General features: G+C 51.6%; 1 protein-coding gene across 5 annotated transcripts; it reads right to left on the bottom strand.

Annotated features, from left to right (window-relative positions):
• Positions 1–31,998: 31,998 nt before the first annotated feature.
• Pde2a (phosphodiesterase 2A) lies at positions 31,999–119,768 on the bottom strand. 5 transcript variants are annotated; one of them, XM_041675958.1, is made up of 32 exons: positions 119,476–119,768; positions 91,073–91,142; positions 81,330–81,391; positions 62,945–63,034; positions 59,584–59,672; positions 48,690–48,799; positions 47,887–47,942; positions 42,947–43,006; positions 42,257–42,398; positions 41,968–42,020; positions 41,707–41,781; positions 41,577–41,618; positions 41,050–41,118; positions 40,695–40,825; positions 39,944–40,055; positions 39,424–39,463; positions 39,273–39,336; positions 38,875–38,947; positions 38,596–38,773; positions 38,280–38,392; positions 37,455–37,532; positions 37,219–37,341; positions 36,717–36,787; positions 36,114–36,236; positions 35,732–35,819; positions 35,522–35,569; positions 34,566–34,640; positions 34,337–34,436; positions 34,017–34,129; positions 33,692–33,730; positions 33,440–33,546; positions 31,999–33,235 (listed from the first exon to the last, which is right to left on the bottom strand). In XM_041675958.1, exons 2-32 carry the CDS (start codon positions 91,089–91,091, stop codon positions 33,025–33,027), a joined length of 2,754 nt encoding a protein of 917 aa, XP_041531892.1. In that variant the 5' UTR covers positions 91,092–91,142; positions 119,476–119,768; the 3' UTR covers positions 31,999–33,024. The 5 variants fall into 5 exon arrangements, with proteins under 5 accessions (XP_041531892.1, XP_041531891.1, XP_041531890.1 ...); XM_041675957.1 differs by lacking the exon at positions 81,330–81,391 and having other exon boundaries at positions 42,947–43,002; positions 47,883–47,942; XM_041675956.1 differs by lacking the exon at positions 81,330–81,391.
• Positions 119,769–128,127: the final 8,359 nt, after the last annotated feature.

Genomic DNA, 128,127 nt, shown 5'->3' with positions numbered 1-128,127 from the left:
TGCTATGCCTGACTGTGCCAGAATTCTGTAAACCCTGATTAGAAGTCTTCCTACTGAAGGGTTTCTTAATGTTTCTACACTACCGATTTTTGGCCTGACTGGATTTACATATTATTAGGGCAGAGCTGCATGTTTATTTTATAACCAGGCTGGCACCTTGAAGGTATTCAACCAAAGGTATTTTTTCCTCTTTCTACCCAAATGGTTAGGAAAGAGCTTAGGTTTGCAGGCAAGAACAGGCTGAGATTGGTATTAGCAACAGCTTGTTCTTCAAGGTTATCTCACGCACAATATTTTATTTCGTTCTTATAAAGATGTGAAATTTACCGTTCATTCAAAGGTTTTTAATTCAGCAGAGCAGCATCTCCCTTTTCACTTCAAACTGTTTTTTTCTAAATAGACAGCTATTAAAAGATCCATCCTTTTGAAGACTGATTTCTTTAATCTTTTAAAATACATTAACATAAATTACAGCGCACAATTTGCAGCTCACGTCTCTTTGTAATCCTGGCCTTTTGCTATTTGATTTTCTTTAATTGTTCCCTCTGCCTAAAGGGCTTTTTACGCTGTAAGGATCAGAGGTGAGCCTTCCTTCTGAAAGCTGCCCCGCCCCCACCGCTTCTACTCATACCCCCACCGGCCCCAGGAAGACAAGAAATCCCTTTATCTTTGATTTACTGGGCTCTTACTGGTCTCTGTGTAATCCTCAGAGGCCGGGAGTCATAGCAGCCTCCAAGCCTACAGAGGAGGCCTAATTAATGACAAGCTGTCTTTACTACCAAATACATTCCTCCCTCCTCACCTAGGCCTGTTGGGGCCACTTGTCCAGAAATTAGCTCAAATACCTATTGGCCTTCTAGATTCACCTTGGATTCTGTACTTCAAGTCCTTTCGTTCAGATCCATTCAAATCCAATGGGCATTCATATAGGATGGATATTTCTCAGTTAAACAAAAGCAATTATTACAATTCGATCAATATAAAACCTAAGCAATAGCATTTTTTCTAGAAAAGGAAAGTAAAAAATTCTTGCATATGTCGAGAGAGGGAGGGGTGAGTCACTGGCTTCCCCAAAGTGTCATACACATATTTTTCCTCTAGGGGGCGTAAATTCCTTGTTTCTGGTGAAAAACATGAGCCATAGTTTTGCTTCTTGGAGCCTCTGGGGGAAATTGATTTAGCTGGGCCTTAATTGGAATAGAAAAATAAAACTCCACTCACACTTGTAATCAGACAACACTATAACCCAGAACTTGGTTGAAGTCATTCTGGGGACCGAGACACAAAGTTCATTCAGTCTGCCGATGACCGTTGGGCTCACAGGGAGCACTCCCCTTGAGGAACTGTGGCCTCATCGTGAGCAGCTAGCCAAGCTGCAGACAGAAAGCAGCGCCACGCTTTTCACGTCCGCAACCGCGTAGATGATCTTGGCCAGCTGCTCTTAGCTCCTGTACGGGGTTGTACCGAATATGTGAGAGTACTTCCAGAAGAGGCAGGCACTCCGTGGTGACTCAGAAGCACTGCCTGTCATTGCCTGGGTTCCCTAGGCAATAGCCTGAGTCAAGAAGTCTCCACTATGAAGATTTACTTAGTAGGCGGTGTCAGGTGCAGAAATGAGGAATGGTACACTGACCAGCTGTCCCTGTTTGTAGGACACTGGGAGGTTTTCTAAGAGGTGAGACTTCGTGGTGAAACCCAAGACGTCCCAGGTAGATTTGAGAGGAGTGGTCCCTGGTGAGCAGCTCAAGGCTGTGCTTCTGGTCTGGTTTAATGCCATAGTACAGAGTATAGAACTGCTCATCTGTGGGGTGGGAGAGGGGATCCATTGGCTCCCATGCTCCGGTGATGTTACTGATTGGAATGTTAACTCCTCCCACATCTCCAGCTTGTGCTCCCCTGAGGGCTGTGAACCTCCATAGGCATTCCCCCACTGAGGCAACAGAGAAACTGCGTGAAAGGAGGGAAACAGCTCAGCGGAGGAGCGCGCTGCCGTGGGCTCCACCTACAGCGCTCTGTTTGCTGCAGCAATGCTGAGTGACAGCAAGACTCACAAATGTGGGCAGGGTCCAAGGCGTGGCACACCCAAGAAGACTGATTCTGCCAGCCTTCGCTTGACTTGCGTGCTGCTTTTAGCTTCCAACTAGTTTATCAATTTAATGGGACTAAAAATGGTTTTTGTTTTAAATAAGAAATCCAACAAAAGATAGTTTGACTTCACTTTGGTAGATAGTGGAAGAAACTGTGCTAATAATCTCTCTTGGTTAAAAAGAGAAAAGTTACAAGTCATTGTACCGTTTCCCCAAACTGAGGTGTGGATTTAGATGTCACCATCAATTTGACAAATTTTTAATCATTAAAAGTGAGGCAGAGGAAGGCCTGGTCTACAAAGTGAGTTCAGGGTAAGCCTGGGCTACCTGGTGAACAGGGCTACCTCTTGTCTGAGGAAACTTGGGGAACTTGTTAGTTCCACTGTTGGAACCCACATAAAGAAGGAAGGATAGAGCCGGGCGGTGGTGGCCTACGCTTTTAATCCCAGCACTCGGGAGGCAGAGGCAGGCGGATCTCTGTGAGTTCGAGACCAGCCTGGTCTACAAGAGCTAGTTCCAGGACAGGCTCCAAAACCACAAAGAAACCCTGTCTCGAAAAACCAAGAAAAAAAAAAGAGAGAGAGAGAGAGAAGGAAGGATAGAATCGAGTTGACAAAATTGTCCTCTAAACTCCACATTTGAGCTGTGGCATGCATATCATACATGGACACACACACACATAAACACACACATACACACACACACATACACACACACACACACATACACACACACATACACACACACATACACACACACACCACCACCACCACCACCACCACCACCATCACTATCACCATACATTTCTACATGTATTTGGGTTTTTTATTTTGTGAGTGTTTTGTCCTCAGGTCTGTATAACCGCCATGTGCATGCCTGGTGCCCTCGGAGACCAGAAGAGGTTTTCAGAGGGCTTCAGATTCCCTGGAAATGGAGTTAGGATGCTATCAGATATCACATGGTGGCCAGGACCCAGCCCACGGCATCTGTAAGAGCAGCAAATGCTCTAACCACTGGGCAATCTCTCCAGCCCCAATAATAACGTTTTAAAGTCTATTGCACCACCCAACACCCTGGTTCTGTCCCAGCAATGCGCCTCACAACGCTTCGTTCTGGATTTCACACTGCAAGGATGACTTAGATGCATTGTTTGCTTTTATGGTTCTTTTAAACCTTTTATGGTGGAAAAATTTTAAATAAACAAAAATAGAATGGTATTGTGCAGCTTCTTTTTAATCTTTCTGTTGTGCAAAATTTTAGAAGTAAACAAAACCAGAGAGAATAATGGAATGTACCCCAGTACCAGCCATGACCACCCACCGTGGGCCATTCTTTTCCATCTCTCTCAGTGAAGAAGATAGGCTGCAGCGAACAACAGGAAGCCTGCTTACTCGCTTCTAAACAAAAAGCACCGTTCACCACAGATTGCATAATCTATAGACCAGGGCTCTGCAGAACGGAATGATGTCTTCAGAAATCCAGTTTTCTCCGTCTTCAGAATGTGAGTGCGAATAGTTGTCCCGCCTCCGGAAACCTACATTCATGCTCCAGTGAGGAGGGAGCAGAGGGGCTGACACCAGCAAGGGACAAGTGTCCTGTCTTGGGCTTGCTGGGAAATCCTCCTCTGGAGCTTCATCTGCTCGGTTACTCTCATCTTCTAGGCTAGGACCAGGTGGCACAGGAGCCTGGGGACATCCCCGTCCTATCACGAAGAAGGGGGGGCTCTACCCTTACACCCCACCTTCCTCTGTGCTTCCAATGCCTTCCCTTCCCACAATCCCTCAGGTTATCCATCTATTCAACAAATATTCACCGAGCATTCCCAAGGCCAGGCCCTGGGTCTCTAGAGAGAAATGAAAAGTGATTTTTACTTGTAAAGAGGTCCTAGTCTAACTTATAGCTGGAAGCCAATCCATAACATCTAAACTCGATCAAGCCAGTCACACAAACACATTACTTAAGGATGTAGACGAAGCCTGTTCAAGATATAAAACTGAAATTGTTCAGAGGGCTTGGTTGCCCTTGGAGACTAGACTGGGGGCAGGGAGGTGCAGAACGGAGGATTGTGGGTAGCATTACTCACCGCATGTACTTCTGTGATTGGCACCAATGTAGGTAATAGTTTTGCTTCTGTGTCGGGGGTGTGTGTGTTTGGGGGTGGAGGTACCATGTGCCTGCATGATTTTGATAGAATAGATTTTTTTTTAATTCCAAAAAGTATTTCAGTAAACAAACATCTTACACAGAATTTTCTCCATTTTTGGTTATATTTTCTTGCTATATCCTAAGAACCTCTGGGTAAAAGACCGCTGCTCCAAATTGAACAGTTAAGCAGACGGGCATGTGTAAGCCACCAGGCACAGAGCAGGCACTCAGGACACATTAGTGAGAAACAAATTAATCACCCGGCGTTTTGTCCAGACTCCAACGCCTTCCCCAGGGTTTCGCCAAAGAAGAGCAGTTCTCCCTGTGGCATCCCTCTGGGTCTTTTGTGAGCACAAGCAAGGCTGGCAGCAGGCAGCTTTGTGCCAATGGAAATTCAGGTTTTTGGCAGTGTACTTTTGGGATAGATTCCTAGAAATGGGTAAATGTGTATGTAATTTTCCTAGCTATTGCCTTGTTCCCCTCCTGTGGGTTCCATGTCTTTCCCCCTCCCTCCAGCAATGTGTGAGCTTCCATTTTCTTCACAGCCTCACTATGACAGGTTAAGTCCAACCATGGGAGGTATTCTCATTTGGGGATCAGGAGTGGGCCTCTCTCTCATCTCTCTCGCTCTCTTCCTCTTCCCTCTTCTTCACTCCCCTACCTCTTCCTGCTCCTCCCCTCCCCTTCTCTTCCCTCTTCTCTTCTCCAATCCTTTCTGTCTTCTCCCCCTTTCTCCCTTCCTCTCTCCTCCTTTCTCCTCTCCTTTCCCTTCCTCTCTCTTCTCCTCTCTCCTTTCCTCTCCCCTCCTCTTTTCTCATCTTCCCTTCTCTTTCCTCCTCTCTCCACTCCTCTCCCCTCCTCTCTCCTCCTCTGTCCTCCTTTCTCCTTTCCTCTCCCCTCCTCTCTCCTCTCTCCCCCTCTCCGCTCCTATCTCCCCTACTCTCTCCTCCCCTCTCCCCTCCTATCCTCTCTCCTCTTCTCACTTCTCCTCTCTTCTCCCTTCCTCTCTCCTCCTCTCCTCTCCTCTCCCCTCCTTTCTCCTCTTCTCACCTCTCCTCTCTTCCCTCCTCTCTCCTCCTCTTCTCTCCTCTCCCCTCCTCTCATCTCCTCTCTCCTCCTCTCTCCCCTCCTCTCTCCTATCTCCTCTCTCCTCTTCTCTCCTTCTTTATTCCTCTACACACTCCACGTAGATGGAGCTCAGGACCTTGAATACACCAGGCTGGTTGCTCTGTCACTAAACTACATCCCCAGCCAGAACCAATCTTGATGACATTTGAATATGCATTTCTCTCATCAGTACCCATTACTCCCCTCAACCACCCAGGCAGCAGCTCAGCCCATCTAGTTGCCTGTTCTTTGCTCCTGAAGGGTCTGTATGTCCCATTGCTTGCCCTTGCCAGACCTCAGTATCCCGTTCAAGCTGTTGCAAAGGTGGAGGCTAAATAACCCTCTGAGCTGCCCACCTTTCCTTTCTGCCCCAGTGTTAGCAACTGCCTCATTCTGCTTACACCTTACAATGAGTTCATTGTGCCCCCGAACCACAGGCTTGGGAACCCAAAAGTGTATAAGAAGCAGCTCTTTCTCATACAGGTGGAGCTTTCCTGTGTCACTTTATGGAGGAGCTCCCTCTTCCTGGAGACCAGGGCTTTTCCATCCATCAGAGCCTGAAGTTGTAGGAGCATGAAGCAATACTAACCTTCACAAATGGGTCCATCTCCACGGCAGTAAGATGGTCTACTCTTCCTTCAACTTTCTGGTCACTGATCCTTTATATTCTCATTATAGAGACAGCATCCTCCACAAGAGCCGCCAGTTAAATACATCCTCCAAACCCACAGGGCAGGGTAGCACCATGACGCCCCAGGGTTTCACCTTCTCAGTACTTTCTGGGTGACATTCATCATAGATCAGTGGACCCCATGAAAGTGTTGTTGTGCACACACCTTCCTTACTATAAAACAGGACTCTGGGGCTGAGGTAGTACGAGGCAGAGTTCTGACCCAGAGAACCAGGAACACTGTCAGCTCTCTGTGGTACTCACAGGGTATCACAAGTGCTCTCTGCCTGGTTGAAAAGACGGAGGCATTCATTCCACTCATCTGGTCTTCTCCGGGAGAGCTGCACTCTGGACTCTGTTGTTGGCACACTGGAGGGTCAGCCAAGGTAGCACCAAGACCTGCTTTGGTGAATGGGCAAACAATGCAGAGCTTCACAGTGGCCACTTTGCCCCCTCAATCCGTGAGTCTATTGCTCAACACTAGAGAGGCCGAGGGCAGGGGCCTGGCATCTCCAGAGCAGTCTTCCATTCGTCCCAGTCAACATCAACGTGAGGTGCTGATGCCCTCAGACTCAGTGCCTGTCCCCATGGGTCCACCCGAATCTGCTCCCCTGACCAGCCAGCTGGTGCTTTAATCACTTTTCCCTCCACCAAAGGCTCCCAGTCAGGAACATGATCGCAAGCACAAGGACCTGAGTTTGAGCTACAGGACTCACAGGACTCAGGATTTGTGAAAAATCCTAGCAGGGTTTTTCCAAGACTCTCTACCCAGTGTCCCTAACACTGAAGCAGTGGACAGAGTTGTTTACCCTGCAACCTGGTCCTGATGTAGGATCCTCTCTTTCCCTACTTAAATTTGATAGGCTTATGACCACTTGATGCAAGCATTAGGACAGTCTTCTCACTGTGGCTCATGTTGCCTCTGACATCCAAGCAACCCCCCTGACACATGTATCTCACTTAACAACAAAAGCACAATAACTTATACCTCACGAAGGACGTCACAGCGAGCCCCAGACCTAGACTCCCCACAACCTTCTATACAGAAACCTCCTGACGCTGTAGGGTTTCCCTCCCATCTTCTCACACAATTTCACTAGGAAATTCAACATGACAATGCATTCCTGTTTCCCTTTGGCATGACGTCACTGTGGTGGACCAGAGTGCTCTTCCACAGACAACCAAAGCCACCGAGGTACTGGCTGGCTGCATCCTAAGGGACGGCAGATGACTCCATGGCCTTGGGACACACACAAGTGATATGTATGACTACTCTGCCCATCTCGACGTGGGCAGCTTCCTGTTCTCCTTAGGAACAGAACTGAAAGGACATGTTTGCAGAGTTGAGGGCAAATGAGAGAAGCAGAACTGACCTAGTCAGGCTAACCATGTCCTCAAGGACCTCTGTAGGCACAGATACACGTGGACGGAGTGGTAGGTGGGTGGGGACTACCACCCCATGTCTTTCATGTCTTCATTGATTTCTAAGTTAAAATTGCCAACCTAAATGTGAACTGAATAAGTAGTTTCGACTTTAAGCTACTATTTGGGGCATGGCTGTCATGAAGCCGGATTTGACACGGGAGCTGAAGATAAAGACGAGAGGAATACAGAGGAGCAGGATTTGGGAACGTTCTAGTGTGATTTCTGCTGCTGTGATAAAAAGCAACTTTCTGTTGCTCTGACAAACAGCAACTTTGGGAGGAAAGGGTTTATCTGGCTTACAGGTTACAGTCCGGCATCAAGGGAAACCAGGGCAGGAACTCAAGGCAAGAGCTGGAAGCAGAAACCACAAAGGAATACTGCTCTCCGATTCAGAAACTGGCACCTTCCTGGCTCCCCTTCAGCTGCTTCCTATAACTCTGCAGCCCAGCCTAGCTGACCAGGGATGACACCATCATACTCAGGGAATGATGCCAACCACAGTGTGCTGTGGAACAATGGTCTCTATCCTGTTACTTGATTTTAGATTTTGGGTTTTGTTTGTTTGTTTGAGACAAGGTTTCTCTGTGGCTTTGGAGCATGTCCTGGAACTAGCTCTTGTAGACCAGACTGGCCTCAAACTCACAGAGACCTGCCTGCCTCTGTTTCCGGAGTGCTGAGATTAAAGGTGTGCACCACCACTACCCGGTATCACTTGTATTTTAAATAAACACTGATTGGCCAGTAGCCAGGCAGGAAGTATAGGTGGGATAACCGGGCAGGAAGTAGAGGCAGGGCAAGAGAGAAGTTTCAGTCTGTAGTCGTCACCCAGACACAGAGGAAGCAAGATGTGACTGCCTCGCCAAAAACGGTACCAAGCCACGTGGATAACACAGACAAGAATTATAGGCTAATATAAGTTATAAGAGTTAATAAGCCTGAGGTAATAGGCCAATCTGTTTTTAATTAATGTAGACCTCTGTGTGTTTATTTGGGGCTAAACAGCTGCAGGACTGGGCGGAAGAGAAACCTCTGTCAACACAGTGGATATGTCTTCCCACCTCCATGACTGGAGGACTGTTTCCCAGGTGATTCCAGATTCTGTCAAGCTGAAATTAATACTGGCCATCACAGCAGTTAGCCAGCATAGGCCTTACTAGGTAATTTTATTACCCACTTTCGCCTCTCTGCTTCCTGCACAAAACCTGGTCCCAATGGTCCAGGCCATTCATTAGGTGGGCCTGCTTCCCGGACCCTTTGAAAGCAATGGCCTGGGGAAGACGCCTGCTCTGTCCAGGCCATCCCTGTATACAGGCCATGCTGCCCTGTGCACCTCAGCCTGCAGCCACTGCTGTCCCAGTAGAGTGTCTCCCACTGCAGACCATTGCCCTTCCCCACTGCAGGCCATTGCCCTTCCCCCACTGCAGCCCATCATCCTTCCCACTGCAGCCCATCATCCTTCCCCACTGCAGGCCATTGCCCTTCCCCACTGCAGGCCATTGCCCTTCCCCCACTGCAGGCCATTGCCCTTCCCCCACTGCAGCCCATCATCCTTCCCACTGCAGCCCATCATCCTTCCCACTGCAGCCCATCATCCTTCCCACTGCAGCCCATCATCCTTCCTCACTGCAGGCCATTGCCCTTCCCCCACTGCAGCCCATCATCCTTCCCACTGCAGCCCATCATCCTTCCCACTGCAGCCCATCATCCTTCCCACTGCAGCCCATCATCCTTCCCCATAGTGCGGCAGAACTTCCCGCTATGTTGTCCTCATGCTTTCTGATGCAGCCTTCCCCAGAGGTGCTGACCACGGCACTCCACTGTCCATCGCTCTTTGCCCAGGGTAGAAGGGCTCTGGGGAGGCAACTGCACTACTGCTAGAACCAGGACTTTTTGGGCAAACCTGGGAAGAATGGCCCAAATCAGTCATTCCACAGAGAAGTGCATTACCATGACCAGGTCAGACTAACCAGGATTAACACCAAAGGGGCTAGAGAGGAGGTTAGTTTTCCTGTGAGCAGTCAAACAAAGTGCTTTCCTACGACTCAGTAGAAGGGAGAAAACTCTCGAGTATGCAATCAACATAAGTGATTATTATGAGGTATCATTTTAATTGTGTTATGATTATTAAATGAGATATACTCATTCTCCCATGCTGTTGCTGTGAAGATTAGACTAAATGACTTATGACATGCTTTACATGGAGAACAATAATAGTCTCTTTATTAAACACTTACTTTGTTCAAAGCTCTGCCCTAAAAGCATTTGTGCATTTAAAGGCATCGCATGCGTTCTGTCACACATCATGCAATGTCCCAGGGAACAGGAATGCAAGCTTCATTTTACAGCGCTTCCAGAGACGTAAGCAGTTAAGTGAGGTCTCCAAGGCCAAGCAGCTAGGAAGCAGACCCAGGTCTCAACCAAGGGCTGACAGTATGATGCCCTTTTACACACACACACACACACACACACAGAGACACACACACACACAGACACACACACACACAGACACACACACACACAGACACACACACACACACACAGACAGACACACACACAGACAGACACACAGACAGACACACAGACACACACACAGACACACACACACAGACACACACACACAGACACACACACACAGACACACACACAGACACACACACACAGACACACACACAGACACACAGACACACACACACAGACACACACACACAGACACACACACACGCACACACACACAGACGCACACACACAGACACACACAGACACACACAAACACACACACAGACACACACACACAGACACACACACAGACACACACACACAGACACACACACACAGACACACACACACAGACACACACACAGACACACACACACGCGCACACACACACTCACACACACACACACTCACATGCTTACATACATTCAAACACAAACACCACATAGCATCACATTCACACCGGCATGCTCACATACACTTAGACACACCATGTCACACATTTTCATATGCTCACACACACAATCACATGTGCTATTCACACTTACTCTTACACTGATATACTTACTCTAAGACTCACATTTTCACACACACAGATGCACAGACACATATACTCACATAGACACACATATGCTGACACATAGGAAGGCAGACACAAACACAGTCACAATGCGTTCACACACTCGGTGTGTCCACACTTGCTCACCCACACTTACACCGTACCATCACAGTTACATACCCCATACAAACACAGGTCACAGATACACATAAAATCACACACAGGCACACAATCAACTCTCACACAGTGGCACACTCACATGACTCCTCTCCCACACACTTTTATACACAATCTCATGTAGACTCACACACGTACACTTTCAGAGTGTCCATGGGGTCATCTTTGACAGACAGAACATTTGTGGGTAGCCGATGTTAAAAGTGTGGTCACGTTTGCTTGCTTTAACGTCTAGACTGCCGATATCCCCACTCTGACCCATGCCACCACGGCGGGATCCAGTATCCCCAGCTCCATACTGTGACCCTAGGACCCTAGACATAGACTCAGCACTACGGCCAGGCCGTCTTCACAGGCAACAAATGAGCATCTGTGAGAACATGTTTGAAGGACACTGGTGACAATTTCTGCTCACAATCACAGGTAGAAACTTCAAGTCTTCTTTTATAGTTACTTAATTTTTTGTTGATGCACAGGTAGCTGAGCTACTTAACAATCCTCTATTCCAACTGTGACTATTATGAAGATGTCACATACCGCTTCATTTACCACTTCTGGCTTGAAGTTCTGCCCAGATTGTTAATCACAGGATTACTAAGAACAGTCGCCCGAGTTAGTACTCCATAAATAAATGAACCACTACAAAGTCTGTCCTAATTAGGGTCACCATTGCTGTGATGAAACACTATGACCAGGACAGGAACCTGGAGGCAGGAGTTGATGCAGAGGCCATGGAGGGATGCTGCTTATTGGCTTGATTCTCATGGCTTGTTCAGCCTGCTTTCTTATAGAACCCGGGACCACCAGCCCAGGTTTGGTAACACACATATAAAATACCTACAGGCTTGCCTACAGCACAGGTTCCCTCCTCTCAGTGACTCTGTCAAGTGGCATAAACTAGCCAGCACAGGAATGTTCAGAACATCTCGTGAAAGGCGGCATTGTGTCACCGTAGTCAGAGCAGGCCAGCAGAAGCAGTGTTCCTAAGACAAAACAGCTGGTCATATTGCTCCCATCATCACAAGCAGAAGCAGTGTTCCTAAGACAAAACAGCTGGTCATATCGCTCCCATCATCACAAGCAGAGAGCTTTGAATTCATGCATGCTTGCCAGTTCTCACTCACTCTCCCCTTTTCATCTGGACCAGGACCCAGTCTGTGAACTGGCACTGCCCACATCCAGGCTTGGACTTTCCATCTCAGTTAAACTGTTTAAGAAAACCCTTCACAGGCTTGCTCACAGGCCACCCTAATCTAGAGGATTCCTCTTTGCAACTCCTTTCCCAGGTGATCTGCCCACGGCAACCCACAGCTGGAGATGGCGGTTCTCAACCATCTCTCTTCCTCCATCTAGTCCCTGGAACCTTGATGTTCTCACTGACTTCACCCACCGAATTAATTCCCCAGGGCCACTGAAACCAAGTATCACAAACTGGGTGACTCCAGGTAACAGAAGTTTGTGGAATCAGTTGTGGAGCTCAAAGTCTAAAGTCAGGACTGTGAAACATCCAGTGCCTCTTCTCAGCTAGTTGACACAAGCCTGCCCAGGTTTATTCTCTTTTGTAAGTATACGGGCATGGATGTGCAATTGCTCGTGTGTATGTGTACACGCACATATGTGAGCATGCATATGGAGGTCAGAAGACAACCTTGGGTGTCTTTCCTCAGGCACCATCCACTTTCTATTGGAGAGAGAGAGAGACAGAGACAGAGACAGACAGAGAGAGAGAGACAAAGAGAGATTTTGATTAGCCTAGGCCAGCTCTGTGGCCTGGGAACTCTGGGAATCCACCTGTTTCCACGTCCCCACTGGTTGGTTAAGAGCATGCACCACCATGGTCGGCTTTAAAAAAATGTTATGGGAATGAAACTCATTCTTGTGCCTACAAAGCAAACACTTTTCTGATGGTGCCACCACCTCAGCCCCCAGATGTTTATTCTGTGTATAAAGGAGAAAATCAGCCCCAAACATAGCAGGGAAATGGCAGAGCAGGGGTCTGAACCAGGTCCGCCAGATGCTGGAGCCCCCACAGGATTCTTCACAAGAGCTTCCCGGCCACCTGGAGGACCATGGGAAACTTTGAAAAGGATAAGAAAGGAGCTAACTCAGAAGCCTGGCTTGTGAAGCATTTGTTTATTTACTTAATGGGGGGGGTGCACGTGTGCTATAGCAAGCATGCAGAGATGAGGGGTGCACTGTGCTATAGCATGCATGCAGAGATGAGGGGTGCACTGTACTATAGCATGCATGCAGAGATGAGGGGTGCACTGTACTATAGCATGCATGCAGAGATGAGGGGTGCACTGTGCTATAGCATGCATGCAGAGATGAGGGGTGCACTGTGCTATAGCAAGCATGCAGAGATGAGGGGTGCACTGTGCTATAGCATGCATGCAGAGATGAGGGGTGCACTGTGCTATAGCATGCATGCAGAGATGAGGGGTGCACTGTACTATAGCATGCATGCAGAGATGAGGGGTGCACTGTGCTATAGCATGCATGCAGAGATGAGGGGTGCACTGTGCTATAGCATGCATGCAGAGATGAGGGGTGCACTGTGCCATAGCATGCATGCAGAGATGAGGGGTGCACTGTGCTATAGCATGCATGCAGAGATGAGGGGTGCACTGTGCTATAGCAAGCATGCAGAGATGAGGGGTGCACTGTGCTATAGCATGCATGCAGAGATGATGGGTGCACTGTACTATAGCATGCATGCAGAGATGAGGGGTGCACTGTACTATAGCATGCATGCAGAGATGAGGGGTGCACTGTGCTATAGCATGCATGCAGAGATGAGGGGTGCACTGTGCTATAGCATGCATGCAGAGATGAGGGGTGCACTGTACTATAGCATGCATGCAGAGATGAGGGGTGCACTGTGCTATAGCATGCATGCAGAGATGAGGGGTGCACTGTGCTATAGCATGCATGCAGAGATGAGGGGTGCACTGTGCCATAGCATGCATGCAGAGATGAGGGGTGCACTGTGCTATAGCATGCATGCAGAGATGAGGGGTGCACTGTGCTATAGCATGCATGCAGAGATGAGGGGTGCACTGTGCTATAGCATGCATGCAGAGATGAGGGGTGCACTGTGCTATAGCATGCATGCAGAGATGAGGGGTGCACTGTGCTATAGCATGCATGCAGAGATGAGGGGTGCACTGTACTATAGCATGCATGCAGAGATGAGGGGTGCACTGTGCTATAGCATGCAGAGGTCAGAGGACAGCTTGGATGAGTCAGTAGTTTCCTTCCATCATGTGGGTTCTGAGGATCAAACTCAAATCATCAGGGCTTGGCAGCAGGTACCTTTAACCACTTAGCCAACTTGCCAGCATGGGCACCTGTTTTCTCTGTAACTAGTAGATGTTGGGGGGGAATGTCACCTAAATAGATAAAAATGGGTACCTAGGGGCAGTTTTTGTTTGGGGGAGTTTTATTGGTGATATTTTCAAGTAGACTTGATGGCGATATGATATTAATCTGGTTAGCTTTCTATCTCACATCTTGAGCCTGTGCTGTCCTGGAAGCTAGTTTGTGTTGATTGACATTTGAGCTGGTCACACAGGCCTGATTACCATGAACATGATTTCTTTTGCTGGGCACCTGACTGTTCATCATGCAGACACAAGTTTGCCAAGCAGAATATTATCTTGTGTTTAATAAAGTAACTCTTACATGGCCATGATCACCATCGAGATATTACCAAAGATATGTAGGGTTGGCCCTGCTTCCCCGGGAGATACAATTGCTCAGACTGAATCTTTAATAATAGTGACTATACTTTGTTTCAGCATTCAGTGACTTCTTTGCATGCTGTCTGCTGTTCTGTGTGGGTGATAAGGATGAAGAAAGAAACTATCTTAGTCTCTCCCTCAAGCAGCTCAGATTGGATGTAAAGAACAGTTGATTACAGTCAATGGGATCCAGGAGAGAACAGCACCAGCTAGCACTCTAACTTAGCTGTGCACACCATGCAAGATAAAGCAGGACAGAAGCAGGCTCAGCGCTTCTGCACACCCAAATGCAGCAGGACCAGGGACAGTGTGGCAGGCATATACCCCCTCCCCTCTGGAACTCTAGTAGAAATGGGCGTCACTATTCAACGCCCCCTCCCCTCTGGAACTCCCTCCCCTCTGGAACTCCAGTGGAAATGGCGTCACTATTCAACGCCCCCTCCCCTCTGGAACTCCAGTGGAAACAGCATCTCTATTCTGTCACTTGTGACTCGACACCCACGGGAGGTGCTAGAAATTAGAAACTCCTCCACGAGGATGCTCAGATTTCAGCATAGTTGCTTTCTCGGTGATTCTATCCACACACTTCAGCCTTCACGCCCGTGATATGCTATCTGTAAGAAACCCTTTTTGGGAGAACCTAGGTCACACAGGAAACCCAAGATATAGGGCAGTTTGAAAATGTCATTTCGATCTTAAAACTCCAGGTTGAGGCCTAAGATTGACGATTTAGAAGACAAAACCTGGTCAGGTGGTGTGGGTGGCTGCCGCAGCTCACGCCTTTAGTCCCAACACTTGGGACCCAGAGACAGGAGGATCTCTGAGTTTGAAGCCAGCCTGGTCTGGTCTACAGAGTGAGTCCCAGGACATCAGGAGCCACACAGAGAAAGTCTGTCTCAACAGTCCTTGCCCACAAAGGGAGGCAAAGCCGGCCATCTTCGGAACAGGAAAGAGAACCATGGGCCACCACCTACTCTCTGCCTTTGGATCCTTGCTTGCACTTCAAAGTCCCTGCCCCTTTCTGGGTCTTGCTTTCCTCATTTGACCATGTGGGTGTTCTTTAAGCTCCTGTGTTCTGGGATGTTTCCTCCAGGCTCAGCTTCCAGACTTCCATTTCCTTTGTGACAAAGGGGACAATCTTTTGGAGAGTCTCCCATTAAAGAGAGAAATCCGCCCCCCCCCCCACACCAGTCAATCCTAAGAAGAGAGGAGCAAGGCCATGGAGGTGGCCACCTGACTGCAGCCATCATAGGTACCTCTCCTTCAACATGTCCTCCCGGCCTGAGTGCTCTCCTTACCAACCTGTTCCCTGGTGGGATCTGGGCACAGCTTTGGAGTGAGAATCCAGGCCCCATGGTCCCATCAGTCCCTGATGGGGAGGCCCTAGGTAGTCACATGTCCAACCTGCACATCTGCCTCCTCATCCATGTAAACGAGACAAATGCAGAAAAGTGCCCAGCACAGCTTTAGATGCAGCTGCTCAGTGAGAGCCCCTCCCTCCTTCCTACCCGAATCTCCTCTATGACCCTGGCTTTAAACACTTCTAATGGCGCCTGTGGAGACAGCTCAGGAAGCCTTGAGCACTCACAGTGGAAACACCCTGCCTCTCCCCATCCCCTCTTTTTCTTCCAACACTGTAACATCCGCACAGGCAAAATTCCAATCCCAGGAAGTCAGCCAACACCAGAACTTGAGCTGAACCTACACCTTGGGGCAGGTGGCCCTCTTGGGAGCTATTTATATGGGGTCATTTCTATCTGACCCTTATGCAGGGATAAGGGAGCTGCAGGGACCCTAGCCAGTCAGTATTCCCAGGGGTGGACATCCTTCATGTTGAGCTTGGTAGGATGTGGGCCTCTCCCCAACAAGACCAGGGCACCCCCAGTCATCTGGGCCAGAGATCAGTCATCAGGGTTGGGATGCTGTGGTATTCTTTCTGCAGACCTGCCTCAGAGTTTCTGTCCAAGCTCTGTCAAGACAAACCAATTTCTTCCATGAAGTTCTGTCCTTGTCAGCTTTGGCAAGAAAGTATCACAAGGGACCAAGCAAGCATCCTCGAGGCTCTTTAGAGCAAGGAGCAGACACACAACCATTTTCAAGTGAGCCTGCCTGTCAGGTGATAGCTCTTAGAGACTGGGCAAGTGGGCCAACCTCTTCCATTCATTATCCACGAATTTATTCATCTGTTCATTCATGTGGACTCACCCAAGCATCTACTCACTCACTCAGTCATTCTGGTGCCCCTGCATTCAGTGCCAACTGATTCATTCACCCATGAACTTACTGCTTCCATCAAGTGTCATTCATCTGCCCACCCACCACTTCCTTCCCTCACGTGGTAAGCATTTTTGAAGGCTTGCTGCAGGCCAGGAATCAGGGGACTCTTACTTGCTGGAAAGGATAGGTCCTCAGACAAGAAGGCCCTTGGGGAGGAGTGCTGGCTGGTAGGTGCCTCGGGGGCAGCAGACAACGGAGCTAATAGCATGCCGCAGCTCACAACACTAACACTGATCATCAAAAAGCCCTCATATATTTTTTTTTTAACCTTCATTGATTTATTTGCAGGAGGAGGCTTGCATGTGCTGGTTTCGAAGTTGCTTCTCTCCTCCCACCACGTGCGGCCTTGGCAGCAAATGTCTGTGCCTGCCAAACTCTTTTGTCACCCCAAAGCCCTGCTCTTCTTTTAGGCATTTTCTTTTTTTTTTTTTTTTGTTTTGTTTTGTTTTTTTCGAGACAGGGTTTCTTTGTGGCTTTGGAGCCTGTCCTGGAATTTGCTCTGTAGACCAGGCTGGTCTCGAACTCACAGAGATCCGCCTGCCTCTGCCTCCCAAGTGCTGGGATTAAAGGCGTGCGCCACCATCGCCCGGCTCTTTTAGGCATTTTCTTCATCCACATTCTTCCTTACCCTTCTTCTCCTTCAAGAGCCATCACGGACCTAACGTCTAGCTTTTTGTTCATAAGAATTACTGTGAAGTGAATCCTGCAGTTAGTTGTAGGTGCTCGGATTTAAAGTTATGTAAGCTGAACTGTATGACAGACCTTAACCTCTCTTTTTTCTTTTTAACTCCTGTATGTTTTTAGGATTCTTGGTGCTGTGCATAATCTAAAAGTTATCCTCACCAGCTAAATAACATTCAATGGTGTTTATACCCCTGCCTTTCCAGCAGTGCACTGTACGTCAGTCAACACTGACATCCTGTTCCAACAGCTCAGGGTTATTATACACACACCCAGACGTGGCCCTGGAGGGCATAGGACATGCATATACATATATGCATACACATGTGCCTTATTTAAACAACAGCTGCCAGGGTGGTGTCTAGAAAAACATCAGCCTGCACTCCTGTGGACTTTTCCACTTCCCATCTGCAGGTGACGTCATCATCTGTCTGCCTGGTTTCTGCCAGTCTACCAGGTACAGGATGGCTGTTTCTGCCCTCTCTGTTTCTCTGGAAACCAATGAGCTTGAGCAGGTTTTCCAAACATTTTGCGTTGCTTTTTCCATAAATATCTTGTTCTGGTAATTTTTCCTTTTTATATTTTTTTATCGAGGTTGCTGTTTCCTTGCAAGAGCTTCTTAGGTATCCCAGATATTAGCACCTTGTCATCCTTAAACATTGCACATAACTTCTCCTGTCCCATCAGCTTTCTTGTTGACTTATCTGGGATCCGTGTCACCAACCAGAAATCCATAGTTCCCGTGTAATTGAATTTACCAATGCTTTTGCTTATGGCTTGTCCACCACTCACACAAAACCATTCTGAATTTTCTTCTGTTTATTTTTGTTTTGCTTCTTTTCACACACCCCAGGCTAGACAGAAACTCACTATGTAGCCAAGGCTGGCCTTGAATGCCTAATCTTCCTGCTTCCAGACCGCACCACGCCTGGCTGCCCTGTGTCCCGTTACATTGTATTTCACCTTTCACTTCAGCCTGATTCATTCAGCACAGGAGGGTGATCCAGTGTCCCTCTCTGTGGCCACAGTGAGTTTCCCCTAGACACTGGCTCCAGTTTTGGCTGGCATCTTGGAGTTCCTGATTGCCAGGTGCTGCCCTGCAACCATGTTTCTCTTCTGTTGGCCCAGGGGTCTCCCACAGTGACACTTCCAATTAAATCCCTCTTTATTTTAACATTCAAAGCTCATTTTTATATTCATGAACTTTACTATTTTTCTTTTTCATCATTTTATGAATATTAGTCATAATGGGTTGCATCATGACATTTTTATACATATATGTGATGTATATCAATTATATTCACTACCATCGCTCTCTCTTGTCCCCCCTCCCACTGGCTGATCCTCTCCCTTATCAAGCAACCAGGAACTTCTAAGTCCTCAGAGCAGGGTAGGGCCTTGAGAGCTCCTGCCCCTGTGATAGGCTGTTAGTGGTTCAATCACGAGGAAACCTTGTACAGGTTACACAGCTGCTGCAAATTCATGTGCGCAACGGCCACGTCTGCCGACAGTCTGCATTCCCCCGTTCCGTCTCTCCTCTGGCTCACATGCACTTTCTGCTCCCTCTCCTGGGATGTTCCTGGAACAAAGTCACTGAACCGGCTAACCTAGATTTTGGGCTCTACTCTTCCTGTTAGGGGGTCTGGATTTATCCTGATTTTTCACTGGGGTGTTCCTGGAGAGTCAGGGATGATACAGATGTCCCACTTGCGGCTGAGGATCAAGCATCATCTGTTCTCAGTGCTCTCACCATAACTGAGTGTCTGAAACTTATCTCTCTGACCAAAGCTGGCAGCGGCACCCGTCTACGGACACAGCATGTTATCTTGGAGGCAGTCTGACGGGCACATCATGCTCATCTAACATCGGGCAGCAGCAGCTTCTCTGGGCCTATGACCCTGCTAGTCTCCAGGGCCTCGCATGTGCGGACAAGCCCTCAGGCAGAAGTGCCTGAGGATGTCAAAGGGCCCTGCATGACCCACGTGTGGTGTGGTTGCATCATCCACGTATGACTCAGCTAAGCCCTTGCGCGCATGCGTGAGCCCCATTATCTGTGTATGATGTAGCCACGTCATCTCCCTGTGCACATGCGCAAGGTGGCCTTTAAAAGCTAGAGGCTTTTAAAGCACCCCCCCTGCACACTGACCTCACCAGGCCTGTACACCCCTCCCTAATGAACTCCTAAGTGGGTTTGTTGTGTGTTTCTTGTTTCCTTCTCACTCGCATTAGGTAATTTCACCAGGTCCTCATGCATGGTGGTAGACAAGTACTCTATGGCCGAGCTTCATCTCCAGCCCAGGCGTATATCCATTCCAGTCTTCTTCCTCAGCATCTCCAGGAGATATATAAAGTGAGTGCATATATATCTTTTATATGTGTGTACACACACACACACACAGAGAGAGAGAGAGAGAGAGGGAGAGAGAGAGAGAACACTTTGAATTGGTTCTTACTATGCTGCCCAGGCTGGCCTTAAATTCTTGTTTCTCAAGTGCTGAGATTACAAGTGTGCACCACCATGCTGGGCTCCCACACTAATGTTGCTATGGAGCTGCTATTGCTATGCTCAGATCACGGAGTCCCCCAAACCAGCAAGGAGACCGAATCCCATATGTAAAAGCTAAGAGCCTTTATTCTACACAAGTTTGCAAACATGGACTCCCCATATGTCCAACACACTGGAATGATTGAAGAGCCCCGAACTCAATTAGGATTGGGTTTTTATAGTAACAAAGGTGGGGGCGAGGGATTTCTAAGGTTCAGGACCCCTGATTGGCTGACATTTGTCTAGGGTGTCCTGGTGAAAAGCGATGGGTATGTGCTGGCAGGTGATCCTATCTACAACAGTTGGAATGTCCTTTGGATGCTCTGTTCTGGGTGGTGCCCAGATGGTCTCAGTCTGTGGTCTTCCCTGAAACACTCAGGCCCTGCTGAGCTTCCATGGCTGGGTCCTCCACTAGCAATGTCTGCAGAAGCACGGATGGGCTCTCATGTCCTAGAACTGCTTATTGACCCGTTTCCCCCATTTTCCAAGTGTACACATCTCTTCCTTTGATTACAGCATCGACCAGGATGAGGCTTTCTGAGTTAACAGTATTGCTGATTGTTCTGGTTCTCTTGATGTGATTAAACACCATGACCAAAACTGACCTGGAGGAAGAAAGGGTCTATTTAGCTTAGCTTACAGGTTATAGTCCGTAATCAAGAGAAGCTTTGGTAGCTTGAAATAGAGTGGTTCAAATGTTTGGCTACTAGTTGGTGGAACTGTTTAGGGTGATTTAGGGGATGTGCCCTTGTTGAATTAGGTATGTGACTGAGGGTGGGTTTTGAGGTTTCAAAAGTCCACACCATTGCCAGTTAGCGCTCTCTCTCTCTCTCTCTCTCTCTCTCTCTCTCTCTCTCTCTCTCTCCCCCTGCTTATGGATCAGATGTAAGCTCTCAGATATTGCTCTAGAACCATGCCTGCCCTCCCCAGCGCTCTCTGCCACGATGGCTATCTGAAGCTGTAAGCCCCATCCAACACTTTCCTCTATAAGCTGCCTTGATCATGGTCTTTTAGCACAGCAATAGAAAAGGAGCTAAGATAGGAGCCAAGGCAGGTGCTCGAGACAGGAGCTTGGAGCAGAAGCTGTGAGGAGATCAGAAGCTGTGCTCTTTCTTACACCACACACGCCTGCTTCCTGCGGTGCTCAGTCAGCCTTCTTGGCCATCCCAGGACCACCACCCAGGAGTCAGTAATGGAGACTGCCCCACAGACACACACACAGGCCAGAGTGACAGAGGCAGACCTCAGTTTGGGGTCCCTCTTCCCAGATGTTTTTCAGGTTGACAGCCAAGGTCAGCCAGAGCCATGAGAGGCCTGAGAATGCATGGACACTGAAAATGACTCAGATGTTGACTGGAGACTTTTAAAATATTTTCCAAGTCCGTCTCCAATCTACTCTCACCGGTGAAGTCACTTCAATCACAGGTAGGCATCCTCTCTTTTCCTGTACTGACTGAAGTCATCAAGGGTTCCTCAATTAGTCCTACTGAGATGGAGAATTACACTTCTGGGTTTCCTAGAGTGAAGACACCCTCTCGTCCCCTGGGGAAATCCTTCTCTCTGATTATGGTACATTTTAAACTATTCCATGGCGTCTACACTGTCTATAGAAGTCTGGCAGCTCATAGGCAAAACTGAGGCAGCACCTTTCACGCTCTACATGTTTCTCCCGTTTCGTATCTGTTGTCTGGAGTTAGGACTACCTCATTTGGAAACCCAAAGCAGGACAGTTTCCCAAATGACCGGCACCTTTGGGGGAAAGGTTCTTATGAATTAGAAGCTAAACATTCTTTTAAAGATCAGTGAAGGGCTGGAGAGATGGCTCAGTGGTTAAGAGCATTGCCTGCTCTTCCAAAGGTCCTGAGTTCAACTCCCGGCAACCACATGGTGGCTCACAACCATCTGTAATGAGGTCTGGTGCCCTCTTCTGGCCTGCAGACATGCACACAGACAGAATATTGTATACATAATAAATAAATAAATACAAAATTCATGGCCTCTTTAAAAAAAAAAAAGATCAGTGAAGCTGGGCGATGGTGGCGCACGCCTTTAATCACAGCACTTGGGAGGCAGAGGCAGGCGGATCTCTGTGAGTTCGAGACCAGCCTGGTCTACAGAGCTAGTTCCAGAACAGGCTCGAAAGCCACAGAGAAACCCTGTCTCGAAAAACCAAAAATAAATAAATAAAGATCAGTGAACTCATCTATAAAGCTAACTGGATAGGGGGATGTTGCTGCTTTTTTTCCAGTTTCATAATGCGCAATGTGTTGTGGTCATATTTAGCCCTTTCCTCCCCCTCCTGCTGACTCCTTTATCTTCCAGGACAGTTGTCTTCTCACTTTGTGTGTGTGTGTGTGTGTGTGTGTGTGTGTGTGTGAGAGAGAGAGAGAGAGAGAGAGAGAGAGAGAGAGAGAGAGAGAGACTCACTGAGTTCAGTCAGAGTTGCATGTAGAGCATGTGTAAGAGGCTCTTCACTGGAACATGGGCATCCTGCTAGTGGTTACAACACTAAAGAAAATGACTCCCCCTCCCCTGGCAACCATTAATTGCCAAAAGTTCCTCATGGAAAGGTGGAGTCCTGTGAGCCCATCTCTCAGAGGAGATTTTTGAAAGGACATTATAAATTATAATTTCATCCCTTTAATACATAGTTACCTATTTGAGTGTTATGTTCTGTGAGTTTTATATTCGTCTAGAAATGGATTTGCTCCATCTCAGATTTGTTTTAAAACACAATCAGGTTGCCTTTATTCCAGCAGGGAATGAACAGTTCAACACATGCAAATCAATAAACATTCTCGCCTTGCATAGAAGGCAATGCCAGATGGACCTGAGAACTCAAATGCAAACTCGAAGCTATGTGGCGGCTCACATCTTTAGTTAGTCCCAGCACTCAGGAGGAAGAGGCAGTAAGATCTCTGTGAGTTTAAGGCTAGCCTGGTCTACATAGTGAGTTTGAGGCTGCTGGGGCTACATAGTGCAACCATGCCAAAAAAGGAAGAAACAAGCAGCAACAAAATAAAACAAAAAACATGAAATACTTAGAAGAAGATTTACTTATTTTTTATTTTTTTATGTATGGGTATTTTGCCTGCATGTATATCTATGCACCACATGCATGCAGTACCAGCAGAGACCAGAAGAGGGCATTATATCCCCCTTTGAACGGAAATTGCAATTAGAGTATCCAGGGAATGGATACTGGGAGCCAAACATGGGTCCTCTGGAGAGGCATCTAGTGAACCATCTCTCCAGCCCCCCCCCCTTTTTTTTTAGAAATATGGTTTATTTTTTATTTATTTATTTATTATGTATACAATATCCTGTGTGTATGCCTGAAGGCCAGAAGAGGGCGCCAGACCTCTTTACAGATGGTTGTGAGCCACCATGTGGTTGCTGGGAATTGAACTCAGGACCTTTGAAAGAGCAGGCAATACTCTTAACCTCTGAGCCATCTCTCCAGATCCCGAGCCCCTTCTTTTTAATAATTGTTCTTACCAGAGGTCAGTGTCACTAATCTTTTCAAAGAACCAGGCTGGTGGCTTTGACAATCTTCCTGTACTATATAAGCCGCAACCATTACCCTAGAAAACCGGAGACCTTGACAACAGAACTTTGCTTGGTCTCCTTTTTCTCTCCCACCCATGATTCTTTCAGGTAGTGCCTCTGCAGACCCTGAATAACTGGACCTGCTGGACAGGTCAGCCTTATATTTTCTTTCCTTTTTACAACTCAGCCTCTGGAGTTGAAAGCTTAACTCATTTACTTCATTCATTTTTTGAATTATTTTATTTCCTAATTAATAACCTTAAAGATATAGATTTCACTAAGTACTGTTTTGGCCATTTTACAATGTGGCAAAGGGTTTTAACAACCTAATCCTAAGAACCTTGTAGTATAAAGAATAAAATGGTGACTCGTTAAACTTTTCTTTAACGGACAAGAAACTGAGTAACAGTTTATTAACATAAATTTAGCTCCCAAACTTACAGAAATGCATTCTTTTTATTATCAATATGTATTAAAGTTTATATTTATTATTTTGAAGTCAGAAAACACTGTAGTTTATAGGTCAATCATAGGCCGCTGTGTGGCCCCCTAGGTGGCTCCTTTCTCAAATATTGTGCATGTGCAGGAAGACGGCGGGTTCCATAGTGAGCCCTGAGGATGTGTGTAGCTGCTCTCAGCCTGTGCCGTTTTGCGTTTCGACCAGCAGTGAATAATGTTGGGAATTCTGCTCCAGTCTTGCTTCTGGAACTTTCCTTGTATTAGTGATCTTAAATTCCTGAACTAATGTATCTGGTGTCTGGTTTTTTCCTCCATCTCCATTGGTGGATATGACGCCTTTAATCTTAGGTCTTGTGATTTTTTTTTAATAAAGTACATTTGCATCAACTCTTTTTCACTCATATATTTTTAGACACGCTCTTGCTATGCCATCCTAGAACTTATTTTGTAGCCTAGGTTGGCCTTGAGCTTCCAATCCTCCTGCCTGGGCCTCCCAAGTCCTGGGATTGCAGGCGCGAGCCACAAAGCCTGGCACCACCACTGACTTCCTCTCCCCTCTTCTGTCCGAACTGCTTGTGTATTATGGGTGTTATCCGGAGCCGGAAGCTCCACCTTCCTCTGCGGGGCCACACTGACTGGCACGCTCCTGGTCCTGTCCCCTCTCTGCCTTTGTCAAGAGCTGGTCTAGCTAATGTCAGATTTCTCAACTCTCTCCAGCACCTTCCACCATGGCCACCTCATTCACCACCTTCTCTACTCTGACCATTTTCCTTCATGCCTGACTCTTCTACTCGGTTCTTTTATAAAGATTTCTTGCTCTAACTTCATGCTGCTATTATCTGCCCATATCTCGTTGAGTAAATTTAAAGCATTTATTTTAGAGCAGGCCCATCTGCTGCAGAAAATCTGCCTCAGAGTTCTCTGCATGGTCTGGTTTTCCGTCTTTCTTCTAACCAGTGTACTCTTTTGCCTTGGGGTACCTTGGGGTGAAGAGCCCTAGGGGATGAGCTCCAGGTGGTGGAGGTGGATTTCCTGACTGGAACCGGCTAACAGCAACATGAGGAAATGGCTCCCAGATGTGTACAGCTGTCTGCAGGGCAGCCTGGAAGATGCCCAGTGTGCCCAGTGCCCTGTGCTTTCTTCATGCTGGCTTGTCACTTTGTTCCCTCTTCACGTCCCACAGCCCGGGCTGCTGTGCTCTGGTCCTAGGATCCCACACTTCCTACTTCTTCATAAATGGCGTGTGGATTGAGAAGGACACCATGCTGGCTGGAAGCCATCCCTCACTGGTTGTCACGCCTGATCCCACCAACCTCCCAACATGAGAAGGCCCTCTGCTTCCTACAGGGACTCACATGTAGTCCGCAGAACAACCTGGCTGTTCCGTGTACACTGAGATTTCACACACATGCAGCTCCCCATGGGACATGGGACAGCCTCCCTCCCAGGTCCCCCCATCCTGGTATTCCAGCAAGGCTCCTTTCAGATGCTGAACAAGAGAGCTAACACCCAGCAGCGAGGAATCCAGTGCCTATCCCACCCTGAGAGGAGGAACAGCTCTGGGGGACTGGAGGACAAGGAGCCCAGATGACAGCTGTCTGTGTGGTGACAGCTTCAGGAGGGAACCCACAAACATGAACTTGTCTTAGGCAAGGCCTCCCATTAATATCCCTTCATCTGCCCCTCACCCTATCCCTGCCCCCCACTTGCTGCCCAGAGTTTGGCTTCTCGGGCAATGGCTGCCCGCATCTCCCTGGGGACCCAGTTCCTCTCATACACACACACACACACACACACACACACACACACTCACACACAGACACACACACAGACATACAGACACACACACACACACTCACACACAGACACACATAGAGACACACACTCAGACATACAGACATACACACAGACATACAGACACACACACACTCACACACAAACACACAGAGACACACACTCAGACATACAGACACACAGAGACACACACACATCAGGACTGTAAAACACTCTCTCAATTACCTTCATTCTGTCTGACCACTTCCTGCCGTCCTCCGTTCACCCACCCAGGATGCTACACTCTCCACAATTCCCTTCTTCCTCCTCCTCCTCCTCCTCCTCCTCCTCCTCCTCCTCCTCCTCCTCCTCTTCTTCTTCTTCTTTTGGTTTCTCGAGATAGGGTTTCTCTGTAGCTTTGGAGCCTGTCCTGGAGCTAGCTCTTGTAGACCAGGCTGGCCTCGAACTCACAGAGATCCACCTGCCTCTACCTTCCGAGTGCTGGGATTAAAGATGTGCACCACCACTGCCCAGCCCCAGCTCCCTTCTTAGAGATCAAGTGCTGAGAGGGTTAGCAGCAATGAGGGCAGGGGCTTTGAACAATCCCCAACCCTGCCTCCCAGCCCGCCCTACAAGCATGTCTGCAGCTTCTTCTCCTACCTGCCTGTCCTCCCACCTAACTTCAAGGCTCCCCTGCACCCAGGCTCCACCTGCCTATCCCATCTCAGAGGCACGGGGAGGACTTGCTGCTCTGTCTACTGACTCCAGTGCTATCTTGTTGTAATAAGAGCGGCGGGCTGCGTCCCCGGCACCCGGCTGCCCCCACAGCTAGCTTTACCCGAAATAATTACACACACCAACTGTATTCATTTAAACACTGCTTGGCCCTTTAGCTCTAGCCCTTACTGGCTAATTCTGATATCCCGATCAACCCATCTCTAATAATCTGTGAGCACCGGTCTTACCAGGAATATTCTAGCCTACGTCCATCCTGGGTTGGAGCTTCATCGAGTGTGTCTGCCCGGGAGCGGGGCATGGTGTCTCTCTGAGGCATCTGCTTCCCAGAGGAGAGCTGTCAAGTCTGAGCTCACTTCCTCTTCCTCCCAGCATTCTGTTCTGTTTTCTCCACCCACCTGTGTTCTAACCTATGAGGGCCAGCCAAGCAGTTTCTTTATTTTTTTAACCATTGACCTTCCTCCATCATTTCCCCTTTTTCTGTTTAAACAAAAACAAAGGAAGGCTTTAACTTTAATATAGCATAATAGCATATAACAAAACAGTTATCAAGTAAAAATTACAATAATCTTATCATAACTAAGGAAAACTATAACTATTCTTAACTCCATCGAAGACTCCAGAAAGATACAATATTACCTAAGCAAACAAGAAAAAGGCAACTTTTAAAACTCTAGAAATGACAGAGACATCTCGCTGCCTGTACAGTCACCCAAAGTTCCTCTGTACCGTTGGGGCATCCATCTTCGGCCTACAGGCCCATAGTTTCCAGCAGACATTCCATGAAGCAGGAAATTTCAAAGGTAGTCACTATCTGCTTGTCCTGAAGAATGTCTTGCAGACTCTTTCATGAATCAGGAACCCCGAAAGACCATCTCACCTTTAGGCAAGTTTAGCAGTCCTCTCTCTGTGGGTTCTCTGTGTCCAGTTTATGCAATAGTCCAGGCAAGAGCAGTTTCTTGCCCAAATGGCTATCAAACTCCATAAGGATCCTCTTAGATGCCCATCTTCTTCTTGAAGTAGATTGGTGCTGCCAGGAGCAGAGTGTCTCATTGTCATGAAAAGTCCTAAGTTATTAAAACATTTAAAATGCCATATTCTATAATCTTTGAAAGATATGAAGAATGCCTATCTAAGATATATCTATGCACATCTAGAAAATCTTAACTAACATGACTACAAACTTGACTATTATGATTATCTATTAACAACCTTTATATATTACATTTTTAAATAAACTACACATTCACAATAAATTAATCAAGATCAGAAACACATATACATATAACAAAACTGACCTTAAATTTATAGCACTAAAGCAAAATCCATATCAATGCAAATTATTCATATCTATATCATCTCCCCCTTTAAATGTAAAAGAACTTTTATAAACCATATTTGGGAACATAGGCGCAATTTTTTCTCTCCAAACTGCTTCCTGCCGAATGGGGCGTCATTAATTAGGACTTTCATGGTATAACCTGTGTGCTAGTTTCATCTCAGTTGGCAGTTGAGCGAAGCAATTTTCTGAGGGTGTTCACTGCAATCCTTCAGGAGGGCGTGGTCCATCATACCATATCGGAATAGAAGAAATGAACAAGGTCTCATTCTCTGTGAAAACAAAATAAGAAACTCCTTTCCAAAGCATCATGTCCTTAGTTACAAATTTCAAAGTCAAGGCATTTTCAAAATATCTATGTTGGATTAGTTCAGCAGCATTTATAAACAAATATCTTTTAGCAGCTGTTGCTCCTTCCTCAGCATTCAAACAATTCAAAGAGAGCATAATAGCATACAGTATCAAGATTCTCTGTGTTATTTTCCATCTTTGTTCGTTTTATTTTAACCTCTATTTTGTTTATTTTTATTTTTTGCTTTTTGAGACAGATTCTCTGTATCTTTGACCTGGAATAACTCTGTAGACCAGGCTGTCCTTGAACTCTCAGAGCTCCGCCTGTCTCTGCCTCCCAGGCATTGGGATTAAAGGTGTATGCTACTACACCTTGAACTCACAGAGATCTGTTTGTCCCTGCCTTCTAGGCACTGGGATTAAAGGCGTGTGCTACCACACCTTGAAGTCACAGAGGTCAATCTCCCTCTGCCTTTCAAGTGTTGGGATTAAAGGTGTGTACTACCACACACAACAACTCTCTTCCTTTTTTTTACTTTAAGAACTTCAACTTTTAGCCTGCATATATTTTTAACACACTGTAAATCATTTAAAAATTTTCTTTGTCTTTGACGCTCTCTTTGCTGTATCTCTGTTTTTCTGATCACATGAGTCTTTAATTTACCAAGCAAAATCAGTAGGATTAAAGCTGTGGCTTTGCCAGCTAGATCCAGTCCATTCCTTAGCTTTCCAGCCTCATGGCTGAGGTACTCGCTGTAGCCATGTTTACTGCCACAACTCTATGGCATTTCAAGGTCCCTGCCAGCAAGTAAGTTGCAGCATTATGTCCACAGACAACACACAAGTCCTCTCTCTGTAGTCGGCCCTCCTGCCTCAAACAGTCAGAGTTTGTCCTGGCAGGATGGCCCAGAAAGCCAACATTTTTAAACGGCGCAGCTTTTTTCCTGCTACGGCTGAAAACTGAAAAGCATGTGTTCAGCTTTTCGTCAACACCGTTTAAGTGTTTTGTGGCAGGACCTCTTAATGAGCTGCAGGGTTTTGCAGCTAAAGCTGAGTCAGGAAGCCTCTCTTAGATGAGAGCGCTTGCTTGCCTCTAGCAAGCAGAGTAGAACTGAGAAATAGCAGCTACCAAGAAAACATGCTTTACTCTTTCCCAAGCTTTCTCAGGCTTTCAGTGGATTCAGTTTTCCACACGTCTGGGCGCCATTTGTAGTAATAGGAGCAGCGGGGCTGCGTCCCCAGCACCCCAGCTGCCCACATGGCTAGCTTATGCTCCGAAATAACAACACACAAACTGTATTCATTTAAACACTGCTTGGCCCTTTAGCTCTAGCCCTTACTGGCTAATTCTCACATCCCGATCAACCCATCTCTAATAATCTGTGAGCACCGGTCTTACCGGGAAAGATTCAGCATGTCTAACCTGGCGGCTTGCTTCATTGCGTGCGTCTGCCCGGGATAGCGGAGCATGGCATCTCTCTGAGGCGTCTGCTCCCGAGCAGAGAGCTGTCGAGTCTGAGCTCACTTCCTCTTCCTCCCAGCATTCTGTTCTGTTTTCTCCACCCACCTGTGTTCTAACCTATGAGGGCCAGCCAAGCAGTTTCTTTATTTTTTTAACCAATGACCTTCCTCCATCACTATCTTGCCACCGTTCACAGGCAGGACAGAGGTGGAGGTACCAGTTCTCCTGACACCTGACCACAAAGCTTGTCCTGCCTTCCTCCAGGGCGCCAGAGAGAGAGACTACTCAGCAGGCAGATCCCTTCCCCCAGGGATATGGCAGAGCACACAGGCAGAACTCATGGTCTTCCTTCCTGGTCAGAGAACAACCTTAGAGGCTGCTGTGTATGGAGAGCTGACTGTGCAGGGGCTGCATGTGGTGATGAGCGTGTGGAACAGAATGGACATCCGAGGTGTGTGTCTGTGTGTGTGTGTCTATGTCTGTGTGTGTGTCTGTATGTCTGAGTGCGTGTCTGTGTCTGTATATCTGAGTGTGTGTCTGTGTGTGTGGTGTGTGTCTGTATCTCTGAGTGTGTGTCTGTGTGTGTGGTGTGTGTCTGTATCTCTGAGTGTGTGTCTGTGTGTGTGGTGTGTGTCTGTATCTCTGAGTGTGTGTCTGTGTGTGTGGTGTGTGTCTGTATCTCTGAGTGTGTGTCTGTGTGTGTGGTGTGTGTCTGTATCTCTGAGTGTGTGTCTGTGTGTGTGGTGTGTCTGTGTCTGTGTGGTGTGTGTGTTGGTGTGGGAATGCTGTTGTGTGACTGAGTGTGACAGGGGCTTCTATAGGTGAACAGGAAAGACATTAACCCTGGCACACACCTGCAGGAACCTTTCCCTGACCTCTGGGGAACAGAGGGTTGTATTGGTGGTGCCACCTGCTGGACTACAGCAGCACTACATGCCACCCCACCTCTTCAACCTGTGGGTCGTGGCCCCTTTGGGGGTCGCCTCAGACTGTCAGAAAACACAGATATTTACTTACTATTCATAACAGTAGCAAAATTACGGTTAGGAAGCCGCAAAGGGAATGAGTTGAAGGTTGGGGGTCACCACCACTCCGGGAAGCGTATTAGAGGGGTCGCAGCCTCCCAAGTCACCTGCCCTTCATCTGTGCCTTCACAGGAACCGTTTCTTCAACTGCAGGGCCTCTCCTGTTTTACCTGCAGGAGAGCAGTCCATGTTCACCCTTCAGCTTGGGCTACCAACGGGCACACCCGGCCTGGCACCCAGGTGCCTGTGGATGAGCTGGATCACTGCCTTCATCTAGTCTCCTTCAGGCCACAAATGAAGAGCAGGTCAGGACAAACCCCAGCATGGGGTTTTGCATGCTCAGACATGGCTTACAGGTTACCCACCTGATTTGACAGCCAGGGGGCGGGAGAGATATCATAGCCTGAGCCCGGAGGAGGGCATAGGCTGGGATGGACACTGAATGTGGGTAGAGGGGAGCAGCAAAGCCCCTTGGGTTTGCACTCAGGTTGTCCAAGGCTTATGGGGAAGTGCTGGTGTAAGCCAGCCATCTTCTTCCAGCCCTGGGCCAGCCACTGACCCCTAACCTAGCAGAGGAGCCCATGATTCTGAGAAGACAGAGACCCTAGGGGAGCTCAAAACAGGACTGGGCAGAGGTCTGGAGGTCAGGGGCCAGCCTGGACATCCTGAGACCACTCAGTCTAAACATCTGATTCCAAAACCATAGCCTATGAGCAGATAGGCTCTGTGTTCCCAAAGGCGAGGTTGGCCTCCCAGGACACTGCTGTGGTCACGAGATGGCTCTCTAAGACTCCCCAAGCCTATCCACCCTTGGAGAGCAGTGTCCAGGATCTTCACAGACTGCTGTTGATTGGTCAGGATGTGGTGAACAAGGAGGTGGAGAGGAGGGGCTAGGCAGACTGAGGGCAGGAGCCTCCTCACTGATCCCAGCAGCAAATGCCCATGCAGCTGGGCAAGCCGGGACAAATTCCACAGACACAAACCAGTGTCAAATTCAGCATGGAGACTCACACTCAGGGACACCCCTTTCACAACACTTGGAAATACTGGGATGTAGAACTGATGGTTACCCAGACAACCCTGCAGGCAAAGAGAGGCTCTGAGGTCCAGGTGCTGGCTCTATGGGCATCATGACCAGGGCAAGCCAGCATGCAGAGGTGTAGAAAGAACCACAGGTCACCTCCTCCAAGCAGCTTCTGTGGTAGACTCTTGGTCTTCCTCTCCAGGCCATGGTCTGCCAACCGGTGCACTGTTTCACAGCTGAGCCTCTGGGGCCAACCACCCGTAGCCCTCATGGCCCAGGAATTACCTCCTCCAGGACAGTGGTGTCCCAGGAAAGTGATTAGGCACCAGGGCTAGAGGAGTCAGAGATTCTAGGGTGCTCGCCTGTGCCAGCTGTTTCCCCTCCTCCTAATGCACAGACAGAGTTCACAGCAGCCTCCTGGGGGAGGGTTGGTAGAAAGAAATAGATTTATTCTCATGTACAAAGCACTCAGCCCACGGGACCACATACAACAGGTGCACAGAGTCCTAGAAAAGATGCGTCTCTCTCTAAAGGCAACTCAGAGTAGGTAAGGCAGGCGGCCCCTCCCCCACCCACAATACACAGAACGGAATAGAAGAGAAGCCCTGCGGGGTGAGGCCAGGCCCCTCCCTGATGGCAGGAATGGGAGAGGGGCTCAGGCCAAGGGGACACACTCAGAGGAAAAGAAAGGTTCAGCCTTCTGTGCCTTAGGGTGGCAGAGCCTGCCACAGACACTCAGGGACTCCACAGCACAATGGAGACTTTGATCTAAAGAGAGAGCAGACTGTCTAACAATCCGGTCTTGCCTAGCTAGGGAGAGGAACTGGCTTCAGGCCACACCACCTGAAGGACACATACGGGGCTGTATCCCAGCTTGAGGATCCTTCCTGCCCATCATTCCTGTCCTTTTTACTAGAGCACTTCTTGAGCTACCTGGCTGTCAGCTTCCTCCCAGGTCCCAACCCTACCAGAAGCACAGAGGTCCTCAGGATACTTTATCCTATGGCTATTTCTAGTTGGTGACTGTTTTATGTCCTCTGCTAACTCAGCAATTTCTTCCACGAGGATCTTGGCGTCCCCAGGGAACGGGGATTCCCTCAGGAAAACAAGGCTATTGACCTAGTAGGGCTCTAAAGGGGTCACAGAAGGAACCGTGACTCTACTCAGAGAGAGCGGCTTGAGCAGGACTGGGCAGGTATGGCCAGAGGTGCAGAACGCAGCCCACTGCCACTGGTCACCACTGTGCTCTTGAAGAACAAATAGGCAAGCCTGAGAATGGGAACCCTGCTTCCCTTCTACAGACGAGAACGCCGAGGCCTGGGAAGGGTAGCTTGGACCGGGTCACGTGGGACATCCTGGCCTAGAACCCAGGACCCACGGCTCTGGTTCCCAATGCATCGGACAGACTGGAAGAGAGCTACGGAAGGAGGGCTGGGCAGGGCATGCCCCCAGAGGGGGTCATTCCGCCTCAAGGCTGCAGCAGCCATTGACAGGAGCCCTGGTGCCGTCCAGGTCGGGCACCTCATACTCCTCGTCCAGGAAATCCAGCGAGTTGTTGCTCGGGAGACCTCGGATGGTGAACTTGTGAGACACCTTGGTCCAGTGCTCACGGTTGGAGGCCACGCGTTCATACAGCTCTGCCGCCTTGGGGAACAGGTCCTGTAACAGCCTGGGGGTGCAGGGGATGGAGGTTAGAGGTCAGAAAACAGCAGACATGGCATTTCCATGCCAAGCCCAGGGACTGGTACAGCATGAAGACCCCATCTGCTAGGGTCTGGGGATAAGGCTGCAGGGCCTCTTGTTAACCCGGAGGTAGATACACCCACTGCCCTGCCCTCTCTCCACAGGGTCCCAGCAGTGCCCACAAGCTCACTTGTAGATGGGCATGGCGATATGCTCCATGAAGCTGATTTGCAGCTCAGGGATGTAGGCCTTCTCCCGGTCCATCATCTCCATTGGTCTGTTGCCCATGGCCTTCTCCTGCAGACACCAGATCATCAGGCCTGCCCCTCCATCAGGTACCAGGTGGGACCAGCTAACCCAAATCCTCCCAGCCTCGTGCCAGGAATACCCCACCTCCCCGCACACCACCACCCTGGGCATCCTGAGGTCACCTGACGCGTACCAAGTCTCCCTGGGAGAAGAACTCTTTGTAGATCAGCTCCTGGAAGACATTACCGTCATCATTTCCTGCGAGTGGGATCTGTCCAGCTAAGCCTACTCCCAGGGTGACAAGCTGAGTGTCTCAGCCCCACCCAGGGCCTGCCTCACTAGCTTGACAACAGAGTGCGGGGCCCGGGCTCTGCCCGCTTCCCACTCATTTACGGTGTGGCCTTGGAGAAGCTGGTGCCCATCTCTGGGTTATTTCATCGGTGGCCCTGAGGTGGTCTGTATTTCTGAGTCCCCAAAATACAACCTGTACTTGCTCAGGTTGGATAGCCAGCTCTTACCGCAATCTTTCTGGTGGTCTTCCAGCCCTTCGTCTGGTCAGAGAGATCACAGGAGGTCATGAGGAGGCAGAGCAGAAGCCTGTGGTGCTGTTTATTTGTTCGGTCATAGCCCACTGGTGAAGGGACAATGGAGTCAAGGAGAAGGCCCAGGCTCCTGTCCCTTCTGAGAACAAGGGCCCCACAGCCTGTCCCACAGTGGGGCACAAAGCACACGGGTGGAATCTGGGAGGCCAGTCCTGGGTCTGCCTGGGCGGACACCAGAACCATGGCAGATGTTGGTGCCAAACCACCCATTCCTCCCCAGTGGTGAGGTGTGGCACCTTCAGCCATCTTCTGCAGGTCCTTGAAGATGCGGAGGTGGTGTGCCAGGTCTGTGGCCAAGATGATGTCCCTCATGAGGTCCAGCATGCGCTGGTAGTCCTGGAGAGGGTCAGGGAAGGGGCATCACGGTCCCTGCCGCACACATCCCATCCACTCCAAGGCAGACCTGCTCCTTCTGCCGAGCCAGTCCCCAGCTCCCACCAAGCAAACCCCACACAACCCCATCACCTTCCGAGAGAAGTGGTCAAAGATATTGCAGCCATGGGTGTTGAGGATGGCAATGGCCTGAGCAAAGTGATGCCTCTGTGGGGAGATAAGAGACAGGCCCCTCTGGATCAAAATATCCCTCACCAGAGGCTCCCAGAGAGGCAGGAAAGCCCAGCAGGGCCTGGACCCCGAGCTCAGTGGAGCAAGCAGAAAGGAGTGTGAGGGTCTCCATTCCCTTTGTGAGAAGCTTACTGGAACCCTCTGTGGCTTCAGGCAAGTCCCTGGCCAACTCCATGACTCAGAGCCCACAGCTACCACATGAAGGGGCCTGATAAGGTATGCTCAGAGGACCTCAAAGGCTGGAAGGAAATTCTGAAATGATCCCCTGATGGCCTGGACACTAATTCATGCAGAAAATATTTGCTTGCTGACACGGGGACGCAGTGAGGAGGCGAGGTCAGGGCCCTGTCTCCTGAGAGTGAAGGGCTGTCATTTGGAGGAGGAGCAGGCTCTTCCCAGGGGACAGAGGGTAGAACCAGGGCTGCCACGGGGCCTCCTGGGAGACAGTGAGCACACCATTTATCTCTTAGGGTGCAAATGGGGGGTGCAATGGGAGACAGCCTGGGGCAAGGTGACCTTGGAAATGTGGTCCCTACACAGGGGGATCTTGTTCCTGACTCAGGAGGTCCCCGAGAGCAAACCAGCTCCAGGACTGGCGCTGACCCAGGCCTGAAGGGACCGGCAGGTTTTTTTTGGGGGGGGGGGGGCGTCTCTGTTCCCACTGTCCTTATAAGCCTGGCTCAGGCTGACCCAGTGTCCCTAGTCACAGCTCCACCCTGTACCTGTTTGGGGAAAATGAGGCCCACAAGGCACAACTCCCGTAGCTAGCTGGAGAGCATGGCTTGACAACTGTCTAGCTTGAAAGTTGCTGGCCTTTAGGGGTTCAGGACAGGGGCCTGGGCAGGACGGCAATTTACCTCCATGACAGAGCCCTCCGAGCTGTAGAGTGCAGCCAGCACAGATTTCTGCAACAGTCCAGGAAGGTTCGGGTTACCCCTCCCATCTGCACCTCCCACTGAGGTGACTGCTCCCTCCTCCCATCCCAGCTGGGGGTCTCACTGCCACTTCACCCCAGGCTAAGAAGGGCAAGGCAGAGGGTCCCCATTGTGAGGAGGGCAGGCTCTCACCGAGGCCACCTGGAAGGAGTTGTTTGTGCCTCTGTGGTCCAGGTCATGACACATACAGGAAATAAACAAGGCGAAGATCTCAATGTCCCTGAGGGGTAAGCAGAAAAGAGAAATGTCACCCTGAGCTTCCTCCTGGGCACTTCAGAGAAGACAGCTGGATGAGAAGCCCAGGGGCCACCTAGTTGGGAGCTTCCATGGCTCTCCTTCAGAGTGCCCCAGGCCTGGGGGAATCAGGTCCATCTTTCTCTGAGACTGAGCATCCCCCTTGCGGAAGGTGGGGCTCTATGGCGTGCCCTGCTAAGCAAAGAGGACAGGACGAGTAGAGGACCTGAAACCCAGCTAGGTTTCATGGCTGGCAGGTGTGGAAAGGGCAGCCACTTACTCGAGGTAGCTGGAAAGCTCCAGGTTCTTGTAGAGCAGGTAGCAGAAGTGAGAGACAGAGAAGGCGTGCATCCAGTTGTGGTAGGGTGGATCCCGGTAGCCTTTCTTCACCATCAAGCAGAACCTGGGGGAGCCGAGGCAGCAGAGGAACCTCAGCCTCGCCTCCTTCGGGAAGCCCTCCAGACTCTGCCCATTACATTCTCTTGCCTCTCTTTCTGCATGATCCAGTGTCTGACAACGGCTTCTCAATCACAGATCCTTCCCCATCCCAACAAACGCAGTCCTCTTCCAGGCATCTTTACAAGATTCCCTCCCTGGGACCTGGAGAGATGGCTCAGTGGTTCGGAGAACTGGCTGTTCTCCAAGAGGACCCGAGTTCAATCCCTAGCACCCACATAGCAGCTCACAACTGTTTGTAACTCCAAGATCTGACACCTTCACATACACATACATCAATACCAATGCACATCAAATAAAAACTAAAAAAAAAAAAAATAAAAAATAAAAGATCCCTCCCAAGAATGCTTGGGGCAATGGACGCAAGACGGAAGCAATCTGAGCTGGAGACGGAGGCTCTGCTCCTAGGGCAGTGCTGGGAACATACCGGGCCAGAGTTGGGCAGTCAATTTTGTAGTTGTTGATGAAGTTCATGTCTTGCAGCATGCTCAGGATGGCCTGTAAGCACAGGAGGGGATGTCAGAGGGACCGCACTATCGACCTCCCTTGAATTCTAACAATAAACAGTTAGAGTCTTGAAATTCTAACCCTAAACTAAAAGACAATTCAAGTCATATGTCAAGCTGTGAACTATCCAAAATTTGAGGGCTTTGGAAGCTAAGACTTCTTGGAAGCAAGCTCACACACATGCTTAGATCAGGGACAGGGTTGCAAGCCTCAAGGCCACACACCTGGGGCAGCTTTGGGCCACTATCCAGATCATTGCTGTCCCCTAGTCAGCCCATGGTCCTGAGAAGCACCCCCAGCCTATCTCTGAAGGAGCCCATAGCCCTGTTTGGTGTTTCTGCCTCGCCCAGAAGTTCTGATGCACATCTAACTGACATCTATACTTCCCACGCTCAACCCCCAACTGAGAAGGGCCAGCTCACCATAGAAGTATCATCTTCAGGCAGAGAGCGAGGAGTGTAGGTGAAGTTGGCAAAGTTGGAGTCAATGGCAGCCACAGGTTGGATCCCATCATGGAGAAGTTTGGTATACTCGTCGTCAGAAACCTAGTGCAGACAAGCCAGGCATCAGCTGATGGCCTCTCCATCAAATCCCCACACAGACGGGGGCAGAGGAGTCCGGAAGACAGGGAAGGATAGACGTTCCACGCAAGCTTCACCTTCATATGGTACATCATCATCTCATTGGCCAGGTGGCTGCGGTACTGCGCCTCGTTCACCTTTTTGTATAGAAGAGACTGGGGGAGAAAGTGGAAACGATGGGGCTGAGTTGGAGGCCATGACACCCTCAGAATGCCCAGAAAGGGGTACGATGGCAGAAGCCCTCCCTCCAGTCCCATTGGAGGCCCAGCGTGGACATTAGCAAGAGCTCAGTCTTCAGGCTCCACCCCCACGCTCATCTCAGCGCTCAAACTGGCCCTTCCCCATTCTCTTAACCACTGAGGCACTGAGAGCATGCTGTCTGCTGAGCCTGACCCAGACTTCAATGACGGAACCTGGTAGCCCCTGGAGCAGAAGATCAGAAGAAACTGACTCGGGAACCTGGGCTGGACTTTCAGGCAAACGCTGCCAAAAAGCCAGGGCAGAAAGATCCAATATTTGCCAAAAAAACAAAAAGACACTGACTAATGCATTGGGCTGGAATTGCTGGAGAAGAGGTGGCGTTCTAGCAATAGGATTTTGTATGTGTGTATTTGGGTTTTGTTGTTGTTGTTGTTATCTCATGTAGCCCAGGCTGGCCTTCAATTAACTCCTGATCCTCCTGCTATTCCCTCTCAGGTTCCAAGATTACAGGCCCATACCACCAGCCCAGCAGATCTAGGCGTTTTGTTTGCTGGTTTGGTCTTTTTTTTTTTCTCAGAAGCTGGGTGGGCAGGGCTGAAAACAGTATACCCAAAGCTTTCATGCTGTGTGTGGACGGATAGGCCAGAGCAAAGAGTGGGGAGTCGAAGGCCACCCTCCCCGCCCTAGCCGCGCTCCCTCACGTGAGCGATGCTGATGCCGCAGTAGATGGAGAAGGCTGTGGCCAGGTCCTCGTCAAACTTGCTGAACCATGGCCCATTGATCTTGTTCACTAGTTCAGCCACACCAATGACCTCTGGGAAGAGAAAGAAGATAGGAACCGCAGGGGAAGGGGTCCAGTGAGACCTGATTTTTCCTAACTCCTCTGGAAGTAATGGTTTAAGCCCGGGCAACCCCAATCCTAAAGAATCGCAGAAACTAAGACCGCCTTTTACTGTGCCCCGCCCTGGCCCCGCCCCGCCCCTCCAGGTCCTGCCCCCGGCGGCCAGGCGTCCTCACCCTGGTTCTCGTTTTTGATAGGGAAGCAGAGGATGTTGCGTGTGCGGAAGCCAGTGCTGTCGTCTACGCCGCGATAGAAAAGTGGATGGGCGTAAGCGTCGGGGATGTTCAGGATCTGGCCCGTGGTCGCCACGTGGCCCGCGATGCCCTGGTCCGCCGGGATGCGGATCTCATAACTCTGCCCAGACAGGGATGGAGTAGAAAGCAGAGTTGGCCTGGCTATAGACAACCTTCAGATATGGCTTGTTTCCCAGGGCCCTTGCGTCCATAGTTCCTCACCTCATCGTCCACCACGCCGCCATCGAACACTTTGGCCACCAGCTCATTCTGATCCAGCAGGAACACCGAGCAGCTGTGGAGAGAAGTGGTTGGCCCCTCCAATCACGCATGACTAAGGAAGCCATTTCTGAGGCCCTGGAGGAGTGTCCTGACCTGACATACTCCTCTCGAGGCCGGCCATTTGCACGCATTCCTCTGTATGCTTTTTGTTTATTTTGTATTGTATCGTTTTTAGTCCCTACTGTGTGTGTGTCACTGAAACCCATGGCAAACAAAGCTAGCACTGCCCTGGCTGAAATAAGGGTCCATCAGAAGGAAGTGCCAGACAAGGAGGCAGGGGCAGGGCAGAGGTGGTGAGGACTGAGGCCTGTCTTCCTCCCCAGCCCACTTCTGCTCACATCTCCGCGTTGCTGAGGTTTCTGGCCTCGGTGATGATCTCCTGGAGCAGGACAGAGACGTCATCTAGAGGAGGGGAAGGAGATGCACGTGAGACCTAAGGAATGCCAGGCAAGCCCTCCACGTCCCCTCCCCAGACAGCGAGGCACTCACCCAGGTGAGTGAAGAGGTTCTTCGCCACTTGGAGAAGAGCCTGAGGAGAGGGAAGTGAAGACCACAGTGTTGGGTCAGGGCTCACCCTAACCAATCCCCTGCTGCCAATGGCCCCGGGCTGTCCTCATTCCTTCCCCAGGGCGCCTAGAATAGGCTGGAGACTGAGGTGCTAATGAAAACCTTTCGCTACTAAGTGAAAGAGTAGAGGAATAGCGAGTGATGATGATCAGGAAGCCCCTGGAGCTCAGACGTCCAACCTCCTTTGCCTCCTGCTGCCCAGATGTTGTGGTAGTGCCAACGTTAGACACTAGAGGGCAATCACAGACAATGCCTAGAGCCCAGGGACCCACTGACCTCCCTCTTTAAGAGACTTTCAGGTCACACTAGGTTATCTAGTGTTACCTGTGTTACCAGGGCAGTGCTGCCATTAGCCCAGATAACACAGGCACACATTCGCTCTTGTGGACAGCCTTCTGGGATTGGAGCTAGTCCCCGGGAAAAGCTCAAGGCAGACACTCACCTGGCACTCACACTTCAGCTTCTGTTCCTTCTGGAAGGCCAAGGTGCTGGTGAGCACCGTGCCTGTGTAGTGGAAGCAGTGTTGGATCACATGTTCATCCTGGTCTGTGAACCTGGAGGAAGTGGGGGTTCACCGGAGATGGGAGGGAAGATGGGCTGTCTCCTTTCCTCCTTGCTGGCAGGAAGCCATATCTACCAGCTAACGGAACTCTCTCACACCAAGGACAGCTGCACTCCCTTGCCCTTTAGGCTGAGTGCTCTCTCCAGGGAAACTTCTACTTGTCCTCAGACCAAAATGTGGGTTCCTCCTGAGGCTACTGCTTTGTTTCTGTTTGTTTGAGGCAGGGTTGTAGCTATCCCAGAACTGCTGGCCTCAAGTGATCCCCTGCCCCCACTTCAGACTCCTTAGAAGCTGAAGTTACCACCACGCCACCACATCCAGGGAAACCGAAGCCATATCTCCCTTCTCTGATTGGAGTCACTCAGACCAAGGCTAGTCTCCTCCCTCAGACTAGAGACTTGCCAAGACCAGAGCTGGCTGTCCTCCTGCTCTTCTGCAATGCCCCCACCCACCCATCCACCCCCACAACCTGATGGAGAGGTGGTGGCAAAAGCAAGAAGGATGATGGGGAGTCAGCATCATGCACTAACAAACTGAGGCTCACCACCGCTGGGGAGCGCCTCCGCCTAGCCCCTTCTCACGTGCCTCTCAGTTCCAATTCCTTATTGACACCCTGCATCCCCAAACTCACAAGTCTCCTCCAAGCTTGTTGAAGGCGCAAGCCAGAGCCACCACCTGGTCAGTGGCCCGGCTGATGACAGGGACACACAGCATAGCCTGCAGCTCACAGCCCAGCATGTTTTGTAGCTGCTGCACATCATCCTGCAGAGATACAGGGATGGTGAGCAAGGCAGAGGAGGGGGCAGTGGACTTCCTTCCCCAGCTCTCCACCACGTTCTGCAACCTGCTATCGCGTGAGTATGGGAATGCCACGAAGTCTTTTGGTCTTGTTCTTCCGTTTTTTAGGCTATCCCATTCTGAAGACCCTGGAAACTATGCAAGGGCTCCCCCTCCCTCTTCCCTGGCTCAGCATGGCCATGGCTTACAGAAGTTAGATCCTTCAACTGGATGCACTTCTTGTCTTCCACCACGTGGCCTAGGCGTCCCATGGTCAACTGGAGAGTGAAGAGAGACCCAGTTGACCCAGCTTTCCCTGTATCCGGGATCTCAGCCCATCCTTATCTTCCATGACTGGAAGTTTCAACAAGCTCTTTGAACAGTTCAAAAAATGGATGGAGTTAACTTTGAGGAGTGGAAGATGGGAAGTAGGGAGGGCTAGAGTAACCAGTGGTGGACCGGAAGATCTTCCCTAACTAGAGAGTGATGAGTAGACTCCAAAGAGATTATAACGGACTCGTGTCTAGAAATACTCCAGCGGATGAGAGCTGATCCCAAGTAAGACTCCACCTACCCTGTACGAGATTGACCATGAGATACAGTGCTGCTTTGTAAGCCTTCTAAGAGGACCTCAAGACCTGGACTAGTCCCACCAAGATATTCTAGCGGCTCCCAGTCCCGCTAGGACTTCACAGTCCCTGCAGGCTCCAAGGCAGAAGGCGGAGGTGGTACTCACGGGAAAGCTGATCTCTTCTCCTAGCACTTTATCTCCAATGACCTGTGGGAGCCAGTAATGGAGAAGGATTAATGGAGGGGAAAGGCAGACACAGGTTGTTACCCAGGCAAACGGTGGACCTGCCCCTCACCTTGCAGGAAAACTGCAGATTGTCCTCTGACACGAGCAGGAGGCAGCAGTGAGACGCCTGTGTCTCTTGCTGCAGCTGAAAGGGGACAGAGGGGGACAGGCAAGCCGGGCTGAGTGTGCTGGGCCACCCTATAGCCTCTTATCTCCCAGGGGGGTTTCAGGCTTTTGGGAGAGTAGAGTGGATGGGATGTCCCCATCTGAGTTGAGATGAGAGGTTCAAGGGAGAGAGATGGGGCGGGAGAGAGGAAGCTCAGGAACTCACATATTGAAGGACTTTGAGTTGCAGAGACGTGGCATCCAAGTCATAGAGTTCCCCTGCAAGGGCAGGGCTCATGTCAGAGAGGGCTGTCTTACCGACGGCTGCTCCATGCTCCTCCCCTGTGTCTCCTCAGGCCTCACCGGCCACCCAGAAGACCCACACTCTTTCCAAGCGATATCTGGATGCTGCCTTGTAGTCCAGCTCACTTCCCAGGCCCTTCCTACTCCCTGTTGCTTCCCATCCAGGATGAGCCCCGTCAGGTCCTACAGACCTGCCCAAGTTTGGCCCTCACCACACAGTTGCAGAATCTTTCGGTCATGGTCGCTGTATCCCTTCTCATCCTTTTGATCTTCAGAGGCATCCACTGAGGTGTTCTGGAAAGCTTCAGGCCTGCGCTGTTGCAAAGTCTGTACCCTCCGCAGGGCCACCAGAGTCTGTGGCAGGCAGAATGCTAATCACACCCTTGTCCCACCCTGGCTGCTGGTGCCGCAACGTGACTCCTCCCCCTTGCTCAAGCAGCTCCCTTTGTGGGCCCCACACTGCCCAGTGCCCACTGCTGTTCTGGTCCAAAATAGTTCAAGCCATGGCCCCTCAACCTCCTGAGAGTCCCCACAGCCCCTGGAGCCTCCTTCCATCTATGGAAAAGTATAGTTGTCTCCACCCCTGGCTCATAAAGGCTTCCAAAAGAGGGTCCAATTTTTCTGTCTAACACCATCCTGATTAAGATCACAGATGTCTGAAATCTTAGGCAGAAAAGAGCCTGAGTTATGCACAAGGTATCTGACTCATCACTAACTTCGGTACGTCGGTGCTATCATTATCACCATCTTCAGATGCAAATGGAGGCTTATAGAGTCTGCATGACTTCTCGAGGTCCCAAAGCTTCAAGGTGGTAGCGCTGGAACCAGCCAGGTCCTCTTCCCACTAGCTCTAATAAGGGCCTTCAGCAGGCTTCGTGTTACCGTGGTCCTACCCCACTTACATGCTTCTCCACTGCCTGCAGGTTCCACTCCTCACTGTCACTCAGCTGGCCACAGTGCACCTGGCGGGGAGGGAGAAGGGACAAGCTGTGACCTCCCCCAGCCTGTCTTAGCTAGCGTGCCCCCCCCCCCATGGCCAATACACACTAGTCTCTACCAACACAGTCTGCGACCTCCATGTCAGGCCAGGGAGACTCTGGGAGTTTTTTCCCCAAGGAAGACTTCTAGTGCAGGCGCAAAGGGTGGGACTTTTCTGTTTCTGACCCATCGCTTTCCATGCTTCTTGTCCCCCTCCTGGGGACAGGCCAGGTGTATAGTGTCAGGAAGGGGGGCCTTAGATCCTTCTCCATCTTCCTCATATGGAGTACCTCAGACCCTGATTAAAGGTTTTGTGCAACTGGCTTCAGCCTCCCGGCTCCATCCTTTTTTCTGGGTGGGGTTTGATCTGCCCTTACATCCAGGCTAGAGGAGCCCAGCATGACCTCTGCCAGGGGAGGTGTAGCTGACATGAATGGGCTGATGGGGTGCCTTCTGCCTACATGTGATCTGCACCACCACAAGATGCACTCTTCCCCTTGCAGATGAGCCAGGACCCAGAAGGGGTGAGGGACTTATCCAAAGTCACCAAGCAGAAGATGGCAGAGTTAGAACCACTCCATCCACTCCCCCGGCTTTCATGCCTTTCATTCTTCTCCTGCCTCCTGTCATCTTCCCCCTATCCCCTGTGCCGGTTACCAGGGCTCCCTTCAGCCATCTTCCATGCTCTGGGAATCTCTCTTCCTCCACCCTGCTTGGGTGTTTGAAGAGGAAGTGTGGAGGGGAAGGAGGGTTGGTGGTCTAGGAACCCACTGTGGCCTGCCAGCAAGGCTCCCCACCTGCTTTCTCAACTTCTTTTGCTTATTCAAAGTCGGTTGCCACCTGTGGACTCCCACAGTGTTTGCGCGTGGGGGGTTCATCCTGCTTCCCCTGCCCCAGCAGTCCCTGCTTGCCTCTGCTCTGGGTCCCCTGCCAGGAGCAGATGGAGAGGAGGGGACCAGCAGGTTCTCAGGAAGCTCAGGTTAAGGCCAAGAGAAATCATGTCTAGCTGGGGTGCATTTGCAAGGGGGTGTGGGACCTTATACCCGAGGGAGTTGGGGGTACACAGACAACCTGGGCTAGGAATCTCAAAGGGGATGGGATCTGGGAGGCTTCCTAAATTGGAAGTCCAAGCAGAAGAGGAGAGAGAGGAGACAGGGGAGGGGACTGTAGACCAGAGGCTCCTCAGAGGAGGGAGAGGAGACAGGGGAGGGGACTGTAGACCAGAGGCTCCTCAGGTTAGGTGCTAAGTGGGAGGTGTGTAGGGAGATGAGGCCCAGGGGTGGGGAGCAGAAATGTCCAAGGGGCTACAGAGGGCCTTAAACTTGGGATTTAGGGAGCCATGGCAAACTTTAGCATCTGACACCCGTCATCTATGGGATGAAGGGTAAATGTCAGGAAGCAAGATAGAGCTAGGGATACCTGGAAGAGAGCCCAGGGGCCAAGGGCTGTGTTGAAGCTTAGGCTGGGAATGAGGCTCCTTCCTACAGGACAGCCTGAGGGCATCTGAGGCAGCCTGCATATGTTTTACGTAATTACGCTTGCTTTTTATGGTTAGTATACGGAGGGCAGCATCCTTCTTGCTGCCTCTGCTTGTACCCATCTCTCAGGAAGAGGGGCAGTTGGGAACCCTCTAGAGCTGGGGGGAAACCAGCTCCTTGGCTTTCCAAAGGCCTTCACCCAGACGCAGAGGTGGGGGTCTGAAAATGGTGAGGGAAAAGAAGAAGCCGTGATGTTCCCTCATCCCAGCATGCACTGTGGGCTGCTTCAGCCTACTCACTCAGCATGTGCTCAGACACACACAGGTACTCTCTGGAAGAACCTAAAGCCCCTTCACACGTACATACCTGCATTTACTCTCCCGTGGAAATACACACACACACACATACGCACGCACGCACACACACACACCACACACCTGCACCTCCACTACCCACACCATCCACATATCTGCACCCACACCCATACTTCCAACATCTCCTAACACAAGCCAGTTAATCTCCAACACACTGACATGTGGTAGCATTTACGTTTGTAAATGCTAATGTTAAGGTGGGTGTCTGGAGCTCACTGTGAAATACTGATCAGTGGGCACCAGTGTTTAGAAAGAATTAAAAACCTGGCCAGGCTACCAGGCCCACCCTCATCAAATTCAACATGACTAATGGCATGAATGCCCTATTGTCATGCAAGGAGCTAACAGGCACAGCTTGGGGAGGGGGAACAGGCACAAATCATGCATCATATGCCAGAAACCAAGAGCCACCCACTTCTCAAAGGAACTTGTTATCCCAGAACTGAAAAACAGAGTAAGAGACTTTCCACATCAAGAGTCTGCAATCATGGCGATTGAACTGAGCTGTGAAAGCTCAAACTCAGGCACACAGCCGAGCACGCGCACCTAGACTGCACATTTCTTTTTTTTATATATTTATTTATTTATTTTGTATACAGTATTCTGTCTGTGTGCATGTCTGCAGGCCAGAAGAGGGCACCAGACCACTTTTACAGATGGTTGTGAGCCACCATGTGGTTGCCGGGAACTGAACTCAGGACCTCTGGAAGAGCAGGCAATGCTCTTAACCACTGAGCCATGTCTCCAGCCCAGATGCACATTTCTTAGCAAGTCCCCCACTGACTGCAGCTCCATTGAAGCCCACTGCTCCTCAGGGGACTCCCTGGTCTCCTGGCTAGATCCGACCCTCGCTTTCAGTTCTCCCCTTACTTCCATCACCTGTGGCATGCCCTCCAGGGCTCAAAGCAGAAACTCATGCTCTATTTCAGTCATGTCTGTGTTCCAGGGCATAGCACACAGCTCTTGACACCTAATAGAAAGGTGTTGGATGGATAGGTATGCACGTGCGTGTGTGCATGCATGTGTGTGTGAAGACAGTGGGCACCACCAACAGAAACCAGGTAAAAGTTGGAGTTATCAAGGAGGGAGTGATGATTTGCACCCCCTCTTCCTTCTGCTCAGGCTACCTTCAGGACTGGGTAGCAGCTGGGTACCCCATAGCTGCCGGAGGATACAACATCCTGCGACCGTGGGAGCAGCTGTCAGATGTGTGTGCCTTGGGGAGCAGGCATCCAAAGAAGTGTGTTTCTGACTGGAAAGCTCCAGGCTGAGAGGAGAATTGGATGGTGAAATGCTCTAAATTCACTGTCAGAGTATCTGGGGCGATGAGGGGATGTCTGTCAGGAACGTCTGTACCTCACGTGACATCTTCGCTGGTGGGTCACACCCCACACGTCAGCCTCCCTGAGCGCCACCTCGTCCCCACTTGCCTTTCCCCATGCTGTTCCCGCTGCCCTTCCCCTTCTCTGCTTCCCACCTACACCCAAGAGCTCACTCAAAGGCTCCCTCACTGCGGGACTTCCCTTGCTGCTCCAGCTTCTGCCACCAGAGCACCAGCTGGCAGCAATTATTTCATTTGGCTTGTGGTGGCTTGAAGGTGTCTCTCCTGTCCCCAAACTGAGAGCTCCAAAAAGTAGACATGTCTTGTTCCGGCACCCAGCCGGTGGCTGGCTGAATTAAGCTTACACTAGGGTTTCCCCTCTTCAGAAAACAAGACTCCTGGGCCAATGCTAGGCAAGGTGACATGGCAGGCACGCTGTCACCACGATGAATAACTTCCTGAATGTCTTCACCTTGGGGAGATGCTTTTCTTCCACCCAGTTTTCACTGTATCGAAGTGAAGACGGGCAGACTGGCAAGGAGTCTGGCACCTCTAGACCCTGTTCTGTCTACAGACGTGTGCTGAAGTCACTGCGCCCCCACTCCTGGCTAGAGCAGCCAACCTCTGTAATGCCCCTTACTCTTGTCAGACTCCCCAAGAAACAGGGTAAGAAGTGGGGTCAGGGGCGCACATACTGGAAGGTTCTGAGATCCCTCCCAGAGGCAGATGGGGCTTACTGTCAGGGAGTCCAGCCCGGCACCCATTCCAGCTGGTGGCTGCCCCTCCACTCCCACTGTCTGCCCTATAGCTCAGGAAAGGTCAGGCGCCTCGGAAACCTTTAATTCCCTTTTAATGAGGTCGGGAGGAGTCCCTTGGTGCCCAGTTTATTTGTCCCAGGCGGCGCCACGCTGACGCTGGCAGATTCCCAGAACTGTGACTTGGGGTGCAAACCTTTTCCTGGGATAGGACAAGGATTTTCACTTCTATTTCCACGTGGGAAAAGGGCTCAGAAGAGGAAAGGAGCATCTGCTGACCCAACCACCTTTCCAAGGAGCTGGGAAGCAGGAGCCTGGGAGACCTGTGACCGGCAGAGCAGCCAGCAGCCCAGGGAAAAACCCCTTGAGGTTCCATGCTTCTCTGAGACCTCTAAGGGAGGCCTCTTCTCTTTTGTCTAGTTCACAGCTTCAAGGGGCATCTTGGTTCCTGGTTGTCGCCCATGCAGCTCCCCCAGGGACACCCACCTCTCCTTAAGTCCCCAGCTCCAGCAGTTCTGATACTTAAACTGCCTGTGTCTCCAATGGTGGCAGCCTCGCATTCACCGGTGCCCTTTCTGTGTCTTTTGGTCACTCACCTCACTGTGTCCCTGTCATCTTAGACACCACCCATAACCCATCCAGAGTTTGAGGCTAGGTCTCAATGGAGCTTGGATTACCCAGTGCACCAGAGGGTTCTTCCTGCCAGGGTGAGCTCCAGCACTGAGCTGTAAAATTGATCTGGGCTCTGGTGAAGCCCTCCTCTCCCTCGCATGCACACACACACAGACACATATGCACGCACACACACAAACACACATGCATGCATGCATGCATGCATACACACACACACACAGAGGCAGGCTCCAGACACAGATGTTCCACCTGCTTTCCTCTTCCCATCCTACCCCCAACCCAGCCACATGGGCAGGCTCTTACCAAGATGACAGCTGCCACAGTTCCAGCCTCCTTGTCCACCAGGGGTATGATCAGCACTGAAGGGGGGAGAGGGCAATGAGGTGGTCCTGCAGGCCCAGTGAGGCCCAGAGATACTGAGTAAGGACCCAGGGAAGGAGACAAAGATGCAGACAGAGAGGCTGGGACAAAGACACAGAGACCCAGAGGCCTGGTGAGACAGAGAGCGGACCTGAGTCAGTGACAAAAATAACCATAGCGACAACCCCTAAATAGAAGGAAATCCCCCTCACTTGACATCTTTCTTGTGATTCTCCCAGAAACCCTGGGAGAGAAGGTGGGAGGGAGGCAGGTAAGACTGAGCATCCTGTCCTAGGGAGCTGAGGTCCAGAAAGGGGAAGTGACTTGCCCAAGATCACTCAGCAAGTCAGGCCTCCTGACTCCCAGTCTTGTGAATTTCCACATCGAGACAGAGGACACAGACCTAGAGAGACATGGCGGACAGGGGCATGGAGAGGACAAGAAACAGACACGGACAGCCAGCGACAGAGAGCGTGACAACTCCAGCCCATCTGGCAACAGGCGCAAGCACATAGGACAGCAGTCATCAGTCACCGAAACCTGGTAGGTGCCAGACCCTAACATGTGCCTCAGAACATCCCCTCAAGAGGCACCGCCGGCCCACTCTGCAGTCAGGAAACTGAGGTTCGGGGAGACTAGCATCGTGTTAGAGAAGTAGGTGGCTGGAGATGCGGAGCAAAGGGAGACAGGATGAGAGCAGACAAGAACCACAGCCTTCCCCGTCCCTGTCCATTCTCAGCCCTTACCTTGGGTGCCAGGAGCCAGCGGAGCCAGCAGCCTAGTCAGGGGCTTTCCTAGCAGGTCCGAGGGGCCCAGTCCATTGCAGCTCAGCCGCTTCCCAGAGATCACAGCCTCTCTGAAAATAAGATATGGGCTCACCTCTCAGGCCCTGGATGGAAGAGGAGTAGGACCCATCCCCAGCAGCCTGGAGGATACAAACAGGCTGAACCCTTAGCACATGCAAGCATCTAGATGATTTGTCTCACGGTAGACATAAGGAGGGTCAAAATGAGGGTGGGACCCTGCCCCGTCCCCACCCCACCCTGCCCCGCCCCCACCCCGTGTAGGAGGACTCGCAGTCACAGCCTTCCATGTCTCTTGCAGATGTGGGAAAGGCCCAGGGCAGACCCTTGGGTAACAGAGGAGAGGGACAGCGGGGGCTCACAGCCAGCACTGTGGAGTCATAGCCCACCCTTGCTATTTGACCTCAGGTGAGCAAACTGCCCTCCCTGAGCATCCCAGGAGGAATATCCCATCTGGTGAACAAGCTTTAGTGCTAAGCACGAGAGGGAGAGTGCACAGGAAGCGCCCAGCGGCCACCGGACATTCCCTGTGCGCCATTACAGTCAGACAGCACCAAGCAATCCAACACAGACCGTGAACACGCTGCCTTTCCTGACGCTGTCACAAAACACTTGACAAAAGCAGCTCAAGCAAGGAAGGTTTTATTTTGGTTTATGTTTGAGGGTGCGGGTCCATGGTGGCAGGGAAGGCGCAGCAGTGAGGGTGGCTGTGGCCACAGAAGCCTGGGGCAGTTGCACCCACAGTCAGAAAGAAGAAAGAGATGAATACTGATGTTTAACTTGACTTCCCACTTTTTCTTTTTTAAAAATTCAGCTTGGGTCCGAGCCCAAGGGGTGCATCTTCCCCCTTTGATTAAACGTCTTATACAGAGGTGGGTCTCCTATGTGCTTCCAAATCCAGTTAAGCTGACAGTGAAGATTAGCTATGACAAGCCACTTGCTGCCCAAGTGCATCCCTTTAAATCATAATACTCTCCCTCTGATCCTCAAAGGCCACCTCATAATGGAAAGTGTACGTAGTTTATATGTAAGAGTCCTCAAAAATTCTGAACATCCTTACATTATTCAAAAACTCAAAATTTGAAGTCTGATCTGAGGTTCGAGGCAATATCTGAACTGTAAGCCACTGTAAAATCAAACAGCATGTCACAGACTTCCAACATACAGCAGCACAGAATAAGTCTTCCCGTTCCAAAAAGAAGGACTAGAAGAAAAGGTCAGACCAAAGTGAGACGGAGCACTCAACAGAGCAAGGCCCAGATCTCAACGCCACAGCATCAAAGGTGATACCCGAGTGTCTACAGTCTGGGGTCGCCTCACCCCTCCAGTTCTAACACCTGCATCACAAATATCCTCTTCCTTGAACTGGCTCAATGTCATGACTGGTGTTTCTCTTGGTGGGTATTCCTCACATTACTCTACATCCTAGGGTCTCCTTAAAACACGGGCTTCACTTGCAGAGTCCATGCAGTGACCTCTTGGGTCCCTCTTGCAGGGAATAGACCTGAACTCAGAGGCTTTCTGGAAGCTTGGTTCAGATGCACATGGTCCTATGACTCTTACATTTTACACGTGGCAGACACACAGTATGGATGTCCCCTGAAGTTCCGATATCTGCTGATGACAGAGTCCGGTCCATTTCCACCACAGCTGGAGGAGCTAACCTTTGTGCACTTCGGTGGCTCGGTCAGGAAAATGTTTCCCTGTGCAGGTGTTCTTTGGCCAAGAACCCTTCAGTGGCATCTCCGTTCAATTACGTTCCCTTCAAACGAATCTGCATTTTTAAAACCTGGAGCTTCCAGTAGGTATGGTTTAGCTTTCAGACAACATTTCCTACTAGCTTGGTGCAAAGTGAAATGGTTCTGCTTAACGATGCAAACCTCTTAACCCGGTAGACACCTGTCGGCACCCAAATGATGCAAACCTCTTAACCCGGTAGACACCTGTCGGCACCTGCTGTCTATGACTTTAACCACCACATTCACATTCCTTTCCTTGATAGATTGCACATTTTCCATATATTTCTGCTTTGACTTCTCATTCTAAACCTCCATAAACGCAGTGAGCAATAACTATTCCACAGCCTGGACGTTTCCAGATTATTTATAGGATATAAGACGAAGGAGTTCAGTTCCCAATAGACTCCTCATTCTTGAAATCATGTGATACAAACCTTCATTGATTACATTTCTCCTGGAATTCTTGTCTTACACATTTGCACAAGTCCATTACACATGGTCTGTTAAGCTCCTATTAGAACATTCTAGTGCTTCTCTAACTCCTAGCTCCAAAAATAGCCCTCGTGCTTCGCACAGAGTGGTTCTAAAGACTGACAAACGACACGATCAGGTTTATTACAGCAATGACCCCACTTCTGGTACCAATTTTTATATGAACTTCTTTTCCTTTCTGTGACAAAATACCCATGAAAAACAACTTAAAGAAAGAAGGGTTTGTTTTGGCACACACTTTGGTGGTGGGGGGCAGGTGTGGGGAAGCACATTTTGCTGCAGCAGGAATTTAAGGTAACTGGTTGAACTGTATCATAGTCAGGGAGCTGAGAAAGGTGAATGCTGATGTTCAGCGCTTTCTCATGTTCATATTTAGTGCAGGGCTTCATCCCATAGCCCTTCTCCTTACTGATCCTTCTTTCCCACTGAGCCTCGTCCCCTCACTATGTCCACCCCTCTGACCACTTCCTTTACTCTCCATGCCCTAACTTAGTTTCCATCCCCCACTGATCTTCCCCCTCAAGTAGCCTCTGTGATGGTGGTGCCCACATTCAGAGCAGATCTTCACTCCCTGCTGAACCTCTCCAGAAACACCCTCACCGACACATCCGCCACTGTTTCCTAGGTGATTCCAACACCAAAAAAGTCGGCAATGAAGATTAACCATCGCATATTAACTCAGAATCCCTAGATCTCCAGGGATTAAAAATGGTTGTCATCTCTGTTTTGAAGTAGAGAAGATAAAGTATAGACAGGTTAAGCGATCTGTCTGTGGTCATGTAGCTAATAAGTGGAAGAATGAAGCTCTGAACCCAGGCAGCTGGTCCCAGATTTTGGGTTAGTCATTCTGCTCGGACAATCCCAAAGACATGTGGAGCGCCAGCCTCAAGCAGGGGTCTGGCGTATATGGAGGTGGGAACTCAGGCAAGAGGTTCGCTGCGAGAAGAACAAATTTCTCCTGCCCTCCACACACACCATCTCCCCCCAGGCCTCTGGCTCTTCCTGCTTATTAAGTACCTGATTTTTCAGCAAATGTCCCTCCCTGATGATTAATTTCCCCGGGCTCCTCATCTCTCAGGCTATTTCCCCTTATTGTGTTTATAAGAACTGCTTGGCCTGGAGAGAAGAGAAGCTGGAACTCCGGAGCATGAAGGGGAGTACAGCACAGATCAGATGAGGAAAGGGAGGGGGTGGCCTGCAAGTCACCAAGTCAGGAGGTCACAGCTGCTGGAGAAATCAAGGACCACAGAGGTGGGGCATCTCTTCCAAGGTCACAGCGTATTCTGAACGAGACTCATTCCCTCCTGGCCCTTCTGACCAGTTCAGAATCTATAAGAGCCAGTGTGTCTCCCGTCTGCTGTCTTTCACACCCAGAGCCTCTGAGGCCCCTGAGTGATGGGAGCCAATTCTTGGCTGTTCCAACTGCCTGAAAGAAGGGTGGCAGAAGGGCAATGGGAGCCACCTTTCCTGTTGACTGAATCGATGAAGGCTGGGGCTTCTTGGGAGTTCAAACTCCTGTTGGTTGGCCTCAGGCATGCTGGAAGCGACAGTGGGGTGAAGGTTCCTGCATTGCTGCTCAGTAAACTGTGAAACCTCGCCCACTAGCCTGGGCTATCCTGCTTCCTATTCCTAGTTGCAACTGTATCCACCCCCCAGAATCCTGTGCCCACAGCCTCAGGAGACTCGAGAAACTCAGAGGCTACCTGGAGGTACCGGGCATTCTGGATGTTCCTGAAGTGCAGTAGAGCTATTTCAGCCGGCATTTATCTTCTCCACCACCTGGGATTCCATCTCCGGGGATTCACCTGTGAACTGTCCCAGCGCCTCTCTTTTCCTCAGGCCCCTCAGTAATGTGTGTAACATGTGTCATTCATTCAGGGATCCCAGCACCATGTAGAGACAGATCCGCAATGGAGTTAGACTCCAGACTGTGACAAAGGGATGAAGAAGAGCGTGTGGGATGGACGTGGGCTCAGAAAAGGCTTCTGAAGAAGATGCCCGAGTTCTGAAGGACACACAGAGGTCATCCAGACAGACACACTAGGATGACTGGGCAGAGAAAACCGAATGCATGAAGGCTCAAAGGGGAGAGGAGCATATGCCTACTGGAAAGTCGGCTGGACAGCAGAAGGCAAGGCCAGGGAGAGCTGGGGCCCTGGGACGCTGGCCTTGATCCTGGGCAGACCAGAAAAGACATGGTTGAGTATGGCTGCAGATCCTTCAAGTTGTCTAGCTAAGTACAGCTCTCTCTTGAGAAAGAATATTGACACCAGAATCAGGTCTCGATGGCCTTTGGACCAAAGAGGAAAGGCAGGCTGAGAAAGAGCAGCTCTGACTGGAACCAGGCCTTTACCAAGCACCAGTGACACCCAAATCCTGAACTCTTAGCAAGTTAGGGCACCTTGCTTAATTCTGTCCTCCCTGGTCCTGTCACAGCACACAGCTCCAGGCAGGGGCATGTTATACACACTTGGTCACACCCTCCCCAGAGTGGGTGCTCGCAGACTATAAATAAGGGCGGTGAGATTGCCAGACCCCAAGCTCTTCCCTCCCCTTCCCTCGCAGAGCCTCCTGCCTCTTCTCACCACCCCCCTGCCATCTTTCAGGCTGATGATGAGGACCGGGGGCATGGGACTCAATCCCCCACGTCCCACTGCCCAGGTTGAGTTTCAGTGACTCGGTCTCGGTGCCAGGGTGGTCATGGCCTACTCCACTGAAGGAAAGACAGATGGGCAGAGTGCAGAGAGGAATGGGCGTGGGGTTTATGACAGTTCCGTTCCTTTAACGGCTATTTGTTTAATGGAGAAAGATGGGAAAGCTGCGTGTTGGTAAGGTCAACAGCCTGGAAAAGGGCCACGTGGCCAGGCTCCTGCGTCCTCCTCAGTCTCCTCCTTTCTAACACCTGCCCCTGCCTGTTCCCTCACTGGGCTCCACCCTAACTGAGCACCCAAGCGTCACACTGACCCCACTCTCAAATGAACCCTTTCCCACAAATTCCTACTTCTCACTGACCCATTCAACTCCTTGATCCTTTCTCCTTACTGATGATCCTACATTCCAACTGTGCCCCACCCCTCACTGTGCCCCACCCCTCACTGTGCCCCACCCCTCACTGTGTCCCACCCCTCACTGTGTCCCACCCCCTCACTGTGCCCCACCCCTCACTGTGTCCCACCCCCTCACTGTGCCCCACCCCTCACTGTGTCCCACCCCTCGCTGTGTCCCACCCCCTCACTGTGCCCCACCCCCTCACTGTGTCCCACAACTCACTGTGTCCCACCCCTAACTGTGCCCCACCCCTCACTGTGTCCCACCCCTCACTGTGCCCCACCCCTCACTGTGTCCCACCCCTCACTGTGACCCACCCCTCACTGTGCCCCACCCCTCACTGTGTCCCACCCCTCACTGTGTCCCACCCCTCACTGTGCCCCACCCCTCACTGTGTCCCACCCCTCACTGTGACCCACCCCCTCACTGTGCCCTACCCCTCACTGTGTTCCACCCCTCACTGTGTCCCACCCCCTCACTGTGCCCCATCCCCTCACTGTGTCCCACAACTTACTGTGTCCCACCCCTCGCTGTGTCCCACCCCTCGCTGTGTCACACCCCCTCACTGTGCCCCACCCCCTCACTGTGCCCCACTCCCTCACTGTGTCCCACCCCTCACTGTGCCCCACCCCTCACTGCACCCTACTCCCTCACTGTGTCCCACCCCTCGCTGTGCCCCACCCCTCGCTGTGCCCCACCTCTCACTGCACCCTACTCCCTCACTGTGTCCCACCCCTCACTGTGTCCCACCCCTCACTGTGCCCCACCTCTCACTGTGTCCCACCCCTCACTGTGCCCCACCCCTCGCTGTGCCCCACCTCTCACTGTGCCCCACCCCTCGCTGTGCCCCACCTCTCACTGTGCCCCACCTCTCACTGTGCCCCACCTCTCACTGTGCCCCACCCCTCACTGTGCCCCACCCCTCACTGTGCCCCACCCCTCACTGTGCCCCACCCCTCGCTGTGCCCCACCCCTCACTGTGCCCCACCCCTCACTGTGCCCCTTGTTGAGTCTTTTCTTCCTTTTTTAAAATATTTATTTATTATGTATACAATATTCTGTCTGCGTGTATGCCTGCAGGCCAGAAGAGGGCACCAAATCTTATCACAGATGGTTGTGAGCCACCACATGGTTGCTGGGAATTGAACTCAGGGCTCCACAGAGCCCAACTTAACTTATCCTCAACGCCCTAACTCAGTTTGGATCCCCCACTGATCTCAACCCCTCAGCCTCTGTGATGGTTCATATTGGTTCTCAGCTTGACAGGACGTGGAATCACCTTGGAGACAAATCCCTGGGCATGTGTATGTGAGCAATGTTCTGGATGGGGTTCATTAAGGTAGGAACTCATCCTCAATGTGGATAGCACATCTGTGGACTGGGATCTCAGACTGAACAGAAAGAAGAAAGCTGCCAGTGGATGCAGTGTGGCCAGGCTCCATCCCCACCACAGGCCTCACTGAACCGCATCCCTCACTGAACCCCATGCCTTCACTGACCCTCGACCCCTCACTGATCCTGCATCTCTTCACTATGCCTCCATCCCTCAGCCTGCACTCTCACTGAATACTCATTTCTCCCTCTGACCATTCATCTCTCCCTTGAAGACAAATTATGATCTAGGCCAGCACCTGGCTCTCCTCCACCAGAATATGAGACTCCAGAAATGGGAACAGACTGTCACTGTGTCCTCCAAGACAAACCAGATGGACAATGGGATTCTGCCACGATAAGAGACCAGGTTTGCCCTGAGAAAACACACTGCAAATGGTAGCCAAGGATACGACAAAGTTGCAGCTGGAGGGGCGGAAGTTCCTGCCCCTGACAGTGGGAAATCTGAGGTTTTCAGATACTAAGAGGAAGCTGTCTTGTTGGGGTCTGAAACAGGCTAGGAGATTGGCATGGGAAGCTTCAAGGGTTCTCTCCTCTCCAGTCCAGGGTTTCTGTTGGACCTGAGCCAACCTTACCATCTTAACTAAGGGCAAAGGGGTCCCAGGGACAAAGCAATAAGATGGCCATCACAGCTGCATTGCTCTGGAGCACAAGTCTCCTGCTTTCCAGTCCCAGACTCCTCTGAGGCCAGATTCTCCCTGGGGAGCCACGGTGACCTACCCCCTCTGTGAAGATCGGCTCTTTCTCAGCAGCAGGGAATCCCTTTGCGTGTCTCATGAAGTACTGACAGTGAGCAGGAAAGATGATCCAAGGGAGCAAAGAGAACACAAGCAAGCATGGGAAGAAACAGAGGCAAACCACATTGGAGCGCCTGCAGAGTGGGCCCATTCACCTCAGCCTTATCTGCCTTTATGATCCAGTCTCCAGTCCTGCCTGCTGCTGTCTGTCCTCCAGCAGCTGCCAGCAGCCCTCCCCCACCGCTCCCCACAGAGCTGCTCACAGCCAGTTCATGCATCCTCTACCCCTGATGCTCACACCTGAGAGAAGCCTAGTCCACCCATTTCACAGAAAAAGAGTGAGGCCAAAAGGACACTCATTCTCTCAAGGTCAACCGAGGTTAGTCTTCAGCTGGGCTGGGGAATAGGACAACTAGCAATCACTGGGCACTGCCAAGCACCTGCCGTTCACTAGGCTACTGAGCCAAAAGGGAGGCACTTAGGGTGGGGCACACGGAGGCAGGGATGAGGCTAGGCTGGAATCCAGGCCTATCTGCCTTCCACATGTCTGGGTCTCAAGCTTCACTCTGCTGGAAACATTCAAGAACAGTGCCCAGGCCACCCTTGGGCCCATCAACCCTAGTGGTGAACATGAACTCACTCAGCCTCCAGACACAAGTGTGGTCAGGCAGAATCGGCTCCAGAAGAGAACACTGTTGGTCATATGTATCACCTCAGCTTCCTGTCATCCCTTATACAAAGAGTCTGGACTGTAATCCCAGCCTCTGGCCTCCCTCTTTGGAAGCCCCCTCCCCTGAGCCCGCCAAACCTTGGCCCCTCCCAGGAAAGGTCAAGACCACGCCCACAGGCTATTTAAACTGCTCCCCAGAAAATAAACACGTGGTCTCCCTCTTCCCCTTTGGTGGTCTTGTCGGCTTTCCATTCCCCTCTTGGGTCCCAAGAGCACAGACATCCAAGTAAACCTGGATATCTTTTAATTTGGCCTGATTTGATCTAATTGGGATTATTTGCATCAGCGGAGAGGCTCATTTTTAGGAATATTCCTAATAGATACATGGTCTGAGCCTCTGCCCCTAGTCCTAAGTGGCCTGACTGCATGCTACGTTCTGTGCTCTGAGATGCCACTACCCCATCCTCTTGTCCTTTCTGCCTTCTGGAATCCCTGGTCTTTCTGTCCCAGCAGGGACTAGCCTCCCATCTCCATGGAGCTCTGATGTGGGAGTCCCCTCTGTATACTGTGAATACCATTGGTTAATAAAGAAACTGTCTCGGCCTGTGATGGGGCAAAAGAATAGAGGTAGGTGGGGAAAACTAAACTGAATGCTGGGAAAAAGGAGGCAGTCAGGGAGAAGTCATGCAGCCCTACCAGAGACAGACGTTAGGACTTTATCAGGTAAGCCACAGCCTCGTGGTGATACACAGATTAATGGAGATGGGTTAAGTTAATATGTAAGAGCCAAAAAACAAAACAAAACAAAAAAACCCTAGAGCTAATGGGCCAAGCAGTGATTTAAATAACACAGTTTCTGTGTGATTATTTTGGGGCTGAGCACCTGGGAAATGAACAAGAGGACTCTGACAACAGAGTTCTGGGCTAACTGCATTTGGTCATTCACTTTTAATCCTTTTCTTCTCCTTTCCAAAGGCTTTCCTGGATATGCAGCTATTGTAGAAAGGATGCTGAACAGGCCACTGATGCAGAAGGTCAGAGTCCCTCCAAGCTGCCCGCATGCATATGCCACCAACTCCCCAAGGGAGCCTGGCCTGAGAGCTAGAGAGATCAAGCTCCATTGGAGGCCCCTCCTGTCGTCTGAGTCGGCCACTCTGTACACCTTCCCAATCCCAGGAACGCCTTCCCGGGCTGCTGGGAGACTTCCTGGAAAAGGTGAGCGAGTATCAAAGGAAAAATTATGGGTGGGAGGGGCTGGCTCAGAGGAGAAAAGGGAAATTACAACTTTTTTATCTTTAAGATTTAGACGATCTGGCCTGGTGGTTAGGTCAGGAGAAGATATGTGAAGCTATCTTGGGCTAGCCTGGGCAACTTGGTGAGACTGTCACAAAATCAAAAGTATCAACATGTGGGTTGGGGGATGAGACCCAACAGAGTACTTGCCCAGCATGCATGAGGCCCTGTGTTCAACTGTCAATACTGCCCAAAAGTAGGAAGGGGGTCTGATCCTGCCAATGGTGATGCCAACACTACATGACGGTCCAAAGCAAGAACCTCTAGATAGGACACAGAGGCTAGAGCGTCTATGGCTTTATTCATAGCAACCCTCCAGGGAAACACTGAGAGCAGAAACTGAAAGAGAGACAGGACCAAGGGAAGGGCTCTGGAATGTGGGAGGGGCCAACTCCTTGTGCTGACAAGGGGAACTCAAGGAGACAAGTCACCATCTTACAGCCCGTACCTCCAGGCAGAATTCTCCCAGGACTTCTGTGACAAAGAGTGGCCAGGGAAACAGCCCAGGTACTACCAAAAGAGCTGCATGCCTGAACCAAAAGAATACTGCCCTCCAGAAGCAGCTCCATCGCCCTGTGCCCACTGTGCCCACTGTGCCCTCTGCTCCTGACCCAGTGTTCCCTGCTCCCACTGAGAACTGTATCTCAGTTTGACCTCACACCTGGCCTGTGTTCTTGAACATGTCTCTTAAAGTGTCCTTACTGAGAAAATAAGGCAGCTGAGCTTACTGAGCTCAGAGATACCAGGGACCCTGGGGTGCTGAGCTCTGGATTCTGATAGCCATGGCAGACTAAACACAATCATTTAATTCTCCCAACAACCCTCTAAGTACTGCTATTATCACCATGTCACCAAAGAGTAGAATAAAATGAAATCACACTACAAGGGATGTCTGGTTTTCATAAGGTTATATGTGCAGCTGGCACATAGGGAGGTGGGGCCTGAATCTAGGTAGTAGCAGTCCAGAAACTTCTGCAGATCGTTTTCTCTGATCTTAGGTGCAGAGTGTTCCCTGCATACTGGGATCCCAAGCCGCACGGTCATGCTCACGGCATGCTGGGATGGGGACTGAGAAACGCTGTGGCCCCTCCCACTCCACTCTGCACAGCCACAACAATCCCCAACTCTATGGGAGCTGTACATGAAGGATCCCATCTGTAACCCCAGCACTTGGCAAGCTGAAGCAAGTTCAAAACCAGCCTGGGCTACATGGTGAGACTTTGTATTCAAAACAAAACAAAACCGAACCTCTATGGGAAAAGAAACTATGGAAATGGACTAGACAAGAGAGAACCTGCCTGCTCACTACTTCCCCAACACAGGACAGGGACCCCATCTCCTGAACTGGGGACCCTCTCTAGCTGGGAGGCTGGAGTTGGAGGTGGATCAGATGATCTTGGAAGGTGCCTCAACCCTGAGACCTCTTGTCGGAGCCAGAGCATGAGGACAGGCAGAGAATGACTTACCGGATTTTTCCTTCCTGTGGCAGCTCATGAGGGGGGTCCTCACTCATCAGCCTAGACTCCCCATTCAGCAGGTAGGTGTAGACAGTCTCCTAGGACCAAAAGCACTTGTGAGACCCTGTAGAGAGACTGTCCAGCCCTAGTCTGTCCATGCCAAGGCCACAGGGCCTTGGGGGCTAGAACTTGGTGGTTTGCGAAGGAGTTGGACAGGCAAGATCGATGAATCAACTGCTTTCCTTACTTATCACCCAAAACCCAAGGTGTGAGCCAATCACCCCACATTGAACTACAGCCTCAGGCATTTGGCAAACCATACTTGGTATGGCATGCAAGCCACACTCGCTTAGGATGCTCTCTCCTTTCAACACTGCCATGATCCTAGCCAGGAAACCACAGCCAGGGCATTGTGCCCATGCTCTACGGGGCCCTGGAGGGTTTCCCAAAAGAAGCAGTCCATTAGCTGTGACTGGACCCACTTGGAACTGACTGACACAGGTAGGCCAAGTGGCTCAGAGAGCAAGAAGCATTTCAGACCTGACAATGGGGTGAAGGGGTACAAGAGAGCGCCTGGCTGGGGGTGAGCAGGGCTGGGGTTGAAGGGCCTTCGAAACAGCTGGGAACAGAGGCTCAGCAAGCTTGCATTTTAGATCAACCATTGCTCAGAGTGATCTGGAAGTACTGCCTGTCAGGTCTTTAATTCAGCAATTTTCTCTCCCTAGTGTTTGGTCAAAAGTGAGAACCCAGCCACCTAACACCCCTATATCCAAGGAGTCTGGGATGATTGATTGAAAGCGGCACCCCAGCCCCTGGCATCCATTTCGGGTCCCTTCCCCCCTGGGAGTTGCCTTGGTCCAGACTCCACCTCCCGGAAAGCCCGCCAAGCAGTGGCCCCTCCCCAGGAGGGTTAGGACCACTCCCACAGGCTATTTACTCTGCTGCCCAGAAAGGGAACGTGTGGTCTCCAGCTTTGCGTGGTCTTTCCTGCTCTCCTCCCCTCGCCATGCTTTTCCCGCCATCCAGGAGCGCTGCATTACACGTGGGCATCTTTTATTCGGTCTAACTTGGTCTGATTGGAATTATTTGTGCTGGCAAAGAGGCTCGTCTTAAGAAATATTCCCTACACCTAGGACAGATCAGCCTTGGTTGCAGGCCGTCTCACAGACAAAGATCTACTTCCCCACATGGGGACCCTTAGAGGCCCTGGCCAATCCCCATGACTGCTGGACACACTCTCTCTTCAGGAAGCTGGGGAAGCCTCCTCTCTGCTGAGGGTGACAGGGAGGTCAGGAGGAGCTGCTGAAGGCTCTCCCCTCAGTAAGTACAGGGTCCGCAGTGCACTGGGAGAAACCACAACCCCGCCACTACAACCCTGCCACCACACCCCGCTACCACAAACCTACCACCACAAGATGTTCCACAGAGGGTTCCACAGATCCCTATCATGGCCTCCTGTGACTCTGAGCTGAGTTCAGTTGTTCTGATGTAGGGTAGGAATTACAGAACCCAGAAGATGGAGGGTAGGGCAGACTCTGGGACAATCCAGAGCCCCCTTGGTGATGAGGGTCTGAGCTTGAACTGGGAGTCTTGTTTGAGGCTTTTTGGTTTTGTTTTCAAGACAAGGTCTCTCATGTTGCTCAGGCTGGCTGATGACTGTGGCAGCCCTCCTCCGGCCGCCCCAAATTGTGGGATCACAAGTACGAGCCACCACCATGCCCAGCTTCTGGGCCCAAATCCAGGGACAAAGAGCCACTTGGAGAGAGCTGCCTCCCCTCAGCTCCACCCAACCTCCTCCGTGGCATCCAGTCCGGAGCATTTTGTTTGTTTGTTTTTATTTTCTTTCCTCAAGCAGGTTCAGAGTCTACCAGGGAGCCCCGTGGCCAAGAGTCCACTCCCCACAGAGAAGGTGGCAGCCTGGGGTGGCAGGGGCAGCAGCCACCCTTCACTTCTGCACGCCCGCGCCTCCCACTCTCACGCTCAGCCACGCTGGTTAAATTTAGCCGAGTTCCTGGGTAGGAGGGTTGCTTTGCGTTTTGTACACATCAGCACCATCTGCACTGGGGCTGCCTGCCACAATGGGTGCTGATGAGGAAGCCAGGTGCTGCAGCCTCCTCCTCCCCCAATCCCCACCTCCCAGGACCCAAGGCCTCTTTACAGTCAAGCCTGGGCTCCCCCAACCCAGCATGGGCCTCTGAGTAACATCTCACTGCCTCTTGAACCTCAGCTGTCATCGAAGCCCAGGCTTTAGGCCGTAGTTGGCTAGGCACACAAACACACATACATACAAACACACATACATGCACGTACACACGCATGCACACACGTGTGTGCGCACACAGCACACACATGCTTGCAGCACACAAATACACATGTACACACGCATGCATGTGCACACACATACGCACATGCGCACACATGCACACGCATTCATGTGCACATACACATACACACACGCATGCACACTCACACTCAAGGCTTGCAGGGCAGGTACACAGTCACTGACCTGCCATCCAGATGTTCTTCCACCCCAGGGCAGATGTTGTCTCAGTCACAACCCTCTTCCAAAGGATTTATTTTTGGGTGCCAACACACCACCCACTTCCTACCAATTTCACGCTTAATAAAGCTCAGTCATTAGCCCTCCTCCTGGGTGCTGAACTTCTAGGAGGTTTGGGGAAGTCAGAGCTGAAGACAGAATAGGGGCGCTTAGATGCCAAGCCCATTTGTTTCTGTCATGCTGTGTGACCTTGGTGAGATACCCTCCCTCTCTGGGCCTCTGGAGGTCCATCCATCATTCAGAGTCAGGGACAATAGGCTTTAGTGGGGTGGGGGAGGCTGCATCCTGAGCTGGTCATGTTTCCTGAAGCCAAAGCTGCCGCTGATGTGCAGAGCAGGGAGAGGATTCCAAGAGGATTAGTTTAGGTATTTCCTCCTCCAGGAAGTCCTCCATCTTCCTTATGTTGGTTCAAACCCTATTCTCCATACTCCAAAGTCCCCTGTATCCCCCATCTGGCACAGCAGGGACCCTGCTGCTTTGACTCCTGGGGTTCATCAGCCTTCTGCTTAAAGAATGAGCAATGGCACTAGACGGTAGTGGCACACGCCTTTAATCCTAGCACTCCGGAGGCAGAGGCAGGCAGATCTCTGTAATTCGGTGCCAGCCTGGCCTACAGAGTGAGCTTCAGGACAGCCAGGTCCTCTAGCACCGCCAAGACCTGACATCCGGGAGATTCTCGCCTATGTCCTCAATCTCTCCTGCTACACACACACCCAAATCCAAGCGAGAGTCTGCGCAAGGTGAGGTGCAGCTCAGAACTGGAACAAAGGCTGGGGAGGGCAGGGAGGACACGTGAGGGCAGACACCTACCACTCTGGGGAGCACGGCCGAGAGGGCATCCTTGGCAGCCTGACGCAGGCCGGCGATGTCGATAACGGCACCCAGGCTCAGCAAAGCATCCTGGAAGAGAAGAAAGAGTGTGGGTCATTCTGCCTGTGGCCCAGGCTTAGTGTCTGTCAGGTGAGCCCAACACTTAGATACTTGAGTCTTAAGCATCGGACTCTAGCAGTAAGTACTAAGGCCATAGACTATCCAAGTTCCCTCACCTTGTATTTGGGGAAACTGAGGCTTGGAGATGGGCCAGAGGCCTAGCCTAGGCCTCACCGTGAGTGAGGAAGGCAGTTTCCTCTGCTAAAAGGGGGCTGTGTGCTGCAGGCACTGTAGCCATATCCTAGCTTCAGCTGAGTTAGGGTTGGACGGAAAGCAGCAAGCATGGGGTGGGGGGTGGTGAGCACAAAAGGCAAGTACAGCAGCGGCCACTCCAAGCAGGGAAGGCAAAGTCAGCCTTGATTGCTTCCTAGCCTCCGCCTCCCAGGAACAGGCCTCGTCCTTGGAGAGCAGGAACTGAGACAACAAAGGTCCCTTCTTCTCGCTCCATTAACTTGGCCAGAGCCAACGGGATCAAAGAGAAAGGTAACGGAACGGGGGACGAGGCCAAGGCAGAACGGTGACTCACACTATACACTCAGCTGCCCTCTCCCCAACCCTTGGAAGTCCTTCCTGTTGTCTTCCCTGTAGATCCGTGTTCAGAGACATGTGAGTAATGAAGGAGGCATGGCTCTTTGACTCTGAAAATGATGTCATGTTGAGGGTCCTAGTGAACCCCATAGACTGCACAGAGCTGATAAAATGAAAATGCTGAAATACCAGAGTTATATTCATAGAAAGTTGTTAGCTCAAACAGGGGAGGTGCCAACTCCTCGGATCTGTAATGTGGCTAAACCATCCTCAACTTCTTGTGTCCCAGAGGACAAGATGAGATTTATCCAAATGATATGACCCCTTCAAGGTGGGCATTAGAATCCAAACCTAGCATGTGGCTAAGACTAGATTGCTAGGGAGGCTCAGCTTAAAGCTTCTGTCTCCAAATTTCACATCCTCAGACACCCTAGAGTGGGGGGCTGAACTCTGTGGCCACTGAAAAACCAGGGGACCCAAAGGGTTTTACAAGAAGCTGGCACAATCCCGTGGGACATAGGCCACACTGCAAAGGCTGGGACCACTGGGGGAAGGGTGGTGAAGAATGAGCCACGGACACACACGGACACACACACACACACACACATACAGAGCTTTGCTCAGGTGCAGCCTGGGCAGTCCCTCACTGCTCTTTCACAGAGCCCTCCATCCCTGAAGACACCCAGGACGATGACGTCAGGCCCTCCTAGGTTCTCATGGGAACAGCTACTTCCTCATGTAGCACAGATCAGAGCCCCTCCCCCATATCACCTGCTGGCACAGCACTGTCTCAGGCTACTGTGTGCTCTCAAGATCAAGGCTGAAGACCACAAAGCAAGATCCCAGACCCAAAAACATTTCCAAAAAAAAAAAAAATCATTTTCTTGACCCACACTCTCCAAAGTGGGGCTTTAAGGGACAGGGATCTATGTGACAGGAGGCAGGAGTATCACTAAGAGACCAGAGAGGGTCTGACTTTGGTGATAGCTGCCATGTGTGTGCCAAGGAAGCAAGGGACTGTTGCCAAAGCAGTGGAGTGAGCCTTATATGCAAGAGAAAACCACAGCTGCAGATAGCTGTCTTCCCATTTAAGAGAGGGGAAAACTGAGGTTAAAAGAGAAACAGTGACCATCTGTGCTGAGTCACAGCTCACCCAAACCTCCAGATCTCCCACCCTATCTAAGCATACTCAGCACCCAACTCCCATCTAAAACCCCAGGGGCTTACAGAAATCAATGTGTCCTTTGTTCTGATTGGCCAGCTCTTCAACCTGCCCTTTGCTTTGATTGGTGGACACCTTGAGCTGTCCTTTAATCCAATTGGCTATTCTTGTCTGGTCTTCGCTCTGATTGACCAGTTTTCTGTGCTTCTTTAGGCCAAGAGCAGGACAATGGAAGTGTGGAAGGAGTGAGGTGAGAAAACTTAGGGAGAGCTGGGCCACAAGCAAGGAGGGTTTCTCCATCCTTGGCTGAGTAAGTAGGATGCAGCCTCATGGAGTCGAGGCTCCAGGCCTGGCAGCCATCTCTCCATCTACTTTGAAGCCTGACCTGCCCAGTAGTAGGGTGCTGAATGCACGAAGCGCTGAGGGAAATGGGCCACCTCAGACCACTACACCAGTGGGGGAGGGGAAGCTGAGTTCCGTGCCTGCCTAGGCTCACAGGACAGGGCTGCAGCCTTGGGGGACACAGCTGTGAATGGGAAATGGGGCAACCCCTGAAGTGAAGGCACAGTGGGGAGCCAGCCTCAAATAGGGCTAACAGCCCAGGACTATCAAAAGAAGAGGAAAGGAAAAACAGGCATCACTGCCCACAGGCCCCTGTGCCTTATCCTTCTCCTGCACGTGGATTCCTCATATACACACACACAAATACACACACACACACACACACACACACGTGCGTGAGAGAACATACCACCTGTGTACATACACAAGAGCCCTGGCTCAGGGTGGGTGGAGGCAGTCATATTTCCTGTCCTTGCAGCTTTTGTGAACAAACACCAGGGTAAATATCAGCATAATAACCAGGCAATTTTCCAGACCCCAGGGGAGAACCTGTGATGTATAGTCAAGAGCACTGATTTCCAGTCCTGCCCCAGATTGACGACAGAAGCTCCCTGTGGCCTTGAACACGCCCCTTTCCTCTCCCGAGTCTTGGTTTCCTTCTTAACATAAATGGGTCTTTCCACTCTGCTACCTCTAGTTCTGTGGCTTTACGGTTTAATTTGATGAGAGTGAGTGGGTAGGCTGAGAAACAGGTGAATGGTGGATGGACGGGTAAATGAGTGGTTAGGAAAACAGGTGAGAGTGGGCGGATGGTGAGCGGATGGATGGACAGATGGATGGACGGGCAGATGGGTGAGTGGGCAGGGAAATGGGTGGATGGATGTGTAAGCTGATGACTGCACGGGAAATGGGGAGATGGTGGATGCTTAAGCAAACGGGCAGGTGAGTGGGAAAATCACTCATGGGTGAGTGGTTAGATGGTGGATAGGCGGGTAAGTGGAAAATGAGTGGGAAAACTGGGTGAGAAGATGGGAATGGAAGGTAGGTGGGAGGATGACCAGAGCCTTTGGCTCTCTGCAGCCCCCCTTACCTGCTATTCACCTGCTGCTGTGGGCTGAGACTGCCTTCAGCACCGCAGACAGCGCCACGTCCACAAACTGGTCTCTTCCGGTACCAACAAAAGTGAGGCTGTGCGTACCAGGGTTTCTCTAAAACCAGGGAGGTTGCTAGTTTTCTGAAACCTGGGCCTGAATCAGAATTTAGCGCTCGTTTGGGGAGAGCAGAGGGTCCAGATTGAATTGCTTCTAACTCCTTCGTAAAGCTCAAGATTACGTGAAAACAGAGACCTTGGTGCCCCCACAGGGACAGATGGCCTTGAGTCAAGGGTCACTGGCTTAAGAGGGTCTCTTATTTCACTTCTATAATCTTCCATGTCTTTTCCCCTCCACAAACCCTCCAACTGCTCTAGTCACAGCTTGGCACCTGGACCCCCTACAAGAAAGTCATGACCCACGTAGTATCCTGGGACCATCTCCACCGATTCATGTAATCTTGCTGACTCTGGTTCCCCTCTTGGCCTGCAAGGTTAGGGGCCATCCTCACAGACTGAAATCTGACATCCCCCTCCAATGGGCGGTCCCCCCAGGACCCTGGAGTTCCCCTCTGGGCCAGGCTCTCCTGGTCCCTCCAAGTGCCTCTCTGCCTAGTCGACGTCCATCTGTCACATGCTGCTCTCCTATCTTTTCACGTGGTTTCCACCTCCACATCCTGGCTCTTTCTCGTAGATGGCTTCTCTGCCCACTCTCCTTCTCTTCCCTGCATCTTCCCCACCCCCACCACTCCTGTCTCTCCTGCCTACTCCTCCCCCAGATCTCCAAGAAGTCATCTAGAGAACATGGGGAGAAAACGCCTAACGAAAGAAGTGCAGCCGTGAATGGGGGTTCCAGAAAGTGGCTTCGGTGGAGAAAGAAGTCCAGAGCCGACACCACCTGCCTCTTTGGTGTCTGGCCTCCCGTCCTAGTAAGCAATACATACATAAGCTTTTCAGGAGAATAGGGGAGTGTGTCCATCCTTGTGTCCAGAGCACTTAGTAGATCTATCCAGGAGTACTCCTTGAAATTCAGAGTAGGGAAGCCCCAAACTCAAGCCCGGCACCCCACATCTCCTCTTGAGCTCCTTACAGCTACCCAGCCACCAAATCAGGAAACAGAGGAAGCAGGACAAGGTGGTTCTTTCCCTCCCTAGCCGCCCATGCCTGCCACCTGCCCTAAGAGCTGCATGTGTGTGCTAACACTTGCATCCATAGATCTCCCCATAGCAAGGCTGAGCTGGGCCAGAGGCAGAAGAAATGAAGAAGGCTAGGTGATGTTGGACAACGCAAATGAAAGGTGGGCAAGCTCAGATACCAATGCCCTGAGTGACTGTAGTGGAGGGGAAGGGAGGTTGCTTTCTCGGGTACTGGCTGTAGTTGCATGTTGTCCCTCAGTGGTCCCCAAACTTTGGCATGCCCCAGAATCACCTGGAGGGCTATTGAAATACAGAGTGTTGGCTCTACCCCCAGAGTTTCTGACTCAGCTGGTCTGGGAACAGGTCCAAGAATTTGCATCCCCATCCCCTACTCCCCATTCCCAGAGGCTGCTGCTGCTTTCCTGAGTGCTGCCTTTCATCGTTCCTCTTTAGGGGCAGGGTGCTAAGGACAAGAATGGAGAGCAGGATCCTTGCTTTATAAAGGGCAGCTCAGATGACATGAGAATGATACCCCAGCATAGAGAGACTCCACAAGGAAGATCCCCGAGGAGGGGAGGCAGAAGAGCAAGAAGGGAGAATGTACTATGGCCATGGGTGATTAGGTGACAGAAGGGGACATGAAAGGAGTCACCGACAACTCAAGAGCCTAGTACTACAGGAAGAACCTCCATTGTCTTCTCTCCTCCTCCTCTCCCCCTTCCCACCGCCCTATGCCCTCTCCTCCTCCTCTCCCCCTTCCCACCGCCCTATGCCCTCTTTCCCCTCTCCTCCTCCTCTCCCCCTTCCCACCACCCTATGCCCTCTTCCCCCTTAGCCCACCACCCTCCGTAGACTCTGGCTTCAGTTGTTACTCCAACAGGGCCGCGTCTCCAGCCTCTGAGCCACACTGGAGACACGTGCACTGTAGAATACACCTGCGCCTGTCCCGGCGCCTCCCGAGGGAATCCCCACTCCCCGAGGGAGGCACTCAGTCTTTCTGTTGGATCCTCTCATCCCATACCCCTAGCTAGTTCTCCCTCCCCCCCATAACTCCCCACTCTGTCCCAGCCAGGATGAACTTCTATCCCAGGACGTACAGCTGCCCCTCGCCCTTTAGAGCCATCCAGGGCAAGGTGTAGTGTTAGAAAGAAGAAAGGAGCTGGGAGGGGAAGGTAGGAGCTGTTAATTCTCCCAATCTGTCCTCTCTCAAGTCTGAATGAGAGGAATAAAGGAACAGCTAACATGGGAAGAGGAGAGAGGCAAGAGTTGAGTATGGGAGGAGGTGATGGCCCTGCCTAGCAGACATAAGATCATGTTGATAGAGGACAGGTTCTAGCTTCTTGCCACCCTCCCCACCTTCTGCTGCCTCCTCCTCACAGTAGGCCCCTGTCCCCATAGCCCTCGGGGTTCTCACTAGCACAGCACAGCTCCTGAGCACACCACCATAACCTCCTTGCCACTACCGCCCAGTCGTCTTGGCTTCCCATCTCCGTGACCATGAGGGTTGATCTGAGCACACTGGGACATTCAATGGAAGCCAGTATAAGCATCTGGTTACTCAGAGCTGCACCTGGGGAGATGCCTAGGTAGTAAGGAGGTGAGTACACTGTCCCCCAGAGTGTACAGGAAAGAAGGGACCCGAGGGCATCAGTGCCCTGAAAAAAAAGGCCTTGGTGGGCTGACTGACCTCCAGCTCTTGGTTCCATGAGCCTGAATGTCTGTACCCCACCCCTCATGTGCCCTTGAAGTTAAGTTAAAATCTTGACACAGCAAGTCTAGAAGCCTCCCAAAATCAGACATAATGACCCAATCAGGAGAAAGGGATGCTGAGTGCCAGAAAGACACAGGTGTCAAATGAAAGACAGGACAAGTGAGTGAGTGAGAAAGCCAGTGAGTGGTCTTCTCACCTGGGACCCTACATAGCAGATGCTCCTTTCATAGCCGCTCTCTCCCGCCTAGCTCTTGGCACAGCTGGCCCCCAAAAGAGGCCTGTGCACTCCTCAGCAGAAGGGTGGCCCCCAGTTCTGCTGGAGGCCCCAGGCCTGGAGACAGTAGAGGTCTCTGGGGCCCATGATGAGAGTCCTAGAGGAAGAGTCTATGAAATGAGAGGGTGCTTCTCATTGGCAACTCTTGACAGCATTATTAAGGTATCCTGGCAAGCCATGGACCTGCTCTTCAGGATCGTCTCAGGATGGGAAAAAGCCCAAGGCCATTGGATCGAGACCCCCAATAAGAGCAATCACCTGTTCTAGGAAGTCTTCCTACATACTGACATTGTCCCCACCCCAGCCCTCGTGGGAATCCGCATGGGACCAGAGTCTATGGGCCTCAGTTGTCCTTGCAATGAATTCACAGTTTGTATAGGCTGTATGGAAGCCCAAAGAAGGCAAAAAGACTAGTCGGGCTCTCCTCTAGAGGCACGTGCAGGCCCCTCTTCTGTGGCTTTGGGCCTCTCAAGTGCTGCTTTGGTCAAAGGATAGATTGGTCACCTCTCCAGTGTGGAATGGATCTGGTGTCTCGAGCTAGGCCTGAGTATAGTCTCTTGTCTCCTACTCTTCCACCATCTTCTTCCCTGCTGTGTTCACAGGAGATGATAAATGCTAAATGGCACAGGCTTGGCACAGAGCGATGTGTCACCTGCAGAAAGCAGGCAGGAAAGGCTAACCAGGGGTCTAATGCTGGGCTGTCCCATGGTACCTGCCTGGGGGTTGGTCCTGGCTCTGTACCTCCCCAGGGACTTCTGTGTCTGCTTGTCTTGGTATGTCTCTCTGGTGTCTGTAGATCCCACAGCCTCACACTGCTTCCTCTTGTGACTGTATTTGGCTTCATCCTCACAACTTAGCCCATCCCAGCTGTTCCCCAAATCCCAGGAGAATGGGAATATGAGAAAGGTGGGGACAGAGACCAATTCAGAAGCAGGGAAACACAGGAGAACCAGGAGGGGACCATAGAGACAGGACTGGAGGGGCAGGCAGGGATGACCCCCTCCTCCTAGGGAAACCCTTGAAGGCAGAACCAGAGAAGTCCCTTTTCTCCACCCTCCCCACACACTCTGCTCTGACTCCTGCCCCTCCTCTCCCTCTCCCTGCCCCTGCTGGAATGTGTGAGCACTTTTATTATCCCTAAAAATAGCCCTTCTTACTGAGGGCTGGGGTGAAGGATTGTCTGGACAGGGTTCATCTCAGGCATGCCCCTTCCTTTGGGATGTGTTCTGCGCTGGGCTCCCTGACCCTGCTAAAACAGAAGTGAGACCCACGAGCCCCCCCTGTGGAATGGCCCTGGCTCCTCAAATCCTAATGCACTCTGAGTTCCTAGGCAGTGAGGAGCTTTTGGCAAGGTTCCCGTGGCTACCTCCAGAGGAGCAAAAAGATCGGAGGACACTGTCACTTGAGTTCTTTCTCAGTCTCTTCAAGCTCAGGTCTCTGCTCAACAGCTGCCTCTTACCCATGACCCTCTTTACCCTCCCCCACTGGCATCTTTGTTCCCCATTTCTGTACCCCAGCATCTTCTCTTCTCGCCCTGGTCTGGTCCTCCAGGAGCCCCAGCTCTGCTCCCTGGTTGTCATCTCGTCTTCTCTCCAGGTCCCCCATTTACAGCAGGGCAGGGCCCAGGCCTCAGGGATCTAGCACCTCCTCCAGTGAACCAGAGAGTTGGTAGGGAGACCTCGTAGGCTGAGACCCCATGTCTTGGGTCTGTACTCTCTTTGCCCGCTCTGTGTCTCCTCCCAGCCTTTTCTCATTTGTACTAGGTCCCAAGTCTCACTGTCTATCTCCGCCTTCAAGAGAAGCCCTCTAGCCTCACCTTCTCGCTACCTTCCTTTTTCAGCTGCAAGAACCAATCCCCAGAGAGAGGCACAGCAGACGCTGGCCAGGACCTCGGTCACTGTGCATTGCCGCACAGGATCCCAGCTGGGGGAGCTCCAGGGACAGAGAAGCAGGCTCTTCACACACTCACAGTCCCACCCGGCAGGCAGGCTGGCATCCAGAGCTATTTATTTGCCTTTGGAGGACCCAGAAGCCAGAGAACAAACATCCGGATTCTGCAGAATTTCTCTCACTCTTCCTTCTCATATCCCCAGGGCCTGGGAGTGGGGCCAGGACACATGTGCTCATCCACACACATGCTCATACAGTTCCACACACACCAGGACTGTAATTATGAGTCAGGGTTCTCTGGGAGAAAATGCCTCCTCTCAGAACCTCAGACCTTCTGTGTGATTCAAAACAAATTCTATTTTGCAAAGGAAATTTTTAATAGCATTTGAGAGGATTTTCTCATTGTGAAACTTGGTACATTCATCAGAATTGACTTTTTTTCTCTCTCTGGGGAACTGGGGGCTCTCACTTTACTGGTGACCTAAGCACATGCCATCCATAATGGTGTGTCTCTAAGGACCGTCATATGACCACAGCTGAGCATGTCCCTTGGGTCATGAGAGAGAAACATCTGTGTGAAAGTATGTGGTCTGTACTTCCATGGAAGCCTGGGGAGGCTAAAATACATGTGTCTATAAATCTTCTGGATCCATGTGGCCGTCTGTATTTATGGGTGACCTTCACGTATGAATAAGGTCATTGAGGCTGGCATGGGTCCGCTGTGTGCGGTGAGCATGTGGCTCTCTGGGAGACCATGAATGGCCATGAATGGTGGCTGGTCTTGGGTCTGAGGGAGGGAATGAGCTGTAGCTGGCATCACGGGTCAGGTTCCTCTCACCGTGCACAGTGCACCATCTTCAGCACCTCCCTGGGGTCAGGACCCACCACTCCGCTCCAGCACATGCCACACATAGTCAATAAATCTAAGACAGTATCAGCGGTCTGTTCTGCATGGCACCTTCCCAAAGCTAGAATCAGCCACGGTTTGCCTAAGCTGAAGCTAGAATCAGCCACGTTTTGCCTAAGCTGAAGGTAGAATCAGCCACGTTTTGCTTAAGCTGAAGCTAGAATCAGCCACGGTTTGCCTAAGCTGAAGCTAGAATCAGCCACGTTTTGCTTAAGCTGAAGCTAGAATCAGCCACGGTTTGCCTAAGCTGAAGCTAGAATCAGCCACGGTTTGCCTAAGCTGAAACTAGAATCAGCCACATTTTTGCTTAAGCTGAAGCTAGAATCGGCCACGTTTTGTTAAGCTGAAGCTAGAATTGGCCACGTTTTGCTTAAGCTGAAGCTGGAATCAGCCACGTTTTGCTTAAGCTGAAGCTAGAATCAGCCACAGTTTGCCTAAGCTGAAGCTAGATTCAGCCACGGTTTACCTAAGCTGAAGCTAGAATCAGCCACGTTTTGCTTAAACTGAAGCTAGAATCAGCCACACTTTGCTTAAGCTGAAGCTAGAATCAGCCACATTTTGCTTAAGCTGACTCCAGGTACATGGGACCACCTTTGGGAAAGTAGAAAAAGAAGTGGCCCCAGCCTTCTGCTGTGAAAGGCAGGTCTCGGTGCACAGAGAAGGCCCAATTTCAGTGCCACACAGCTCTGGACTCCTCTGGTTAAGAGGCCTTGTAGATAACAAGCAATGGCAGGTCCCTTCCTGTCCTACCTGCAGGGTAGCCCGGGACTGGAAGACCTGAGTCTGGAACAGCATGCCACATTTCAGTGGAGGCTTGCAGACAACCCAGCCCTTCCGAACTTCTAAGACTCTACCTATGACCCTGCTTTGAGCCTTCCCTCTCCAAGGCTCAGGAGAATGTCCTACAGTAGACTACAGCTGAGGTGCTGGGCCCAGCTAACCCAGTCTGGGGACTCCGAGATCCCCCAACCCAACTCTCATGGTTGCCTAGGAAAGAGGTCTAGAATCAGGTGGGGACTCAACCAGGGAAAACAGGGGGGCCTCTAGTGAAGCTTGGGATGACCCTCCAAAAAAAGCCTGAAGGAGAGGTTAGGGTCCTGGGCAGTGGAGACCTATGTCCTCAGCTGTTGGAATGAACCGCCTGCACTTCCTTTTTTCCCCATCAGGCCCAGATCCCATACTGGTGTGATTAACCAAATTATGGTTTGTTTTTTTTTTTTTCCATGAGCAAATTGCATTGGTCTGAATTGAACGAGCCCTCAAGAACCTGTGCCGGAGGCTCATGGACTGGTAGGGCAGCAGCGGTCTGGGAGAAAGGAAGGCAGGAAGTAGGGATGTAGGGATATCACCACAAGGCCGAGCCAGGGACAGGAGAGAGTGAAGAGAGAGAAAAGAGGGCTGAGGGCAGGAGAGCGTCTTTCACCAGTGCTCCCTGGATGCTCCTGTCCGCTAATGTCTGGAGTTCCAGGGTTGAGGGGGAAGTACCTCAAGGGACGAAACCATCACCCAGCATGCGGGACTGTTTCCTATAATTCTACCAACAGCCGTATGTGGTGCTTGAGGAAGCTAAGGCTCAGTAAATAAAACAATGAGCTTCAGTTAGAGCCTCGTGGTCAGGTTGTTCAGTCTCCGAACTCTTGTTCCAGGGTAAGTCAGCCCTGCCCTACAAATCCTCCCAGGGTACCCAGAGCAGGAAAGGCTCCTCACACCAGCTCACAGACACCACTTCTACCCCTGGTGAGAACTGGCTCCTCACAGCAGCTCACAGACACCGTTTCTACCCCTGGTGAGAACTGGCTCCTCACACCAGCTCACAGACACCGTTTCTACCCCTGGTGAGAACTGGCTCCTCACACCAGCTCACAGACACCGTTTCTACCCCAGGTGAGAACTGGCTCCTCACAGCAGCTCACAGACACCGTTTCTACCCCAGGTGAGAACTGGCTCCTCACAGCAGCTCACAGACACCACTTCTACCCCTGGTGAGAAATTCTCTTGTCCTGGCTACAATGCTCATCCTCCTCTGATGGTCAGCAGGTAAGACTGGGACTGGCTTCTTCAGTCCCTCTCACTCCCACACAGTGCTATGCTCTGTGTCACACAAGATAGCACACAAGGACACAGTCACCATCACCTGCTCTCAGAGGTCCCAGATACTCAATGATACAGTCACTCCAGTGTCCACATTGGCAGTCACACAGCGATTCCTGACTATCGTCTTCACTCAGGGTGTCTCACATTCTCGGCACCACACATCACACATTGGGTGATGCTTTATCACACCAGGCTGCTGTCTACCCTTCACAGCACTGGGTGAAGCTTTCATGGTTCTGTGTCACACTGTCTCAATTTGATGCCACTTCTCAGGCTCCAAAATAAATAAATAAAGGAATAAAAGCGACTTGAAAGTAGCAGGTAGAATACTAAACAGAAAGATTTAAGAGAGGATGTGAGGATCAAGGAGATAAGGAAGTAGAAGGGTGGGGTGAGGGGAGTCAAAAAGCTAAGTATAAGTGGAAATGCCATAAGGACACCTGCTAAGTTAAATGAAATAAGATAAAATATTTCAGCAAAGTGACCCACAGAACGAGAGGGAAATACTGCATCTAATAAAGGTTGAATACATCAAGAACTCCTATAGCCCACCAGCACCAATCTAAACCTAGGAACAGAGGACTCGTGTGGACATTTTCCCAGAGCAGACACACAGATGGCCAAGTGGAAAGACATTCAACATCTCTAACCATAGAAAAGCAAAGCAAAACCATGTCCTCTTGCTCTGGTTTTGCTACAACACAGTGAACTCAGGACAGTATGTTCAGTGACGTAGAAGCCAGTCCTCAAAAGACAGATACCGCATGAGTCCAGTTACATGAGCTCCCTAGAGACCATTGCAGGAGGGGGGAGCAGTGGGGAAGGGGGAGGGGAGACGGGTGGGCGGCAGGAGGCAGAGATTTTTTTCTTAGGTGGATTTTGTTTGGGAGAATGAACTTTGGAGCCTGGCTTAGAAACAATGTGAACACATTTAAGGACCCAAAGCACTCCTGTGTATATTTTACCCCAAGTAAACAGTTTCTCAGCTCAACAGTAGAGAACTGAAAGCGAAAGGGAAAAGGAGCCACACAGTTACCTGACTAAATCTCCTCAGCTGCTGAATCCGAGTGCCATGGCAGTTTGTCCTATTCCTCTTCCTGGTGGTATTGTGCTTAAAGTGTTTTTATTTGGAGCCAGCTGTAGTGGCGAATACATTTAATCCCAGCACTCAGGAGCAGAGTCAGAGGCAGGTGGATCTATATAAGTTTGAGGGCAGCCTGTTCTGTATAGTGAGTGTCAGGCCACCTAGGGCTGCATAGTGAGACCCTGTCTCAATTAAATTAAATTAAAAAGTTCCACAATAAAAAAAAATTGTCTTCCTTGACCCTGAATTTTATCTAGCAACCCATCCCTCCTCTGCATAGCTATGTATGTCATTGCTCACATTACCATGCTGGCCTGGCTTCTAGCTCAATTTATCACCGAGGTGTGTGTGTGTGTTTATGCACACGCGTGCATAGAAGTCAGAAGCCAGAGGTGTCTTCATCATCCACCCTTCACATTAGCTTTTCGGCACAGTCTCTCACTGACTGTGGCCCTCATTCAGCCTGGTCTTTAAGTCCCAGAGTTCTCCTGTCCCTGTCTCCTCAGGACTGGGGTCACAAGTGCGGGCTGTTGCACACACTTTTTTTTATGTGGGAGGATCAGATGCTCACACGCAGATCCTCAGACTGGACCAGCACTCTCCCAGTGAAGCTGTCTTCCCTGCCTACTTGAGTGATTCTTACCAGCCTCCCCTGCCCACAAGAAGGCCGTCTCTTCCTTCCTTCTCACTTTCGACGTTGTCCACAAGTTCAATCATTCCAACCTCCCAACCATCTCAAAGGCTTGCTCAGTCTCAGGAGCCTCCAGGGGGCCTGCCTATCCCCCTGCTGTGTCCCTCAGCTTACCACACACAGCACTCGGAGCCATCTTTCCAGCTGTCGTGTGTACTGTGTTACTCTCCTGCCTCAAGCTGTCGCTGTGTTCCGACAGCACTGTCAGACTCAGCATTGTGAGTCCCACTTCACTTTGCCATGGCCATTACACATCACACGCTCACTGTCAGGCTGGGGGCTGCATGCATCACGACCATTTTCACACTCGATGTCACTTCATGTCACGTCCTTGTTCACACACGCAGCTTTACTGCATCGTACCCTTGGGGCACACACTGGGTCTCACACTCAAGCCACAAGCTCAGGAACACACCTGTCACAACACAGTGTCAGTGTATCGGATTCTCATGACATCACTCCTGTTAGGCGCCAATCCTTAACCTCAGAGCCGCATACAACGTGCCTACTGTCTCACACACAACCGGGCACACATTCGCTCTCCACACAGTATTCGATTATCACTATCGCACACTTAGTATCACAAGTCATGGGCCAATGCTACACAGTCAGTGTCCCTGGGTCACCTGCAGCACGCACGCACGCACGCACGCACGCACTCACGCACGCCTTTGCTAGGCATAGTCACAGAGCTGCTGCCTCCTGGCAACACTGTTTCCTGTTGTTGTGCTCAGAGGCCACAGCTGATGCTTGCTCCTTCAGGGGTTTCCTGTTGTCAGGGTTCAGTCGGGCCTGGCCGGTCTGGGACATACAACCTGAAGCCAGTAAGCAAGAACTCCGGGCTCCTCCACCTCCCTGCTGATTATGTGTGAGCTCACAGGGCCTTTCATGGTCTCCCCTCAATATACCCAAATTCTTCAAGTGACTGGACCCATGAGAGGGGCACAGGAGACACTCACTGGGCCTTGTCCATTGATCAGGCTGGAGGTTGCACGCCCAGCCCTCTGCTTCCTAGTGAGACTCCTGGCAGTCTATGACAAGACCAGCAGGCCTCAGCATGGAAGCCTGACAGAGGAAGGAGGGTAGATGCCAAAGGGTCAGAAGGCCAGCGAGTTAGAAACACTATCCCAGAGGAAGTCGCCCCTACGGAAGCCTCTGAGAGCTGGGAAATATGAAGGAAGAGAAAGAAAAGGCTTAGAGTTGGGGAACCAGACGGGGGGCAAAATGCCATAGAGACAGGAACCTGGCGGGGCCGGGACTGACAAGGATGAAGACAAGAGAACAGAGGTCACACTGTGGAATTAGAAAAACACAGGTTCCTCCAGCCCAGGCTAGCATGGTTCTGACTCAGGCTCCAGTCAGGGAACTCAGGGTACACCCCCTCCTTCCTGGCTTTTCCTGTGCCCTACAGATTGTCCCTAAAGGCTGCCAAGGCCCCTCACCTCTTGCCTGGGCCAACCTGCAGGAAGGACACGAGCAGGCCAATGCACACGCTCTCCACATGGCCTGAGATAAATATTTCCCGGGAAACGGAACTTGTTCTCTGAGTGTTTACAGCCAAGGGCCAAGCAGGATGAGGAGGGGGGAGCTCATCTCTCACACTCATGCCTGGGCCCTCAGCATCTGTCCCGGCACCACTGTGGGCCTGCTGTGTGTTTCTCAGGCAGTCCCTGTTGTTTGTCTGAGCTGACTGGGTTCTGAAGGAGCCCAGATCTCTCCTTGGGCCCAAGCTCGCCTGCAGCCTGGCTTGGGTTTTCGTGTCTTCTCCGACACCTCTCTCTCCTGACTATGTTTTTCTGAGCTGCCTGTGAAATCATTTCCACTGTTCCCTCATCATTCAGGGTGTGGACAGATGGATGGGCAGACAGGAGACAGGCTAGGGTGACAGCTGAGACCCTTCTCTAGTCCCAAGGCCCTACATGCCCCAGGCTTGTGCAACCTGACAGGTGGGCACAGACAGATGGCAGGTTCTCAGGGCCCCCGTGGATGCCAGATGCTACAGCCAACTTGTTGGCAGCAGCTCCCTCAAGGGCCACAGGACGGCACTGAGACCACTTGCCTGATGTGAGAATTCAGGAGGAAGCGGAACAACTGGCAACAAGAGTGCTTGATCAAGAATGTTCAACTAGGCCTGAAAAGTGGCCTTTAGTGTGGCCCTTCCAGCCCATCCTGGCACTCTTTGCCCAGGACCTGTGCCCCTGGCATGGGGAGCTGTCCTCATTGCCCACCTGTGCTCACCCAAGCCTTTCTCTGTCACAGCAGCAATCTTGCTTTGCTGGCTCCCAGCTCTGCCCGTTGTTAACCAGTACATGGGCCCCTCATCCACCTCTGCAACCCCCCCCCCCTTGTCTCTAGCTCTCAAACCACACCTTCCTACCTCCTGAGGGCTCCCCTGGGAGCTGAGTTTCCTACTCTTCTGCCCAGGGGTCTTTGCTTCCTGTCTCCCTTCGTTGGTTCTGTCAGGAGCTGACTGCATGGATCCTAACAGCCCCGCTGATCTCCGGCCTTGTTTCAAGGCCGCCTCCCAGAAGTCTCCATGATTTCCCTAATCCACCAAAGAGCCTCTAAGAACTATTTCAATCCTATGCACGGGAGTGTGAGTGCTCATTCATGCAAGAAGTCTTTGTTAAGCACCCTCTGTATGCCAGGCCCCAGTGAACCCAAGATGGATGCTAGAGTCAGGTGTTTCCAACCACTTGAGAAGAGATACACAACCCGATACTTCTGTGGTGCAACAGCTGCCCAGCGGTGCCCTCGGGGAGACTGACCGAACCTGAGGTGGGCAACTTCACAGAGAAGCCACGGAGCTGCAATGGATGCACTGCGCAACGGGGCACTTGGTCTAGGCACCTGTGCCGTTGCCCAAGCCTGTGGCCATCTCGGTACCTGCTCCAGCCTTCATCCCAGCTAGAGCTCCCAGGCCATAGCTGGTCCCAGCTCAAAGTTTTCAAGTAAGTGTGCTCAGTTCACCGAGAGTGATGCCAGGGTCTGGGTCCCAGGATCAGCCCGAAGGGCCAGGGAGTTATCCCTAAAGAGTATGCGGAACCCGGGTCTGCTGGGGGGGGGGTGTGCTGACAGCAAGGCCCATTGTTGCTGCCAAGACAGTGCCAGAAGAACACCCCCCATCGCAGAACCTCTGCAGCCTCACCTCAGCCCTGCTGCTTGCACTGTCTCGTGTGTGGTGCAGAGCAGGCAGCTTAGGTCTGAGCAAGAAAGCTTGTCCCACAAGCTACTGCCACACAGGCCTGGGCCAGGTCTTCACGTGTGCCCTGAAGCTTCTCCAGCCACTCCAGGTGGGCGTTAATGCTAATAACAATGCTTCTGTCCCAGTAAGATGGGGACCTTTTTGTTTGTTTAGGCTTTTGTTGTTGCTTGCTTGTTTTCTGTTGCTTTGTTCTGTTCTAAGACAATGTATCCCAAACTGACCTTGAACTGGATGTGAATCTGAGGACGACCTTGAACTTTGCATCCTTCTGCCTCCAACTCCTGAATTCTGAGATTAAAGGCGTGCAGCACCATGCCTGATTCAAGCAGAGCCTGGTTCTTGTTAAGCAAGCACTCTACCAACCTGAACTACATCCATTGGGAGATCTGACCTCCACTCGCAGGTCAGGAAGATGGATACAAGACGGCTACATGACAGCTATGGTCACACATCAGGGAGTGACAGGCCCAGACCCAGAGCAGTTTCTCTCAAAAGGCAAAGCTAATGATGACCATCCTTTGAGGTGGGTGAAGGGTGTAGGCAGAACAGAGCTGGGACAGTCCTAGGCTAGAATCTTTAATCGGAGTGAGAAGGCAACAGGATCCAAACACAGGAATGGGGGGAGGCCTGATGAGAACACAGGGCTTGATCCAAGGAAGCCCTGGAGAGGGTGAGGTTGGTGGAATGGGGAAGGGACTGTCTGTGAGTATGCAGACATAGAGGCAGTGGCTGAGGCACTGAGTCTACGGGGACACAGAACCTAGAGCCAGGCTCCTTCAGCCCCCACAACCCTAGAGGTCTCGGCTTCTCCAAATCCCTCCTCTTGTGGCTTCCTGGGTGGGTGACGAATGCAGTCTTTCCTGGCGGGTGGCCAAGGCTGCTGAGATACTGCTGGCTCCCAGGAACACCATCTGTCCCAGCTCTGGAGGGAGCTCCCACCCATGGGGAATGCCATGGCAATAAATAAATTAATAAATAAATTAATAATGACTCCAATCCTCCCTCTTCCTTTGGTCAGCTCCTCGCACCAGAACCCAGTCCCACAGCGAGGGGCATTCTCAGTCCTAGCCTCACGCTGCAGTAGGAAAGCCCTGTTGAGCCCCTGCCCCAGCTGATGAATGACCCAGCTCAACCCTGATCCACCCCAGCACCTGCTCTGAGTCTTCCCCCAAACACAGAGTCCTAGGTTCTGCTAAGAGTTGAAGGAGAGCATGTGCCCAAAGTGTTGGCCAAGGGGGCTGGCTCAGGCAAGACTTCCTCTCAGTTCCCTTGGACACACTGACAGACACATGAGCCAGGATACGTGTATGCATGTGCATGCATAAAACACACACCCACATACACCACTCTGTCAGTCTTCAAAATCCACAGTTCACCCCCATTTCTGTTATTCATTAAACATGGAAGGTTAATTCAAGGCACCCCAAAGACATGGTCAGAGCTGGGCTGGCAGCCCCCCATCAGTGGAGGAAGGGAATGACAGAAACACAGCCCCCAGGCTTAGGGAACTCATAGTGAAGGGGACAAGCCTTCATACATAGTCACAGGATGAAGAAAATAGCACACAGTGGACAAAAGACAGCAGAATGCCCTGGCACCCAACTGCCAGGTGGGAGAGCTCAGAAAAGGAAGCAAGAGCCAGCTGGGGCTGGAGTTAATAGAGAGTGGGAGGAGGCCATCTTGGAAGAGGGAGGCCCTTGCAGAGCCTGTAAGTGTTTAGGATGTCAGTAGCAGGTGCTTTGTGGAGCAAGAATGGCTGAGGGAGACTGTGGTAGGCCAGAGCTTCAGAGGATCAAGATGGAAGTATGGGGAAATGCCGAGTAGAATGGCAAGCTCAAATCTGGCCCTTAGAAAGATCCTTCTAGCAATCACGGGGAAGATAGGAGCAATTGGAAGCCAGCAGCCGGTGGGCGTCAGGGAGATGGCGAGTGCAGGAGAGGACCTCAGCAATGCAAAGCCAATCCAAAGGCTGTGGGCACCAGAGAGGAGCCGATGGAGGACAGGGCGCCCTCCAGGCCACGCACAGACTGAGGAGAGGGGTCTTGGAGTGCGTGCCCTTAAGCTGGAAGGGGTCTGAGATGCAGCTCCGAACTCCGAATCCTGCACCCCACGCCCACAGCCCACCCGCTCTTCCCTCCGCTGAACTCTCACCTCCAGTCGCTCGTCTCTACTTTCTGGGGATTCTGGATCCTGGGCAAGGGGGTCCTGGCCAGCTGCAGAGACAAGAAGGCCCAGGGCTGAGGCCTCCCAGCCTGCCCTCCCTCCCATCAGCCCCCAGCAAACCCCCAGGTAGGCCCTGCCTCCTTGTGCCCTCTTGTTCTCTGAGCGCCTCCGGCCTCCGTCTCTGCTTTTTCTCAGAACATTTTGCCTTTCGGCCTTGTGCTCCCAAGGCAGAGAAATGAACATGGTTCTACTCATCCTTTTGTCCCTCCAGGAAACCTCCTCAACCTTCCCTAAACCTCAGTTTCCCTATCTGTAAAAGGAGATCAGAACTTCCACCTGACATAGTCAGTGATTCTCCAGAGTGGGAGCTCAAAGTCCAGAGATGATGAAAATCCTAAGAGATTGCATCTCGTGTGCAAGCAGCTACCCCCAGTGTGCACCAAACCCTCTGGGCCTCGACTGGGGCTCCAGCCGCATCTCCCAGCATGGCTCTCGCAGCACTGCTAACTAGATGCTACAGCACCTGACAGACACACCGGGGACCCACTCCCTGTTCACAGAGGTGCACCACCCAGCTTCTCTAACAAGCACTGTCCTGGGCCAGCTGCAGGCTCCTGCCCCTCCCCACCCCCACCCTCAAGCATGTCCCAGCATCGGACAGGCGGTGGGATATTCTGAGCCTGGCTTCGTTCCCGTCAGCTGCTGGCCTCCATGCCAGCCTGGCGCGGGTGCAGGGACTGATTTGATTTGGCAGCTTCGGAAGCGTGTGGTGGGGACAGGGTGGGGAGAGGGGGGAGGGGGACAAGACACCCATCCCCGAAAGGAAATAAACAGCCTCAGGCAGGCACTCAGCGGGATGGGGGAGACACAGTCTGGCATGGAGAGGAGCTGAGTTCCCTGCCTGGCATTCCCTTCTTCCCACCCAGGCACTGGGCACCTGCCTATGGCTACAGGATTCTCTGGCCCTCAGGGCTATGGGGGAGGGGGTGGTAGCTGCACCTGGTGTGTGGGTACTTGGGGAGTGACTGTCAAGTGTCTGCTTGTCTCTCGTGTCCCCTGCGTCCTGTGGGGTTTCCTGCTTTGCTCACACAGATAGTCCTGAGAGTCACTCAGAGTGTCAGCGGCCATCCCCCCAGATGACGGTGTCATGACCTCTACAGACCCAGGGCCTGGCATATGTTGGCTCTGGCCCATCCCTTCCCTCTGTGTGATGACCCCACTAACCCTGTCTTGTCCTGCAGAGGCAATGACGTGGGCTGAAATAAGTGTCTGGCCCGAGGGGCTATCCCTTTTGTGCATAAAACGTTTGCCGCCTCTTCCCCACAGTCCCGACTGCCCTCCTCTTCCAGGGAAATACAGTTAGTGGCAACGAGCTTCTAGGGCCCCTGGAGACTCCTAGAGAGACACCCATCCAGCCCTCCCTTCTGATTCTCTCTACTGAGCCCCAAGTATGGGGAACTAGGTAGGGGAAGAACCTCAGCTGGGCATTCACAGGCCCTCACAGCTGAGCATTTCCCTACTCACCCACCACAACCGGGTCACACAGCCCCGCCTGCATGTTCTGGGAACATGTATCTACCTGTCAATGCGTTGCCAGTATCCTAAGAACCTGCCCTTAGAGGGCACACAAAACTCTTAGTACTAAAGGGCAAGGCTATGCCCAGACACTAGGTAGGGAGGTGGAGCCTGCTTTGAGAAGATGCCAAGTCTCAACCTGTTGGTTCCTCTTCATTGTCCCACCGTCCCCTAGGACCTGTGGGTCTCCCCTCAATCACAGGAAGCTGAGTTGCTCCTGGAGACAGGAGAGAGGGACCTCATGACAGAGGGGGCTTGGAGAGCTGTCACTAAGGGTCTTGTGAGGTATAGCCCATCTACAGGACCCTGAAGGGCTTCACATGAGATGCGTGGGGACTCACAGCAAAGAGAAGACACTAGCAACCAGAATGACCGCCTGACCGTCTGCTCAAATTCTTACCTGCGATGAGATTTGTTTGTGTTTGTGAAAGCTTTGCACACATCTGTTTGTCTGTATGCATGAGCGCCCATATTGAGCATGGAGGCCTGAGCCAATGCTGAGTCACAAGGTGAGAATTTGCCAAAGGGAATGGCCATCTAGAAATCAGACAGTGAAGAAGACAGGGGTCCCAACAAAGAAGAGGGATGGGACGGCAGTTTAGGGCTGTGAGGTAGGGCTAAGAGAAGTCGAGCTCTGCTTCGGCAGGGACCTACAAATTCTGCGCCAGGTCTCTCATGGTCAGTTCCCAAACCCTGAATTCCCGAGGCCAAGAGCAGGGTGTGCCTGTTACCCAGAAGAGAAGGGGCACAGCCTGCTGTGTGACCCCAGGCAGGACCTGCCCTTGCCCCTGTCCCTCTTCGTGGGTCTTCATAGGGAGAAAGGGGTTGGATGTGATCTTCCAGGACTTTTCCTAGGATGGTTTTTGAAAGAGTCACACACACACTCACACACGCACACACATACACTCACACGCAACGCACGCACAGAGAAAGAGAGAGAGAGACCTGAGGCACGTGGCTATGAGAGAGAACGAGGGGACAGGAGGATGCAGAGCAGAGAGAGAAAAGCCCTGCTAGGGAGCCACAGGAAGGCTCTCTGAGAGCCTGGGGAGGTCAGCTGGAGAGGTTCCCTGCAGAGGACCCTACCCTTGAGTCCAGGACAGGAGGTAGCAACAATGGAGCCTTGTAGAGGGAGGAACAGCTGTCTCCACCCATCTGCTTCCTTGTAGCCTGTGGGAGGAGAAAGCTGGGGTGGCAGACAGGGACTCTGCCCTTGAACTTGGGTCCAGACTCCACTCCTGCTCTGCAGAGATCCTAGGGGAAGGGAAAGGCTGGCGCACCCAGGGAACCAGGAAGCTCCATTCCAGACCTGCTGTGCAATGGGACCTGAACGGGTTTGGATCTGGCAGACCATTAAGCTGGGGAATTCTGGAAATGCAGCCATGATAGGCTTCTCTGGGGCTGCCAAGGCTGGGCTCTAGAAAGAAAGATTTCTCCTTGAGTCAGGGTTTGTTTCCACCCCTGGCCTGGGTACTGAGGCCCAGGAGGGATCCAGGAGCAGGAGATACGAGACCACTGGGCTTGCCTCGTGCCAGATTGCATGGTGTACCTGAGACTCAGGGAGAACTCCTAGTGTGCAGGAAGTGCAGAGAATAGCCTCTAGGTGCTCTCTGGGTTCCCAGCCCTCACTGGCAAAGGTTTCCGCATCATGCCTGTGTCCAGGAAGGACTTCATGCCCTGTTTTTCCCTTAGGCGGCTGTTAGAAAAGGGGTGAGCAGGCTCCCCCCCTTCCTCTTCCATTTACAGCTCCACGAAGACACCTTGAGGGCTGGTATGGGAGAAAGGGTGCTCTCTGGTCACAGTCCAAGATGGCTGGAGATGGAGGCAGTAGGTGATGGGATTGACTTCCATGCCATACCAGCTATAGAAAGTGCCAGGCCCCTCACATGAACATGTGCCAAGTCTGTTGTGGCAGGAGAGAGCCCGTGTGACCAGGCTAAAGGGGTCCCCTATCTTCTCTGCTGTCAAGGCACCCCTCCTCCCCCCTTCACGTGGGGGTGGGGCTGCTAGCCTATCCCAAGCTATCTGTCTCCATTGCGTCTTGTTATGTTTTTAATAACTGAACATTGACATTAACAAGGCAGGTGGCTGCAGCTCTTCCCAGCAGCCCCATTTAGCATCATTGAATCATCAGATTCTAGAATCCTACATGCACAGAATGTCCGCATCTTGGGCTCCCAGAGTCTCAGCATCTTAAAGTCACAGAATGTCGGAACCACACAACTACACTTCACCCCCCACCCCCCAGCCCTGGACTGATCATGGAAGGCTAGCTAGCATCATCCTAGTGAGAGCCCCAAGCTGACAATCCCAGATTTTCAAATCACACCCCTCTAGAGCTGGTACTCACACAGCCTTCAGAGCTATGGGCTGCTAACTTCCTCATTTTACAAGTGAGAAATGCAGCTCAGAAAATGGTGCAGGAGTACCAGAAAGCAAGGAAAACAGCAATGCCCAGCGTTGGGACTGCAAAATCGGACCTGTCCAGACAGGCGTTTCTCAAGTCGCCATGTCTGCACGGGGTCACTGTGGCTTTCTCCCTTCAGCTTCTTCTCTTTCTTTTTCTTTGTATAACCCCAGCCTGACCCTACCCTCTCCGCTGCCCACCCTGGGTGTCCCAACCATGAATGGAGGTGCACTGGGCTAATTCCCTCAGGGCAAAGGACAGGAATAGCAAAATGTCTTCCTTCACCCCAGGCACCAGCTGGAAAGGAAGGGCAGGCTCCTCAAAACAGGAAGGCCAGGGCCCTGGGGGGCGACCAGGGCTGAGACAGTTGGGGGAGCCTGAGCTCAAGTCTAGGGAAGCAGGCAGTTTACAATTCACATGAGAAGGAGTGTGTACATTTCTCATTTTCATAAATCAGCATTTCTACTCATACATTTTTGGATTTGAATTCTATTAATTTTTGCAGCTTGTTTTAATTTTTCCAGTTCTGAACATTCTGCCCAGGGCAGAACACCAGTTGCCCATATACAGACAGGTGGGGACCCAGCAGCCTTCTCACTCTTTAGCCTCAGGGGTGGTGACCTCCTGGGATGTGCCCCTGAGAGCATCCTTGGAGGCCCAAGCTCTCCCCTCCCGCCCCACTGTCTCCTCTCCTGAGTTCTCAGAGGTGACATGGAGCCAACCCAGCCACCCCAAGCAGCTCCTCTTCCTCCACAGGGTCCTCTCCCTCCCACCCTTTCCCTGTCCAGGCTTTGTGATCCCTGGCCTGGACCAAGGCAGCCTAAACCCCAGCCTCCACTCCAGGAAACTGTGTGTGCACATAGACATGACTTTGCACTCCCTCCACCCCCTTCTCCCCGCCTCATGCTGGCTCTCTGGAAAACATCCAGAGTCCTCATCATGGTTTGTATGTCCTGAAAATGTTTGTAAGTCTTGTCAGCCTCACAAGCCTCATCTCCTGTCTCCTGACGTCCCTCCCAGCCTTCTATCCATTCAGCTTGCCCCCCACCCCGTGGTGGTCCAAGATCCAGCTCCACAGGCAGGACATGGGACTTGAGAGGGCCAGCCTTCTTCCCTCTGTCTGCCACCAACAAGTTGTCACAGTTACCATCCTCCCTTCTGTCCAGAGTCTTCTCCAGGCCCAGCTATCAGATTTATTTATTTCTGAAGGCTTCCCAGCTTGCCCTTCCTCTACCTCGGAACTGAATGAGGGCCCCAGGTGACTGCCTTAGTCACAGCAGCCTCTATCTGGGACCCTCCCTCCTCAGTCCCAGCACCCACCACAGGCTCAGCTCAGGGAAGGTATGGAGCACGTGAAGGCCAGTTTCTCGCTCATCTCTCTGTCACCCTTCCCATTGGCCCAGCATCCACCTACAAAAGCAGAGTGGTACAGAGTATGCTTAGGACAGGCAGAGCAGGAGGTGTGAGAAGCCCAGGAGGCTGGACTGAAGACTTCCAGGAGAGAGGACAGGCTACAGAGAGCATTCAGCCCAGCCCTGAAGCCACCAGAGCAGCCGTGAGAGTCAGGACTGAATTTACCACGCTGAAGACCAGTGCTTCTCAGGCTCATGAGAGCAGGTCTTAGAAGAACTGGCTGAGCATTCAGGGAAGGCTTCCTGGAAGAGGGTTACTTCTTTCTTGTTTGAGAAAAGTAAGGTGGTAGAAATGAGAGGTGGGGAGGAAGGAACAGGATATGGAAAAGGAAGCCTTGTCTCTGCTTGTTCCATACTCCTGGGAGAGGGGCAGGGGGAGTGAGGATGGCAGGGAAGAATGGACTAGCATGATGCTCACACCATGGCCAGGGCAGGCACGGCTGGTAAGCTGGCAGGCAAGAGTGCCCAGCTGTGACTAAGAAGCATTTCCTGTCTCTTTGCCAGGGGGGGTCATTAATAATCATTTACCAGCCATGGCAGCTCAGAGGCCAGCCAAGGAGCAGCGTGATGCTGGGGCCAGAGCCCAGCCTGGTGGCCAGGAGAGCTGGACGGTGGTATGGGCCTTGCCACGTGCTATGAGCCCTGGCTCAGCCATATCATCTCTCTTCTCTGTGAGTGTCAGAAGGAGAAGATTCTGGGGAGAGTGCTGCTTTAGGTCCCCTTCGTGCTCAGAGCGTCAGTTTCTGCCAGCTCTCCAGGGCAGTCATGGACATCCCATGGCAAGGAGGAGACAGACCTAGCTAGGGACACAGAAAGCTAGACCCTGGTGGGGGTGGACATAGAAGGCTCCATGGAACCAAGTGCAATTTCGCCTGGGAACTGTTGAGGGAAGAGGAACCAGCTGACCCAGGCAGGGGAAGGGTTGCTGCATTCCACAAAATGATCCTAACACTTTAAATTGTACCCGTGAGGCCCAGAGCAGGGCCTCCAGCAGTGCTGTAGACAACTGCATGGTTAACCTGTTAGAAGAAACTAGCTAAAAGATGATGATGACGATGATGACAAGTATGACAGTGACTCAGCCAAAGACAATGGATAGAAAAGGGACAAGAAGCTGGAGACCAAGGCTGGCGATCCAAAGCCAGGCCATGCTGCTCTTGCAGTTGGCTAAAAGCAGAATCTTTTGTCACCTCAGTTCCCTGCCCACCTTGCATTGCTTTCAAGGTCCAGCTTACGCTCGCCCATTTGAAGCATCTTCTAGAAACTAGAAGGTAATGCTGAAGCCGAAACCCTAGCCAGCTTCTGGCTAACTGGGATGCCTCTGTGCCTCCAACCTTAGGAGTCCAGAATGTTCTTTAATGCGTGTTGAGAGTGCGCACAAGAGCTTCCCCAGAACCTTCCCTCGAGAGTGTGACGTGAGTCTCTAGTGCCTGGGACCTCTGCCATCAGACTAAAGGATCCCCCAATGTTTAACTGTGTCAATTCTTTCTGATAATAGTTCCTATGAGGACAGGGGTGACTTCTCCATTTGATATGAGGTCAACAAAGGCAGACACAGACTGAGATCTTTCTTGTTGTCTCCCTGTGGTGACATAGAGAAGGGAAGGGGAAAGGGGAGCCTGAAAAGGGGGGGTGGCTGCTTTCCAGGGTGATACAACCGGGAAAGAACACCGGACCATCCCGATTCTAACAGTATACAGTTGGTAGGCTTGGTCAAATGCAAGTCCAGTCTGGGCTGCTCTGCAGAGAGGTACCTCCAGACACACTACCCAAGGTTTTGGCCAGTGCTAGACCTTCCCTTTTGCCCAGGCTGTAGTAAACAGAGTAGACTTGCTGACACATATATCCTCTCCCCACCCCTTCCAACCCTGGCCCCAAACACGGGACAAGTTAGAGGAAAAGAACAAAGGTTCTCTGACCACAGCATCACCCGCTGCCGCCTGTCCAGCGCCTGTTCAGCAGGAAACTCAAGACAAAGGCTTTGGTCAAAGTGAGGAGGATGAAGGGCAAAGGGTAGGGGTAGCCTAGGTTGGGAGGGCAGGCAAGGGTGTCTCTAGGGACCTGATTAGGAGGAAAGCAAGGACAGGAAAGCAGCCAAGCCCTCCTTGCACACATACGTCACTGCACAAACATTTATGGGGCACCTGCTGTATTCCACACATGGCCAAACATAATAGACCTCTTTCTTCACACCACACACCTTATGCACACACTTCCTCCCTCAGACCTCAGCCCCACCCCCAAGGCATCCCTAATGCATCCTAACTCACTGTGCAAGCTTCACACTCTCACTACATGCAAACAGTTCACAGGGAGAAAAGATCACAGAACCCACAGCTCACACTGAAAAGCCACACGGCTCACACCCACCCACACTTCACACCACATTCAGATTCTATCTCCCATCCTGCACCTCATACACCTCACACTCACCTCCCTAGCCACAGACACATGCATACAATTAAATTACACACACACACACACACCACTGCTCCGACATAGAGGCACATGCAGACTTATTCATACATATATGTATGCACGTTTAACATCACACCAAAATATCACACATTTGTAGACACGCAAATCTCTCAGGCTGCAAACCGCCTCCTCCTGCCCACCCCAACCTGGTCAACCAAATCTCTTGGTTTGCCCTTTCTTGCCCAGAGCTGCATCAACAGCCACCACAGGCATGTGGCACTCAAACACCAACACATAGGTCCGAATATAAACCCCAAGCAAACCCAAGATATACCATTGTGATCCTAAGCCATCAAGGAGCCTGCAAGCACACCCAGACACAAACCTCCTCCACGCTTCTCTCACAGACATCCATTCAAAACCAACAGGACCACACTAGGACTCATCCTGGCTGCATACTACAGCCAATCTCATCCACAGTCACATGCTCAGTCACCAACATGCAAGCTGTCCCTACAACAACATCACACTGCCATGACAGACATAGCCACATGCAACATAAGAGTCACACACTGTGCTATAACTCCACACCCACAATTCTGCCTCTGTAGCCACACACAGCATGTTAACACCAAAGATTTATCATTTCCATACCATAATCCCCCATGAAGAATCTCACTCAAATGATGCAATCATACTTAGCACAACACACATGCTTTCACAAAAGGCACACCCAATACATGCTATACACATTCAAGAACACTCACACGAACACATACACCCCCACCCACCCATCCCTCATCACAGGTGAGGGACATCATCTTGTAGTCTACTTCTTTCTCCATCTGCAAATCCAACTGCCCCAGACACCACCAGAACAGCAGAAATGAGAGGGTTATAAGTCACAAGTGCCAGCATCCCACCTCATGCCCTGGGCACCCTTGGGGACAACATTCCCCATTTTTAAAACATTGTACTTGAGTCCACACCATGCCAGGCCTGAGAACACAGGCAGTGGTGGAGGTCCTAGACACGCCAGCCCTGTCCTCTGGGCCTGTCCCCTCCTCAGCCCAAAGTAGAGGCAAATATATAGGGAAGGTATGGTTACAGAAATACCCTAGAACAAACAGAAACCTGTAGAAATTGAAGAACTGAACAGACCAAGAGAGGTGGGCAGCCTGGAGCGACCACTAAGCAAAAACACAGCAGAGGGCCAGAGGACAAGGAGCTCAAGAATTAGAGAGAACTGGAAGAACGGGGGGCCATCACACATGGGGAGAATCGAGGGGTCAGGAGGCAACAGGAGGAGACCGAAGGACTGTGTAAGAGAGAGACGGAAACTGTGCGGGGGCAGTCTGGCAGAGGAGGAAAGAGAAGCTGGGGTCAAAGAGACCCTTGGTCTGGGTTGAAGATGGAGACCAGACTCTAGATGATTGCGGGGCAAGGCTATAAAATAGAAGTTACAGGTTTGGGGAGGTCCTTCTTATGAAGTAGAGCTCTTGCTATTAGGGGCTTGGCGGTATGGGTGTGCCTGGAATCTGACATGCAGGGCCAGAGGCTTGGGAAGGGGGCCAGTTATCCTGAGGAGGGAGTTTCAGAGCTGTCGGTGTGGGCGGGGGTCCCACCGAGGACTGCAAGTTGAGGACTTGGGATGGAGGGGTTCCAGATGCAAGGAGGAATCGGAAACTGGAGTGACATTTGGGCTGTGAGCTGGAGAATCAAGGACTCTTTTCTGGGTATGGCTGCAGTCCCCTTTGGTGTAGACTGGTTCAGAACTGAGGTCCCCTCTTAGAGGAAGGTTCAGGAGTGGGTGGATCATGAGGCAGACGACTATAAGCTCTTCAAAAGACCGGGCCCTGGCCAGACTCTCCCCGGACACCCGATTCTCCCTGTTACCCAGAATGGGGGGGCCCCCCTACCTGCAAGCTGTCGGCGCATGGCTGCTGCGGCGGCGGCTCGTCCGGCTTGAGGAAGACCTGCTGGCCCCGCCTGAGGAATTGGACAACAGCAATGAGGATGTGGTGCAACACCAGGACCATGCTCGCAGAAACCCGCCCGCCCCGCCAGCCCGGCCGGCCCGCTGCGCTCTGTCAGAGCGTCCGCAACAGCTTCGCCGGTCCCCGCGAGGGTCCGCCCCGGTCCCGCCCTGCCCCCGCCCCCGTCCCGCCCCAGGCCTCCAGGCCCCGCCTACGTCCCTGCCACCAGGGACAGCACCTCAACGTCTTCCGAAGATCGGACCCCACCAGATCCCGGCCGACTCGCCCCTGCCAGGCCGTCACCCTCCCAAGACTGCTCCAGCGGGCCGGCTATGGGGATCCCCTCTCCTCGGTCGCCTCTTCAGCCTTTGCTGCCCTCCGCTTGTCCCATCGCCACTCCTCCTGTTTGGCAGAGCACCTCCCAGAGTCCCGTGCACTGCCGCACCACATTCTCCCCATCACTTGGACTTCAGCAGCCCAGCCAGATCCCAAAGGCCGAGTCCAGCGCAGTGGAGGGAGAGGGCCGCGGTCGCAGTCCAGGAACCCTGAGGTCCCCTCTCTCCTTCCAGTGCAGAAGGCAGAGGTAGAGGGAGAAATTTAGAGGTCGCTCCAAAAGGGGGCGAGCCCTGAAGCGGTAGCAGATCTGTGAAGGAGACACGTGCTCCCTGACACACACAGGCGCACCATTCCCAAGTATGGGGTGAGGGCACTAGGTCTCTAAGGCCACCAGGTAGGTCTGCATCGCCGTTCCGGGAGATTGAAGAGATTGCAAGCCCCAGAGCCGCGTAGTCCGCAGTTCCGCGGTGGGACCCCAGCAAGCTGGGAGCGCATTTCTCCGCAGAGCGGCCTCTGTGCTCAGGCGCTTGCGGCAGCCGTGACGCTCCTGCGCCCCCTGGTGTCTCATAGCGGCGGTGCACCCCGACCCCATGCGCAGTTGGCTGGAGGGATGAGGGGACGTTAGTGGCATGCAACCTGCTGAAACTCCTTGCCTGAACCAACCTGTTTTCTAGCCTCTGCTTGCCATTAGAGGGACTGAGGCATGGGATGTGTCTAGATTGAAGGGTGAATTTGCGTCTTACTTGATTTTGCCAGCATAGCTTTAGCCAGATCCCCTTCCCATCTTGCTGGATCTCAGTTGTCCCACAGGATAGTCAGAAAACTCAAAGTTGTAACAATGGTGAGGCAGACAGACAGCAGACTCCTGACAGACCTCACTTTGACCTTCCCTGGCCCTCCTTTCTGTACTGTTGCCCCTCTTTCTGTACTTCCCTCTTCCTCTGCCCTTGGGAGGTGACTCAGTGAGCCCCTGACCTCCCCACCTCACCGATGTGATTCATCTGGGTCCCCCTAGGGAGCAATTTCCTCAATGTTGAGTCACTGAGCCCAGTGCTGGACACGGTCCCGGCACCTGGAACAGGCTTGGAAATGTCCTCGTTTTCCCAGTAGCTCAAAGGGTGAGCATCCGTACACAGAGTTTTCCCTCCTTGCTGAGGCATGGCTCTGAGTCTGCCTACTCCTGTGCCCAAAACCCTTAGTGGTCCCTACCAGCACCATAAAGCCTAAATCTCTCATGTAGCATTACAGACCTTTCAGCCTTGGCTTGTCAACCTGCTCCGGCACCTCCATCCCTTGTTTTTGAACGACCCTGTTGGTCTGTTCTGTGCCACCCTGGATTCAGAAGCCACCCAGAGGCTATCTGCTCTAGGAGTTCTTCTCTGAATGCCACCTCAGTAGTCTAGGGGGCCTTCCTGAGAGTCACATCTGGGGAGCTGAGGACGTGATCTAGGCCAAGTCAATGTGTTTTATTGCATCTTCAAAACAGGGCAGTTTCTCCTACATATTGACACTGTAGGCTAAGACATATAAAGGTTCTACCTGCTCTCCTAAAGACCCTCCCTTCCTTTTCTGGCCTCAGTTCCCCATGTGTAAAAATGTTAATATCATGACTATTCCCAGGCCCAGTATACAAATTGTTTGGTAATCCTGGTCACATGCCACTGGCTTGTCCCAGGGTGGGACACGTGCCCAGGAGGTGCCAGCCTGGTTAAAGGCTAGCGCTACTAATTCTTCAGGGGACCTCAGCTCAGCTCTGCAGTCAAGAGCTAACCCCAGTCCGACACAGCCACCACCTTTAGGTGGGACCTACACAGCACTTGCCTCCTACTGAGTCTGTCCTGCTGTGGGGACTTAGAGTCTCCCTCAATTCTTTGTGCGTTAATTGTTCCGATTCAGGCGTTCTTCAGGGGGACTGGGTGAGAGTTCACTGGGTCATAAATTTGTGCATGACCGTGGCCAGAGTATCTCTCTGAGCCTCCGTCGTCCCATTTCTGAAAAGCTAACAGCAAGCAAAGAAACCTCTTTTAGCATTTGGTAGCGTTCATCTTCACCCAAAGTCCTCAAATTCCTTGCCCAGATTCCTTTCAGTTGGGACAACCCAGGCTCTGCCAAATTGCAAAGGGAAGGGACCTTGCCAAACTCTCGTGGCTAGGAAGATGCAGCGCAAAGGCTAAGTCTGGTTCCCCTGGCCTCCCTCTAGATCCCAGGCTTCCATCTCTGCAGTCACTGATCCAATACTTGACTCTCCCTTGCAATTCTAATGTACTTCCAGGTCTGAAAGCCCAGGATTGGAATCTGGCCGATCCCTGGGCCACAAAGGCAAGAGTCAGGAGGACTAGTCTCTAAGATCTAAGTCGCACATCTAGGCCTGGGTGGCTTCAACACCTCTCTCTCTCCAGCATGAAGAACACCTGATGTGTGTGCCTGTATGTGTGCATGCATCTGTGCATATTAGTGTGCATACAAGTGTGCACAGGTGAGTGCTTGCGTACAGAGGCCAGAGGACAGCCTCCAGGGCATCCACAGACTGCTGTTCACCTCTCACTTGGTCTGGAGCACATTAATTAGGCTAGGTCCTTGATCCGTCAACAAAGCCCCAGGAATCCTCCAACTCCGGCTCCCCAGTGCTGACAAGAAGACCAGCACAACCATCATTTTGACAGCCGTTCTAGGGATCAGTCTGAGGTCCTAGTGCTGGCCAGGCTAACATTTCACTGATTGCTCTATGTCCCCAGTCCTATAGCCGGGCTTTACAGATAAGGAAAACTAAGGCTCAGAGAAGCTGAGTAAATTGCTCATGGGAACACAGCTAGTAAAGGTGGAGCAGGAGTTCAATCCCTGGCCGCCTACCATCTGTACCCTAAATTCATGCTCGATGCTTAAGGAATGGCAGGTAAGAAAACCGGACTTGGCGTACCCCTTTATCCCCAGCAATGCAGTGACTGAGAATCCACCCTCCGCTCCTCTCTGACACCACGAGTCCCATCCCCAGATGTACTCTGCAGTCTGCTTTTCTTTTTTATCTCAATTCATTGACTTGGTTCTTTTCTTTTTTATTTTTTTTTTAAAAAAAACTATCTTTTTTCATTTTACATGCCAATCCCAGTTCCCACTCCCTTCCCTCCTCCAGTTCCCTCTATTACGCCCCCCACCCTCTCCTCAGAGAGGGTAAGGCTCATTGTTTTGGGGAAGGTCCAAGGCCCTCCCTACTATATCTAGGCTGAGCAAGTTATCCATCCAAAGAGAACAATACAAGCAGTAGAGATAAGTCCTGGTGCCACTGCCAGTGGCCTCACAGTCTGTCCCAGCCATACAGCTGTCACCCACATTCAGAGAACCTATGCTGGTTCTTTTCCTGTCCAGCTGGACTTGGTGAGCTCCCATTAGCTCAGGTAAACTATTTCAGTGGGTGTCCCCATCATGGTCTTGACCTCTTTGCTCATATTCTCACTCCTCCCACTCTTCGACTGGACTTTGGGAGCTCAGCCCAGTGCTCTGATGCAGGTCTCTGCTTCTTGTTTCCATCAGTTGCTGAATGAATGTTCTATGGTGATACTTAGGATATTCATCAATCTGACTACAGGGCAAGGTCAGTTCAGGCATCCTCTCCTCTATTGCTTAGGGTCTTAGCTGGGGTCATCCTTGTGGATTCCTGGGAATTTCTCTAGTGCCAGGTTTCTTACTAGCTCCATAATGGCTCCCTCCATCAAGATATCTCTTTCCTTGCTCTCCCTCTCTGTCCTTCCTCCATCTGAACTATCCCATTCCCTCAAGTTCTCCTCCCCCCTCCCTTCTCCACTCTTCTTCCCCTTCTGCCTTCCTCTCTCCTCCCACCCCCACGCTCCCAATTTTATCAGGCTATCTTTCCTATTACCCCTTTCCAGGTAGATCTGTGTATGTTTTTCTTAGGGTTCATCTTATTATTTAGCTTTTCTAGGATCATGAACTATAGGCTCAATATCCTTTGCTTTACAGTTAGTACCCACTTATGAGTGAATACATACCATATTCATCTTCTGGGTCTGGGTTACCTCAGGATGAATTTTTTTTTTAGTTACATCCATTTTCATGCAAATTTCAAGATGTCATTGTTTTGTTGTTTGTTTGTTTGTTTGTTTGTTTTTGCCTCTGAGTAGTACTCTAATGTGTAAATTGCCACATTTTTTTAATCCATTCTTTGATTGAAGGGTCTTTAGACTGTTTCCAGGTTCTGGCTATTACAAATAAAGCTGCTATGCACATAGTTGAGCAAATGTTAGGCCGCACTTGGCCATACTCGGTGCTCCTCCAAACCCCTGTCATAGAGAGTATATTTAAGGAAAAGGTGACTCAGCTGATAGCTTGTCACCCTGGGCCCCCCTGACCTCAGCCTCTTACAGGACTGCACTGCCTTGTGTCCTCAGTGCTGACAGTGCCTGGGACCTGTGCGTACCCAGGACCTATGCCTGAGGTGTTGATTTAGACCCATGTTGCACATTAAAAAAAATGGAGCTCCCAGATACACAGCCATTGCCAGGGTGCAGGTGGCCAAGGAGCCGCACAGAGTCCATGTTCAGTGTTTTATGATTTAGAATGAGCCTCTGTGACTGCAGAACAATGGCTCAAGCGTAGCTTCTCTAGCAATGCCCACCCATACCTCTTCCCTAGGCTTCCAGACTCCAGGGTGGCATCTGGACTTTCAGTATGGCCATGTTTACCTCCTCCCCCCATCCAGAGCTGGTGGCTTCTCCTCAGACTTTGCCCAGCCCCTTCCCCATCCGTGTTCAAGGCCCTCCCAAGGTCAAGTTGCCTGTGAAGATGATGAGTCTCTTCACTTACTTATGGCTAAACATTGGTTGAGAACTTATTCCGTGCTAGGTACTGAGGATGAAGCAGTTCTTGGGGCTGGAAAGACTGCTTAGCAGTTAAGAGCATGCACCAGAGGATCTGAGTTCTATTCCCAGGACCCATTTCAGGTGGTTAACTCCAGCTTCAGGGAATCTGATGCCTCTGGCCTCCTTAAACACCTGACCCATTGCATATCCCCCAACACACACATACACATAATTAAAAGGTAAATAAATAAATTTAAAAAGCAGTGCTCCCCAGTCACAGGCATAAAACTCTCACCCACCGAGAAATAGCCCCCAAGATGACCCAAGTGGATACCACTTCTTGCCTTCTGGCTTTTCAGCGCTCCCACAAGTAAGGGCAGGGATTGTTGGGTCTCCACAGGCCAGTGGGAAGCACTCAGAGGAGTCTAGTTAAGTCAGAAGGTGGTTTCCATTCTAACATCTCTTCATCTCCCAGAATTGATCCTGACGGACCTTCTATCAAGCTCATATCTGCCCTATCTCCAGGACGAGGACCTGAATCATGGGCCTGCTTGCTGCCAGTCATGGTCTGTTTCTGTGGGCTGTGCCCAGACAGTGGTGGCACAGATTCAAATGACAGCTCCCTGGGTAATCCAGGCAGGGCTCTGACCCTTGTCTCAGACTTCTCAAGAGTAACAAAGTTGGCCTGGATCTCTTGAGAGCCCAGGAGGTTGAGGTGAATGAAGGTTGGACCCAATCAGACCTATAAAAGGCAGAAAGCAATTTTCCTGCCCAGGTACGCCAGGCCAGCAACAGTACACAAGGACCAGCTTCCAACACGGGTGCTTCCTCGACAGAGAAACTGTCTTGCTATGACCTGGGACAGAGCTAAAGGGGGCTTCAGGATCCTTTTCAGAATATACCTCAAGCTTTATTATTATCTTTTCTAGTCATATGGATGGTGTGTGTGCATGCGTGCGTGCATGCGTGCGTGCGTGCGTGTGTACGTGTATTTAATGCGAGGCTCTGCACCCAGGTGTGTAAGCATTGTGTGTACAAAAGCAGGAAACTATGGCAAAGGAATGATACTTCTACCTTATATACCTGACATATATTCTGTGTATATGTCTATATGTTTATGCATGTGTTATCCACAAGAGTATGTATGTATAAAAATAAACATCTGTGTACAAGCATGTATGTCTACACACCTGCATGTATTCATTTGTGTATATATACAAGTGTAAATGAAAGCATGTATGTGCAAATGTATGTACTCATGTGTATGTATCTGTAAGTTTATGCCTGACAGAAGGGATACCTGTGACAGCTATTCCATGTCCAGGTCTGTGTGTCCACTGGCTATGGCTGCAGATGTAGAGCAGCTCCTGCAGAAAGGGGATCTGATCACAGACAAGTGCTGGGGTTGATTGACATGGGGTGGGTCAGCCACAAGTCTCATCCATTTCCATGGCATTTGCATCCACATTTGCTTTGTTTGCAGGAGGTGGTCAATACCATGAACCTCCGTGAGGAAGGGAACCCATGAATCTGCTGGCTTACATCATCCCAGCTGAGACCCCCAAAATCTTAGTATCTTCTCTCTATCATCCATAAACCACACAAGCCTTCCCCTACACAAAGTTGCTCCGGGGGTCCCCCCCACACACACACCCCTACACTCCCAAGCACTATCAGCCTTTCCACAGACACAGGTATACATTCTCGGAGTTCCTGCACACACACACACACACACACACACACACACACACATACACACACACACACTCACAGACACATACTCAACATACACACAACACACAGAGCTATACACACACACATGCAGATCTCAGTATCTCTGTCTCACCAACGCCCACCCTGTTGTGGTCATCTCTCCTATCCAACTCAACCTTGTTCTCACTCAGGAATCCCTGCTGCCCATAGGACACAGAGGATGCCCTGCTTTTGAGCTGGAATCCCTGCCAAGCCCAGGCAAAGCTGTGCCCTGTGGTGCCCGCTGTCTTCTGCCGTTCCTTTAACTGTGGAGGAGATTTGCCCCCTCCCCATGCTGTCAGCTCCTGTGATGGGACGTTTTTGTTTTGCTCATTACAGTGACTTCAGTTTCAAGAACAAGGCTTGGTCGAGTATTGCTCAAAATCACATCCAGGAACCTGGTAGGATTTTCCCCAGCCTGTTCATCCTTCCTCAGTGAGACTTGCTGAGCTCTGCATTTCCCCCATGTGCCACTCCAGTCAGATGTGGTTCCTCGAGGCAGAGACCAAAACTCATGGCCGAGCAGTCTGGGCACAGCAGAGCCCAGGGTATGACAGCCTCTCTATGAGATTCAGGGCCGTCTGGAAGATAGGCTGCTTGAATAAACTACACAAAGTCCAGTTCCCCCCAGAGCCTTCTAAGCTGCCTTCTCCCAATGGAGCATCTTCCTAACTCATTCTTCCTAGCCCGTCCACCCCTGCTTGCATCCTCCCAGGGAGCTCCCCGCTGTGTGGGAGAGATGGCCGCTTCCTTCTCCTCTCTCCTACAACAGGGGAGGGGACCATTCTGACTCCTTCCCCAGGAGAGGACCACGTAAGATATGGCTTCCTGAAGCTAAGCTGCAAGAATGTTGGCTGGACAGGCTGGTCCTCAACTGAGGTGGCTGTCCATAGCCTGTACAACCCCGTATACATAGTTGCTCCCAAGGTGTCCCAGGCGACAACCTGTCCCTCATCCATACACAGCCTTCCATATGTTTTTTTCAGAGAAGAGTCTGTTTGGGAAACTGAGGCAAGACAATACAAGCCACAGAGATCCAAAGTCCCATTCTCAGACAACTGAGAAACCTTACAGCAGGGCCTCGGTCTATGGCTTCAAGGCTCCGAGGACTTGCACAGCCTCGTGTTCTAAGAAAATCTCAATGTTTATCCTGTTCACTCTATGAATTCAAAGCCCTGGAGTCCTCAGAGTTCTAGAGAGGCCCTTAGAAACGACACCCCCTCTCAGGCAGAGCTATGGGGAGCCCTAGACTGAGGGGTCAAGGAAGGAACGGGGCCAGTGTGAGTCAGCCCAGCCTCCCCACTCCAACAAGCAACAAGAGTCCTTTTTCATTTCCCAAGCAGGGGATCAGCTGGTCTTCCTCAGGTCATGCAGAGAACTCAGGAGCCAGGCTCAGAGCCAGGCTCACGCTGTCGTCATTGTCCCCCTTCTCCAGCAGGCTTCACAGTTCCCTGGCAGGATCAGTGTCCATGGTTAAGACACAGGATATTTAACCAATGCTTAGCTGGCATAGAACTGCCGTCCTTGGCTTCCTCAAAGCCCACCCTGGTTCCTCACTCCCCATCCCACAGCCCCTTATAGTTCTTAGGATTTTTCTTTTTCTTTCTTTTTTTTTCCCCCAGTGTTTCGAGACAGGGTTTCTCTGTGTTGCTTTGGAGCCAGTCCTGGAACTAGCTCTTGCAGACCAGGCTGGCCTTGAACTTACAGAGATCCGCCAGCCTCTGCCCGAGTGCTGGAATTAAAGGTGTGCGCCACCACCGCCCGGCTATAGTTCTTAGTTTTAAAGGCATGCCTGGCAGGAGGAGATAGTGAGGAGAGGATCAGGGAATCTCTCTCACCCTGACACTAAGTTTTTCCTCACTACCATGACAGTGTGGGGCCTTCGGTAAAGTTGGCAGCCCAGGATTTAGGTTATCTGGTCATGATGGCCTCTATAAGAAGATCTTGACAGGAAGAAGCAGTCAATGCCATATTTGTGGGGCCCAGTGACAAGGAGTGAGAATAGTTTTTACACTTGGCTCTCTAGTGAGCCTTGAAGGCTGAAGAGAATTTGTTCAAGCCATGCTTTGCACCTGGCAAGCCCCCGCCATCACCGCTAGTAGGCCAAGGCCCTCCTTTGTGGTGCTCCTATGGCAGGACTGTCTCCAGATATGGCTCTTGGTTCTTTCTGATCACCCTGCATGTGTGAAGCCCTCCAGCCTCCACTCTTTGCACCATCTCCCATGCCTGGGAACCTTCGCTCTTCTTTGCCAGTTAAAAAGGGAAGAAAAGGACCCCAGTGACCACAGGCCGACGCTTGTTTCATCTTTACGGTGCCGTTTTACAATCAGTGGGACTGAGATCACTGTCTAAATTCACACAGCTAGGAATGACAGAACAGCCATCTAAAAGCAGCTGTCTCCTGCTCTCAAGCACCTGTTCCATGGGGCAAACCGGCTTCTGGGAGAAGAGATAAAGGCCTCCCACCTGGCGCCCTCCTGCTCCTACCCCAGTGGTCCCCAGGCTCTGGAAGGCAAAGGCAATGATTCTTTCTTCTCCTGCTTTCCTGAGCTGGAAGCATCCACACTTCCTGATTGATCCAAAGTCACTCGATAGACTCCCGTACTGGGACTGAGAGATGTGGTGTTCGGTTTCTAAGCACCCGTCGCTATGGAAGCCAGGTGCTGCCAACCCAAGGCCTAGCAACAAGGCGTGATGTGAGGCGGAGGGCATTGTCGGGGTTTCGGAGGCAGCCAGCAAGAGAGCAGACTACATCCACTCTCAAGCTGGAGACTTGGACCTGCCACTGTGCAGGGCTTGTAAGGGGAGGAAGGAGGCAGAGAGGTGAAGTCTACACAGAACCCGAGAGACAAGACCTGAAGATTAGAGCTGAGAAACATGCGGAGCCTGACAAAAGGAATCCAGGGACGAAAAGGCAGAGGCACGGTCAGAAAGACTGGTGTGGGCAGCAGAAGCAAATGCATTGTCCAGACACAGAGACAGAGGCCAGTGATGGAGAGGCACCAGCTTTCGCAGCTCTGGGTCTGAATGCCAGAGTGGGAGAGAATCTCTGAGGAGTGACAGAGACGGATGGACTCATGACAGAGCAGAGGCAGGAGGCAATATAGTGACAGTAATAAAGGACGAGAGAGCTGGGGACAGAGCGGCCTGTGAGGACCAGACTAGGAGGCAGAGCAGACAGCAGCGGGGACAAGATGGCAGAAATATGAGGATAAGGGCACTGAGGCTACCAGAGTCCTGAGCTGGCCCCCATCCTGGGATTTTCCTTCTCCATCTGCCCAAAGGTCACACAGACGTCAACAGCCACGTCGCTACCGTCTCTCCCTGAACACAGACTCATCTAGATAGACACAAACCCTCAGCAAGGACACTCACCAGGAGCCCGTGTCTGTCCTGTCCATGTTGGGACAAAGCACAGCAGTGTCAGAAACAGCAGGCAGTCAGGCTTGTGGCCCCTGCCTGTGTCTGTGCCTCTGGAGGCTTCCAGACAAGGCAAGCGCTTCTCCCTACAGGCTGAACGAGATGGCATAGCCTAAAATGAGACAGACCTCCTGCGTCCTTCTTTCCTCTACAACCGACTCTTCCAGGGCACTGGGGATGGTGGGCAAGGTGGGCAGCTAGTAGAGGAACAAACACAGCTGCCCACCTCAGTCTGTGGCCAGGGGAGGCAAAGTAGCTTGACCTCCCAGGGTAAGAGAAGTGGCAGGCGCCTGGCGGGCAGCATCTCACTTAGTCCACCTTGTGCCTGGGGTACGGGTACAGGAAACTGAACCCCTAAAGGGAAGCCATTTGCCTTAACCTCCTCAGTAACCAACAGGCACTGAGCAAGGTCTCAAATCCAAGTCTTAGGAAGCCAATGCGAGTGGAGGAGCCTGGGCAGTCTTAGTAGGGACGTCCAGGAAGGGGATGGGAGCCTCCCAGGAAGGAGACCGCAAGCCCTGCCTAAGGCCACTACCACTCCATGGGGAGAGTCCCGTCTCCTCAGGATGTGACGGTAATTAGCTGTTCCCTATCAGATTCCAGCCTTTACCAGGACCTGTGATGACTGTTTCTCTAATTAGTACTGTGGAAGCACTGACAGACTTCTCTGGAAGTGCACGGAGAGGCACCCGAATGTTCTGTCAGCCTCCCTCTTTGCAAACTCCTGGAGGAGGACTAAGATAAAGACTGATTAGGGGCCTACTCTGCGCCCCCAATTGTTCTGGCCCCATCTCCCTGCAGCTACCCTCCCCGTTACCGCAGTCAGGTGGACCTCATGGCTTCCCTCCCTGCCCGCCCCCAAAAGCTGCCTTTGAAGCAAGGTGAGCCATGGAGCTGCAGGTGCCAGAGGAACTTGGGAACTGGGAGGGTATTTTTCCCTTTGTAGCTGGGGTGGGTGGGGCAGCAGCTCCACCCCACACACCCTACACTGACTCTGGGCCACAATCCAGAAAATCGACCCATGGCGCCAGCCTCCCCTGGGCCGCAGTTCCTGGAAGGCGAAGCTGCAGGGATGATCGATCTGTCTCGAGGCCTCCTCTCCTGCTGCCTTGCAGGTGGCCTCGTCCATGACACCCCCCCACCCCGCCAACAGTCGGTCAGTGTCCCACCAGGTTGAGAGCCTAGGGTCAGCCTGGGAACATGAGCACTGACCTCACTCTCCTCCACAGCTTAACACTCTCACTACTCAGGACCGAGCTCACGTATGAACACGCACATGTACGCACAAGCACACTGGAAGAGCAGGAGTTGTGAACACAAGATGTGAGCTGTGCAGGTATGGGTTCAAATCCTGCCTCCTCCATTTCTTACATATATGTGCTATCCCTGTTAACTAGCCTATCTGAGCCTCAGTTTCCTTGTCTGTATGGAAGGGATAATGATGTCTACACGTGTGAAGTTCACGTTGTTGCCATATTTTTTAAAAATATTTATTTATTTATTTATTTATTATGTATACAATGTTCTGTCTGTGTGCATGTCTGCAGGCCAGAAGAGGGCACCAGACCTCTTTCCAGATGGTTGTGAGCCACCATGTGGTTGCTGGGAATTGAACTCAGGACCTTTGGAAGAGCAGGCAATGCTCCTAACCACTGAGCCATCTCTCCAGCCCCTGTTGCCATATATTTTTGATACACAAAAGCTCTAATTAGTGTGGCTGTGTATGTAGGTTGGTACACATGCATAGGTGCCCTTAAGAGGCCCATGAAAATCTTCTAACACCCAAGCAAAGGGGTGTAGTCAATGCTCCTTAAGTACTAGGTCCTCTAAACTGGGGCCCAACTACAAAAGAAGAGAACTCGCTGTGCATAACCCTGAAAAACAAAACAAAACAACACAAACCTGTGCTAAAAGCAAGGTTGTGGGAGATGAATGGCTGGGGGGGGGGGGGGCGCACCAGGCAAGACCGGTGATTAGAAGGCTCGCAGCCCAGTATCCGGAAAGGAATGGGAGGGAAGCTGAATTGAGGGCCATCCATCAAGGCTGGCAGGCCCAGGAAGGCTACACAGCAGATGGGGGAGAGAAAAGAGAGCTGTAAGGTCGGGGAAGTGCAGACAAACCAGGGTCTGGCAGCCTAGCCCAGCCCAGCCCCTGCCGTGGTATAACCCAGAATGAGGCACCGTTACCTTGAAAGCTCGGTTTTTTCAGCAGGACAATGGGGCAAAAGGACTCTTTCTGTGCTCTCTCAGCTCAATATCAGGTCAGGGTCCAGAAAGAGCTCTAAGGAGAATTGACTGTAAGGAGCACAGAGACACCTTCATCTCCTGCAAGTGACCAGTTTAGCCAAAGGTGCCAGGGGTAGTCAAGGAAGGAGAGAGCACACAGGTCCTGAGCTGGCATCCCAAAGACCCAAAGTGGGGTGTTTTCTTTTGCTTGTTTGTTTTGAGACGGGGATTTTCTATATAATGGTGGTTATTTTGGAACTCCCTGTGTAGACCAGACTCACAGATAGGCCCCGACTTCTGCCTCCTGAGCGCTGGGACCAAAAGCATGCAGCACCACACCAGGCCCCATTTCTGGTCCTCATTCCTTCCTGACCACTCAGGAATTCAAACACTCTGAATTCCAGACCTTGCCTTGGATGCCCGCTGCCACCATCTACAGACCCAGCCTGACCCCAGGCTCACACAGGCAGGAAAAGCCCTCAGCACAGACCTACTCTACACAAATTTTATTCAAACCAAGAGCAAAGTGACCCGTGAATCCTGCCAAGCCTGAGGAGGTAACAGTTACCTGGGGAAATGCTGGCCAACAAGGCTGTAGCAAGAGCTCCCAACCAGAGCCTAGTGTAGCCTAAAAGGCTGTCTAGCGCTAGTAATCTAAGCAAGCTTGGACAAGTCACTTTCTGCCTCTGGGAATCATTTTTCCATCTCTGAAACCATTTAAAAATTAAGCAAGCAACAGTGAAAATCTACATGGTCCCTTTCCATGCTACAAACTGTAAATTCCTCACTGCTTCCCTTCTGAAGACTTCCCTGTGCTCTCTGCTCCACATCCGACCTACAGGCTACTCCACACCCTACCTTCAGGCTGCTCCTCATCCCTCCATGTTTCACTGCTAGATCATGGTTTCCTCTCAGAAGCCCTTCAAAGGGGCCAGAAGTCCCCCTTTCCCAGCTAGGAGCTGGCGTAGTTCAACTAGACCCTCCTTTGGGCCACCACACACCTTTCCAGATCTCTCCACAGGATGTCCTTCCGTCACACTCAGCTCCCAGAATGCAGAAAAGGCAGAGGCAACTAGTTCAGAGGCTCAAAGGAAGTAGAGGAAGAGAAATGGTAGGTGAGGTAGGATGAAAAAGACCAGAGCAATAGCTGTGGCCAAGGTCCCTCTGGCTTTCACCATCTTCATCAACTCTAGTCCACACCCATGCCCTGGCCCAGGCTCTATCCCTCTTCTGCTGCCCCTCGAGCTATAGCCTCTGTCAAACACAGAATCACAAAGGTCCAGGGCCAACGGGGTCTCTGGCCTCGGCCTCTGCACCAATGGAGACTAATACCATGGTTGTCATAGTGATGCTGGATGCTGCCAGCACAAATTCATCTCCTGAGCTTCGTGAGGTGTGAGGAACGGTGGTCAGAGTCGATTAGAGCTCCAGGCTTTGGGAGAGCATGCATTAAACTCCACCCCAGTCCAGCTGTGTCCTCCCCCGCCCCTTCAAACCCAGGTGAAGAGGAACACAGAATTTCTCCAGTCTACTATGGCACCTACTTTATATCTAGCTCAGTCCATGAAGGTGGTGGTGGGAACCTTGCTGCCCCAGCATCTGTGATCGGGTACCTACACCACTGAATAAGGCAAAGGATGTGTTCTCGGTATGTCACTGGGGCTGACAGAGGAAGAGAAAAGGCAAGGTCATATGTTATGCCCGGGTACCAACGGATGACTATTGAAATGTTACTCATTTAATTCAGAGTATGGTCAGAATTATTACCCCCTTTACAAGAGCCTGATGTTCCGTCTCCCGAGTCAGGATGCCCTAACTACTCTCATATACCCTGAGTATGATAAAGTACCCATAATAGGGTACTGGACTGGGGCTCCTCCTTCTCCTACCATGAGAGGTGGAGATCTTCCCACCTCAGGTACGCTGCTGGGGGCCACCAGAAGATGAGGCTCAGGACCGCAGGTGGGAGCTGTCCGTGGTTCTGAACCCTCCTGGCCTGTCCTCACCAGAAATCTACCTTGGAAGTGGATTGCTGATGGATTGGAATCCATCAGTTAGTTCTCAGCCCAGAGAACCGAGGCCAGGCTCCCACACACGTGGCACCCATGTGATTCCCAAAACCTTGGGAGGGGCTAAAGAGATGGCTCAGCTGCTAAAGTCTCTTGCTGATCAAACCTGACGACCTGAGTTTGATCCTTGAAAACCTCATAGAAGGTGGCAAACAGAACCAAAGCTACAAGGTTACCCTCTAACCTCTACATGCAGAATACGGCAATCTCCCCAGCATCGCATACATGCAATAATAACTAATCAATAAACCTTGAAAGAAGGAATCTATTTGGAGCAGAAGAATGTGTACAAAACCAGAATGCAGTCACACAAGGCTTTTATTGAGCACCTAGGATGTACAATTCTATATGAGCCCTACATATACAATTCTATATGTAGTAACAGAGCAGATCTGATTCTGCCCTTTGGAGGCTTGGATCTGATGGAGTCAACACTCGGGTCTCTCTCCCCTCTCTCTTCACACACGCACACACACACACACACACACGCACATGTGCACACACACACACACGCACACGCACACACATGCACTGACCTTACAATATGCACTCAAGTCAAGTAGAAAATGCATCCCCATTTTACAGTGGGAAATGGAAAACAGTGGGGCAACAAAGGGGCTTGCCAAGGTACAGAGCTACTGATCATCAAGATATGTCTGCCTCTGAGTGAAGAGGGGATCAGACACAGCCCTGCTCTCCTCTTTGTTAGGACTCAGCAGGGTGGGGGATCAGGTTTCACCACCTGGGGTGCTTCCAGGCCTCCTAGCCCTAATCCACCCCCACTTTGCACAAGGCCTTCCCCTACCCTGCATGGGGACTGAGGTGTGCACTCTAAAAATACCTTAATCCCTCCCCACTCTCACTCTAATTAAGCCGAGTGAGTCACTACTTTAAGTAATTTATTGCTAGTTACATAATTGCTTTAATATTTGGTTCTAGAACCGAGGAGCAAAAGTGGCCCCCTTCTTTTCAGGGAATTGGTGGCCCCTGTGGTGGAAGCGGAGCTTTACTTGGTCCCGCTCTAATCTGGGTCCACATGTGGCCACCAGGGCCCTAGAGAACACTTGAAGATCTGTGGAGTGCACACTCTATTCCTTACGCCTTTCTGAAGACACCACTCCAACCTCATACCCAGGACTTGCCATCGTGATCCACATCCTAGGTATCCATTACACTGCCTGCCCTCCTTGTCCAGCAGCAGAAATCCAGGTCTGGGGAGGGTAATTGGTTCCCCAGCACCACCCAGCACACAGCAGGGAGCCTTGCTCTATGTGACAGAGTTGTCATGCAAGGAAAACCCAGACACACAGAGATAGAGAGGTACACAGACACATGGACACACACAATTCACTACAGAGGGCACAAGGGAACATTGTACGAGTGCTTGCTGCTCTGGCAAAGGACCTGAGTTTGCTTCCCAGGACCTATGTGGTGGCTCACTTTTGATCTCTGCAGGCACCATGCACATATGTGGTATACTTGTATATGTGCAAGCAAACACTGATACACATAACATAAAAATAAATCTTTTTACAAATTCCTTTCTTGATTTCATTGGTGATCGCATGACTACAGATGTATTAAAATTCATTATACTCTTTAAATTAGAGGTTTTATCATATGTAAGTTATACCTCAAAGAAAGACAGGCTTTAAACATTTAAAAAGGGAAGTCCCATCCCCATGTTCCAGGCCTCTGCAGCAGGAACAGCTTTGCTGAGACCAGGCATGGCTGAGAAGCTTGTGTGTGCTTAGTAGGTGCTCACGGTGGAGATGTCTGGTTTGCTCCACACCAATTACCGAGGTCGACAGGCACCTCCTGTGTGCACCTGCACATCCTTGGTCTCATTAGCTCATTTTCCACTCTGCACAGCCCACGAGGGAGCCCAAGTGCTGCCAGGCACATTACCCACGGTCTCACTGCACCCTCACAGCCGCCCTAACGAGGCGGGTACCACCATCCTGCTCTTCTACTGGTGCAGGAACAAAGGGGGTCCCGCCACTAAGATGTGCCAGGACCACCTCCCACTGCTGCCCCTGGAGGCTGTAAATTACACGCCTTAGGAAGCTGCTCTCTGAGCCTATGGCTTGACGAAAGAGTGCACATCCCTGAGTTTAGAAGCTGAATGTGGTAGTGCCTGCCTGTAATAGCAGAACTGAGGGAGATGGAGACAGGATTGTTAGCTCAAGGCCAGCCTGAGCTATAGAGAAAGACGCTGGCCCAAGCCAAATGAAAATAATAGAAGGGAAAGTGTGAGCAGATGAGGAGGGGAGAGAGCAGAAGAGAGGACAAAAAGGAGAAGGGGTGTGGAAGGGAGGGAAGAGGAGAGGAGAGCCCAGGCACACTCAGCGAGCATGTGTAAGCTCAGAGCCTTGGTGAGAGGGAACTGGGTTCGGCAGCAAACCTGGAGAAAACATAAAAGAAACTCAGAGGCTAAGAGAACAAGGTCGTTGTGGATTCACTGCCTTCTGGGCCCTGAGCAGCAGGGGCCCCTTGATGCTGTTAGTGACTCATCCTCTTCAGATTAGCCTTTGTCCAGCTCTTGGTTTTAAGGAGCTGTTTACACCGACTGTCACTATCTCATGGGGGGGGGGGGGCAACAACAAAAATCCCTCACCCTAAACTTGACAAAAGTGATGTGGAAAATAGTTAATGATACCATCAAGGTTTGTGGGGGAGAGGAGCATGGAAAGGATCCTACCAAGTAAGGGCCACAAGAGGGGAGGAGGCCTTCATGGAGGGAGGAATTAAGAAAATATTTCATATTGAAGAAGAGGGGAATCCTGGGGATGAAAGATTTAAGAGGGTATGAAAGTGGGGTAATGGGGGTGAAGAGGAGGTGGGGTTGGGATAACACAACTAAGGAAGAATAAAACAGCTTTATAGAACCCCGGGACTTGATACGTTAATTTTAAAATATAATTTTGGAAATTGTTTATTTTATGTGTATATGAGTGTTTTTCTTGCGTGTATGAATGTGCACTGTGTGTATGCATGATGCCCACAGAGACCAGAAGACAGTAATAGATCCTCTGGAGCTGGAGTTACAGATGGTTATGAGTCAGCATGTGGGTGCTGGGAACAGAACCCTGGTTCTCTGCAAGACCAGCAAGTGCTCTGAACCACTGCGGCATCTTTCTGCCCCTGTTTTTAAGGAGTTTGATGCCAGGCGTGATGCTGCACGCCTTTCATCTCAGAACTCGGGAGGCAGAGGCAGACGGATCTCTGCGAGTTCAAGGTCAGTCCAGTCTACACAGCTGGTTCCAGGCCAGTCAGGGCTACATAGTTTGAGCCTGTGTCAAAAGGGGGTGGGGTGGGTGTTGAATGAAGGAACCCTACATCGGTGAACAATCCTGTTCCCAAGAGATAGTAATAATTAAGTTAAAATCTTAGAGCCAGGCCTGGGGTACCACCTTTGATTTGGGAGGGGTCAGGGAGGCCCCAGAACCCCCAGCACATCACAGGCTATACCATTTCTCTTGGTTTTCCATCATAACTAAGGTTGAGATCCCACTGCTGAGGACAGCACACATTTTGGTTACAGGACATAGAGAAATTGACCTAGAACAGACTTAGAAGCTTTCTCCCTGTTGGCTAGCTCTCATAGTGCCAGAATGTATTCAGATACAGGCCACTTGGGGAGAAAAGATATCAATAGTTTACTTAGCACAGACCCTGCACGCTACAACACCAATTTGCCAGGTAAGATGTGGCCTCTGGTGCATAATGGCATGAATGTTGTGGGGTAGCCAACTGCTTTCTGATGGCTTCGAGGCCAGCTCCACGGTAGGGCATTCATGTTGGGCACTGTATAATTTGTTCAAAAGCCCATGGTTGGGGAGGTCAGAGGCCACAGGGAACAACCTAGTACGGCTGTTTTGTTAAGTGAGCAAATATCAAGCTGCCGTCGAAATATCTATGCTTATATGTATAGATTTGTGTTGCTCCCAGCCTCGGTCAGAGAGGCTTTCCTTTAGTGTAGGGACACAGAACTGTCAAAGAGCCAAAAGGAAGTGGCAGGCAGTAACTGCTTAGCCCTAAGTGGTGCCTCAAACAACACCTGCCCCCAAGGCCCAAGAACATGGCAGAAAAGAGAATGCAAGAAAGAAGTAAAAGCCGGAGGCTGTGAATGCTGTCTCTAGCCATGACAAGGCCCGTGGTTTACAGCAGCAGTGGTCACCTACACAAGGCCTTTACAAAAGCAGCCAATCAAGCCGTGTGTGTGCACATGTGTGTGTGTGCACATGTGTATGTGTGCATGTCCTACCAAGTCTTGGGAAGCTCTCTGAAAGAAGGGAGACCAATATCAGAGAAAAGGACAGGAATCATCAAGAAAAGTTTTTCCCTAACCGGAATGGTCTGTTCCCCAGTTGTGGGAGCCACCGTGGGAGCCAAGTGACTGAGTCTGACTTTGGTAGTCCAGGCCAAGCATGAGTGATTTCCCGGGGTGCAGCATGAATGGGCTGATCAAGAGGTGTTGCAACTAAAGAACTCTGCTGCCCACAACAGTACCTAGTGACCATCAAAACTGAGTGGGGTTGAAATAGTTAATTATCACTAATAATGAGTCAAGGCTCAAGGCCCATCAGAAGCCAAAAGTGAGTTCGCACTGGTGTGTGGCAGTGGTGAGAAGGCTGGGCCGGAGTCCCTAACCCTTCAGCATCACGAGGGATCCACGTTTACTGACTCATCTCCCAAAAAGGCCCAAAGCCAGGGCTCAGGACCACAAGGATGGAGGTCTCAGGCCAGGGGGAAGCTCTCCAAGCTTAGAATGAACTTTGCATTGCAGGGATCACAGTGTAAATCAGGAGATGAAGAGCAGTGACCCAACTTTGCTCCCAGAGTTGGGGAGTGTGGTCCATGAGTAAAATTTGATGGGTGTCACAAGAGTGGAAAGCACAGGCAGCGTGAAGCAGGGAGGGCTGTCCCTAAAGGAGGACTGGGGGCATCAGAGAAAAAAGATGTCATCTCAGGTCCGTAAACCAGGGTAGCACTGGCATGACCCCTCTGACCTACCTAGGCACCTTACATGTCTTCAACCACCCCTCAGGGGGACTTCTTACCTCACACCCTCTTTCTGACTCCTAAAGCACGTAAGCCCAGAATAACTGTCACCTGACCTCACCGAGGCCTTCCCCTACTTCCTGATGGGAGCAAGGATTCCATGTCTACCTCTCTATCATCAGACTTTTTCTCCTGCCCCAGAGCCCTGTACCTGTCACCCCAATCCTATGGAGCCGAGGTCAACCCCGGCGTCACTGTGCAGGAAGCATTCTGGTCAACCATTCCATTGCTCACAGATGGGCTCACCTGTCCTTAACAGGGCAGGGCAAGGACCATCTGCTCCATCTCGATGGCCTGAGTGAAGGACACAGGTAGAGTACCCTGGTCATCATCAAAGATGGCTGAAAGGCTCGGGCAGGTAGCACAGTCGGATACAGAGCCCAAGGCTGGATACTAAGAACATTTCTCCACAGCCCCCTCCCAGAGTTGCACAGAGACAAGGAGCAACAGGCAGGGCAGGAAGACGTTCTCAGTCTGACAGCAGCCAACTATGGGCATATGGGTACCCTCAGGAAACACCCAGAAGGCCAAAGCCAGTGTGAGAGCAGGCAAGTGAAGGCTGGACCTAGTTTTGCTACTGACTCTGAGATCAGCTGTGTGACATGGGCAAGTCTCTGCCCTCTCTGGACTTTGTTTTCCCATTCATTTGTCCCTTCAGATTCAAGTTCAATCCTTTCCTGCTGGAAGGCTGGCTTCTAGTGGCAGCTTCATCTGGGCTTGTTAAACACACACACACACACATATACACACACACACACACACACATACACCACACCACATACACACACCACACACACACACACCACATACACACACCACACACACACACACACCACACCACATACACACACACACACACACACACACACACACCACACCACATACACACACATACACACACACACACACCACACCACACACTACACACACACACACCAGTTCCAGATAAGCTCTGCTAATGTAGGTGGGGTGCCAGCAGGAGAGCCTGCCTGGGGTTTACCCCCCAGCAACTCACTCCCACAGGGCAGCCCCTTCTCCAGGCCTAGACTCTGGCTCTCCAGTACCTCAACAGCCCCTCTTCACTCAGGAAGCCTTGCCTCATCCCACAGCCTGCAGGGAAATGGCCGGAGAGGCATTTGTCTTGTTCTCTTCTACACAATGGCACTAGCTCCTTGAAGGCTCGTTGAGGTGATTAAACAGGGCCATTTCTAAGGCTTTATATGGCACTTTGGCAACATCCCTTCTCTCTACAGGTTATGGTGTCACATGCCTAAGACGCCAGCACCCAGAGGTTGTGGCAATGGGAAGAGCAAGAGTTCAAGTTATCCTTGCTACACAGTGACTTCCAGGTTACTCCAAGACAATAAGACCCTGTCTCAAAACGACAAAAAATAAAACAAAATACATATAAACTAAAATTTTAAGTTAAACAAAAAATAAAACCTTTAGAACATTTCTTCTCTCCATCTCTGTCCCACTCAGAGCTTTAAAGTAATCCTGAATTCTCTGAGATGGGAAGGGCATGGCGTCCCTGCCTCAGCCTCACCTGTCCTGCCTCAGCTCTTTCCAGCCAAAACCTATGTCGCCCCCGCCCAACACTGCCCTCCTCCCCTTCCTTCCAAGACTTCCCCTTGTCTGACTGTTCCTTTCCCACCAGCGCAGCAACAAAGTCCTCTGAGTCACAGGTCCTCCCTGGTCTTCCTAAGCCCCCTCCCCAACTGTCCTGGGTCCCAAAGCTACAGGAAGATGGTTCTCTCTAGCACCAGGAAAGTCTTTCACCTTTTATCACCTCTAGTCTGGCCAGAAGACCTTGCGTCCTTCCCCTAGCCCAGCTGCCGAGGAGCCCAGAACCACACCTCCCACACACCCTCCCTGGCGGCCCTCCACACAGCTACACTCAGAGTTCACTTCAGTTTGCAGTCAAGCTCTTTGCAGGGAGAGCCCACATCAGCCTCCTGAAGCACAAGCAGGACAGACTCCATCCCAGGGCCAGGGAGAGGAACTTTCTTCTCAAGGAGGCCCTGCCCTATCTGTCCGTACCCTGCTCTAGGGCAGAGCTGACCTTCTGAACTCCCCATAGCCTGGCACTGTCTCCACACCAAGAGCTCATGGAGAGATTGGGAGGAAGCCTGCAATGTCGAATGCTCAAAGAGGAGGCCACCCTCCCACACTCACCTACACACAAGCTTCTCTCACAGAGTCCCCGTGTTCTGTGGAATGACAGACTTCACAAGGCCCCAGAAGGTATCGCTCAGCACGCAGAAGCTCTGGTAGAAACTTAAGAAGCCAGAGGCCCAGAGGAGTGGAGACACTCAGGTGGAAGGCAGCCTAAGCACCACCTTGGGTCTCCTCAGGGTGCCCCAACTGCCTAAGGGGCTGAGGGAGAGGCCTTCCAGGCCAGATGCACCTTTCTCTCCAGTCCAAGCCTTGTCCTTCACCCCAATCTTATTGGGATTTTAGTTTTCCCTGTTCCTCTCTGGGCTTCGGTAGTTGCTTCTATACAAGAGGACCAGGCTAGGGGCCCCTAAACCCCCTGGAGCATGGTGTGGGTGTGGTCGTCCTGGGGAGAATGGAACCTACCCTCCCTAGATATGTAGCCTCTCAACCAATAGCCAAAGATTCTGGTCACCAAACCTGACCCTGAAGACAATGGCACCATTCCTTAAGGTTCTCTGACCTGGAGAGGATCCTTTCCTTTGTGGGAAGCTCAGACCCATATGCATGGGCAGCATCACAACCACTGAAGCCCGAGTTCTCCAGGCAGCTAGGCCAAACCTTGGTGAGGCCTTGCTGAGTCAACAGGACGGCCTGAGGACCCTCCACGCATGCACTTGCCAATAGATACCCACAGTTTCACTAGAACACATACGCATTATTAATACTCTGAGCACACACAACCATATACCAGTATTCAGACATAAAAATGAACATACATGCTCACACATACATACAAATATATACACACTTTTATACAAACATGAGTCCATACATTCTTCCCCTCTCTGACCAGTATACACATACCTAAGTCTGGAAGATCACAATCAAGTATGCACACACACACACACACACACACATACCCACCAACTAATATCATTCTGCATTTCAGCATCAGACAAACTTCAAGTGATATAACAAATAAAATAAAAACCTAAACCCAAGTGCACGATCACCCTAAGCCCATTTCCCACCAGCCAGACCTGGAACCGTGAGGGGAACCTTATTCATCTCTGAGCTTCCTTCATTCCTCCAGCATGTCTGGCTCTGCTATTCGAGGTCCCAACTGTTCTCTGTCCTCACCCCCCACTACACCCCTGTAAGGAGGTGGGGAGCACTGGGTTAGCCCCTTGTTCAAGCTTCCCTCCTGGCCCATCCAACATCCCAGACCAGGGTGGGAATGGACTGTGTACTGAGCCCTGTGGGTCTGTGTGACATTGTAGCACAGCTCTGGTGTACATATCATTCTCCAGCCTGGGGAGAAAAGAGGAAGAGAAACAAAGTGGGTGCTTCAGAAGCTCCAGACAGCCTTTGGTCTGTCCGCTTCAATCTATCCAGTCAAGGCTTCAAGGTCACGACTTTCCCAAAGACCAGCACTGACCAGGTCTGACCCTCAAAACCCTTGGGCGCAGGAGGGGAGTCCTGGTGGATCACATCCAGACTCTGCTTGAGGTCAGGTCTTTAAGCCTGGGCCGGCTCTCCCCTCCACCTAGCCTTCTGTCCCACAGAATGCAGCTCCTGCTTTTCTTGCCCCAGGTAGCTCCTGTTGCCCTGTCCTCATCTCTAACTTGAGTCACCCATATCTTTCCTGTTCCTCAAGGCTAGGATTTTGCTGTCTGGTCCAAAAACTCATGAAAAGAGCAGGAATTTTGGGGGCCTGAAGACCCTGTGCTCCAAGCCTGGCCCCCCCATCCTGGTGGGCAAGTCAGTCCCTTCTTAAAGCCTCTGCACCCTCATTCAGAGAACAGCAGCCTCTTGGGTTTGTGGAGGGGATTAAAGAAGATCATAGCTGTGGAAACCAGGCTCAGGCAGCTGTAAACTTCCTTGTGCACGTGCAATGAGTTCTCATTATGACTTAATCCTTTGATCCCTGCTCCTACCCCCACACTCCAGCACACAGGAAGCTGGCAGGGAGCAAGGAAAGGGTAAAGGCTACTTCATCTCTGAGCTCCCCAACCCCCAACTCGTACTGTGGCCTGCCAACAGCCAGCCTCAGCAGCAGGGTGTAGATTTGGCTTGAAGGAGGCTGGACAAATTATACTTACTGCAAACTCACACCAAACTACAATTCCCAGAATGACTCATAGGCTGCCGTGGGTGTGGCCATAGGCTTAACCCCTTCTTCAGTGAGCTTTTTCTTCAGTTATTCTCTCTTCAGGCCAGGCAGGTGCAGCCGCACAAGGTGGTCATATGTCCATCAGACACTCCATCTGCCCACAGAGCATATGTGTGCCTCACCACACCCACCGCCTCCTGTCTTCCCCACACGCTGACGCTCTCTGGGCTCCTAGCCGTGGTCTAAAAGTGTAGGTGAGCGTGGGTGTTCCACAGTGGCAGCAGCGGCCTCTGCATGAACACTTGCTGTATTCCTAGGGCTACATTCTGTGCTTCTAGATTTTCCACAGCTATTCTGTGAGGACAGAAAGATTATTGCTACCACATTACCAGTCTGAGTTCAGAGTGAAGCCGAGCAACTTTTCCGGGACCACACGAATCCAGGAAAAGCCTTTGTCTGTTTGCGGCTTTTCCTTCCCTGTCTTCAAAGCTTCTTCTGGACCTGGCGTCGCCATGAGGAACATCCCAGAAGTCCCAAGCTTCACATACCTCAGGAGCACTCTTAGGGACCCCTCCCAGATAGCAGACACAGATTTCTACTTTTTCACCAAGTTCCAGCAGCCTCAGAAAAGGACAATGAGAGGGTGACTTCAGGGACTTCAGGAAGTGGGTCACATCACTAGGGAGCTGGCCTTTCCCAGGGAGTGGCAGCTGAGCAATGGGAGACAAAGGTGTGAAAAGATCCCCTTTGCTAAATATATCAGCATCCCAAGAGTACTGGGTACTGACCCTTCGAGGCCATAGTCTTGTGGGTCAGAGATGAGGGCACTGCCAGCCTGTGTTTGGGGCGGAGGAAAGGGGAAGCCGGAGTGGAAGCAGGTGACGTCTTGTTCTCAGAGTCTAAGCTGCCCCGCACAACAGGCTGATTTGCATACGCTTTGCATTCATTTGCATGCCCCTTTCTAGCAGGGCTCACATTCTTCAAACACTGCCTTGCCCTCATTTCTAGGGTCTCTGCTTATCTTCTGAACACCCATTTCCAACCCGTATGGAGTCCTTTGACAGACTCTGGACAGGGGCACTAGGAGCAACCAAAAATGTCACCCATTTACAGGAGTGTTTGCCTGTCAGAGCCGCCTATAAGTGCTACCTGTAGTCTAGCCTCGATCCCTTGCTCCTCTTTCTGTGCTCCCCTCCCAGAATGCACTTCATACTTAGGCTACTCGGAACTCTGCTAGTCCTGCACCCCAGCCTTTGCACCCTGTGTGCTCTCTTCTCAGGTCTGCTCTTCCTTCAAGGCTACACCAATGGCCTTGGCACAGGTGGGGAGGTGGCTCCTCCCTCCATCACGGCCATTGGCTCTGTCCATCTCCTTTTAGGGAACACAATGCTCAGCTGGGGACCATTAACAGGAAATGAATGAATGAATAAATGAATGAATGACCCTCCATCACTCAGTCCCATCTCCCTCTCTCTGGCTGATTCTGGTCACCCGAGGGAGGACCAAGCTCAGGATCAGGACAGTGACCCAAGCATGGGGAATGGATATAAAGCCAAGTCCCCAGAGGAAACAACCTTGGCTTGCTCTCAAGGACCCCAAGCAGAGAGGGATGAGTGTCTTGGGGGGTGTGCAAGTTGGGAGCTGTAGCACTGCTACAGAATGCTGTGGCACCCAAGATTTGGAGAAGACACCTTGTAGAGTAGGGTGGGGTGATGAGGCAGATGAGGCCATTAAGGAACTCCTTGGTCGGGGTGGGTTAAGGACTCACAGGAGCCGTCACAAGGCTGCATTTGAGCCACATTCTCAATCCTGGCCCATTGGGGATCAAAACTGCAGGGTGGGTTATGGGTAGAGAGGGAAGAGACAGTCTACAAGAGCTCCCTAGGAGAGGCAGTCTATCTGAAAACCTTTCCCTAGCTCTGCTCATGGGGGTGATGTTGGAGACCCCACAGAAGCTGACCCCTTTGACTCTGTTTGCCTCTTTCCATGTCCTTTCTGTCCCTTGCTACACTGAGACTTTCGTACCCTACAATCTGTACACATTGTTTCTGCTGCTCCTTCCTGGGCACAGCCTTCGGGGGCCCATGTCTTCCTCAGACTCTTCCCCACACAGCTCTGGGACTCCTGTCATACTGAGCATGCTCTGAGTGTGAGGACTGGGTCAGTGTCTCTAATCAGGCTCAGGAGTTCCTGTTGATGAATGAATGATTGAATGAGTGAAGGAACCAGGCTGAGGGTTGATATTTTATAGCCCAAGCAGCAGGATCTGGGAAACGCAAGCCTGGCAGAAGTCTGTCCGCGAGTGAGACTCCAGTCCATTAAGACTGAGTGGGATACTGATGGGAGTTCTGTGCCCCCCCCCCCGTTACCATTTGGCTAGATCCCAGATAAGCCATCAGCAGTCTCTGGGGACAAGAGCTGGAGTGGGAAGCAGGAAGAGTGGCAGGAGCTGCTTGGTGGGCAGGGGGAGCTGGGGCTAGGCTGTAGGGCGCATAAAGCAGTTTACTCCCAGATGAGCTGACCCACAGCTCATCTAAAGGGGAAGGCCACCGGGCTGCTGAGGACCAGGCTGGCAGCCAGGGGAGTCCAGCAAGAGGCAACTGATTTCTGCCACTGTGTACCTCATTTAGGTGTGTTCTCTCTCTCTCCCTCTCTCTCTCTCTCTCTCTCTCTCTCTCTCTCTCTCTCTCTCTTTCTAGTTCCATGCTCATCTGCTGCTTGCTGGCTTGGCTGACTTGGTCCCAGGCCTTATGTCTCCTTGAACTGGCCTGGTCCCTGCCCTCCTTTTCTGGACCCAGCTCCCTGAACATGCTTAGCCTCAACAGTGCCATTGAAGCAGGTTTCTAACCCAAATATAATCATATCCCTTCTCTGCCCAAACATTCATATCCCTCCCCTACATAAAACTTTCCACGGCTTTCTTGGGGCCTCCAGACAAAGCCCAAGAGATTTATAGTTCAAAGTTCTGCAAGTTGTGATTCCTGCCTATCCCATCCATTTCCCATCACACACAGCTTCCTCCCTGTTCTTCGGTCCAATCCCACCGGTGGCACAGGCTTTGCTTAGCCAGGCCCAGGCCCAGGCCCAGGCCCAGGACGCACCCACCTGTTAGCATAGCCGCTCTCTAATGCTCCGTTATTCTCACGCTATTTTGTGTCTGTGAGGCTTAAGAGGCCCCAGAGGGCAGGGCCATTATTGCCTATTTCTTTTCTGCATCTCTCCACAGGGTATAGAATGAAGTCCTGGACTCACAGGGGTGGCCACACATCCAGCCACCCCCTCTCTCCCTGAGTAGGCCAAAGTGCCTCAACTGTGCAGTCAACCATCAAAGAAAAGAAACTCACACACATAAATGGACATAAATAGGCACACACGTGTACACCAATCACACAAAGACCAAGATGCCTACATATTCAGACACACCAGGCCCATGATCACACACCCACACCAGAACACTTATGCACACACACAGATCCACCTACACATACATTAGAAGCAGTTATTCAAGCATAACACACAGATGTGAATGCACACTCAAGCAAGCAAACAACATACTTACTGAGTCATTCTGACAGAGCATATGTGTTAGAATGCGGGCAGTATGCGAACGACTTTGCATGCATGCCTCCTTATATACACACCAGCCTGTGTTCACACTCAGACACAGGCAGGCTCCTCCCACAGTCACACGCTGGTGTTCACAAACCACATCCAAGTCCAGGTACCCCAGGACACGCGAGACCTCTCTACACCCAGGATATCCCTAACGCGCCACAGGTGCACGCACACACACTGTCCCCTGTCTGCCACCTTGGAATTTGGAGCTCTCACAGCTGTATCCTGGGACAGATGATTTGAGGTAAAGTTGTATAAAGTAACGTCCGGAACCCTTAATTTCTGGTTGTATGGGGCACGTTACCAATAACACCAGAACCCCTGATCCTCTCTTGTCCTGGGACCACTCTTATTCATACATATCCTTATCCTATCTTTCTCACGCACACCACACCCCATAGACACACTCCTGACAGAGATGGTCTCTCTCCAGGGTGCTGAACCATCCTATCTCAGCCACCAGAGCTCCCGAAAACTCCTTGGTCAAACTCCTGCACCCCACCCCAAGCATAGTTCAGGCTCCTCACCACCCATCCCCCCTGCCAGGAACGTGTCTTTAGGACCCCAGCTTCATCACCTCATGAGTGGATGCCAAGCATCCCTCCCTTACACAGAGACCCCTAACTAGGTTGCATTCCTGCAGCCAGGTCCCGCAGAAAGGATCCTCCCACGTGGCTGAGCTCCATGTCAACCTCAGTTCCTAGAGGGATTTCCCTGGCCCCATCTGTGGTACCTGTCATTGCTGCTTATCCAGACCCCAGAACCCCTTGCTAGTACTCACGGCTCAGCCGGTCGCGCTGCCGGGTACTGCTGGCTCCTGCAGAGGATGGAGTGGCCGCATGCCTGCCCCATCACTCCTCATCATCTGCCTCCCCAGCCAGACTAAAGTGGCACCTTGCCCTGCTCCCCCCGCCCCGTCTGGAGTTTTTGCTGGGGCACTCCCAGCAGGCACAGGAAGCAAGTGCAATGGCTGGTTCTTGACTCTGCTTGGGCTCAGCACCGGATCCAGCTCTGCTGCCTTGCCGGCTTCTGCTGTGCCTGCCTCCCAGGCTGTTACTGCCTCTGCCGCTAGGCTGGCTATGGGAGGAGGCTAGAGCAAGTCTGATAATGCAGAAGGGGGAGGGAGCATGGAGGAGGAACAGAGAGAGACCCAGACAGAGAGGGAGAGGAGGAGGACGGACACACACACACACACACACACACACACACACGGAGAGACTGAGAGATACAGGGTGCACAGACAGAGAAGCATATGAAGAGAGAAGGAACCGCACCTCAGAGAGACCAAGATGGAAATACAGAGACCAGAAATGCATGCAGAAACACACAGAGAAAGAAACAAAGCTATGAGGGCAGGGATGATGCTGGGGACTCCAGGGACAGAGGGACACAACCCAGACTCATCCCTCGGGGTGGGAACACGCCATTGTCCTTGCTGCAGAACCAGCGACCATCCCTCCTGGGCACCCTCACACAGTAACCTCAGCCTTGTCCCAGAGCCTGCCTTTGATGACTGTTTACCTGGGCTACTGTGGGAGTTGATGCTTGAACTTCAGGAGTTGTGGGTACCCAGGCTATGGCCTGCCCCTCCCCCATCTTCAGTGGTCACTAAGCATCAGGGAGGCCCACTGCGTCTCTGTCCTGTTCCCAGAACTCTTCAGGATAAAGCTTTAGCCCAATAGAAGGGAGCATTTAGCAGAAGGCCAGGTAAGCAGTTGTCCTGGCAGAGCTTCTTCTGTGTGTGGAAGAGAAAGCGCCACACCACGAAGAGGGGATGGGGTGGGGAGACAGTCGGGGTAAGGAAGTAGACTCTGACTCTGCCATTGACTTGTTCATCCATTTACAAACACCCACCGTTGGTCAGCCCCACCAGCTAGGACTCAAACTGGCTTTGGCCCTTGTGCCACCCTGACCCAAACAGCAAGTTGGCAGCATCTTAGAGGAGGTTCCGTGTTGTGTCTTTAAAGGTGTGTGTGGGGGGGTGCTACAGTGAGTCTCACCAGTGACATCTCTCAAGTCATTGGGGGAGTGCCACCGGCCCCAGACTAGGACCCAGCAGAGAAGCCCTGACCCAAGCTTAAAGGCATGGATGAATGGGAATGAGCCAGCAGGTAGCCTATCCAGGCAGAGTATTGTATTATAAACACATAGCCTCAGACATGTCAGGGAGGATTTGAGAGAGCTTTTGCTTCCCCTTTGGGACCCCAAAGATAGACCTTCAAGTCACTGAAATCTCTGGAGAAAGCACTTCTCACCCAGAGGGAGCAAGAGCCAGGTTGGTTCAAAGCCAGCTGAGCCAGCTCAGAACTGGTATCTTTCTACTTAGCCAGCCATCTCTAGGACTTTGCTGCTCCAGGCCTGTGAGATGTTCCCCCAAGGTCCTGGACCATGGCTGAACTCTTATAGCTCTCCCGTGGACACAGAACCTGCGCACAGACCCGAGGAGCTGTCCGTGGAGCTAGGACCAAAGAGTTCAAATGAGGGCACCCCCTACACGTGGGTGCTCTCCCACCTGGAAACAGAAGTCTCCTGGGAACACAGTGAGGGGCTCCCTCCTCATTCAGCTATCAGCCCACACCTTACAGGTCCCCAGGAACAGGGCTTGCAGGGACCATTATTCTGATCAAGGTTCTGGACAATGAAGATCTAAAGTGAGCTCGGGGCTCAGATGGGATTCAAATCCCAGCTCTGTCATATGCCTAAGGAAGTATTTCACCTTTCTGAACTCCAATTTATTTTCTCACATGAAAGGCAAGGTCGCAGGTTCCAAACAAAAAGAGTTGTAAAGTTTGGGGGAACATCTCTGAATTACCCAGTAAACAGTTAAAGTTGAATGAATGGAGTCCAAGACGTGACAGCACCACACAGGGTCAGGGGCTCCTGCAGGGCACTCTCTGGATGGGGGAGGTAGTCACAGTCCCAAGACTCCCCTCCTCCTCGTGTGGTCCGTCCGTCCCTCCCCCACCCACGTCGCTCAGATCTTCCGCCGAGCTTCAGACCCCACCCACTAAGATCCCGCCCACTGCCGCTCTCCAGCGTGCTGAGCCAAGGCTGCCGCGTTCTAAGGCCCTGGCTCTCCACACCAGGGTCAGCGGAGACCCTTTTCGGGTTTTGTATTTGTTTTGTTGATTTATTTTCTTTGTTTTGTTTTCGTTTTTCTAACTGGGCGGCGGTAGAAGCAAGTGGGAGGAGGAAGGATGCTCACTGGGAATGAGGGTGGCTGCCGAAAGTGATGGGAGGACGTCTTTCTGGGGTTGACCTCAGCACCGCCACTCCTTGCCTCCGGAGAACTGCAAGATGCCAGTTCCAGCAATCTTCTCTTTGCCCAGAAGACCACTTCTCAGCGCCCACCCGTGCCTCCTCCTGCACCGCTGTCCCCTCCCACCTTCCAGACGGCCCCTCCTCTGTCTCCCTCCCAGGCGCACCCTATCTTCGCCTCCACAATGTGGATGCTTCTAACAAAATTCCCCATTCTCGCCTTCCCCCAAGACACAGCAACTCACCCAGGCCTCTTTTGGAGCACCAAAGGCCATACAGTCTCTGAGAACATTGAATTAGCCCGAAATTCAAATAGTGAATAACTTGACTGTTGCCCGCGTGTGAAGTACCAGCAAAACTTTCAATCCCTAGACTGAACTTCACAGCTTGGCTTCTCTCCTCCCCTCTCTCTGGACTCCCCATCCCCAAAGCCTGTGGATCTTGACATCCATCTTGTTCACATGTCCCTTTATCCCCCCTTACTCCTTGTCATCCCCCAGTCCCCAGATCCAGTTCAGCCCTACATTCCCCATTCATGCTGCACCTAGCAGCAGCTTCCTGACATGTGGTCATGTTGTACCCCTCAAAAACCCTCCTGTGGCCACCCTCCACCCCCGGCTGAGAGTCAAAGGCAAGCTCCCCAACCTGTCCCCATGGGCCTCTCGCCATCCTTGGCGGGGCCCCGGCTCCACCCCCAACTCCCTCCAGTCCCTTCTTCCTTTTCTTTGTATAATGGGTTTATCCTTCAGGGTCCTGAATTCCCCTCTTTTTTTTTTTATGACCATCCCAAATCCTGGCCCACCCTTCCTGGGCTAGCTCAACCCCACCCAGCACTCATGGGGGCCTGGAGCTAATCTGCTTTTGACTGCCTCTCCCCACCTTGCCATTTGCCCCACCTCCTCCTTCTGTTTATTCAGGTTCTTATTTCATCTGCAGAATCTTGCTTTCCTCAAGGATAGGCCTTAAGTCCCAGCCCAGCCCGGCCTTAAGCCAAAGGTTCTAAGGGAGAATGCTGACGGAGAAGTCCAGAGAGAAAGAGGCGGCACCCATCAGAGACAAGCTCAGTCCAGGATCCTGTTGCATAGTTAGAGCAAGAGGCTGGGGAGGGTGCTGCCCCCCACTTCCTGGGGCAGGCTGATGCTGCACTGTGCAATGCTGTCCACTGGGCACAGGAGTGATTGGCAGGCCATGAAATCTATGGGAGACTGAGACACCCTGCATGATTCCCTGTCTGGGGCCAAGGGGTATGGAATGGGGGTACCACCGCGGGTCTTGGTAACAGGCACCCATGAGGGCAGGTAGGGAAGGAACTGGTAGCTCAGAGTCACCCCACAGTGCATTTCCCCTCTGGCCAGGCAGCTGCCTCTTGTGGCTCTGTATGCCATCGAGAAAACCCCAGAATGTGCTCTTAATGCCAGGTAGAGGCGGTGAAACATGGGACCCCCTAACACCAACAGGAACAAAGCCTTTGCTTTGTCAAGGACGTGAAAAGCCACCACAGCCCCCAGAACAGCTTTAGGACGAACAACTTCTTCACCATCCCAGGAAGGTCCACAGCTGAGGAGTCATGGGTTGGCTTCAGGTCCCAAAGCAGCAAGCTGCCTACGGAGGCGGAGGGAGGCGGAGGTGGGCTGGTGACCTCAGGTGGGGTAGTTATCCCCAGCTACTATTGGGGATGAGGCAGTGGGACAGATGTAAAAGGAGAGGGGCACAGGGTACCGGATCCCCAGCCCTGTGTTAGGAGACAAGCAGATGTGGTGCAGAGGAAGATGGCAGGGGATGGAGGCCAGCCTGCAGTGCAGCTGAACTGGACCCTTGGGTGCCTGTACCCAAGGCTTTTATCAGTCAGAGAGGTCAGGGCCAGGAGGCTTAACGCCTCGTTATACAGGCCAGGGACATATCCAGGCTCTCAGGATGTCAAGGCAGAGCGGGACCATGGATCAGAAACTCCTGGCCATTGTGCCTCAGATTAATCTCTCCTCTTCACAAATGTCTGCCTCTCCTCCAGTAGAGACAGAGGCTCAGTAAAGAAGGCTGTGAATAGACCTCAAGACCTAGGAAGGGAGCACCCACCCACAATGTGGTTACCAGGATGGGTACAGCATGGGCAGCACCTGTGACTCCTATTCTCCAAATCACCCTCCAATCCAGCACACCAGGCCCTCCTTGCCTGGAGTCCCCAAGCCTCCTAGGCAGCCTGCTCAACCTTTCCTGAGCAATTCCCCACACCTGAGGAGGAGGGGAGGGAGGGGGTGTGACTCAGTGGGATAAAGGCAGCTGTTCTATTTGAATGATTACATAAAGCCAGGAGGAAGGCAGCTGCATCGTGACTACAGAGGTCAGAAACCCAGCCAAGGCTGGGTTGAAAGGCATGGGTCTCCTGCTGGACTCTGTGGATTCTGGTCAGTCTCTGCACTGTGGGGATGCAAAGCCTCCCTAGATCTAACCACTTGAGGAAGGTTCTGCACCGCACCCCTGGAAACTAGTTCTCAGGTTTCTAGACACCCCAAGGCCAGATCCTGATGAAGCTACATAACCTGCCAGGAAACCTTCTCCAGCATGGAAGACACAAATGAGAACAGTTGGCCCTTTGTTAAGAAAAGGAACCTACTGGGGTAGGAACCATGCCCCAAGCCTGATCTGTCCTTGCGAGGCCACTTACTGGCCACCCTGGGCCTCCCAATGGTGAAGGGAGAGCACACACAAGGCCTCAGGACAGCAGGTGTCAGCTGGGCTCCTGTGGCTGCCAAGGCTAAGGGCTGGCTGGAGATTTCACAGGAGACCACAAGGCTAAGGGCTGGCTGGAGATTTCACAGGAGACCACAAGGCTAAGGGCTGGCTGGAGATTTCACAGGAGACCACATCCACATTAACCCCCTCTCTGCCCTGAGGAAACCGACACGGGTGGAAGATAAAAGACCAAACTCAAGAGCGAGAGCAGGACTTGCTGGGTTGGTGTTTGCAGTGACCAGGTAGCATTAGCGCGGAGACAAGGAGGGGTAGGGCTGGGACAGGGTGCAGGAGGGTATGGCGGCCAGCACTGGGCACCAGCACAAGGCCCACCACCTTCAGGCCTGTGCTGGCTCCTTCTATGGGCCCCCCAACCCTGGAGGAGGAAGCTTTGCCCACCCAGATTGTGTTGCTATGACACTGGTCTCCATGGTGCCAGGCACACAACCCTCCCCTCATCAAGAGCAGTGAGGAGCTGGAGATGCAGGTCCCTGGCACCCTCTTAGTCTATCCCTCTGCCTAGATCAGTCCTTGGGGTTCCCCAACTTGAACCTCCGGAGACAAAAGTAGGGAAGAATGACAGTTTCCACTTTAGAGTCAAAAGAGTGACAAGGAGGGGACTCACGGAGAAGACAGACAGGATTGCAGGAAAGTAGCAGGGGGGGAGGGAGGGCAGGATGGGGAAGAGAGCCACACTCCAGTCACCAGGCAGAGTGCCTCCCAGCTGACAAGGGGTGGGAGGTGCCGTCCGGCCCAGCTCTTTGGTCTGTGGGTGGAGGTGGGTGGACAGAACAGAGGGGGAGGTGGGGGGAGGACAAGAGGGGGAGGAGCAGCAGCAGGAGAACATTTTCCTAGAGAGCTCTTTGTGTGGGTGTTTCTCCACGTGCTGTGTGGGCGCGCGTGTGTGTTGCGCTTGCAGTTACGGCAGTGCAAGCTGAGGTGTGCAAGCTGAGGTGTGCAAGCTGAGGTGTGCAGGCATAAGTGTGTGCGTGTGGCCTGTGTGCGCCTGTGTCACTGTGTCTCCAGGGTGATAAATACAGCAGGAGCTGTAACCAGGGCAGAGAAAGTGCGGAAATTTCCACAGAAATGAAAGTAGCATAGAAGAGGGGACATGCCAGGGCCAGCGAGTTCTTCGCCCCTGGCTGGCTGAGTACAAATCCTCCTTATATTTTCATAGAACATGGATACTGGGAAAGAATATTCCAAAGGCAGTTCCAGACAGGAGGGGCAGAGAGATTCTGAGCAGCTCTCTCTCTCTCTCTCTCTCTCTCTCTCTCTCTCTCTCACACACACACACACACACACACAGAGAGAGAGAGAGAGAGAGAGAGAGAGAGAGAGAGAGAGAGAGAGAGAGATAAAAACCATCACAGAGTTCCAGAGCAGTGTCTGGGTCATTCAGGTCACTAAGTAGCTAAGTGGCAGGAATGATGCTGTTTTCTGGTAGGGACGGGGGCTCATTAGATAGGGGTGTGGCCATGTCTCCTTCAGTGGCAGAGCTAAGACCTGATAGTCAGGGTGCAGAAGGGAGGCCTGGGGTGTCTGAGGTGTCTGGTGAAGAGGGTGTGAGGCTCCGGAGTGTGCAGGGGTGCTAATCAGCCCTTGCAGCAGGTCACGCGCTTGTCTGGGCTCAAGACCATTCCCTCTCTTGGGGGGCCCTCCTTCTCAGCATCCCCTCCCCTCAAGGGTTCCCTCTTCCCCCACACCACTACTCCTCTGCCCCAGTGTTCAGCAAACTCTGCACACAGCAGGTGTTCAACAAGCACTTGTGAATGAGAAGTGAACACAGTAAATATTCAACGAGTGCAGCCCCAACCTCCCAAACTCTCCTCCCAGCCGCCTGAAGATGTCTCTGCAGACACCTGGGGCCCTGCCACGGAACACCACTAGCAGTTCACACTCACTCGCTCACTCAATCCTCCCAGGAACCTGCTAGTAGGTAGTTCCAAAGGACACAGAAAGAACCCAGATCAGAGGCCTAAGCAAGTTCCATAGCCACACAGACTCTTAAGGAGATATCTGCCTACACGCCCACGCTTTCCAGGGCAGAACTGTGGCAGACAGCAGCATGAGCAAAGGACCAGTAAGAAGTTCCACGGCTCCTCCAACCTGTGACCCACCTTCTCTCTCAGGGTCCCCTCCCCTGTCCTCCTCCAGGAAGCCCTTTTTCCTCCAAGCTCCCTCCCCCATACATCCAGGCTCTTCCTACCCCAAGCAACCCAAAGACACAAGTACAAGGACGGCCCTCCCTTCTGGCACTGGCCCCTGCTTTACAAATCCCTGTAATAGGGGCTGGAGAGATGGCTCAGCGGTTAAGAGCATTGCCTGCTCTTCCAAAGGTCCTGAGTTCAATTCCCAGCAACCACATGGTGGCTCACAACCATCTGTAATGAGGTCTGGTGCCCTCTTCTGGCCTTCAGACATACACACAGAAAGAATATTGCATCCATACATAATAAATAAATTATTTAAAAAAAAACCAAATCCCTGTGATAACAGTGCCTCCTGCCTTCGTGCCCCAACACCTGTGGTCACTAGAGGCTCAATGGCTCCTGCAGGGGAAAAGCATTCCACAGTGTCACAGCCAGTGCTGGTCACTGTCCCCTTCTCAGGGAGCACTCATGGAGTAAAACTGTGCAGGAAGCAGGAGGAGAGCTGAGGAGGCTCTAGTGTCAGGCAGTGGACAGTAGGCACTGGGTGAAGGGCTTCTACCTTCTTCCACGTCCAGAGCCTAAGGTCAAAGCCAGGGGCAGGGCTGAGTGGTCCAGCTGGCAGCAAAACAAAGACAGAGCCAGGACCAGCACTCGAGGGGGGAAGGGGTGTTTACACAGACCTTGTTCAAAATGAGCAACCATGAGCAGTCCATGATCGCCCCCTAGTGGCTGGATGTAGCCCCTTCAGCTAGTCCCTAAACCAGGGTAATGACAGGGTCAGCCCAGCAGAGGGCACCTCTCCTTGCATTGCCTTACTGTGGTGAACAATAAATACATCAAATCTAGGGAGATCTTGGGCCCTGTCCTGCCTGGAGAGCATGGTCGAATGGTTGGGTCAGCTGTGAAACAGGTCAGCAGGGCTGTCTCCTGACAAACACCAGCCCTTCCTGAGAGATGAGACCCACAACAACCCACGTCCAGACGTACAAAGCCCACAGCATCCAGTTTCCCACTGAGGGGACGACAAACAGAACACCGGCATCTCTGCTGCCTAGGCCACTGAGACATGATGGTAACATCTTCCCGGGGGGTCTCCAGTTTGTCTTTGAATAGCTGGTTACCTACTCTGCAGGTAGACAGGCTCTACTCTGGAGACATCTGCATGGGGCCCAGGGACAGGAAGTCCACCTCCCTAGTTCAGCAGTTCTGTGAGCTGCGCTCTCCCTGTCTCCAGCAGGGGCTAAGAAGGGCTGTGCTGTGCCACCAGCAAACAGATCTAGGCCCCAGCTCAG

The sequence above is a fragment of the Microtus oregoni genome, unplaced genomic scaffold (assembly GCF_018167655.1).
Source record: "Microtus oregoni isolate MIOR12 unplaced genomic scaffold, Mior012 000027F_ref0000203, whole genome shotgun sequence".
In the NCBI taxonomy this organism is placed as follows: Eukaryota; Metazoa; Chordata; class Mammalia; order Rodentia; family Cricetidae; genus Microtus; species Microtus oregoni.
The sequence above is the reverse complement of the archived record's forward strand: the minus strand, read 5'-3'. Positions and strand labels throughout refer to the sequence as shown.

What these genes read in the sequence shown, in the direction of transcription:
- Pde2a (XM_041675957.1), bottom strand. Translation starts at nt 119,546, where the DNA reads ATGGGGCAGGCATGCGGCCACTCCATCCTCTGCAGGAGCCAGCAGTAC. An exon ending in CGGCCGTGCTCCCCAGAGTG is followed by an intron (nt 59,673 to 62,944) that starts GTAGGTGTCTGC and finishes TTTTGGTCCTAG; the next exon opens with GAGACTGTCTACACCTACCT. An exon ending in ATCTGCAGTTTTCCTGCAAG is followed by an intron (nt 41,619 to 41,706) that starts GTGAGGGGCAGG and finishes TGGCTCCCACAG; the next exon opens with GTCATTGGAGATAAAGTGCT.